Here is a 144,179-nt window from a genome sequence, read left to right on the forward strand (position 1 = left end):
AATATGGAATTTCTGAGTTCTGCCAAATTGTGGTTACCTCCTGTACTTACGTGCCAAGTTTAGTGAAGACCTGTCGACGAGAGTTTGTGTTGATAAATGTAATGTGAAAGGCGTTGAGGGAGGGGGTGGGTGGATGTTGTGCCCCCCAGGGACCTCCCTAGGGCCTGTACATGAATTTTGTTTATATCTGCAAAATTCTGGGTCATCCCCAGACCTACTCGCCAAATTTGGTGAAAATCCGTCGAGAAATGACAAACAAACAAACTATATATATATATATATATATATATATATATATATATATATATATATATATATATATATATACACACATTTTGTCAAGATGAGTCAAATCAGATTTATTTGTCTATTTGTATCTTTTAACAGCAGGCATTGTCACAAAGCAGATTTCCAGAAATACATACATTCCAGATATAAATATTAAACATATGAGTTTATAAATTTATTCTAATAAATACATCCCTAATGAGCAAGCCTGAGGCAACGGAAGCAAGAAAAAATTCCCTGAGACAACCTGAGGAAGTAGTAAGAACAAGAATAGACTTGAACGTCTCATTAAACTGGCCATTAAAATCTCAGGGAGGAGTCGGGCCAAGCTTTTGGACATTTATAACAGGCAGATTCTTAGGAGGGCTAATGGTATGTTGGATTGCCAGGAACATTCAGTACAGATGGAGTTTGAGCTATTGCTTTCAGGCTGTGGTTTCAGGGCACCTGTTGTTGATGTTGTGCCTTTATAGTCTGTCATTATGTGAACCGTTGCTGAATAACAGATTTACCCTGATGGACAATAAAGATTAACTTGAACTTTGAGACAGCAATTGAGTAATGGCCCAGTGAGTATTTCTCAAAGTCAAGGAGTTCAACCTTGATAGGACAGGTCTTTCCAAGTCGGGTCCTTCAAAGGCTAAGCAGGTGTGTAACTGAAAAAGTCCCACCTTGTACGTGTGCATAGGAATGTGGATGGGAATGTGGGTGTTTTAAAAACGCAGAGGATACACACATTCCTCCTTGAAAATTCTCTGAACAATGGACTCAGTCCACAGCAAAATCCCCAGTGTTGAATTAACACCCAGAGTGTTGATTTAACACCCTACTGTGTTTATATAGGTCCAATTGGACACAAATTAACTCTAAAAGTGTTAATTCAACACTGAGGAATTTGCTGTGTCTTTGGTAAAAGTCAAAGGATCTTAGACATCATAACAATCCTTTAGTACGATTCAATGATGTACCATCCTTGAAATGCAGCTGTTAAGGCTCTTTCCTTCAAAATAATTAACACCCAATGTTGTCATCTACGTACCACTTATTTTCTGTCCCAAATATCACAAGGAATGTAGGTGATAAGCTCCAAATCAGGTTGGTAAAACACCCATCCAATACCATATCGATGAGACCATGTCTCTACACTTGTGTTTGGTCATAAAAGATGTGACCAAATACGTTTAGTTGCAGAAAGGCCAATCATCAGCCAGATTCCCAATACCATAAAAGCTTTTAAATGTGGCTGCTTATACATGTGCCATAGCTGACCTGTTACACACCTAACTTCAGCTTTAGTTAGCTCAGAAATATCTGATATCTATGATGACACTCTAAAATTGTATTGCTTCACTGGTACTATATTTTGTGTGTGTGTGTGTGTGTGTGTGTGTGTGTGTGTGTGTGTGTTTGAGTGAGTGACATCAGAAAAATACAGCTAGTTAAATTAGAGATGTGCATTTATAAAAAGAGAAATATTAACCAACTGCTCAAACAGCAGTGCTCTGATGTGTCCATGGGGTGTCTTGTGCCGTCACTAATTCCAGATCCAGTATCCTTTATAAATTGAATTTATAATTTATCACAATCACAAGTGATTTTTGTGATTACAAGGAGTTGTTCATGTTGGGACATTTCAGCCATTGGTTACTTGCTTTTTATTGTAAATCTGCAGGAAACTGCTGCTTACTCAGGTCGTGATATTTCAACTAAACGCCTTATATCAAAACAATGTTTCTTCACCCCATGCTGACTTCCCAAAAATGTATCTGTGTCTGTCTTTCCCTCCCACGCTTGTTGGTGTACAGTAACTCAGGAAGACATTGCTGGATCTAACTGGCTGGGCTTTACAGTCTTTTTTGGCACTCCAGACACTCTTTGTCTAAAATATGTATGACCTCATTCTTCAGGAAGCAAAAGTGAAAAAAAAAAAAGCCTACTGAGGTAAACTGTGTATTCATACAGTAGGCCCTTAAAGACACAGAGCTTCTCTGCTTTAATTTATATCGAAATTGAGAATATTTAATTTATCATAAAATACATTTTCATATTTTTCAGATTACATTTTTCTTTCTGTGCCACTAAACATATACTTCCAAATTTCAGGTAGTTTTCAATGACCTGTACAAGTCCAAATCTGTTAATGTGCTCATCTGTTGAACATGTTAATACAGGTTCTGAGAAGTGCAGCACTTGAGATCTAAGGTGTCTGTTTTGACTCGGTCAGCAAAATGGGGGATGTCATGCTTTACATCTCACACTTTTACTGGAATGAATCAACTGAAGCTAAGTCAGCAATGACCGAAAGTGCAATGTCCACCGCCCACATTGTTCACATCACCGAAACATGACCTGTGTTCACTTGGTAGTTGAAATGCTAATCATAATGGAAAACATTGAGAATTAATTAACTGATGTTATAATGATTACCCAAACACAGTGACCTACACTGTACAAAATTTTCCTGTTTTAAAAATAACAACAACCTGGCAGCAGGGTTGCCATTACAGTATATTACTGTAACATTAACATTTTTTAATGTCACTAAGGTGTACGGTTTTGTACTGTGAATAAAAAATACAGTGTGACCTTGTGTTTTTGAGTACTTTCACGCAGTTAAATGACAAATACATTATATTGTTTATTTTTCTTTTACAGTTTCTTATAGTTGACTGATTTCTTTTAATGCACTTTTTAATTGTTGTTTTTTACAAACATTTTAATGAACCTATTTTTTTTATCTTAATTAATACTGACATAGCAGGTTAGACACATAAGAATAGTCACACTACATTATGATTAAAGGCACTTTTGTTAAGAAAAAAGGCTAGAATAGACCTTACTGGTGGTCATAATGAAAACATAAAGAAAACATAATGAAGGCTGCTGGGTTTTGGTGCAAAATGAAGAAGCGAGTGTGGCAGTCAAAGTGTCCAGAAGAACTGTGGCTGCTTCTGTAAGACGTTCAGTAAAACCTACAGCTCATTTCCTTATCAAACTGCACTCACTGTACCTGAGACTACTATTTATTTTTTAAGCAAAGGGTCATCTCACACCAAATATCGACTTTGTTTCATTTATTATGGCTTACTGCTGTTTATTTTTAATGTTGAAACATTTCATTTCATTATTTTTAAGCCATTTTTTTGGTCTACGGCATTTTATTACATGCCAAAGACTTGTGCACAGCACTGTAATTACCATCTGAGAGAAAAAAAAATCCATAGTTTCTTATCTTACTTTACTTTTTATTGTAAAATAAAGTCAGAAAGTGTATGTCAATGCAAATAAACTTGAAACATCACCGATAGACCCTGTCTGATTGATTAATAAGCAATAATCTCTGAAATTCTAGCTAACATTAGCTGCTGAATTCTTCACATATTGACCTGGACATATTCAGTAATAAAGACAAGCTAAAACATCAGTGATATAATCTGAAATGATTTATGGATTCAATAAAATTGCTAACCACCAAATCATTAGTAAGATGGCTGGGAATGGATGAAGAAAACCTCTCCAGCTTCACATGTGCAGTTCAGCTTTTCTCTTCATCTCATCTCATTATCTCTAGCCGCTTTATCCTTCTACAGGGTCGCAGGCAAGCTGGAGCCTATCCCAGCTGACTACGGGCGAAAGGCGGGGTACACCCTGGACAAGTCGCCAGGTCATCACAGGGCTGACACATAGACATAGACAACCATTCACACTCACATTCACACCTACGGTCAATTTAGAGTCACCAATTAACCTAACCTGCATGTCTTTGGACTGTGGGGGAAACCGGAGCACCCGGAGGAAACCCACGCGGACACGGGGAGAACATGCAAACTCCACACAGAAAGGCCCTTGCCGGCCCCGGGGCTCGAACCCAGGACCTTCTTGCTGTGAGGCGACAGCGCTAACCACTACACCACCGTGCCACCCTACTGTTGAAATCCTGCTGTAAATTAACTATAATCTTTTACAGTGTAAATTTTCCTGCTGATGCAATGCTTTTTATAATTTCCTGGATAGAGTAAAATATACTGTATACTAGAGATAGGAATAGATTCCGTATAGGATCGAAATTTAAATCACAAGCTTGTGAAGTATTGACGAGAAGTGTATATTAACCAGAGGAGATGAATTGAGGCATTGAAATCATCACGGCTCCCTCTCCTAGAAACCAAACCATGTCTAGGTAATAAATGTCAGGGAAACTCACCCCCTTGGTAGGACAAGAGGCATGGGAATTAAAGACAGAGAGTGAGAAAGTGAGCTTAAACATATTCCAAAACATACACGAGCTGATAAAAGCATGAGATTTGACAGAGGTAACGCCGAAGGCCGTCTATATCTTTGCCCTTAATGCGACATGTAAAAATGGACGTGTTCCTCAAATTCAAGAAGAGACCCAAGGCTTCAATGGAAAAGTAGGACCAGTAATTCTTTGAGAAGGTAAATTTAATCTCCTTCTCAAAATAAAATGTTATCAGCTGGTTTGGGTTCTTGATATCAGCTGACCTATTTAGATTAACTTGTTATTTCTAACCACAAAGTATCCCTGCTATCTCTTCTCTGTGCCTCTTCCTGAAACTATTATTCCTAAAAAGTATTGTAGTACAGGCTGTTTTATTGTCATTTTTTTTTTTTTTACATTTGTGTTCTGTTTACAAGACAGAAAGGAATGTTTTAGAAATTTTACACAAAATTGTAGCCTAGAAATAGCATATAGATTCACACCTAGGAAACTGTTGTTGAACACATTTGTAAGCTTTACCAGTCACACTGACTCTATGGGGACATGTACTGCTAGGTTGAGCTCCCTTTGAGTGATGGTTGCTCTGGCAGTGCCAGTGTGAATTGAGGTTTGAGATTATCAGTCTAAAACAGAAACGGACTACAGGCAACAACTAGCAGTACTCCGGAGAATATAATCTTTGGCTGTATAATGTTTTCAGTCAGTACCTGTCCTAATAATCTCTTAAACATATACCTGTTTTCAGTGAGCAATTATCTTCTTGATGTAGGCATATCAGGTGAAAATTCAAATTCAGTCCAAATTGCTTGAAATTGTTCTCATTGAATTCAGAATTGAATGCAGGTCAACATACTTTTTTTTTACAGAATTAAAATATGCTTATGCATTATTGAGATATTACAAATCAAAGACTGAAAAAACAGCTTTAATGTAAAAAAAAAAAAACTGCTGTAATATTCTGTATGAGGCTCACATGGTCCAAAATGGGGTTTTTTTTCAAATGTTTTTTTCTTAATAACTTTTCTAATTTTCAAGATATTTACATGGAAATTGGCAGGCAAATAGATGGTTGTATACTGAATACAAAGTTTGAAAAATTAGTAAAAACAAATTGGGCTAATTAACATTTAATTAGTATTAATTATGCTAATTAGAGGCGGCATGGTGGTGTAGTGGTTAGCACTGTTGCCTCACAGCAAGAAGGTCCTGGGTTTGAGCCCAGCGGCCAGCAAGGGCCTTTCTGTGTGGAGTTTGCATGTTCTCCCCGTGTCTGCATGGGTTTCCTCCGGGTGCTCCGGTTTCCCCCACAGTCCAAAGACATGCAGTTTAGGTTAACTGATGACTCTAAATTGACCGTAGGTATGAGTGTGAATGGTTGTCTGTGTCTATGTGTCAGCCCTGTGATGACCTGGCGACTTGTCCAGGGTGTACCCCGCCTCTCACCCATAGTCAGCTGGGATAGGCTCCAGCTTGCTTGCGATCCTGTAGAACAGGATAAAGCGGCTAGAGATAATGGATGGATGGATACGCTAATTAGGTAAAACCGTTAAATCGGTACACTCAATAAAATAATAAAAGATTATTTCTAATACCCTCTTTGTGCTCTGTAGGCCTTTGTATTTCTCAAAAGTAGGGCCTACTAGTGTTTATATGAAAGAATATAAATGATAATTTCGATTAATATTCACAGCTTTCAAGGTGAACCTCGAAAAAACTGTGTGATCCACATCCAATAAACAATTCCAGTTAACTGAATTGAAATTGACACTCGCATTTCTGACTTCCGGTTTTTTAAACTATCACTCCGACCACAAAGATCTCAATATTTGTCATCAAAACAACAACAGTTATATTCTGTTTACATTTTTTTACATGAATCAGTTTGATTTGAAAAAATAAGTAGGTAAAGCTATGAAAACCCACTTCAAAATCTCCCATGAAGCGTAACATCAAAACTTAGCTGACGGAAAATTTTGCTGAATACTTCATCAGAAACTGAGAGTGAGAGAACGTCCCTATAAAAGTTATCTGATTGATATTCACGAGTAATCCAGTCGGAAACCGATCAGAAGAGTGAGAGAGAGAGAGAGAGAGAGAGAGAGAGAGAGAGCCTGACCACTTTGTCATGACTCATAAAACACAAGCAGTTTCCCAACGTGACGCAAGCAGAGAGTGGACCAACTTCAACCTGCTGTTTCTCCCAAAGTACTGAACAGATCTTAATGAGAAATTTCTTTGGAAAGCAGGAATTATAACCTTTTTAATGATAGTATTCACGAGAGAAAATATTCAAGAGTTAAGCAATGACAGATTTGGAAACTTAGATGAGCGTCTGCATGCACAATTTTCACAGCACAGCCAGTGAGTGTCTGATATTCCTACTCAATGCACACACTACATACTAAGACACACAACATTTCTACTTCTGATTATAAAATTTTCTCACACAGTTCTCAGTTTACTTTCATTACAGACTGCATTGTCAGATATTTTCAGTAGCAAGAAATAAGAATAAGGGAAGGACAGTTTGTGGTTAGAGAATTATGAAACTCGCTGTGATTTTGTCAGATCCAGTCAGCACCAGGGCCATAGCCAGCATTTTAAAATCACCGAGGTCCGTGACGCGCAAAGCGCGTGGTGAAAATTTTTCGACATATTTAAATGAGGGGTAAATTACATGTCACACAAGAGATCTATTCCTGAAATTACTTTTAATGGTGTTTGAACTGAATATCATCATCTCATCTCATTATCTGTAGCCGCTTTATCCTGTTCTACAGGGTCGCAGGCAAGTTGGAGCCTATCCCAGCTGACTACGGGCGAAAGGCGGGGTACACCCTGGACAAGTCACCAGGTCATCACAGGGCTTGAATATCATCAGTTTTGAAAAAAAAAATCATGTACGGTATGTGGCAAGAGTAAGAATAATTGAAGCTTGTTTAATAGTTTGATCTGGCCCAAGCAATGAGGACAAAAGATACCCTAACCATGTAGCCTAAGTAACTAAGATACATTAACAATCTGGCATCCGTTACACGTACACAAAAAAAAAATTCTGGGAAAAAAATTAGTATACACCACCATGTTTGAATAAAGAGTAGGGGTAACTTTAAACTTGTTGAACAGTTTGCCTTATCAACTGTGTACGTGTGTCTCCGTCTGTAAGTGTCACCTTTATTGATTTTATTTTTTATCCTAACAGGGTCAAAGGGATGCAGAGTGCATGAATTTCCCATTTCTTCTCCCCCCGTTTCTCGGTTTTCCTCCTCCCTGCTCTCTCTGTCCCTCTGCTCTCCATCCGTCTCTGAATGACTCTCCTCTCTGTATTCCACCTCACTGTCCCTATTCTCTCTGTCACCCTCCATTCTTTCCTGCTCACTGTCTCCCTCTTTGTCCATTTCTTCACCATGGGACTGATTAGGCTTCTTTGCCAGAAATGCATCTAATGTATTTTGTTTTAATCGTTTTGACATGTTTGCCCTGCTCGCTGCAGCTTGTTTTCTGGGTAATAGGTAATATTACATTAGAATTATTATTAATGAGCTGAAATCTTGCCAAATGAACAGAGCATTAAAATGAGTATGAAGCATGTATTTTAAGTTTTTAACTCAATGCAAATAAACAAACACAAATATAACAGATATGTTTGATATAACAAGCAAAGACACTTGGCTATATCTTTATTAATAACCAATCTAAATTCTCCTTTGAAATGTTTGGACACTATTTTTAAGGACCATATAATAATCTTTAATTCAGTCAGTGCTGTCTGACGTTGTGTAGGCTAGCTTTGTAAAACACTCGTTATCCAAATCGAGGCCTATTTAAATAAAAACCTCAACCTTTACTACAAGGCCAGAGCCATGTCCAGATCATTTCTACATGTGTCACTGTCAGCCTTTTATCTTTACACCACAGCAAAATCAAGTCAGAACCCTTCTTACAAATATTGCTTTGACTTACCGAATGATTTATTAAAGTTCACAAACAAAGCTGTACTGCTTCGAAAACCTGTAAGCTAAATTTTAACAGCTTTATGGAAGTGCGCTGATGGTTACCATGCACACGCTCTAGAATGAGCGGCGTTCTTTTGGGGGTCGCACTCGCACACTCTCATAGCCTGCCCTATCTTGTTGGGTTTTTTTCTGTTCTTGTTCTCCCACGCACACAAGATACAGACGCAGAGGACCCAATCCCACCAAGATCCTCTTACCCTCTCTAATATCACAAGGCAAAGTTATCCAAGGCAAATATAAGTTGAAACTTTCCACTCTATTGCTTTGGCTTATCGAATGATTTATTTTTAAAATCACAAACAAAGTAGGCTACAACTGCGCTGCTTCGAAAATGTAAATTGAACAGCTTGATGAAAGTGCGCTGATGGTTCCCATGAAAAAAAACGTGTCTCCTGCACTGCGTTCCTCCCCCGAGTCGCGCGCTCATTCGCTTTTGTGTTCTTGGTCTCAGAGCTGCGCGCACCAAACAGACACAGAAGACAGAATCAACATTTAACATAATTAACAGTGCACTTTTTACAGAGACGTTTTAATGTTATTCTTTTTTTTTTATCCAGTTGAATATTTAGCGTACAAATGTATTTTCAGCTCTTAAAAATGACCGAGGTCCGGACCACGGGGGCCTCAGAGCTGGCTATGGCCATGGTCAGCACCAGCTATTGCCAATTCTTCTGAGGAAACTGTTTCCCATGTGCTTGTTTTGCACTATTTTATACTGGAAAGTGTAATAGTTTGAATTTAGTCCACATTAAATGACTTTCAGTAACAATGCAGATCAAGGTTAATTACAAAGACAAGATCTAATCACTTTCAAAAATTTTTGCAACTCTGATGTTTTGACACAAAAATACACAGTGTATGCCTTTTCACAGTACACTAGTAACAGTCCTCTTCTGTACAGCTCTGTCTAACAGACAGTGTTCCTTTCAGATTCCCAAATCACACTATACCGGTAGATCTCAATCTCAGAAGTCCCAGCGACAGTCTACCTCCATGTCAATGGCTCCAGTACCAGTTACAACATCAGCCAAGGAGGAAAGCTCTGTCAGTGGGGACTCTCCAGAGGTGGAATGCCCCATTTGCTACCAGGAATATGATCAAGATCGTAAGCTTCCTCGTATGCTGGAATGCCTCCATGTCTTCTGCACAGAATGTCTTCATAATATCCAGTTGTCCCTTATCCACCCACCTGATCCCAACAGCCCTCCTTCTATCTCCTGTCCCTTGTGCCGCCACTCCACCCCACTAGAAGGTGGCGATGCATACTCACTCCCATGCAACTCCCGTATCCTCGCACAGCTACCTCCTGTAACTTTTCGCCTGCCTGTGTCAGTCTCTACCCGATTAACTACTGTCACTCAGAGGGTGATCCTGTCTCTGGAGTCACGCGATGCTCGGTTTATTATTTTACCCACAGTCAGCCTACGGGTGGAGCAGATGGGTGAGGGCTCAAGCACGCCTGATTCCATAACAGGGACGGTGGAGGGGTTGAGGAGGAGAAAGAACCTGATGTGTATCCAGATGTTGGTTGTGATATTCTGGATGCTTTTTGTCCTGGCCTGTGTGATGGGACTGCTGTTCGGCCCTAATTTGTTCCACAACTGAAAGATAGAAAAAACACAGTATCAAAGAATTCATCTAACATATGTAATTTCATGTAAAATTAGCAAAATAATTCAGATAAACAGAGTATTGTGTGGGGTTTTTTTGTAATAAATTTGATATGTTTTAATTTAGCATACACTGGAATCACTAATTACTACCTTCACTTTTGTAGCATTGATTCCACTGCCAATTTCTCTAAATCCATATACTCAACAGCCACTTTATTAAGAACACCCATCCACCTGATGTTTTATGTGGTTCTCTAATCAGCCGATCCCTTGACAGCAGCACAGTGCATCAAATCATACAGATACAAATCAAGAGCTTCAGTTAATGTTCACTTCAAACATCAGAACGGGAAAAATTGTGATCTCAAAGTGTGACTTTCACTGTGGCGTGGGCGTTGGTACCAGATGGACTGGTTTGAGTATTTCAGAAACTGCTGATCTCCTGGGGTTTTCACACACAACAGTCTCTAGAGTTACACAGAATGGTGTGAAAAACAATAAACACTGAGTGAGCAACAATTCTGTGGGTGGAAACGCTTTGTTGATAAGAAAGGACAGAAGAAAATGGTCAGATTGATTCAAGCTGCCAAGAAGGATATAGTAACTCATAGCAACTTTTTACTACCGTGGTGAGCAGAAAAGCATCTCAACATGCAGCAGCAGAAGACCACATTGGGTTCCACTCCTGCCAGCCAAGAACAGGAATCTTAGAATCAAGAACAGGTTCCTGTTAAAGTGGCCGGTGAATGTAGTGTGTCAGCACCTTTCTTTACAAACTGCTGGGATTCATACATTTTTTTTTCATATATTTAAATCAATTCCAGCCTTCTTCCCATATAGAAAAAATGACTAAATTGTCATTTTAGGCATGGAACTGAAACTAATCTGTCCATATTTAATTGGGGGCAGCACGGTGGTGTAGTGGTTAGCACTGTCGCCTCACAGCAAGAAGGTCCTGGGTTCAAGCCCAGCGGCTGGCGAGGGCCTTTCTGTGTGAAGTTTGCATGTTCTCCCCGTGTCTGCGTGGGTTTCCTCCGGGTGCTCCGGTTTCCCCCACAGTCCAAAGACATGCAGGTTAGGTTAACTGGTGGCTCTAAATTGACCGTAGGTGTGAATGTGAATGGTTGTCTGTGTCTATGTGTCAGCCCTGTGATGACCTGGCGACTTGTCCAGGGTGTACCCTGCCTCTCGCCCATAGTCAGCTGGGATAGGCTCCAGCTTGCCTGCGACCCTGTAGAACAGGAGAAGCGGCTACAGATAATGGATGGATGGATGGATGGATGGATATTTAATTGGCTAGTGTAGTGAGGCACAGTACTGTACTGAGGGAGTTAAATAAGAGTTACATGGTGCCCTCTAGTGGATATTATAGAAACTGCCACTTGGCCACATTTACCCTCGCTGACTCCTCAAGGCTCTTCAAGGGTTCTTTGGATGACTAATGCTTCCTAAATGGACCAATTTAGTGAAACAGCTTGTTGTAGGATATTACTTAGAACTTTTGTCATATTTAACCCTTATTTCTGAGAGTACACTGAATGGTGCAGTGCTGCACAGCTCAAGTGTAACTGTAACATATTTATTATAGCTCAGTGTTCATGTCCTAAAACATACCAGTAGTGCATAACCTCAAAACTCAGTTTAACTTGTGAAGGCCTGGGTAATGAACCATTTTATTTCTGTGTTGTGGCCCTACTAGGACTGATTGTTTCTGATTGTTTCTAAAAGTATGCAATAGAACAAATGTAGTTATTTAATCAAAACTTTTCTTAACAAGTAATGAGGTATCTTAATTAGGCCTATAGATAGTTTAGTCTATTGTCATCAAATTATATTAAAACTGGTGGCACATGGTCCTTCACTTAAAAAAAAAATCACACACACACACACACACACAATTTGGAAATAATCATTTAAAAAAATCTGGAGCTGACAGTTCAACTGCAACTGCTATAAAATTTTATCAAAGCAAATGCAGGACTCGGTTAATCCCACTGCCGCTACCTCTGTGTCGGTCTCATGTCTAGATTTAAGACAATGAATTGCAAGAGGGGGTAAACTATCATGCTGGAATGGTACCTAAATATCTGAAAAATTGCATTTGTAGTACTGTATATCTGATTTGTTCCTTTGTGCTTAGTGACAGTACTTTGTTGGCTTTATGATCCTAATACTGAACAGCCGCAGTATATCAGTAAAGATAATTCAACTTGAGTTAAATGTAATGTGTTAAACTGACATGTATTGTGCAGGAAGAACACATCTCTCAGTGATGAGCTGGGGTGAGATGGAGCGGCAATTGGGGTGGCAAGGTGACTGCTGCCACTGTGTTTCATCTTTGTGGCCACATCTATACTCATGATACAATCATAATGAAGTGATATTATAGTACGTGAACTTTCTAGAAGATGTGCTTGAAGATATCTAGATGTGAAATCAGTTCATTTATCAATTAATTTGCCAGCCATTAGCTATTATGAGATAGTCATTCGTTAACGTACTGTTAGATATTACAAGTCATGGCAAATATTTTTGGGCAGGGTAAGGTATGAATTGAATTCCTACAGTTCCTTTTAATTCCTTTTTTTTAATGGTCAGATGAGTATATTAGCCACAATCTATAGAGGGTGTATACCCCACAAAATAAGGCTGATGTTGTGCTACAACAAGCTGATGTGCTGGCAGTCTATACCACAATTTTATTTGCAAATAAACAGAGAAGAGCTGCAAGAAAAGAAGAACTGTTTGGGAAATTTTATGAGGAAATTACTTCTAGCTTGTGGCATATGGAATCCTGGTTTTCTGTTACCTGGAACATAATAGGCTTATGGCTTGAGTTTTCATTTGCCAAAATCATTAAATAGTAAATCAATAAAAGTACCAGTCTCGGTATAAATAAGTAAGTAAGGAAGGAAGGAAGGAAGGAAGGAAGGAAGGTAGGTAGTTCTCATTACCTGAAATAACCTTTCTGTTTTGTTTTGAATGCAAACGTTTTCTTAACCTTACTTTAAAATTAAGAAATTAATACAATTAATGCAAGTTTGGTTTTACTGATGTTTGTTCATTAGCATAAGCAGCAAAAAATGGTGAAAAGTGTATGTGAAGATATGAATATTGAAACAATAAAAAATAATATATCTAAATGTTATGTAACTGTAGACTTTTATTGCATTTAACAGGTTTCCTGCTTTATTTCATTTAATTTTTTGTCCATTTTAGCAATGCTTTGTGTTTGTTTCTTAATTTCTGTATTTTTACTGGTAATAATGAACACATCTTTCCCCTCTTCAGATCAGTATTTTATGTCGAAGGTCTTATGAAAGCTGTTTTCCTAATCCAACTCCAATCTTCACCGCCTTAAGACTAAACAAAGTAAATACGTGTGCAACTTTTTAAGTAATTGAACACCTCAATAAGGCACATTTAAACAAATCAAGAGTCAACAGGAGTGCAAACATGCTAATAAAAACCAATGAGACTCTAATATAGAGGCCCTGCTGTAATTGATTGGAAAACACTATTTAATCAACATGAACCCAAGGGAGATGCAAATGTTTTTGCACCCAATTATATGTTTTTGAACAAGTTATTTTTTACTCTTAGTAGATAAAGAGATACGGTTTATTAGAGACTCCCTGTTCCCACTGGTCCAATCCCATGGACTGTACATGTTGTATTAGGTATCCTAAATTCACATGATATCACATTTATTTGCTTGAATACAACCATGCAAATTTCAGCATATAACATGGTGAAATTTGCCTTCACATTTTTTTCCCATATGTAATTACATATGAAGATACACTATTATCCAAAGGTTTGTGGAACCCTGACCAATCACACCAATATGTGCTTGTTGAACATCCTATTATAAATACAATACCATCCACAATTATTGGCACCACTTATAAAGTAAAAAGGTTAGGAAAAAATGCACCTTATGTTGAAGTATCTTCATCTCACATTGGAAAAATGAGAAAAACCCAACTTTTAATTCAAATAAATTAGAGGGCCGAGGGCTCTGGATGATCTGGAGAGATCGTGTAAAGAGGAATGGTCTCATATGCCCTGCTCTGTTTTCTCCAACTGAGAAGACTCAGTGCTGATTTACTGGCAAAGGGAGGTTGTACAAAGTATTAAATGCAGGGGTGCCAATAATAGTGGCACATGTGGGGTTTTTTTTGTTTGTTTTTTTAAATTCAATAGTTACATGTCAATCCTATGACCGAGGTGCTGACCTCTTCTGTTCCTCGGACCTGCCTCATCCATCCTGATGCCCTACGTCTGGCTGGAGTCTCATCACATCACTCCTGTGGAGGACAGCCCCATATGGACAGATAAAAGTCACACTTGGAAGACGCTATGGACTCTTACAGTAATGCTTTTATGGCTGAGGACTACAGTTGACTTGCTAACTTTAGGACTCCAGTTGTCATGAGCAGTTTTGCACTCAAGTTTCCATCAATGAAGAGTTTATAACATCAACAAAACTGACTTCATGTTAAAACTGTTAAAAATGTTATAATCACGTTATCTGTTATCACCCAAATGAGGATGGGTTCCCTTTTGAGTCTGGTTCCTCTTGAGGTTTCTTCCTCATGTCATCTGAGAGAGTTTTTCCTTGCCGCCGTCACCACAGGATAGATTAGGGATAAATTAGCTCATGTTTAAAGTCATTAAAATTCTGTAAAGCTGCTTTGTGACATATCAGGGTGGCACGGTGGTGTAGTGGTTAGCGCTGTCGCCTCACAGCAAGAAGGTCCTGGGTTCAAGCCCAGTGGCCAGTGAGGGCCTTTCTGTGTGGAGTTTGCATGTTCTCCCCGTGTCTACGTGGGTTTCCTCCGGGTGCTCCAGTTTCGCCCAAAGGCATGCAGGTTAGGTTAATTGGTGGCTCTAAATTGACCGTAGATGTGAGTGTGAATGGTTGTTTGTCTCTGTGTCAGCTCTGTGATAACCTGGTGACTTGTCCAGGATGTCTCACCCACAGATTAGATTAGATTAAACTTTATTGTCATGTCACAGGTACAAGGCAACGAAATGCAGATTGCATCTAACCAGAAATGCATAGCAGTAAACAACATAAGTGTAATATGCAAATATAAATGTAGAGGAATTACAGGGTATGGAATGGTATAATGATATGATAGATATTTACAGTCTGTACAAAAGTGCACTATGAATGAACTATAGTGCAATGGTATGATATAGATATTTGCAGTATATACAAAACACGGGATGAATAAACAGTAGTGCAAATGGTGATAGTGCAGTGAAGTCAATTCAGTTTGTTCGGGGGGTTGGTGCGTGTGTGTGCGTGTGTGTGTGGAGGGGGGGACCGTGGGGGGGCAGAGTTCAGCAGAGAGACAGCTGAAGGAAAAAAAAACTGTTCCTGAACCTGGTGGTTTTGGTCCGAAGGCTCCTGTAGCACCTTCCAGAGGGCAGGAGAGTGAACAGTTTGTGTGCTGGTTGGCAGGAGTCTTTGTTGATGTTTATGGCTCTCCTGACACATTGCTTCCCATAGATGTCCTCAACAGCAGGAAGTAAGGCTCCCACAACACGCTGGGCAATTTTCACCACCCTCTGCAGTGCCTTCTGGTCCGAGACAGAGCAATTCCCATACCAGACTGTAATACAGTTGGTTAGGATGCTCTCGATGGTACAGCGGTAGAAGTTCACCAGGATGTCTGAAGAGAGGTGGTTTTTCTTCAGAGTCCTCAAGAAAAAGAGACGCTAGTGAGCCTTCTTGACCAAGTTGGAGTAGTTGGTTGTCCAGATGAGGTCCTGCGAGATGTGGATCCCCAGGAATTTGAAGCTGGTGACACACGCCACTGCTGCACCGTTGATGTGGATGGGTGTGTGTGTGTGTCAGCATTCCTCCTGAAGTCCATGATGAGCTCCTTGGTCTTATTGGTGTTGAGCAGCAGGTTGTTCTCACTGCACCACACAGCCAGGCAGCCCACCTCCTCTCTGTAAGCTGACTCATCGTTGTCCTTGATGAGGCCTATCACTGTGGTGTCATCCACAAACTTGATGATGGTGTTAGTGTAATGTACAGGTCTGCAGTCATGAGTAAAAAGGGAGTAGAGGAACAGGCTCATCACACAGCCTTGTGGTACACCAGTGTTTAGGATGAGGGTGGAGGAGCAGTGATGGTCTAAACAAACATGTTGGGTCCTGTTGGTTAGAAAATCCAACAACCAGTTGCAGATGGGAGCACTAATGCCTAGATCTGTGAGTTTGGTGATGAGCTTAGAGGGGATGACAGTGTTAAATGCTGAACTGAAGTCTATGAACAGCATTCTGGCGTATGTGTTGCCATTGTCCAGATGTGAGAGGACAGACTGCAGTGCTATGGAGACTGCATCTTCTGTGCTCCTGTTCTTGCAGTAGGCAAATAGGTGGGGGTCCAGGGTGGGGGGAAGATAGGATTTGAGATGTGCTAGGACCAGCTGCTCTAAACACTTTGTAACGATGGGGGTGAGTGCTACTGGACGGTAGTTGTTGAGACATGCTGGAGTGTTGGTCAGTTGGGATAGGCTCCAGCTTGCCTGCGACCCTGCACAGGATAACTGGCTATAGATAATGGATGGATGCTTTGTGACAATGTCTATTGTTAAAAGCGCTATAAAAATAAACTTGACTTGCCTTGATTTAAATAATACTTTCTTGATGATGGATTTGTTTTTCTTTGAATAAGTTTAATTCAATTAAAGGTTCTCTCTTTTTTTCCAGTGTGAGCTGGGCAGCATGGTGGCGTAAGTGGTTAGCATGGTTGCCTCACAGCAAGAAGGTTCTGGGTTTGAGCCCAGTGGCCAGCGGGGGCCTTTCTGTGTGGAGTTTGCATGTTCTCCCTGTGTATGTGTGAGTTTCCTCTGGGTGCTCTGGTTTCCCCCACAATCCAAAGACATGCGGTTAGGCTAATATGGGACAGCCTTGGGCTGAGGTGCCCTTGAGCGAGGCACCTAACTCCCAACTGCTCCCCGGGTGTCGTTCGCATGGCTGCCCATGCTAACAGCGTGAAACTGTTTTTTTTTTTCTATTATAGCAACAATTTATCGCTCATTATCATAATAGAGTAGAGTGAAGTTTTTCTGGTTACTTTGTAGCACTGGGCTTGGCGAGCTTGGGTCCATCCTCTGCGCGCACACACACACACACAAAGACATACATACATACAGTGGTGCTTGAAAGTTTGTGAATCCTTTAGAATTTTCTATATTTCTGCATAAATATGACCTAAAACATCATCAGATTTTCACACAAGTCCTAAAAGTAGATAAAGAGAACCCAGTTAAACAAATGGGACAAAAATATTATACTTGGTCATTTATTTATTGAGAAAAATTATCCAATATTACATATCTGCGAGTGGGAAAAGTATGTGAACCTTTGCTTTCAGTATCTGGTGTGACCCCCTTGTGCAGCAATAACTGCAACTAAATGTTTGCGGTAACTGTTGATCAGTCCTGCACACAGGCTTGGAGGAGTTTTAGCCCATTCCTCCGTACAGAACAGCTTCAACTCTGGGATGTTGGTGGGTTTCCTCACATGAACTGCTCGCTTCAGGTCCTTCCACAACATTTCGATTGGATTAGGGTCAGGACTTTGACTTGGCCATTCCAAAACATTAACTTTATTCTTCTTTAACCATTCTTTGGTAGAACGACTTGTGTGCTTAGGGTTGTTGTCTTGCTGCATGACCCACCTTCTCTAGAGATTCAGTTCATGGACAGATGTCCTGACATTTTCCTTTAGAATTCGCTGGTATAATTCAGAATTCATTGTTCCATCAATGATGGCAAGCCGTCCTGGCCAAGATGCAGCAAAACAGGCCCAAACCATGATACTACTACCACCATGTTTCACAGATGGGATAAGGTTCTTATGCTGGAATGCAGTGTTTTCCTTTCTCCAAACATAATGCTTCTCATTTAAACCAAAAAGTTCTATTTCAGTCTTATCTGTCCACAAAACATTTTTCCAATAGCCTTCTGGCTTGTCCATATGATCTTTAGCAAACTGCAGATGAGCAGCCATGTTCTTTTTGGAGAGCAGTGGCTTTCTCCTTGCAACCCTGCTATGCACGCCATTGTTGTTCAGTGTTCTCCTGATGGTGGACTCATGAACATTAGCCAATGTGAGAGAGGCCTTCAGTTGCTTAGAAGTGACCCTGGGGTCCTTTGTGACCTCGCCGACTATTACACGCCTTGCTCTTGGAGTGATCTTTGTAACAATGGTCTTGAATTTCCTCCATTTGTACACAATCTGTCTGACTGTGGATTGGTGGAGTCCAAACTCTTTAGAGATGGTTTTGTAACCTTTTCCAGCCTGATGAGCATCAACAACGCTTTTCCTGAGGTCCTCAGAAATCTCCTTTGTTCGTGCCATGATACACTTCCACAAACATGTCGTGAAGATCAGACTTTGATAGATCCCTGTTCTTTAAATAAAACAGGGTGCCCAATCACACCTAATTGTTATCCCATTGATTGAAAACACCTGACTCTAATTTCACCTTCAAATTAACTGCTAATCCTAGAGGTTCACATACTTTTGCCACCCACAGATATATAATACTGGATCATTTTCCTTAATATATAAATGACCAAGTGTAATATTTTTTGTCTCATTTGTTTAACTGGGTTCTCTTTATCTACTTTTAGGACTTGTGTGAAAATCTGATGATGTTTTCGGTCACAAACTTTCAAGCACCATCACTGCTTGAGATGTAACAAAATTTGGACAAAAAAACCCACAGGGTTCCTAGGACTTGCAGAGTATTGCAGAAGGTTATAGTTTTAAAACCAGCTAAGAACATTTTAAGCAGTGATAAATGAAAAGGGTGATATGCTCAGGATGTGGATTCTGCCACAGTTTGAGGCTGCTGGTGTTGTCCATGACAGTATGCTGTGATGGGATATTGGGAATCAGGAGCGCTTTTTTTTTTAACAATCTTTATTAGTAAAATGGAGTATACACACAAATGAGTACAGTAAGTACATATTATAAGTGTATACAACATTAATACAGAAACATACATTCATCATAAACATAAACACGCCAGGGGTCACAGCAAAACAGAAAGGAAAAAAAGAAAAAAAAACTTATTCAATGAATATATTGTAAAGCTTACAAAGATCGTATGTTTTAACAGCTTTTTTATTTTCACAATCAGATATTGAGGAGACATATTGTTTCACATATGCAGACAGTTCCAGAAAATTTGGTTTCTTGCCTGAGAATTTAGATTTGTGTATGTAAAACTTAGTCAAAATAATAAGCAAATTAATCAGATAAAACTGTGAATTTAATTTCTTATCAAATTCAGTGTAGCCAAACAAGACATTTTTCCAGCATAAATTAAACTGAGGGTAAATACGATCACTGATGAAGCGTGTCAGTTTGCCCCAAAGTTGTCTGGTGTGTGGGCAAAGCCAAAATAAATGGACCAAGGTTTCGTTAACAGAGTCACAGTGGGTACATCAATGTCTTTCTTGAGCCTCTGTATATACTGATTAGTTGGATAAAACCTATGGAGCATCTTGAAGGATATCTCTTTGACCTTGTTAGTTAACAAAAACTTGTGAGGTAATAACCAGACTTTTTCCCAATTAATATCTCCGACAAAGGTAGACCAATAGGATATGGCAGAAGGTGTACTCACAATGTCCTGTTGAAATAGTCGACGAATAAATTTATTCCTATTTTTGTTATTACATGTGAGACAAGCTTTCCCAACGGCGGTTTCAGTTACTGTTAGTGATATGGGCAAATTGCTGTGTACAATAGGATTTTTAAAAAGTGAGATGATGCCCGAAGGCACAGCATCAAAAACAATAGAAAAATCCTTGGGAGTAACAGGAAATCCATAACGTTGCATAAATTCACCATAACTATAAAGACGCCCATGATGGTCAAACAACTGGCTCAGTAGAATAATATTGTTATAAACCACTGTTGAAAGAAAATAGATTTGTTTTTATACAACCCCGATTCCAAAAAAGTTGGGACAAAGTACAAATTGTAAATAAAAACAGAATGCAATGATGTGGAAGTTTCAAAATTCCATATTTTATTCAGAATAGAACATAGATGGCATATCAAATGTTTAAACTGAGAAAATGTATAATTTAAAGAGAAAAATTAGGTGATTTTACATTTCATGACAACAACACGTCAAAAAAGTTGGGACAAGGCTATGTTTACCACTGTGAGACATCCACTTTTCTCTTTACAACAGTCTGTAAATGTCTGGGGACTGAGGAGACAAGTTGCTCAAGTTTAGGGATAGGAATGTTAACCCATTCTTGTCTAATGTAGGATTCTAGTTGCTCAACTGTCTTAGGTCTTTTTTGTCGTATCTTCCATTTTATGATGCGCCAAATGTTTTCTATGGGTGAAAGATCTGGACTGCAGGCTGGCCAGTTCAGTACCCAGACCCTTCTTCTACGCAGCCATGATGCTGTAATTGATGCAGTATGTGGTTTGGCATTGTCATGTTGAAAAATGCAAGGTCTTCCCTGAAAGAAACGTCGTCTGGATGGAAGCATATGTTGCTCTAGAACCTGGATATACCTTTCAGCATTGATGGTGTCTTTCCAGATGTGTAAGCTGCCCATGCCACACGCACTAATGCAACTCCATACCATCAGAGATGCAGGCTTCTGAACTGAGCGCTGATAACAACTTGGGTCGTCCTTCTCCTCTTTAGTCCGAATGACACGGCGTCCCTGATTTCCATAAAGAACTTCAAATTTTGATTCGTCTGACCACAGAACAGTTTTCCACTTTGCCACAGTCCATTTTAAATGAGCCTTGTCCCAGAGAAGACGTCTGCGCTTCTGGATCATGTTTAGATACGGCTTCTTCTTTGAACTATAGAGTTTTAGCTGGCAACGGCGGATGGCACGGTGAATTGTGTTCACAGATAATGTTCTCTGGAAATATTCCTGAGCCCATTTTGTGATTTCCAATACAGAAGCATGCCTGCATGTGATGCAGTGCCGTCTAAGGGCCCGAAGATCACGGGCACCCAGTATGGTTTTCCGGCCTTGACCCTTACGCACAGAGATTCTTCCAGATTCTCTGAATCTTTTGATGATATTATGCACTGTAGATGATGATATGTTCAAACTCTTTGCAATTTTACACTGTCGAACTCCTTTCTGATATTGCTCCACTATTTGTGGGCGCAGAATTAGGGGGATTGGTGATCCTCTTCCCATCTTTACTTCTGAGAGCCGCTGCCACTCCAAGATGCTCTTTTTATACCCAGTCATGTTAATGACCTATTGCCAATTGACCTAATGAGTTGCAATTTGGTCCTCCAGCTGTTCCTTTTTTGTACCTTTAACTTTTCCAGCCTCTTATTGCCCCTGTCCCAACTTTTTTGAGATGTGTTGCTGTCATGAAATTTCAAATGAGCCAATATTTGGCATGAAATTTCAAAATGTCTCACTTTCGACATTTGATATGTTGTCTATGTTCTCCTGTGAATACAATATCAGTTTTTGAGATTTGTAAATTATTGCATTCTGTTTTTATTTACAATTTGTACTTTGTCCCAACTTTTTTGGAATCGGGGTTGTACAAGATATAGCTATTGTTCCAGATAAAGAACCTATGGGGAGTGAAGTTGTGTTTGTAAATTCGACACCATGCTAGAAGCATTTGTTTGTGGAATGAAGAAAGTTTAAGGGGAAGTTTGTGAGCATTATAAGTACATAGTAACAGAAATTGGAGCCCACCAACTGAAAAGAAGACATAATGAGGAATAAAGTTCCATATGGAGGTCGGACACTTAAGGTAACGCTTAATCCAATTTATCTTGAAGGTGTAATTTGGCGAGGTGAAGTCCAAGAGGTTAAGGCCGCTGTTCTGATAAACTGTCCTACACGTCAATGCGTCCTACAAAGCCCCACTGCGCATGCGCATGCGCAGAGCACAAAATGTCATTTCTTGGCATTTGAACAGATTTTTGTCCTACATCAGCTGTGCTATAAACGGTGCAGAATAAACGGTGCAGATTAATGGCGTGCATTCAATCTTTACTACTTAATCTAACATAATGCTGATTTCTAACCATTGCATGAGTCTTGCAATACATCTGAAATATCTCCCCTTCACGATCTTCCACCAAAGCGCTTCAACTTCTGACCTATCTGATCAAACGTAAAGTAAAGATAACTTGAAAGAGAACAAGTTATATTACTTCATTTATTTGAGGCAATGAGTTTCCACCTTTTTTTCAAGTAAGCTTAACTTATTCTTTTTTACAGTGAGTGGAGTATATTCTGGTGGGGTCATTTGAATTGTCAAAACTTCCTACATTTATATGTTAATGTAAAGGCATATTCTGATGGTCACTGAGTTGTCAGAAAGTCCTGCATTCATATATTAAAATAGAGGTCGTTTGAACTGCCAGAACGTCCTACACTCCTATTTTAATGTAGAAGCATATGCCAGAACACCCTACATTCATATATTGTAAAAACATATTCCGATGGTCATTTGAATAGTCAGAACGTCCTGCGGCGTCATTTGAATTGTAAGAACGTCCTACACTCATTTTAATAGAGCAAATGGTACTTGTGAATAGTGACAAATTAAAAAAACTATTAATTCTACATATTCTGACAGGGTCAATTGAAGAGTCAGAGCGTTCTAGATTCATATGAATGTAAAAGCATATTCTGACAGGGTCAACTGAAGAGTCAGAGCGTTCTAGATTCATATGAATGTAAAAACATATTCTGACAGGGTCAATTGAAGAGTCAGAGCGTTCTAGATTCATATGAATGTAAAAGCATATTCTGACAGGGTCAATTGAAGAGTCAGAACGTCCTAGATTCATATGAATGTAAAAGCATATTCTGACAGGGTCAACTGAAGAGTCAGAGCGTTCTAGATTCATATGAATGTAAAAGCATATTCTGACAGGGTCAACTGAAGAGTCAGAGCGTTCTAGATTCATATGAATGTAAAAGCATATTCTGACAGGGTCAATTGAAGAGTCAGAACGTCCTAGATTCATATGAATGTAAAAGCATATTCTGACAGGGTCAACTGAAGAGTCAGAGCATTCTAGATTCATATGAATGTAAAAGCATATTCTGACAGGGTCAACTGAAGAGTCAGAGCGTTCTAGATTCATATGAATGTGAAAGCATATTCTGACAGGGTCAATTGAAGAGTCAGAGCGTCCTAGATTCATATGAATGTAAAAGCATATTCTGACAGGGTCAGTTGAAGAGTCAGAGCGTCCTAGATTCATATGAATGTAAAAGCATATTCTGACAGGGTCAATTGAAGAGTCAGAGCATCCTAGATTCATATGAATGTAAAAGCATATTCTGACAGGGTCAATTGAAGAGTCAGAGCGTCCTAGATTCATATGAATGTAAAAGCATATTCTGACAGGGTCAGTTGAAGAGTCAGAGCGTCCTAGATTCATATGAATGTAAAAGCATATTCTGACAGGGTCAGTTGAAGAGTCAGAGCGTCCTAGATTCATATGAATGTAAAAGCATATTCTGACAGGGTCAATTGAAGAGTCAGAGCATCCTAGATTCATATGAATGTAAAAGCATATTCTGACAGGGTCAATTGAAGAGTCAGAGCGTCCTAGATTCATATGAATGTAAAAGCATATTCTGACAGGGTCAATTGAAGAGTCAGAGCGTCCTAGATTCATATGAATGTAAAAGCATATTCTGACAGGGTCAGTTGAAGAGCCAGAGCGTTCTAGATTCATATGAATGTAAAAGCATATTCTGACAGGGTCAATTGAAGAGTCAGAGCGTTCTAGATTCATATGAATGTAAAAGCATATTCTGACAGGGTCAGTTGAAGAGTCAGAGCGTCCTAGATTCATATGAATGTAAAAGCATATTCTGACAGGGTCAATTGAAGAGTCAGAGCATCCTAGATTCATATGAATGTAAAAGCATATTCTGACAGGGTCAATTGAAGAGTCAGAGCGTCCTAGATTCATATGAATGTAAAAGCATATTCTGACAGGGTCAATTGAAGAGTCAGAGCGTCCTAGATTCATATGAATGTAAAAGCATATTCTGACAGGGTCAGTTGAAGAGCCAGAGCGTTCTAGATTCATATGAATGTAAAAGCATATTCTGACAGGGTCAATTGAAGAGTCAGAGCGTTCTAGATTCATATGAATGTAAAAGCATATTCTGACAGGGTCAGTTGAAGAGTCAGAGCGTCCTAGATTCATATGAATGTAAAAGCATATTCTGACAGGGTCAATTGAAGAGTCAGAGCATCCTAGATTCATATGAATGTAAAAGCATATTCTGACAGGGTCAATTGAAGAGTCAGAGCGTCCTAGATTCATATGAATGTAAAAGCATATTCTGACAGGGTCAATTGAAGAGTCAGAGCGTCCTAGATTCATATGAATGTAAAAGCATATTCTGACAGGGTCAGTTGAAGAGCCAGAGCGTTCTAGATTCATATGAATGTAAAAGCATATTCTGACAGGGTCAATTGAAGAGTCAGAGCGTTCTAGATTCATATGAATGTAAAAGCATATTCTGACGGAGTCATTTGAATTGTCAGAACGTCCTACATTCATATGAATTCTGACAGGGCTGGTGGACGTTGTATCAGTGTAGAAGCATGTTCTTTGCAGAGGGAAAAACCGCGAACTATGACTAAAAGTTGAATCACACTGTAGGATTTCCTGCAATGTAGGACTGCTCGACAGACATGTCTGACATCCCCTCCTACCGTACACTCTAAAAAATAATGGGGCCAGTACCGGTTCTTCAGGGTGATGCCATAGAAGAACCTTTTTCAGGGCTTCAAAGAACCGTTCATGCAACAGTTCTTTGCAAGAACAGTTCATGCAAAGAACCATTTAAACCATTTGTTTGAGCAGTGAAGACAGATTTGTGTAAACATAGCCTATGTGCCTTGACCAGCAAATGGTAAGAGAATGCCAGGCTCTGAAGAACCATTTCCAATGTGAAGAACCTTTCGCATAATGTAATGGTTCATCACAGAGTTTTGACTCTCCATGGAACCATCCAGAGATTTGAAGAACCACTGAAGCACCTTTATTTTTTAAAGTGTAGGACAGGGGCGCATCAAGCTTTCCAAAAGTGGGGGTGTTCTGGAATGGGGAAGCCATATCATTAGAAATCGGTTTATGGCTATATACACACCCGGCGTGTACACTGTGATGTAGTGTCAATGACTGATATGGAACTTTTTCATACCCATGGTCCATGGATGCAAATGAAAGGGAGGACAGCAGAAAGCCTATAAATCCAGTTGACTCCAGCCAAGTTCTGCATTTCATGCAGAGATCTATCATGTTGGGTTTTGGTGTTGTTACTGCCAGGGCTATGTAATTATTCAGTAAGTGAAGGCAAAAAGTATTGAGTGATAATTCTAGGTAACAGGATACTGTTCTATAACAGAGATGTCAGTATTGCTGCCTACACTGGTATACACTGATATAAACAAAACCAAAAACTTCACATAGCCCAAGAAGTCATACACAGTGTATAGATCATACACCATCATGCATAACAGTTTGGACTGGGATCGCTTTGTGTGAGCAGGAGGCATGGCTGATCAGTTCATGTTGGAGAAGCGCAGCATCCTGGAAGGACCTCTTTAGTAAAGCATTCAAATAAGACGGGGCAGTTCCTGCTTTTAATGTCTTTAATTATTCAAACTTGTGTACAAAACTTGTTTGCATCATGCATTACATCAGGCTTAATGCATAAAATTTGAAAATGATGCAATAGCCTACACATACAACAAACACTTAATGGCCATAACATTACTGTACAACAATTATTGAACATTCATTCGATTTGAAATGCCTTTAAATCTCAATTGAAAAACTCTTCTAAAAAGTGATAAGCAGTTATAATGCATGAAAAGTAGACTTGGTACAAACACACACACTCGTAATAAAAAACTTGCCTCAACTGACTTTACAACTAGTAACTACTATTAACACAATCTTTTAGGGCATGGCACCCATAGACATCCTAATACATAGACGGAGCATCCAATGTAAATTCTAAAAGCGCTGACGAGACGCGGGGCCGCCATCTTGGAGTGGTGATCCGCTGCACTCAGTGTAATACTAAATACATTAGATATAAACAGCTTAACGTTTTTCTATCGGCTACAACCACCAATCTGCTGCAAATAAAATGCGGTTTTAACAATCTAAATCCATTATAATGATTCAAATGTGTGTATGTTTTCTTTAAATAGATTGTTAAGAACATATCAAAGGGGAAATTAATCTAGTCAATGAATTTATAAGAGCCTTTTACATCCTTCAACACAATGTGACCCCCTTCAGCAAAGCTGATGTATTCAGGTTGAGTGGGGCACTTTGTTTGGTATGTAGGACAATGTGTGATGACCATATATTGACCACAAACATTTTTTTTTTTGTTTTAAAGCATATCAAAACATTTATTTATAACAAATTAATGTCAAACATAAAAAATATAACAATGTAGTAAATAAATAAACTAGTAAATAAATAAAAAAGGTAGTATATGAATAAACATTTAATAACAATATATATAATATTATCATACAACATTAAAACATCACTCGTGAAACCACTACCTGATGACGATTTAAGTCTCTTAGCTCCTTCTCAGCTCTGGTAATATACTATTTTAAAAAAACAACAAATAGTAAGGTAATGTTAAATCTTACTTGTGAAAAGTAATCCCCCTGCTTCTGTTTGAAACGGTTTGCTCGTTTGAGCAGGAGTACGCTGAGCACCAGCCTGGCAGCTTGTCTCTTGTCTTCTTCTTCAGTTGTGCAGTAATAGATGGTACTTTTTTTTTATTATTTCCCAAAACATTCAAAATACAAACAAATAGAGCACCATATATATACAGATCCAAAAACATCAAAATAGTAAAACACACACATAGCAATAAAGTAAAAAATATGAACAAGAAAGGGGTTACTTAACTATCTTTACATATGTTAATCGAGTAAATCAAAGTCATCCAAAAAAGATATAAAATAACCAACATCCTTATTTTCAACTAACTTTAGAGATTTGGCAAAAAGCTTGAGGTCATTCTTCCAGTGTGTAACATAAGGTTTAGTTTTATAAAAAACGACATTTGTGAATAAAGTGTTTACCTAAAAGTAGTAAATTATTAATACCATATTCAATTTTGTTATTATTTAAAAACACTCCAAATTTAATTTCTTTAATGGATAAAGGGGCAAACTGAATCCCCCTAGAGACTAACGCTACGTTCACACTGCAAGGCTTAATGCTCAATTCCGATTTTTTTGTGAAATCCGATTTTTTTGTGAGGTCGTTCACATTAACAAATATATGCGACTTGTATGTGATCCTCAGTATGAACGAAAAGCGACCTAAAAGTGTTCCGCATGCGCATTGCAGGATACGACGACGTCACACGCAGTGAGCATGGCCAGTGTTTACGGAAGTAAAACCGCCCGGTTGCGGTATGACCCATCCAATCTAGCTTGAATAGCTGTATCCCCCCAAATGGAAATCAGCTCCCTAACCTCTGCGTCCTTCCATTGAGAAGATTCAGAACCTTCACAGCCCGAAGCGTCCCTCGCATTGATGTCATGCGCAGGGGCGCAGATACGTTTTTTGAACTGGGGGGGACAAAAAACTGGGGGGGACAAAGCTGCCAGCAAACCAACCCCAACCCCGATATGCCTGTCAAACTTGTTGTGGGTTACCATAGCAACCAAGCTCGAGCTCGCAACCTGTGCAGTCTGCGCAGCTCAACCAACCGAATATCAGTCTTTGTTTTGTTTTATGTGAGTTGTTGCAACTATGTATACACTGCTGTGCACCTCAATAAACCGAACGGTAATTAGTCTTTTGATTTTTCCGTGAGGTTTGCCTTATGCAAAGAAAGACAGCATAGACGTTTTTTCCTCCCTATAAGTGGGGGGGACCGAACGAGGTGAATTTAAATCTGGGTGGGATGAGTCTCCCCCTCTATCTGCGCCCGTGATTATGCGCCATGTTGTTGTAACTTTTTTTGAGAGACCCGCCGCCTACTTCAGCGCAGAATAGTGACATTTGTGGCTTGTTGATGACGTGTAAGTCGGATGAATGCGACCTGGCGGTTCAGACTGAAGTCGCATATGAAAAGAGAGGATAGGAATCGGAATTAGGACCACATATCCAAACGGCCTGGGTCGGATTTGAAAAAATCGGATCTGTGTCGTTCATATTGTCAATAAAAGATCGGATACAGGTCACATATGGGCGAAAAGATCGGATTTCAGTCACTTCAGCCTGCAGTGTGAACGTAGCCTAATAGACGGTACCTTGATATCTCGCGCTTTCTCACCACTCCAAGATGGCGACCGTATTTCTCGCGTCAGAACAGCCAACTCTCCGTCTATGTATTAGGATGTCTATGATGGCACCTGGCAGGGGCGCCGCTAGGGGGGGAAAGTTAGGACGATTCTAAGGGCCTAGCACTGACAGGGAGGCCTGTGAGGGATATTAATATTATTTTAATAGTATTGCCTTGTGTAAGTTTTTGAAATAAAATATTTCATTTCATCTGTTATAATATGCAAATTATACATGGTTATGATTTGCTATAACATTTTTCTTGAATTATTTATGATATTGTCATTTCACCCCTCCACCCTTTTTACTAATGGTACAGTCTGATTCTGGGAGCGGGACGCGTGAAATGTGTAGCTCCGTGTGTGCGCAGCGTCGCTATTAGCGCAGCTTAGATCAGCTGGCAGTTTTTCTATGTGCGCAACAGAGGTGAACATTCTAGAAGTTGCTAAGCAGGAGCAGGTGTGATAAATTATGAAGTCCGGATATCACACTGTGTGTGAAAAAAAAATCACCTTTTTTCATAGGTATCTTTATTGTATAATTAAGTCGAGATGTTTTGCCATTGTTCATGTGTGGATTTGTTGTTAAGTATTTAACTTTAATATTTTGCACATTAGCTGTGGTCAGAGATATCATTGCTATTGTTCATGTGTGGATTTATTGATACTGTTGCTAAGTATTTAACTTGAATATTTGAACATTTGCTGTGTTTTCTAATAAATGTGTGACGCCTTAAAGAAACCAAAAACACTTAGTGGATTTCTTGCAGTGCACTATGTAATTGTATCAAAAAACTAGTGTAGTTATTCATCAAGGCATACATTTGATCACATACAATAAGTCAATAAATGGAGGAAACAAAGGAATACATTTTGTAATCCTGATTATTGATGATGTTTGCTGGAGGGCTCTGGAGTATCCATAATGTGCATACAGAATGTTATAAATCCATACTGATACAGTGATGCATGCAATTTCTCTCAACACAAACATTTGGATTGAATGAACTCCATAGGCTACTGAGTGGCCTAATAATAGTTGCTCATAAAAGAAAAAAATAAATAAATAAATAAATATATATATATATATATATATATATATATATATATATATATATATATATATATATATACTAGTGCATCTCAAAAAATTAGAATACCATGAAAAAGTTCCCTTTTTTTCCATAATTTAATTCAAAAAGGTAAACTTTCATATATTCTATATTCATTACATGTAAAGTGAAATATTTAAAGCCTTTTTTGTTTTAATTTTGATGATTATGGCTTATAGCTCATGAAAATCAGAAATCCAGTATCTCAAATTATTAGAATATTCCCTAAGATCAATCAAAAAAAGGATTTACAATACAGAAATGTCCAACTTCTGAAAAGTATATTCATTTATACACTCAGTACTTGGTTGGGGCTCCTTTACCATGAATTACTGTATCAATGCGGTGTGGCATGGAGGTGATCAGTCTGTGGCACTGCTGAGGTGTTATTGAAGCCCAGGTTGTGGCCTTCAGCGTATCTGTATTTTTGGGTTGGGTGTTTCTCATCTTCCTCTTGACAATAACCCATAGATTCTCGATGGGGTTCAGGTCAGGCAAGTTGGCTGGCCAATCAAACACAGTAATATCATGGTCAGCAAACCATTTGGTAGTAGTTTTGGCACTGTGGGTAGGTGCCAAGTCCTGCTGGAAAAGGAAATCGGCACCTCCAAAAAGCTCGTCAGTAGATGGAAGCATGAAGTGCTCTAAAATCTCCTGGTAGATGGCTGCGTTGACTTTGGACTTGATAAAATACAGTGGACCAACACCAGCAGATGACACGGCACCCCAAATCATCACAGACTGTGGAAACTTCACACTGGGCTTCAAACACCTTGGATTCTGTGCCTCTCCACTCTTCCTCCAGACTCTAGAACCGTGATTTCCAAATTAAATGCAAATTGTACTTTCATCTGAAAAGAGGACTTTGGACCACTGAGCAACAGTCCATTTCTTTCTCTCCTTAGCCCAGATAAGACACTTCTGACATTGTCTCTGGCTCAGGAGGAGCTTGATATTAGGAATGCGAAAGTTGTATCCCCTTTCTTGAAGACGTCTGTTCATGATGGGTCTTGATACACTGACACCAGCCTCAGTCCACTCCTTGTGAAGCTCTCCCAAGTTCTTGAATCAACTTTTCTTGACAATCCTCTCAAGACTGCGGCCATCCCTGTTGCTTGTGCACCTTTTCCAGCCACCCTTTTCAGCAATGACCTTTTGTGGCTTACCCTCCTTGTGGAGGGCATCAGTGATCATCTTCTGGACAACAGTCAAGTCAGCAGTCTTCCCCATGATTGTGGCTGTGTGTACTGAACTAGACCGAGAGATACACTGTGTTCATACCGTTTTACTCAAACTCGAAATGAAATATTCTAATATGGTTTTTTTATGTATTTGTACTGTATGCCATACTGATAAAAATTAAAATAGAAAAATGCTTGAAACATTTTAGTTTATGTGTAATGAGTCTATAACATATTTTCACTTTCTTAAATAACTGATGGAAAATATTGAACTTTTTCACAATATTCTAATTTTTTGAGATGCACTAGTATATATATATATATATATATATATATATGGGGCGGCACGGTGGTGTAGTGGTTAGCGCTGTCGCCTCACAGCAAGAAGGTCCTGGGTTCGAGCCCCGTGGCCGGCGAGGGCCTTTCTGTGCGGAGTTTGCATGTTCTCCCCGTGTCCGCGTGGGTTTCCTCCGGGTGCTCCGGTTTCCCCCACAGTCCAAAGACATTTAGGTTAGGTTAACTGGTGACTCTAAATTGACCGTAGGTGTGAATGGTTGTCTGTGTCTATGTGTCAGCCCTGTGATGACCTGGCGACTTGTCCAGGGTGTACCCCGCCTTTCGTCCATAGTCAGCTGGGATAGGCTCCAGCTTGCCTGCGACCCTGTAGAAGGATAAAGCGGCTAGAGATAATGTGATGTGTGTGTGTGTGATGTGATATATATATATATATATATTCCATATATATAATGTTTAAGGCAACAGTCTATTCAGTCTAATTCTGACAGTTCAACATTTAAAATGTTCATATACCAAATAATTGTATCACCTAAACTTGCTACGTAGCTGATCACATGCATAGGAAAGTAGAAGTGCCAGCCAAAAACAGACTTCAAATTCAGTTGCTTGAGCTTGAAAATTTTACCGGGGGGCCCTAAATTGTAATCTTTCATAGGGCCCAAGATTTCTAGCGGCGCCCCTGCCGTTGCGTGGCTGTTTTTTTGTCTAACGTTATGGCAATAGTTTACTTCCTTGTTACACATTTTATAGTAGCTGTATAATTTTCATAATGATGTCATTTTAATCTGACAAAAGTGCGGGGGATGAAATTGTGTTTCAACAAAAGTGCGGGGGATGAAATTGTGTTTCAAGAAAAGTGCGGGGGATGAAACTGTGTTTCAACAAAAGTGGGGGGGATGAAATTGTGTTTCAACAAAAGTGCGGGGGATGAAATTGTGTTTCAACAAAAGTGCGGGGGATGAAACTGTGTTTCAACAAAAGTGCGGGGGATGAAACTGTGTTTCAACAAAAGTGCGGGGGATGAAACTGTGTTTCAACAAAAGTGCGGGGGATGAAACTGTGTTTCAACAAAAGTGCGGGGGATGAAACTGTGTTTCAACAAAAGTGCGGGGGATGAAACTGTGTTTCAACAAAAGTGCGGGGGATGAAACTGTGTTTCAACAAAAGTGCGGGGGATGAAACTGTGTTTCAACAAAAGTGCGGGGGATGAAACTGTGTTTCAACAAAAGTGCGGGGGATGAAACTGTGTTTCAACAAAAGTGCGGGGGATGAAACTGTGTTTCAACAAAAGTGCGGGGGATGAAATTGTGTTTCAACAAAAGTGCGGGGGATGAAACTGTGTTTCAACAAAAGTGCGGGGGATGAAATTGTGTTTCAACAAAAGTGCGGGGGATGAAATTGTGTTTCAACAAAAATGCGGGGGATGAAATTGTGTTTCAACAAAAGTGCGGGGGATGAAACTGTGTTTCAACAAAAGTGCGGGGGATGAAACTGTGTTTCAACAAAAGTGCGGGGGATGAAATTGTGTTTCAACAAAAGTGCGGGGGATGAAACTGTGTTTCAACAAAAGTGCGGGGGATGAAACTGTGTTTCAACAAAAGTGCGGGGGATGAAACTGTGTTTCAACAAAAGTGCGGGGGATGAAACTGTGTTTCAACAAAAGTGCGGGGGATGAAATTGTGTTTCAACAAAAGTGCGGGGGATGAAACTGTGTTTCAACAAAAGTGCGGGGGATGAAATTGTGTTTCAACAAAAGTGCGGGGGATGAAATTGTGTTTCAACAAAAGTGCGGGGGATGAAACTGTGTTTCAACAAAAGTGCGGGGGATGAAACTGTGTTTCAACAAAAGTGCGGGGGATGAAATTGTGTTTCAACAAAAGTGCGGGGGATGAAATTGTGTTTCAACAAAAGTGCGGGAGATGAAACTGTGTTTCGACAAAAGTGCGGGGGATGAAACTGTGTTTCGACAAAAGTGCGGGGGATGAAATTGTGTTTCAACAAAAGTGCGGGGGATGAAACTGTGTTTCAACAAAAGTGCGGGGGATGAAACTGTTTCGACAAAAGTGCGGGGGATGAAATTGTGTTTCGACAAAAGTGCGGGGGATGAAACTGTGTTTCAACAAAAGTGCGGGGGATGAAACTGTGTTTCAACAAAAGTGCGGGGGATGAAACTGTGTTTCAACAAAAGTGCGGGGGATGAAACTGTGTTTCAACAAAAGTGCGGGGGATGAAATTGTGTTTCAACAAAAGTGCGGGGGATGAAACTGTGTTTCAACAAAAGTGCGGGGGATGAAACTGTTTCGACAAAAGTGCGGGGGATGAAACTGTGTTTCAACAAAAGTGCGGGGGATGAAACTGTGTTTCAACAAAAGTGCGGGGGATGAAACTGTGTTTCAACAAAAGTGCGGGGGATGAAACTGTGTTTCAACAAAAGTGCGGGGGATGAAACTGTGTTTCAACAAAAGTGCGGGGGATGAAATTGTGTTTCAACAAAAGTGCGGGGGATGAAACTGTGTTTCAACAAAAGTGCGGGGGATGAAACTGTGTTTCAACAAAAGTGCGGGGGATGAAATTGTGTTTCAACAAAAGTGCGGGGGATGAAATTGTGTTTCAACAAAAGTGCGGGGGATGAAATTGTGTTTCAACAAAAGTGCGGGGGATGAAACTGTGTTTCGACAAAAGTGCGGGGGATGAAATTGTGTTTCGACAAAAGTGCGGGGGATGAAACTGTGTTTCGACAAAAGTGCGGGGGATGAAACTGTGTTTCGACAAAAGTGCGGGGGATGAAACTGTATTTCAACAAAAGTGCGGGGGATGAAACTGTGTTTCGACAAAAGTGCGGGGGATGAAACTGTGTTTCGACAAAAGTGCGGGGGATGAAATTGTGTTTCGACAAAAGTGCGGGGGATGAAACTGTGTTTCAACAAAAGTGCGGGGGATGAAACTGTGTTTCGACAAAAGTGCGGGGGATGAAACTGTGTTTCGACAAAAGTGCGGGGGATGAAACTGTGTTTCGACAAAAGTGCGGGGGATGAAACTGTTTCGACAAAAGTGCGGGGGATGAAACTGTGTTTCGACAAAAGTGCGGGGGATGAAACTGTGTTTCGACAAAAGTGCGGGGGATGAAACTGTGTTTCAACAAAAGTGCGGGGGATGAAACTGTGTTTCGACAAAAGTGCGGGGGATGAAACTGTGTTTCGACAAAAGTGCGGGGGATGAAACTGTGTTTCGACAAAAGTGCGGGGGATGAAACTGTTTCGACAAAAGTGCGGGGGATGAAACTGTGTTTCGACAAAAGTGCGGGGGATGAAACTGTGTTTCGACAAAAGTGCGGGGGATGAAACTGTGTTTCGACAAAAGTGCGGGGGATGAAACTGTGTTTCGACAAAAGTGCGGGGGATGAAACTGTGTTTCGACAAAAGTGCGGGGGATGAAACTGTGTTTCGACAAAAGTGCGGGGGATGAAACTGTGTTTCGACAAAAGTGCGGGGGATGAAACTGTGTTTCGACAAAAGTGCGGGGGATGAAACTGTGTTTCGACAAAAGTGCGGGGGATGAAACTGTGTTTCGACAAAAGTGCGGGGGATGAAACTGTGTTTCGACAAAAGTGCGGGGGATGAAACTGTGTTTCGACAAAAGTGCGGGGGATGAAACTGTGTTTCGACAAAAGTGCGGGGGATGAAACTGTGTTTCGACAAAAGTGCGGGGGATGAAACTGTGTTTCGACAAAAGTGCGGGGGATGAAACTGTGTTTCCACAAAAGTGGGGGGGATGAAATTGTGTTTCGACAAAAGTGCGGGGGATGAAACTGTGTTTCAACAAAAGTGCGGGGGATGAAACTGTGTTTCGACAAAAGTGCGGGGGATGAAACTGTTTCGACAAAAGTGCGGGGGATGAAACTGTGTTTCGACAAAAGTGCGGGGGATGAAACTGTGTTTCAACAAAAGTGCGGGGGATGAAACTGTGTTTCGACAAAAGTGCGGGGGATGAAACTGTGTTTCGACAAAAGTGCGGGGGATGAAACTGTGTTTCGACAAAAGTGCGGGGGATGAAACTGTTTCGACAAAAGTGCGGGGGATGAAACTGTGTTTCGACAAAAGTGCGGGGGATGAAACTGTGTTTCGACAAAAGTGCGGGGGATGAAACTGTGTTTCGACAAAAGTGCGGGGGATGAAACTGTGTTTCGACAAAAGTGCGGGGGATGAAACTGTGTTTCGACAAAAGTGCGGGGGATGAAACTGTGTTTCGACAAAAGTGCGGGGGATGAAACTGTGTTTCGACAAAAGTGCGGGGGATGAAACTGTGTTTCGACAAAAGTGCGGGGGATGAAACTGTGTTTCGACAAAAGTGCGGGGGATGAAACTGTGTTTCGACAAAAGTGCGGGGGATGAAACTGTGTTTCGACAAAAGTGCGGGGGATGAAACTGTGTTTCGACAAAAGTGCGGGGGATGAAACTGTGTTTCGACAAAAGTGCGGGGGATGAAACTGTGTTTCGACAAAAGTGCGGGGGATGAAACTGTGTTTCAACAAAAGTGCGGGGGATGAAACTGTGTTTCGACAAAAGTGCGGGGGATGAAACTGTGTTTCGACAAAAGTGCGGGGGATGAAACTGTGTTTCGACAAAAGTGCGGGGGATGAAACTGTGTTTCAACAAAAGTGGGGGTGGGGGATGAAACGTCCGCATGCCCCGCGGGTGATCCGCCCCTGGTGTAGGACGCTTCGCGGATGGAGGACCGATGATCAGAACACCGCCTTTACTGTATTCATTCATTAACAGGGACTCAGGAGCGCGCGTGCATGTGTTTGAAGGTGCGTTACGTCACGCGCCGCGTTGGCCTGGGCTGGAGATGAGAAGCGCTGAAGAACCAGTTCAGTTCAGTTCAGTTCAGTTCAGTTCCCCTCCACTGGGGCTGTTGTTGGAGAAAAGTTGTGGCGGTGGGTGGCTGGCCTGGGCTGCCCGAGTAAAAGTAGGCGTCTCTTGTTATTCTGTTTTTCTCCAGACATCCAGAGTTGACCAGGAGGATGTGTGTTCGAGTCTAAAGAAAGGACTGTGGTAGGGATTTGGGATTTAAACTGACTTTTTTTTCTTCTTCTTCTTCTTTTGTTAAAGCTTTGGCCGAAGAAGTGTTGCTCGGTAGACTGCACTCGGGTCGCCCCTTCCTCCTCCTTCTCCACCTCCACCACCTCCTCCTCCTCCTCTTGTTAGCTAGCTGGTTAGCCGGTTAGCTCCTTCTGCCATACTTCTGAGGAACAAGAGGGGGGAAAAAGTGGCTGGAGAAATGGCAGAAACCAAAATAATTTATCACATCGACGAAGAAGAGACGCCGTATTTGGTGAAGATTCCCATAGCGGCGGAAAAAATCACTTTGTTGGATTTCAAACAAGTGTTGAACAAACCAAACTACAAATTCTTCTTCAAGTCTATGGACCAGGACTTTGGGTGAGTGAGTGAGTGAGTGGGCTCTCTCTCTCTCTCTGTGTGTGTGTGTGTGTGTGTGTGCAGAGGATGGACCCGAGCTCGCCAAGCCCAGTGCTACAAAGTAACCAGAAAAACTTCTCTACTTTCTTTTATTATGATAGATAATAAGAGATACATTGTTGCTATAACAGGAAAGAAGGAAAAAAACCCAGTTTCAGGCTTTGTTTTCCAGGAAACACTGACAGTTTAACAGGGCATCGAGCTTTTATAGTGCATTGTTTCAAGGTAGCAAAGGATCAGGACAGAAAACTTCTCCACCTCCACTTTCAGGACAAATATGTGAATCTGAGCTGTGGGTCTGATCCAAACTCATTCCACGGTCTGATTAGCTAGATGTAGGTTATTTGTTTGGTTTAAATAGCACACCATAGTAACCAGTAAAGGACAAGCAGGATGCAGGCTGGAGAAAGAAAACACTGAATACTGACTCATTAAGTTTGTCGACTACATCTGTAAGAGGGGCGAGAAACTTTTGGGCAAGTCTCGCTCCTGATTTCAATTCCGCTCATGTGTGTCATTACGAATCCTCCTTTCCTTTTGAGAATGAATGCCAGAAGTCTGGGCTTTTTTAATGTATTTTTTTATTCATTCCTATCTCTATGGCTTCATGCAGTAGAGTAGACCTGTCAGAAATATCTATCACAAGCTCCAGAAGTAAATACGTCTCGAATTTAGTAGACTATCTGTGTTAACTAACGAGAGAGAACTTTCCGGAGTGAAGAAAAGTAGCCTGTTGTCCAAGAGTCACGCCTTGGGAAGATTTAATCCATTTATAAGTAAGGTTAGCAAGTATGGTTATTTATCAAGGACCATGTACAAAAAAACAAAATGAGAAAAGGTCCAGGGCGGCACGGTGGTGTAGTGCTTAGCGCTGGCGCCTCACAGCAAGAAGGTCCGGGTTCGAGCCCCGTGGCCGGCGAGGGCCTTCCTGTGCGGAGTTTGCATGTTCTCCCCGTGTCCACGTGGGTTTCCTCCGGGTGCTCCGGTTTCCCCCAAAGACATGCAGGTTAGGTTAACTGGTGGCTCTAAATTGAGCGTGAGTGTGAATGGTTGTCTGTGTCTACGTGTCAGCCCTGTGATGACCTGGCGACTTGTCCAGGGTGTACCCCGCCTTTCGCCCGTAGTCAGCTGGGATAGGCTCCAGCTTGCCTGCGACCCTGTAGAACAGGATAAAGCGGCTAGAGATAATGAGATGAGATGAATGAGAAAAGGTCCTTTGCAGTAGAAACTTATTTTCATTGCAGTTCCTGAGCAGGTAAACAGAGATAAATAATACATAAAAAGTACATTAAACTTACATATTAGTTAAGCAGAATAGTCTCCATTGTAGTAACAGTATCGGAGATTACATACCCTTACACCATGGCACGGTGGTGTAAGTGGTTAGCACGGTCGCCTCACAGCAAGAAGGTTCTGGGTTCAAGCCCAGTGGCCGGCGAGGGCCTTTCTGTGTGGAGTTTGCATGTTGTCTGCGTGGGTTTCCTCCGGGTGCTCCGGTTTCCCCCACAGTCCAAAGACATGCCCCAGGTTAATATGGGATGGCCTTGGGCTGAGGTGCCCTTGAGCGAGGCACCTAACTCCCAACTGCTCCCCGGGTGCTGTTAGCATGGCTGCCCACTGCTCTGGGTATGTGTGTGTGCGCTCATTGTGCATACGTTCACTGCTTCAGATGGGTTAAATGCAGAGAGGAAATTTCACAAGTGTGTGATGAATAAAGTTGTGCTTTCTTTCTTTTCTTTGTTAACATCCAGAAAGCACAAACCTATGATGCATATGAAGTCCACAACCCTGAAAAATACATTTAGGGATTTGATGTCACTATTCACTCAGCGTTTGTGGCAGCACATTGCGATGACCAGTTTAACTTATTTTTTTCTGTCCATCCAGAGATGATTGAAATTCAGGGTCGTTTTCATCTGTACATTAACAGACAGTAAGGAAGATCATCAACAATATATGTCCTGTGGCAAAGCTACTTTGAGACTACTTTAGACTACGCAGCTCCGTATCAGACGATGTAGGCTGTAAATATGAAAACTTTGCTCCATATAAGATAAAACTTGAATGCTGTTTAATGATATTAACGACACTTTTAAATATTTTTTCTGTATAGTCACTTTGTAGCCTACACCATGTCGCTCTTCAATTTCTACACCACCGTCTGGTATGATTGGCGAAGACCGATGTTGCCAATGGTTTTCAGTAAGGGGTTTTCACGTCTGTGTCTGCACTAGTAAGGACCTTTCCGTTAGGTACATAAAGAGTACCTGTGAGCATCCTTTGAACCCCAGGATGAAAATCGGGACACCCTGCAACCTTCATGGTAGACCGGAAGTGTACTGTTTGGGACGTGGATTAGTAGTGTATGGATAATAAGCCTTTAGTAAACATAGTTAGTTATTTCCTTTTAGTTGCCGACTGGTTGTTCTGTGGTGTCAAGTAGTGTGGGTCTTGTGTAAAACGTGTGTTATTGTTGAAGTGCAGAAATGCATAGATGGGCTGTAAGGTGATATGGCGGTGGTGGAGGGGAACGTAGAGAAGTAGGTTCTCTCTGATGCTGCTGTTTTGATTTGCTGTGCGTAGAGCCAGCTGTCAGCCTGCCTGTGTGTGGTAAAGAAGGGTTGGAGTGGGGTATGTGTGGTGTCGGGGGTGTAGTGGAGTTGGAGAGGGGCCATTTGCTGGGTGTCTGGGCAGAATCAACATGAAGAGTGAGACAGAGAAGGGCAGACAGAGAGAGAGAGAGAGAGTGTGAGAGAGAGAGTGCTGAAAGAATGGGGGATGGTTGCCGATGGTTGCCACTTTCATCTTGTCTCATTCTTAATGTATTTTCCGCAGCAATGTAGCCTTGGATTTGAGCAGGATCATTCTTCTCCTTCTCTCTTCGATGCATATCTCTGTTCCCACATTCTCTTGTGCTTCAGTCTATTTTTGCATCGCCGTATCTCGTAACCTAGAGTTACACAGTATACTGGAGTGCACTGAGCTCTGTGAGTATGAGTGATCAGAACTTTTTGTGACTAAGGGTGTATTCAGACCAGGATAGTTCGATAGTTCACTTGCTTTGGTCCGCACCAATTTTTTTTTTATTTTTTCATTTTGGTGCGGTTCGCTTTCACACTGTACATTTTAGTAAGCGGACCAAAATCTGTCAACAAAGCCACGCGCCCTGAGGTCGTTCAGCTATTGGTCAGAGACGACACGCGCACAAAGCGTTAAGTTCAAAAGTAGTCATGGAGGCTTTCCGTGCTGTTATTCTTTCTAATGTCATCAAAGCTATATGTTTTTTCCAGTTTTTACTGTTTTCACAATTGTGCGATTATTATGCTGTTGTACAAGTAATTTATCAACGACGACGACAAAGGGCAAGGCGGCTACGGAGGATAGCGCTGATGAGCGCACATCATGTTGTGACAGTTCTGGCTCTTCACGCAAGACGGAGGAGGTATGTGTCGGGATATTCGCCTTATCCATCGTAATAGATGAATTTCTTTTTTGCGTCGCTAGTACCGCCACTTTTTGAAAGAATGTCCCTGATTTTAATGTAGGTCTGACGGAGTTTCTTCACTTTTAGCCGACATTGTTCTGGGGAGCGCGTGAACCCCTTCTCCTTCATTTTCTCACTGAATACAGCAAACACGTCGGCATTTTTGTGTGTTCTCTCCAAAAGCTCAGATATGTGGACATCTGCCCATATATCCACAAGGGTACGCGTTTCTTCCTCGGCCCACGTTTGCCCCCTACTCATTTTTTGTACTCTGTAGTCTAGCCTACCACTGGTCTGAATGACTGAACGACTGTTGTAAGGTTCCCTTGACAACCGAAACAGTGTTTGCGCTTTGCGGTGGAGTGTCAAGACTCTGTTTCCCATAATGCTCGACAAACGACGGAAACTCCCGAGGTACAAAAAAGCAAAACTGTCGGATTAGGTCCGGTCTGCTTTCACACCTCCAAAAGATCCGCACCAGGGTTCCTTTGGTCCGGACCGAGTCCGACCTTGCAGCTCGGTCTCGGTCCGCTTGTTTGGTCCGGACCAGAGTTCGGTGGTTTGTATTCAGACCGACCCAAAAGGTCCGGACCAAGGGAAATTTGGTTCGTTTGGTCCGGACCAAACAACGTAGGTGTGAATACGCCATAAGATCAGGGGATATATTGAATGTCATTTTGTACAAAGGGTTCTTTCCTTTGTTGAGGAAATACTCTGTTTGTTTTTTTTGTAATGTTTGTTTCCCCCGTCCGAGAGTAACAATGTCTGAATGATATATTAAGAGAGTTTTTTTTTTTCTCAAGTGTTTCAGTATCTCATCTCATGTCATTATCTCTAGCCGCTTTATCCTTCTACAGGGTTGCAGGCAAGCTGGAGCCTATCCCAGCTGACTACGGGCGAAAGGCGGGGTACACCCTGGACAAGTCGCCAGGTCATCACAGGGCTGACACATATGCCGCTTTTCCACTACAAACGCAGCTGAGTTGGGCTGAGCCGTGCCGTGCTGAGTCGGGCTGAGTGGGGCTGTTGGAGTTGCATTTCGACTACAACCGCGCTGAACCGTGCTGGCTGGAAGTGGGTGGACACATTGGGTGGAGTTAGCGAAAGTGGGTGGACGTCACGTGATGTCGTTAAGCGGCGCAAACAGTGACATCAGTGATCTTTTAAGCGGTAGTCTCACGACCCGAATAGTAAACAATAAACATGTAGGACATGGAGTCGTTAGTGTTGCTGGTCTTGGTGCTGTGGCTTATTGTCACCGACAACGCGGACAGATACTGGCAAGAGCGTATAGATGAGGCGAGGCGCATAAGGCTTCAGAAATTCTCGTAATTCGTAATTCTTCTTCTTCCGGGTTTGCGGTGTTTACAGATCCCAGCGTGCTCGCGGGGCGTGTGTGGGCATGTGAGGACACTCCTCCTCACCAATCAGTGCACAGGCGAGTGTCTGGTCACGCCCCCAGCCTCACTCGGCACGGTTTGGCTCGCTTCAGCCCCACTCCAAAACGGTGCGAGTTTTAGGGGCTAAGCAGGGCTGAAACGAGCCGAGTCGTGCTGGTTTTTGGTAGTCGAAACGCGAGCCGTGTCGGGCTGAAGTGAGCTGAAGCGAGCTGAAGTGAGCTGAAAAAGGGCCAATAGACACAGACAACCATTCACACTCACATTCACACCTACGGTCAATTTAGAGTCACCAGTTAACCTAACCTGCATGTCTTTGGACTGTGGGGGAAACCGGAGCACCCGGAGGAAACCCACGCAGACACGGGGAGAACATGCAAACTCCACACAGAAAGGCCCTCGCCGGCCCCGGGGCTCGAACCCAGGACCTTCTTGCTGTGAGGCGACAGCGCTAACCACTACACCACCGTGCCGCCCGTGTTTCAGTATGTCCAAAGTTTTAAGACATGTCCCACAGTACCAGATAAGGCTCATTAGCAGGTTTTTTTTTTAAATAAAAAAAATAACCGATCACATCATTGTTGGTTTGAAGAATTCTATCATGCTATGTGAAACAGACTGTTGCAGATCCTGTTAGGCTGCAGCGCACGGGGAGGAATGTGGCATCAGCCTCGGTCTACAGCCTTATCTTCCTTTCAGACTAAACAGGATCATTTTTAAGTTGTTATAACACTTCAGATTTTAAAGCCATTAAACAATAACATCCTTAACGCTGCAATCATGCATTTGTTAATCAGCCCTCATGTGTCCATGATGAAAACAGTCTTGTTTGTGTGTGGGTGTGATTTTATTAGCACCAGGCTGAACACGATGTCACTGCGGTAATGTCTGGTTTCAATGTACATGCTTTCACACACTGATGCTCCTACTGAATAAAAGCCCACAGTGTGGTTTTATTCTTTATCACCGACATGCTCCATAACTCAAATATTAGTGATTGAAAAACTGGATGTCTTTAATGTAGCCAGACTAAAATAAACAGTGGCACAATGCCTCGACTCCTTCAAGTTATAGAAATCAACAATTCTCTTCTTGACAGCAAAAATAAATTTTTTTTAAATTCTAAATATGAACACAGTGCACATGCATGCATATATGTAATGGTGGGTACATTAATTTTGTGTACACTACCGTTCAAAAGTTTGGGGTCACTTTGAAATGTCCTTATTTTTGAAAGAAAAGCACTGTTCTTTTCAGTGAAGCTCACTTTAAACTAATCAGAAATGCACTCTATACATTGCTAATGTGGTAAATGACTATTCTAGCTGCAGATGTCTGGTTTTTGGTGCAATATCTCCATAGGTGTATAGAGGCCCATTTCCAGCAACTCTCACTCCAGTGTTCTAATGGTACAATGTGTTTGCTCATTGCCTCAGAAGGCTAATGGATGATTAGAAAACCCTTGTACAATCATGTTAGCACAGCTGAAAACAGTTGAGCTCTTTAGAGAAGCTATAAAACTGACCTTCCTTTGAGCAGATTGAGTTTCTGGAGCATCACATTTGTGGGGTCGATTAAATGCTCAAAATGGCCAGAAAAATGTCTCGACTATATCTACTATTCATTTTACAACTTATGGTGGGAAATAAAAGAGTGACTTTTCATGGAAAACACAAAATTGTGTGGTGCCTCTTTTCCACCAAATCAGTTCCAGGGCTGGTTCAGGGCCAGTGCTGGTGCTGGTTCACAACTCGTTCAACTTGCGAGCCAGCTGAGAACCAGTTTGCTTTTCTATCGCTCGCGGTGCTAAGGGAAGCCACGTCATTACGTCGCTGTATACATCAGTTACGTCGTTGTATACGTCATTACGTCGCTGTATACGTCAGTTACGTCGCTACGTTTGCATAAACCTTGGCGCGAATATCGAAGCAAAAACAACACGGAAGAAGCAACAGCAACAACAATAATAATAATGGCTGACTTCGCGTTTGTACAGCTGCTGCCTCTCGTCGCTTAAAAATGGCGATCTTTCGCGGTCTTGTTATTGTTGTTGGCCCAGCAGAGAGTTGGTGCTAGCCTGGAACCGGTTTTTCTGGCCCCAGAGCCAGTTCTTTGTCAGTGGAAACAGAAAACCCGGTTCCAAACTAAGCACTGGCCCCGAACCAGCCCTGGAACTGCTTTGGTGGAAAAGGGGCATGGGTGACCCCAAACTTTTGAATGGTAGTGTACATTGGTTTAGATAGATCTTTGTGTCCTAAAATAAAATCTTGTCCTATCAGCACAGAGTCGATGTACACGTCAATAATCCGATCATTATCTTATTTGAAAAGTTACCAGATTTTATATACATATATACACGGTTGTGGTCAGAAGTTTACATACATGAATGTTATCTTGGATATGAATGTCATGGCAGTATTTGGGCTTTCAGTAATTTCTTTGAACTGTTCTTTTTCTGGGGCAGAATGATTGTACAGCATACATCTTTAATTAAAAAAAGCACACTAGAATTTGGTGCACAAGTTTTTCTTTGGGTTTTCTAAAATCAACACAGGGTCAAAATTATACATACAGGGTCAAAAATTTACATAGGCACACTTAGATTATTAATTCAGAGGTGCTGAAACTTCCAAAATGTTTCTTATCTTGCCAAGGCCGAGGTCTCTTAACTTCCTGTTAGTGATCATGATTGGAGCAGCTGGTAGCTTCTCTGTGCCTTCATATAAAGGGTTTGTTTACAGCACTCATTGGATTGACCAACACAGTAAAATGGGAAAGTCCAAGGAGCTCAGTGCAGAGCTGAGAAAGGGGATCGTAGATATACACAACTCTGGAATGTCTCTTGGAGCCATTTCTAAACAACTGCAAATTCCAAGATCAGTTCAAACAATTGTATCCAAGTTACTGGGAGGTGTAGTCAGTTTGCCAAGCCACTTTGCTTCAAGAAAACCCAAACTGTCACCCTCAGCTGAAAGGACATTGGTTTGGATGGTCAGGAACAACCTGGGAACCACCATGGCACAGCCCTGCCACGAACTGGAAGCTGATGGATCACTGTCTACAGTTCAGATCACCATGGACTAAGAAGCTGCTATCCAAGAAATAACCCCCTGCTCCAAAATTGACACCTTCAAGCTTAACTAAAGGTTGAAGCTGACCACGTGGACAAAGAAAAAGCCTTCTGGAGGAAAGCTGCATGGTCAGATGATACAAAGATTGAGTTGTTTGGCCACAATGAGCACCATGTACAGAGGAACACTGTACCAGCTGGTGGTGGTGGTAGGATCATCATGCTCTGGGGCTGTTTTACTGCCAGTGGAACTGGTTCATTGCACAAAGTGGATGGAAAACCTCAGAATTCTTCAGCATAAACCATCAGAAACTTGAACTCGACTTGGGACGTACAACAGGACAATGAACCCAAACACGCATCAGAGCTGGTTGTGGAGGATAAAGCAGGCTAACATTTAAGCTTAAAACAAATCCTGACTTCAACCCTACTGAAAATATATGGACTGTGCTTATAAGTCGAGTCCATGGCAAGAAAAAAACAAATTGAATTGAACTCTACCAATTCTACCATGAAGAGTCGTGAAATATCCAACCAGAATTCTGCCAGAAGCTTGTTCATGGTAAACAAAAATGTTTGGTCAAGGGGAATCTTGTGAAGAGACATTTTACCCAAATATTAGGTGTGCTGTATGTATATTTTTGACCCTGTGTTGATTTTAGAAAACCCAAAGAAAATTAAAACTTGTGCACTAAATTCTTTTGTTTTTTTTAATTAAAGATGTATGCTGTTCATTCTGCCACAGAAAAAGAACAGTTCAAAGAAATTACTGAAAGTCCAAATATTGCCATGACATTCATGTCACTGTATGTAAACTTCTGACCACGTGTGTGTATGTGTTCATGTAGATAACAGGAATAGGTTTAAAGCTGTTATCAGTCCATTTATTGGGTGTCTGTCAGGTTTTATATCTAAATTGTTATGCTTTTATTTTCTACATTTGCATGTCAGCATTCATTCATATATTTATCTTCAGTAATCGCTTCATCCTGGTCAGGGCTGCAGAGAAGTCAATCTGAGGACCACAGGAACATGCCCTGGCTGGGATGTGGGGAAAACGCGCACATATTGCATGTGTTATAGGATTCTTATGCAGGTTTGGAAAAGTAGTAACATTTCAGAGATACGTTTTGAATAAGCATGGATAGTGGTTGCCTTATTGCTGGGAGAAGTGCGAATCCTGACCATGCCACAGCCCTTCATGGCTGGGAGTGTAGAGAAAGAAATTAGCCATGCTGTCTGGGTGTTGTGGTATGGCTTTACTTTCTCACCCTGTCAATCATAGTGACGCCAACCTAGGGCTGCAAGTACCAATTATTTTGCTACTTGATTAATCAATTAGTTGTATTTTTAAAAATACATTAAATACAAAAGATTTATTTAAAATTTTAATCAGCACTACTACAAAACTTTTTCCTAAGCAGGCTTAATTAAATAACAGTTGATTAATGACAATAAAACATTAGCTGATAGATGTCACTAATCTGTCACAGAATGAGAATATTCTCATGTATTCATGTCAACCAAACGAGACACTCCGATTAACGTAAGGCGACAGAATTATATTCATCGTTTACTGCTTATAACTTTTTTTTAATCGCCACACTTTCTGCAAATGTGTGTCTGTATTTCAAACTGTGATTTGTTGGAATTTCAAAAAGAAAAAATTCAAAGTACATACAAAACAAATGCCAGTTGCCTGTTTCGCTCACCAGAACTCTCTGTTGCTAAATTTATGGAATCAATTTTGTGCCAAAATGTTCATACAATACTTTTGAAATATCAAACAAAAACGACAAATCAAAATACAAAAAAAGAAAAGTCAATTTTTTTAGACTGTCAAACAAATTATTCATGTAATCGTGCAAAATATCAGTCTATTACTCTTCAGAAACCTTTTATTTTTGTTCCGCGTCTTTCTCAGTTTTGTTTGACGTAATTTATTTTGGTTGCGATTCCAGCTTTCTCGTTTGCGCTCCCTGACTTTTTGCTTGCAGTTTTGGCACAAACTTCACGTGTGGGTGGGCTGTCCAGGAACGCATTCCCATTGGCTAACTTGTGTTTGACTGACAACTACGCTCAGCCATTCCCTACTCAGATTTTGGCGGACTGTTTGACGAGTGACCGATCCATTGACGGTAAACAAGGATCGAGTGGACTTCAGTGGCGACTATGATATTGAATTAATTCAACAAAGTGTAAATTAAATATCATAGTCGCCACTGAAGTCCACTCGATCCTTGTTTACCATCAATGGATCGGTCACTCGTCAAACAGTCCGCCAGAATCCGAGTAGGGAATGGCTGCAACAGCCTCCGGGGAATCGCTGAGCGTAGCTGTCAGTCAAACACAAGTTAGCCAATGGGAATGCATTCCTGGACAGCCCACCCACACGGGAAGTTTGTGCCAAAACTGCAAGCAAAAAGTCAGGGAGCGCAAACGAGAAAGCTGGAATCACAACCAAAATAAATTACGTCAAACAAAACTGAGAAAGACGCGGAACAAAAATAAAAGGTTTCTGAAGAGTAATAGACTGATATTTTGCATGATTACACGAATAATTTGTTTGCCAGTCTAAAAAAATTGACTTTTTTTCTTTTTTTGTATTTTGATTTGTCATTTTTGTTTGATGTTTCAAAAGTATTGTATGAACATTCATCTCATCTCATTATCTCTAGCCGCTTTATCCTTCTACAGGGTCGCAGGCAAGCTGGAGCCTATCCCAGCTGACTACGGGCGAAAGGCGGGGTACACCCTGGACAAGTCGCCAGGTCATCACAGGGCTGACACACAGACACAGACAACCATTCACACCTACGGTCAATTTAGAGTCACCAGTTAACCTAACCTGCATGTCTTTGGACTGTGGGGGAAACCGGAGCACCCACGCGGACACGGGGAGAACATGCAAACTCCACACAGAAAGGCCCTCGCCGGCCCCGGGGCTCGAACCCAGGACCTTCTTGCTGTGAGGCGACAGCGCTAACCACTACACCACCGTGCCGCCCTGTATGAACATTTTGGCACAAAATTGATTCCATATAAATTCACTTTGCTTGCTGTGTGTGTGTGTGCGCGCGCGCGCGTGCGCTCGAGCAAATCATTTTCAGTATGTGGAATCAAATCTGGGTGGCACAGTGGTGTAGTGGTTAGCACTGTTGCCTCACAGCAAGAAGGTTCTGAGTTTGAGCCCAGTGGCCCATGGGGGCCTTTCTGTGTGGCGTTTGCATGTTCTCCCTGTGTCTGTGTGGGTTTCCTCCAGATGCTCTGGTTTCCCCCACAGTCCAAAGGCATGCGGTTAGGCTAATAGCCCTAACCCATAACTACGTCATTGCTTGTTTACCACAATGCATTGTGGGCGATAGCCGGGGTCAGCTCCGCTATATTGTTTACTTTTGCCTTTGTTAAACACTGCATTGTTCTGTCTAACTGGTTTTACCCATCCCTAAAGTGAATTGCTGTGTGCCTTACTGTGTCTCCACAACAAAGAGAACACCTCTTTGGAGCTTTTATCAGCTGTCAGTCAAGGAGAAGAGAAGAAAGAAATGGATGTTTTAATCCGCAACAAAAACCTTCGTACTGAATTGAAATGTGCAAGAGTTTGTAGCTTACATTTCTCTGGTAGGAAAAAGACATACTTAAAGTGCTGATGACACGTTTTTGACATCTTTGGCGATGTTTTATAACATAAAAAGTAATTCCCGATGATCCATATATTAATTCACGAAGGTGCCTATTTTACAAGTTATGATAAAAAACGCGGCTATTTGGGCAAATTTGACGGGGCTGCAGCACCCAGGAGACGAAAGAGGAGGAGGAGCTATATGACGTCAGCGAAAGAACCTTCCTCCTAACTTACCAGTTTGTTGTTGATGCGGCAGGTGTTCAGTTTGTCATTATTAGTATTATTACAGGGGCGCAGATACGTTTTTTGAACTGGGGGGGGACAAAAAACTGGGGGGGGACAAAGCTGCCAGCAAACCAACCCCAACCCCGATATGCCTGTCAAACTTGTTGTGGGTAACCACAGCAACCAAACTCGAGCTCGCAACCTGTGCAGTCTGCGCAGCTCAACCAACCAAATATCAGTCTTTGTTTTGTTTTATGTGAGTTGTTGCAACTATGTCTGTACTGCTGTGCACCTCAATAAACCGAATGGTAATTAGTCTTTTGATTTTTCTGTGAGGTTTGCCTTATGCAAAGAAAGACAGCATAGACGTTTTTTCCTCCCTATAAGTGGGGGGGACCGAACGAGGTGAATTTAAATCTGGGTGGGACGAATCCCACCCGTCCCACCCTCTATCTGCGCCCGTGTATTTTATATATATATATATATATATATATATATATATATATATATATATATATATATGTTATTATGCCTTCGCGTTGTGTTGCCGGCTTTTGCTCCAAAACCCACAAGGATGGGGTAAGTTTGTAAAGAGACCCAATTTATACCAGTGGCTATAAATGCCACCACAGGTTCTATGGGCAACTAGTGATACGGAAATCAGGGAAACAAACCAGGAGAATAAAAGTTAAGAAAATATTTTATTTTTACAAAGTCATCAATAAAAACATAATTAGAGCCAGATAAAAAAAAATACATAAACAGGCAAACCAGACAGCAGATGCAAAGTGCTACGTGCTTAATTAAATAAATCAGTCTGTGAGCAGAAGGTAATCGGATGAGTATACAAGTACTCAGCAAAATACTACGACCACACAAAAACACTGCAATTTATGGACTGAGACACCCTCATCCGCCAATTCATATGAAACGGCTTCAGGTGCACCTGTGACACCCAGCGCGGCTGAACCCTGCCCCCAGCGCTCCGCGCACCAGCCTACAAGTTTATTCAAGTTTCCCAGAGATCCCGAGGTGCATGCGAAGTGGGTGAAGCAAGTCAGGCGCACTCACCAACATCCGTCCTGTGCTCTGAACACTTCGATTTGGATTGTTTTGGCACCTTCCCAGCTTAAAAGAATCTCTTGGGTGTTCAGTTCAGCACAAACGTGTGTTACTACCATCAGCAGTGCTTACAGTGTTGCCAGATTGGGAGGTTTCCTGCCCAGTTGAGTGGTTTCAAGTGCATTTTGGTGGGTTTTGAACAGTATCTGGCAACACTGCCTACAGTATTCCGGCGACTCCTCCAAAGACAGTCCTCCTGTCAGAACATGTGTTGTGAAACGACATAAGATAAAGGTACGTAGAGCTATAGATTCTACATGATAATCATAAATGTAATCATAAAGTCGGCGTGATATCAGTCATGTATTTGCTTGTGAAAGCTTGCGGCTTTCATGTAACTGCCGCCTAGCAACGAGAGGCAAAGGGTAAAGAGGGTAGGCTATCATATGGCCCTTTTCCACTACCCTTTTTCAGCTCACTTCAGCTCGCTTCAGCTCACTTCAGCCCGACACGGCTCGCGTTTCGACTACCAAAAACCAGCACGACTTGGCTCGCTTCAGCCCTGCTTAGCCCCTAAAACTCGCACCGTTTTGGAGTGGGGCTGAAGCGAGCCAAGCCGTGCCGAGTGAGGTTGGGGGCGTGAGCAGACACTCCCCTGTGCACTGATTGGTGAGGAGGCGTGTCCTCACATGCCCACACACGCCCCGCGAGCGCGCTGGGATCTGTAAACACCGCAAACCCGGAAGGAGAATAATTATGAATTACGAGAATTTCTGAAGCCTTATGCGCCTCGCCTCATCTATACGCTCTTGCCAGTATCTGTTGGCGTTGTCGGTGACAACAAGCCACAGCACCAAGACCAGCAACACTAACGACACCATGTCCTCCATGTTTATTGTTTACTATTCGGGTCGTGAGACTACCGCTTAAAAGATCACTGAATCAGTGACATACAGAGCATCGTGGACGAGTTCGCGGAGCGCAAGGCTCGTCGTATGCCCTTCAAATAATGCGCGCAGTAGGCTATTGATGTTTTATTATGAGCCATGTACAGTATGTCGCCTAATGTTTTTTTGTTTCTGAGTTACATGTTCGTTTGAAGGACTTAATGTACAAAATAACATAGTTGCACCCCGTAGTGTTGAAATTGGTAAACACAGTGCATTCAGTGAGGTTTGCACCGCCCTCCTTTTATTTCTGACTCTTCCTGTCACCGTTGCGACCTCTGAGCGCTCATTCGTATGCCCTTCAAATAATGTGCGCAGTATAGGCTATTGATGTTTTATTATGAGCCATGTACAGTATCCTAATGTTTTTTGTTTCTGAGTTACATGTTCGTTTGAAGGACTTGATGTACTAAATAACATAGTTGCACCCGGTAGTGTTGAAATTGGTAAACACCGCAGTTGCGGACATTTTGTAGCCTAAAATGATGTTATGATAAGCTTTGATAAAGGGCCCGGTCATTTGCCCCGCCCCCGGCCCGGCTCTGACTTGTTCCGCCACTGTCACTGATGTCACTGTTTGCGCTGCTTAACGACATCACGTGACGTCCACCCACTTTCGCTAACTCCACCCAATGTGTCCACCCACTTCCAGCCAGCACGGTTCAGCGCGGTTGTAGTCGAAATGCAACTCCAACAGCCCCGCTCAGCCCGACTCAGCTCGACTCAGCACGGCACGGCTCAGCCGCGTTTGTAGTGGAAAAGCAGCATTAGATTCTATTCGGAAGAGATCAACACAATTCTAGACTCCCAGAAGAGGAAGAGCTAGCACTAGAGAGTTCACCGGCGTTTTCATGCGCCATTTCCATTGAGTAGAACCAGAGTAGAACAGCCAGTGAACCGCAGCGTGTTCTTCCGCTGACGTCACAACATGGCCGCGAGCCACGGACCCAGTTTTCTTGCGCTGTGCAATTAAAAGTTGGATATTTGCGTAACAACAGCTTCTTTTCACGTAATTATAACATAAATCTAACATGTTTGCCATGTTGTATAGTTTATTTAAGAAATTGCATAGAGTCATGTTCGTGTCATCAGCACTTTAAACTGTGACCCAGCAATATTTCCATGGTCTGCGGAATGGCCTTCGGTTATAGAAGATTATAACAATCGATGCTGTTCATCATCTGAAACTAGTGATATTTCAAAGCCTGTAAAACAAAGAAGCATTCTTCGGCCTTTGCCTCTCAACGTGCCGAAGCACTCGGCAGCCGAACGAGCCTGTCAGACCGATAAAACTCCCAAACCACCAAGGGTTCTCTTTCGGGTATGTATAATGTTCAGTGTACCTCACTAGCAGCATTTATTGAAGAAACTCCATTTATACTGAACATGACATGGGAGATCAGCGGGTTTCCAAAGATTTTTTTTGTAATGTTTCCTGATATCAAGTTTTATTTGATTAATCACTCATTTATAAATGTTTTGATGCTGTTCATCTGGACCCGGGATCACGAAGCAATCTTAGACTCAAGTCAATAGTTGATTTTTCATAATAGTTTCCCTTACTGCATCTGTAACTTTCATTGTGCTGGATCAAGATTAAGTACAAGGCTAAGATTTCATTAGAACAAAGCTTCTTAGGAAAATGGTAAGGAATAACTGAAGATTAAAAGAAACAAATTTCGACTTAAGTCTAAGGTTGTCTCGTGGTCCGGGGGGTGTTTAAAAAAAAAAAAAAACCTTCTTACCTTCTCACCAAGCTTAATTTGGATTCTGATTTTCCTGCTGTAAACCCTCGACATGTTATCCACCTCTTTAAATCACCAATTTCATTGTCTTCCACAACAGAGCACGTCAAAATTGCTCCTCTCACATAAAATTAATCTGACATCCACTATATCACTCAAGTGCTGACCCCAGCGAGCCTCCATAATGTATTGCGGTAAACAAGTGTTGAGGTAGGGCGGCACGGTGGTGTAGTGGTTAGCGCTGTCGTCTCACAGCAAGAAGGTCCGGGTTCGAGCCCCGTGGCCGGTGAGGGCCTTTCTGTGCAGAGTTTGCATGTTGTCCGCGTGGGTTTCCCCTACAGTCCAAAGACATGCAGTTTAGGCTAATTGGTGACTCTATAGGGGTGTTCACACGGCACATATTTGCATCGATGCTGCACCGGTGTATTTTGTTGCGATATATCTTACACCGGTGTAAATTTTGTGGAGCGTTCACACGTCACAACCCTGCTTACTAGAGAGAAGCGTGTTCGCACCGGTGCAGCCCCACTTGCGTTCACATGGCAGTTTTTGCGACCGTGCTATACGATAGTAATAATGCGGAAATGAAATATGCGCATGCGTGAAAATGTACTTCCTTTTCCCGGTTGTCATGGCATCACCAAGCGCTGGGAAAACAACGTGGATGAAGACACCAGTGTTGCCAGATACTGCTGACGTTTTCCAGCCCAAAATATGTTCAAATCCGCCAAAATGCACTTAAAACCGCCCAATCTGGCAACACTGGAAGACACGCAGTTCTGTTGTTGTTGACATTCGCCATTTTGGAAGCGCAAAATACCAGGATGCAAATTATGTAATGCCCGTATGTAATCAACTCTCCTCACGCATAGCGAGTCTACCCCTGTAGCGTTCAGACGTCCCATTTTATATCGGTGCTGCTCCGCAAACTAGCATTTACTCCGGAGTAAATTTCTTAAACCACCTCCTGAGCAGGGTTAGATTTGCACCGGTTTAAGCAGCTTTCAGGGGCTACACCGGTATAACTTTGTACCGTGTGAATGCTCTACCGGGGCAGCCCCGGTGCTACACCGGAGTAAAAGTTGCTGTGTGAACACCCCTTAAATTGACCGTAGGTGTGAATGTGAGTGTGAATGGTTGTCTGTGTCTATGTGTCAGCCCTGTGATGACCTGGCGACTTGTCCAGGGTGTACCGCGCCTTTCGCCCGTAGTCAGCTGGGATAGGCTCCAGCTTGCCTGCGACCCTGTAGGACAGGATAAAGCAGCTAGAGATAATGAGATGAGATGAGATGAGAAGTGTTGAGGTAGTTATGCTTGGGGGCTATTGGCTCCTCTAAATTGTCCATAGGTGTGAATGTGCGTGTGAATGGTTGAGAGGAGAAAACCTCTATAATAATTCAGTAGAAGGCATCGGGAAACCACTACTATGCCCATGTTTACATTAGACCGTATCAGCGGATCATCAGATTAACGTTTTTAAAACGATTAGCGTGCACACAGCAACACCAATACACGATTTGCGTGCACACAGCAATACCAATACACGGATACGCTCGGCTCCACAGGCATCCTGCGCTCCAAATCACACTGCCCTGAACAGCAAGTGCCCTCTGGAGGGTGCGCACTCTGGCCTTGCGCAGCTCACAGAGCACGCGAGTGAAGTGAACAAGCTGTGATTCGGGACTGAGCCGCTGTGTGTGTGATCCCAGCGCATATCACTTACCACTTGCAAGTGGAAGGATGGCAAGCCTAAAGACAATCATAACTACACAATGGGCAGTATTTGCATCAGTATTTGCAGTATTTTCATACTTTTATACTCTTTAATGAAAGGTGATACAAGGCGGAAGTCCGCGCCATTTTTCAGCAGTCGCGTCACATGACCAACGCCAGCGAATCAGGAAGGTGGATGTCACAGTGACGTTGTCCAATGACGACGCCAGCTAGAGCTCAGCACAGCGTATCCGCGTATTCTGAATGTTTACACAGCACTGGACCAGACACGATCTGGATTGAATACGTGGACGCTGGCAGATTCCCGCTTCCCGGCGTTTCCAGGCGGTTTAATGTAAACGGACAGTGCATCCGCGAAGAAAACGAGACAGATACGGTCTAATGTAAACGTAGCCTATAATTCTTCCCTAGAAACTTTGATGGCTGAAGCCGTCAGAGTGGACCAGCCATCAGGCAGAACACTGAAGAAGAAGAAGAATCTTAAAACTGGACTCTTTTTGAGATCAAGACTTGATGATAGTATATTGTGTATGCTATTGCTAAGAATAGTTTATCATTGCTACTGGTTTGGAAAAATAGGCTAGTTTAACTTCTTACCATCTAATTGATTCAAATAGTTGTGCTACTTCCTGCCCAACACTGGATTGTGTTTTGAAATCAGGAAACATTCATTTTGTAAACTAATTATTCTGTTGACACCATATTCATTTTCAACCGATCGAGTTGTCTGAGAAACTTTTCAGGAATTGATCAAAGTAGCATCAGATAATAGTTTCTGATAGACAAGGAAAGCTAGAAATACGATTATAAACGTATGATACGGCCAGAAAACCAACAAAGGTTGGAAAACTCAATGCAAAGCTGTTCGTATGGACGGTTCAAGAAGGGATCTCATGCTTCTACTGTTCCTCACATTCCTACAAATGAAGGATAATATCGTTTTCATTAAAACACGAGTTGTGTCATGAGGCCAGTAGGGTTGTGGAGAAAGTCATACTGTAGAGAAAGTCATTACTGTTTTTTTTCCCCCCCGATCTGCCATTTCACCACGTGTTTTGATGAAGTGATGTAGTGTACAGTGTGCTTCATAATACAGTTCAACAAATTGACAATTCATTGCCAACTATTTTTATTATGAGTTTTGGTGATTATTTGTTGCAGCCCTACACAAACCAATCACCCGTATAGCTCATGCATGCTGAAGAGGGCAGATGGCGCTTTCCTTGAAGAATGATGCATTACCCTGTGATGTTGCATGAGTCGCAGTTTGCATGATGCAGTGGCTGGATTCAAGTGTGTCTGAGGAAGCACGTGCTGGCGCATATCCTCCCCAGTTGGTAGCTGTTGTGGGATGGGGAGAGCTAGCTGGTGGGTGGGAATTGGCAAAATGACCAAATTGGTAAGGAAATAAGGAATAAAGCATGGAAGATCAGTTGTCAAAATAAAACTAATGTTTTAAATCTATCAATTTTAGACATTTATTTTCTGCATGAATGATGGCTCCCCAATGCACATTGTATTTCATGTTCTCCCTTTTCGTTATGCTACTGCTTAACATCGAGCATGCATATAGAGCTTGACATTTTTCCACATGTAAACACAGGCACAGTAAATTTCTGATGGTTCTCTGTGGTCAGGGTCATTTTCCAGACCCTCAAGGATTTCGCGATGTTGCGATTTGCAACTTCAACGCAAATTCAACCAATCCCCGCGAATTCAGGGCGGCGTTGCAATTATATCCAATCACTGCAACTTTCCCGCAAATTTGACCAATCGTTGGTGTCGTCTTGTAGCCTGGCAAGCCAGACTAAAGACCAATTTATGCTGACAACCCAGTCTTCGCAGACGGCGTCGCAGACAGCATCTGCGTAGCCCCCCCACCTTCGCAGACGCTCTGTGCGCACCTCCCAAAATTTGTGACCACCACAGACAGCCTCGCAGACAGCGTCGCAGACAAGAGGGCTCTGATTGGTCCACTCTACATCCGCTGTACACGCACTTCCACTTCCCTACTTCCCCAGTTTGGTTTGTTTTCACGACCGCCATTTTTAAAAACACGAGCGAAGATGGAGCAGCACGAAGAGCGGTTGATCGAGGAAGTGAGGAAGTACGTACATCTATACGACTTCAGTTCTAGTCATTATAAGGACAGCGCATTATAAGGACAGCGGTGTTGAAGGACCTGTTGCTCAGTAACCGGAAGATAAACACTCCACTAACCACTCCTAGCGATTTTGCGACTTCGCGCCCCCTTGCGTTGTGGCGGTGAATAACATTGCGCACGCCTATACACGCCTATACTCCCCGCTCAACGATAAATTACAACTGTCTGCGAAAAGCTATCTGCGAAAGCCTTGTCGCAAGAACATGCAGAGGCCTTAAATGTGAATATTTATGCCGCTTTTCCACTACAAACGCGGCTGAGCCGTGCCGTGCTGAGTTGGGCTGAGTCGAGCTGAGCGGGGCTATTGAAGTTGCATTTCGACTACAATCGCGCTGAACCGTGCTGGCTGGAAGTGGGTGGACACATTGGGTGGAGTTAGCAAAAGTGGGTGGACGTCACGTGATGTCGTTAAGCAGCGCAAACAGTGACATCAGTGAGCTTTTAAGCGGTAGTCTCACGACCTGAATAGTAAACAATAAACATGGAGGACATGGAGTCGTTAGTGTTGCTGGTCTTGGTGCTGTGGCTTGTTGTCACTGACAACGCGAACAGATACTGGCAAGAGCGTATAGATGAGGCGAGGCGCATAAGGCTTCAGAAATTCTCGTAATTCGTAATTCTTCTCCTTCCGGGTTTGCGGTGTTTACAGATCCCAGCGTGCTCGCGGGGCGTGTGTGGGCATGTGAGGACACTCCTCCTCACCAATCAGTGCACAGGGGAGTGTCTGCTCACGCCCCCAGCCTCACTCGGCTCGCTTTGGCTCGCTTCAACCCCACTCCAAAACCGTGCGAGTTTTAGGGGCTAAGCAGGGCTGAAGCGAGCTGAGTCGTGCTGTTTTTTGGTAGTCGAAACGTGAGCCGTGTCGGGCTGAAGTGAGCTGAAGCGAGCTGAAGTGAGCTGAAAAAGGGTAGTGGAAAAGGGCCATTAGTCTGGTCTCGGTCGTAGACATTTCCGAAGGGTGTGCGTAGGAACAACCCGTTGTCTTTCAAACTGTCTCTGTGCGTATAGGCCAACGCTCTGACCAATCAGCGCAACAGTGACTGTGACGTAATCAGAGTGACAGAAAGCAGTGGGGGAGGGTAAACAAACAGCATGTGGAGAGGGACACCATTGGAGCGTCGAGTGTTTTGGTGAAGATTCAGCGATCATGGAGTTTGACTGTTTTTGTCGTTTGTGCCAAAAAGACATGAGAGGAGCTCTTCCTGCTCATGTTTCAACGAAAACTCCAAGTCTAATTCTTCTAAAACTGATTCCAAAGCGGAGTCAAACGAGCGCTGTTCAATATCCGTAGCCATCTTTCCTGTTGTGCTTTCTCCAGCGTCGCGCAGCTTTGTCGTCACTCCTGCAAAAGCCTGCCCAAAGAATCCAAACAAAAACCTTGCGTTGTGATTGGCGGGCACGATTTGATGCCCGGGGTGTGTTGTTGATATAGTCTGAGGCTAGACCCACTCGTAGGCAAAAATATTTTTGGCCGCTAGGCGGGTGGGTCTAGTTTACTAGGCTAGTCGTCTTGAGGTGACGTCGACAAACTACCTTCCACCTTACTTCCAGTGTTGCCAGATTGGGTGGTTTCAAGTGCATTTTGGCGGGTTTTGAACATATTTTGGGCTGGAAAACGTCAGCAGTATCTGGCAACACTGCTTACTTCCGTGTATATGTTCAAGAGAAGCAGCATGTGTGAGTCAGTGTTTATATAGGCTTAAATTCTGTTACTGAAAGTGTGTTATGTTTACAGTGAAGGACTGTGTGCACTTTATATTATTTTTTTACTTAATACAAGAAATTAATGGATGCCAACATTTTTGCCAAAATGGTATTTTATTTTCCATTGTTTAGGCAGCTTCAGCATCATACTGTGAGATTCTGTTCAAATTGTTGTTTTTTTCTTCTGTGAAGCCTGAGCCATTTATTTTATTAGTTTATAATTATTGTTTAATTTAGTCTTCAGGAGAGACTGCCTGCACACAGTACTAGTATTAATAGTGTTTTTTTCTTACATGAAAGCTGAGGCATTTATATTATATTTGAAGGTAACTTCATGTTGTGCTGTGAGGTTCTCTGCACTTTAACTTTTGAACCAACAGGTGCATTTGGATAAGTAAAGCCTATTTTTCTGCATTTTTGTAGTCCTGGTAATCTTTTATATTGGTAAAGTTGTTTATAGGACCATTTCTCAGTGTCTGTTTTTTTTAAATCAATAGTTTTTCAGTAATAACTTAATATTTAACATATCATTCAATTTTAATCACAAAAAGAGAAAATCGCAACAATTCCTCGCAACTTTCACTTCCTCCCACAATGTAATCGCAACAAAAACCTAAAAAACACCGCAACTTTCATCGCAATTTTTTGGAAAAACCCCCGCAACATCAGACATTTTAGCCCGCAACAATCACAAAAAAGGCCCGCGGAATCCTGGGGGGACTGATTTTCAGGAAAGGTTGATGAGATGTTCTACAGACAGATGACAAATTAGAGGTAAAAACATTAACTCTGTTATACTATGCAGGGGCATTGTACCGACATGATTTGGATCCAGCTTTCCCCTTAGATCCAGGGTTCTCGGTGTTCCCATTTTAAAACCCCTAAATTCTTGCAGCTGTGGTTGAGAACCGATGCCTTAGTGGGAAGAGAAAGCTCCTCTGACTAATCGCCTTTATCCTATGATGATGGCATTTCTGTCTTGATGGAAGCGTTCTCTTCCAGAATTACTGTGCATGTTGAAACAACAAAGAAATATAGTGTATGCAGAATAGAAGAATAAGCCTTTATTTGTCACACGTACACTCAAGCACAGCGAAATTCCTCCTCTGCATTTAACCCATCTGCAGCAGTGAACGCACATGAGTGAGCAATGAGCACACACACATACCCAGAGCAGTAGGCAGCTATGCTACAGCACCCGGGGAGAAATTGAGGGTTAGGTGCCTCGCTCAAGAGTCCAAGGCTGCTTCTGTAACCTTCAAGCCACGGCTGCTCCCAATAAAGAGCTAAAACCTGAGAAGAAACTTTCTTACCTTGGTATAAAGAGTGTTTGCTAGAAATATATTATGAATTATTTATGACTTTACCAAAGTTATTGCCAAAATGGCAAAAAAAAAAAATGTCTGTTGCTGAAGATATTTTTTGAATCTCCCTTATCTCCTCCAATTCCTACCCATTAGCCTGATCTCACCCTTCATACTACAGCTACCATCAAGGAAGGGTGAAGGCTAAAGGCCAATTTAAGCTGACAACCCAGTCCTCACAGATGGCATCGCAGATGGCGTCTGCGAAGCCCCCTCCCCTTCGCAGACGCTCTGCGCGCACCTCCCAAAAATTGTGACCACCGCAGACAGCGTCGCAGACAAGAGGGCTCTGATTGGTCCACTCTACATCCACTGTACACGCACTTCCGCTTCCCTACTTTCCCGGTTTGTTTTGTTTTCACGACCGCCATTTTTAAAAAAACATGAGTAGGGTTGGGCGGTATCCAAATTTTGATACCTTTAAACTGTCTCTGTGTTTTCCTGGGGTATACGGTATTACCGAGAAAAAAATAATATTTTGTTTCGGCCTACTGTGTAACGTGCGCCTATGCCTCAAATGTACTATTTAAAAGCAGCATAGCGAATTGTGTGCATTGTGGTATGGATTAAGCAGCAAAGCGAATTTTGTGCATTGATGAATGGATTAAGAGATATTTCAAAGCATCACGCAACTCTTCCTTCATCTTGAAAATAGCATTCAGCTGTCGTTTACACAGGTCTGCGTTGAAACGCCATTTGCAGCACTATTTCACCTACTCCATCAAAAAAAGTACACGATGAGCAGGATCATACCCTTTCAAGCATGGGAAATAAAAAAAAGAAAAAGAATCAACCAACACCCAAGTCCGTTTAGACTGCGCGATAAACCATATTCTTCAGCGCAAATGAGGCGAACCTAATTCAAATGCGCGGTAGCTGCACAAGGCAAAATCATATGGGCCCACGTCATGCCATGGCGGGGAAATTAATAATCAAATGGCCTTACCTTGCTTAAAACGTTGTCTTGATCACATAACTCCTTACAATTATTCCACTTAAATCCATACGGTTTAACACACCCAACAAAGATAGCAAGCGCATTGCTAATTCCCACCAGAAACCTAACAGTTTACGCTACGATGTTTTCTTCCGTTTCTTCAGTAGATGACATTTCAAACGTTTATTACCCACATCCCAAATGTCATACGTTATATTATTTTACCTTGTTGTTACTCATGTAACCTACTCAAAACACAACTCATTGGAGAGATCTCGTGGAAGTGGAGTACCCCAGGCTATGGTGTGCCTTAGGGGACATATTAGATTTTTCGTTTGGTTTGAAACCAAAATACTGCCACACTGCCGATGTTGTTTTTTTTTTGCCACTAACTCGTTATCTTGACTTGCCATCTTTCAACCGCGGTCTCAGTCTCTTTTTTTTTTTAGATAGGACAGTATAGAGAGACAGGAAATGAGCGGGGGAGAGAGAGACGGGATCGGGAAATAACCTCGGGTCGGAATTGAACCCGGGTCCCCGGATTTATGGTACAGTGCCTTGGCCATCTGAGCCATGACACCCCCGCTCTCAGTCTCTTGCGAAGCTTTCTGTCAGACTCCAAATGTCACGCAGGGTTGCCATGGTAACGACATAAACAACCCTGCACGCGATGAGAACTTCTTTAGGAAATTGATAGAATTAGTGAAAATACGATCACACAGTTATTCGGGATGATCTTCAATTTATTATTTTATATTATGACCTCATGTACTCCATATTTATTTAGATATTATATATTTTTTTAAAATGACGGTAATGAGACCGATACCGTTGGTACTTTTGGATACCTCGGGATACCTTCTTACCGTAATACCGCCCAACCCTAAACATGAGCGAAGATGGAGCAGCATGAAGAGCGGTTGCTCGAGGAAGTGAGGAAGTACGTACATCTATACGACTCCAGTTCTAGTCATTATAAGTAACCGGAGGATAAACACTCCACTAACCACACCCACCAACTACTCCTAGCGACTTCGCGCCCCCTTGCGTTGTGGCGGTGAATAACATCGCGCACGCCTATTACTCCCCGCTCAACAATAAATTACAACTGTCTGCGAAAAGCTGTCTGCGAAAGCCTTGTCGCAAGAGCATGCAGAGGCCTTAACATGCTAACAACTGAGACACGTAATGCCTGCCAGCTGCATCTTCTTGAAATACTGCTCATGCTGGGTGTCACAGAGCAGCGGAACACACTTGGAAGAGTGTGCTGTTTGCCCTCTTCTGCATAGACAAGCTCATAGGTGTTCACAATGGCTAGCATCACTGTGATTAGCAGGAAATTTGCTTAAAAAAAAGACGTGGGTTCACCAGTCTGATACAGTATCAAGGCTGTTGCTGGCCTGAAACAGTGGCTCAGTTTGATTTGTTTTATTAAAGTGCATATCCTGGACCAATTTCGGTTTTTTTTTTTATATGAAAGTATGTCCCTTTACACACTCATCCAGAAGGGTAATTTTGCACAAGGCCATCTGTCTACAGCAGAAAAAAATAAAATACCAAAACGCGTCTGGAAAAATCCCAAGGGAGTCTGGAGCCAGATTTGTGACGTCACCTGCGGAAGCGCCAGCAGGCTGCGAGAGCTTTGCACGGTTTCAGTGCACAGCCTGTGTAGACCAAGCGCTCCCATTTCTCTCTCATTGTCCGGTCTTTTGGAAAGCGATGAGTACTAATCCCATCAAGATTGGTGTTGCTACACCCTCTTACGATACATCTGTTAACCATTTTAATAATTACGTGATAACGTTGGAGAAATTTCCAGAAAACCACCAGGTCGTTTTCTCATAAACAAACCAGCGCTGACGTAGGATTCAGAAGGAGGCGTCCCGCATGTGACGTCACGAAAATCAGTGTTTGCCAGGAAATCCAAATGCCAAGTTTTTTCAGAGGCGGACCAATTCGCCTCAAATGGCTTGATTTCAACGGAATTTTTCCGGTATTGTGCAAGGTAAAAAAATTGCAGAGAATGCAGAATGTGACAGATATTTGACCAAAGTTTAGTATAAAATAGGAGAATTACACTGATCTTGCTCCTGAATTTACCTGTGATATGCCCTTTAAGGGGCGGCACGGTGGTGTAGTGGTTAGCGCTGTCGCCTCACAGCAAGAAGGTCCGGGTTCGAGCCCCGTGGCCGACGAGGGCCTTTCTGTGTGGAGTTTGCATGTTCTCCCCGTGTCCGCGTGGGTTTCCTCCGGGTGCTCCGGTTTCCCCCACAGTCCAAAGACATGCAGGTTAGGTTAACTGGTGACTCTAAATTGAGCGTAGGTGTGAATGTGAGTGTGAATGGTTGTTTGTGTCTATGTGTCAGCCCTGTGATGACCTGGCGACTTGTCCAGGGTGTACCCCGCCTTTCGCCCGTAGTCAGCTGGGATAGGCTCCAGCTTGCCTGCGACCCTGTAGAACAGGATAAAGCGGCTAGAGATAATGACATGAGATGGAGCAGCAGAAGACTGCAGAATCTGTTTCTAGTTGCTGCTATGAGGATGAGAGTAACGGATCAGCACTGGGTATTGGCCAGTATGCTGAACTTTCCTAAAGTTATTGCACTGAAAATAGAAAAATGGGATTAGTGATCCTTATTAAGGAGTAATCCACCTGACTCGCTCATAATCCATAAGATTCATTCTCATCAATCCTTTACTGATTAGTCACTGTACTTCTCGTTCCAGAGTGGTCAAGGAGGAGATTTCTGATGACAACGCTAAACTGCCCTGCTTTAATGGCCGAGTGGTTTCCTGGGTACGTACCTGACTCTGCTGTATCGTCTTGCTTGCATTTCTTTGCTATTCTTGTTTCTAGTGCATTTGGGCTTTTTCATTAAACACTTACTACATTCGCTGTTAATATAGAGTTTACTATATTGATGTGCATCATATGCTCCAAAGCAGATAAGACAAAATAAGACACCAGCTGCAAAGTGTCCTTATGTAGCGCAACCAGTTTTTCCTGAGCATTTCATAGTAAAGGAGTTGTGTTTGAAGGCTTTACCTGAAATTCACTGTAAATTTGAATCGGCGAAGAGAAACACTGCAGCATTCTGCTAGATGCACCGTTTGACCCACATTCGTTTAGTGTCTTAGTCGAACCTTAAAGAGCTCTAAGTGTCTGTCTCAGCCTTTCACACGGAGACTGAAACCCAGCCTGCACTCGAAGCTTCCAGTGAAAAGCGTGTTCTCAAATCAAAAGGCTCAGATGAAACTAAACCCAGTGAGACAGAAACGCTATACCAGCATCAGGATATTTCATGTTCATTGGAGAGAATGTGCACAATAGCACAGAGTCCATTAACCGTATTAAAAGAGTTGCTGAGTGCATGTTGACGTCCCCCCCCCTTCTTTAAAGGTCCTCATCCTCTCACCAACTCTTTAAACTGATTTATGCTTTTGATCCACATCATTTGAAAAGAGAAGGGGGGTTGATTGACCTTGTTATTTACCTACGTTTCCATCATTTAAATAGCAAGTGTAGCTAGTAAAGCTAAGAAGTTTTAAATAGAGCTAACAGCCTCAGGCAAAACTAAGTCATTTCTTGTATGCTGACAGCCATTGAAAGGCTGATTTATTTGCTCTTTTGGAAATTCAGAGACACTGGATATTTGGATACCTGCAGTCTGGTCTGTTTCTCATATTTCAATAAGCATGTACACTTATGCTTGGGTTAAGGCCAATTTATGCTGACAACCCAGTCCTCGCAGATAGCGTCGCAGACAGTGTCTGCGTAGCCCCCCCACCTTCGTAGACGCTCTGCACGCACCTCCCAAAAATTGTGACCACCGCAGAAGCCTCGCAGACAGCCTCGCAGACAAGAGGGCTCTGATTGGTCCACTCTACATCCGCTGTACACGCACTTCCGCTTCCCTACTTTCCCGGTTTGGTTTGTTTTCACGACCGCCATTTTTAAAAACACGAGCGAAGATGGAGCAGCACGAAGAGCGGTTGATTGAGGAAGTACGTACATCTATACGACTCCAGTTCTAGTCATTATAAAAAAAAAGTTCTAGTCATTATAAGTAACCAGAGGATAAACACTCCACTAACCACACCCACCAACTACTCCTAGCGACTTCGCGCCCCCTTGCGTTGTGGCGGTGAATAACATCGCGCACGCCTAAACTCCCCGCTCAACGATAAATTACAACTGTCTGTGAAAAGCTATCTGCGAAAGCCTTGTCGCAAGAGCATGCAGAGGCCTTTAGGGTGACCAGGTTTCCTGAGTCTGAAACCGGGACACTTTTGCGCGCGACCATGCTCGTGCACGCACACCTTTTTTTAACGTAAACGTGACACTCAGAGAGGTGCTCTTATCATTTTGTTGAAGCTCACATTTATCAACATCTCACATGAAATAAAACAAACAGGCATTTTGTTATCTAGTAGCATAGTGGTATACAGATCAGTTAAATTATGGTCAGACAGCAGATTTTGTAATGGCTGAGAATAGGCCAGGCTATGTCCATAGGCCAAATTTAAACTGATTTATTTCACCTGTTTGTGAGAACACCAAGAAGAATGCATATGCACATGTAGGCTATATCTCTAAAATTGTATGCACTATCTCTCTCTGTGGGTGCCATATGGCCCTTTTCCACTACCCTTTTTCAGCTCACTTCAGCTCGCTTCAGCTCACTTCAGCCCGACACGGCTCGCGTTTCGACTACCAAAAACCAGCACGACTCAGCTCGTTTCAGCCCTGCTTAGCCCCTAAAACTCGCACCGTTTTGGAGTGGGGCTGAAGCAAGCCAAGCCGTGCCGAGTGAGGTTGGGGGCGTGAGCAGACACTCCCCTGTGCACTGATTGGTGAGGAGGAGTGTCCTCACATGCCCACACACGCCCCGCGAGAGCGCTGGGATCTGTAAACACCGCAAACCCGGAAGGAGAATAATTATGAATTACGAGAATTTCTGAAGCCTTATGCGCCGCCTCGCCTCATCTATACGCTCTTGCCAGTATCTGTTGGCGTTGTCGGTGACAACAAGCCACAGCACCAAGACCAGCAACACTAACGACTCCATGTCCTCCATGTTTATTGTTTACTATTCGGGTCGTGAGACTACCACTGAAAAGACCACTAGGATACTGTACATGGCTCTTCCTGTCACCGTTGCAACCTCTGAGCGCTCATTCGTATGCCCTTCAAATAATGTGCGCAGTATAGGCTATTGATGTTTTATTATGAGCCATGTACAGTATCCTAATGTTTTTTGTTTCTGAGTTACATGTTCGTTTGAAGGACTTCGTTTTTGTAGCCTAGTACAGTGACATACAGAGCATCGTGGACGAGTTCGCGGAGCGCAAGGCTCGTCGTATGCCCTTCAAATAATGCGCGCAGTAGGCTATTGATGTTTTATTATGAGCCATGTACAGTATGTCGCCTAATGTTTTTTTGTTTCTGAGTTACATGTTCGTTTGAAGGACTTAATGTACAAAATAACATAGTTGCACCCCGTAGTGTTGAAATTGGTAAACACAGTGCATTCAGTGAGGTTTGCACCGCCCTCCTTTTATTTCTGACTCTTCCTGTCACCGTTGCAACCTCTGAGCGCTCATTCGTATGCCCTTCAAATAATGTGCGCAGTATAGGCTATTGATGTTTTATTATGAGCCATGTACAGTATCCTAATGTTTTTTGTTTCTGAGTTACATGTTCGTTTGAAGGACTTCGTTTTTGTAGCCTAAAATGATGTTATGATAAGCTTTAATAAAGGGCCCGGTCATTTGCCCCGCCCCCGGCCCGGCTCTGACTTGTTCCGCCACTGTCACTAATGTCACTGTTTGCGCTGCTTAACGACATCACGTGACGTCCACCCACTTTCGCTAACTCCACCCAATGTGTCCACCCACTTCCAGCCAGCACGGTTCAGCGCGGTTGTAGTCGAAATGCAACTCCAACAGCCCCGCTCAGCTCGATTCAGCTCGACTCGGCACGGCACGGCTCAGCCGCGTTTGTAGTGGAAAAGTGGCATTAGTCAGTCCGACCCTTGGCGACTCATGACGACTTGAAACGAAGCACTCGATTTCTAGCAGCGTCCCAGATGGCTCGCGTTGTCTTTAATCCGGTGTATTCCTTGAGTTTATTGAGGAACAGGAGCCTCTGTCTACCGCGCGCCTTCTTTCCATTGATCCGGCCAGCGAGACACAGTTCCTCCAGTTCGCCTTTCCTGATGACATGGCCTATGAATTTTGTTTGTCGCTCTTTGATGGTGTTGAGTAGATGTCTCCGTTGACCCACTCGCTGAAGCACCGAGATGTTGGTTTCGTGTGCAGTGTACGAGACGCGGAGCATGCGACGATAGACGATAGTATGCACTATAGCATGAACTTAAAAAGTAGATATGTGACCTCAACATAGCCTAGGTCAGAATCAACCTTACTAACCATTCCCCACAACTGAATGAATAAAGCAAGAAGATGTGTACAAAAGTGAACACTTTAATGGAAGGTGCAACAAGCTGTTCAACACAGCAATAAACTGTCAGAATGGTATGTTAAACAGAAACAAAAAAGAGACAAGTGATTTGAGAATATATACTACGGAAGCCGAGAGAGGCCCTTCATATAATCCTTTTTTTAATTCACCTTGTTATCCCGAGATAACGACATAATTAATTCAGGATCTCGAGAAAACAACACAACTAATTCGAGATCTCGAGAAAACAAGACAATTATTTCATGATCTCGAGTAAACAGCTGAGAAATGGTTCATTCAGGTGCGCCAAGAGACTTGTGATATGCTGACTTTGGGGCTGTTTCTCATTCTGTATGGACGCAACTTTGGTCATTAGAATGTCTGGAATAATCGATCACCTAATAAGGCAATATTTTGATCAGGGGTTGACACAGGGAGAGATTGCATTAAGTCTTTTAATAAGGGATAATTTCAAAATTAGTCCGCGGCACCTCCGCAGAAGACTGGCCCGGCTTCGTCTCTACCGACGGAGATACAGTGATCCAGCTGAGATCATGAAATAATTGTTTTGTTATCTCGAGATCTCGGAATAACCGTTTTGTTTTCTCGAGATCTTGAATTAGTTGTGTTGTTTTCTCGAGATCCTGAATTAATTATGTCGTTATCTCGGGATAACAAGGTGAATAAAAAAAGATTATATGAAGGGCCTCTCGCGGCTTCCGTAAATATACACTCAAACAAAACAGCAGTAAAGGAGGAGAGGGGCGACAGCCCGAGGAAAGCCCCCACAGGAGCGCACAGCATTTGCAACATACGGTAGGCTACCCAACTCAGTACAAGAACAAAGCACTTACAGTGTGTGCAGTAGACTTCGTGCGCATTGTTCTGCACCTCTCGGAGGAAGGGGTAGGTGCCCTGTAAATCTTTGGAAAAGGTACATTTTCTTTTCGGCATAATTGCTGCGGCATTACTGCTGCTAGCTGCTAAACAAAGAACATTCGCGCCAGTTAATGTTTATTTTATTGTTGCATGGCAACACGTTCTGTTGTCTGGAATAATGTGGCTAAATAAACACCCATGCCACAGGGCCAGGGGGCAGTAACCAGGAAAGTTTGCGATTCCTGTCAATTCATCAAAATAGTAAATGCAGACATTTCTCCACTAATGATTCCCACGCTGCTCAGTCGCAAACGTCGCGAGTGGCGAAAACCGGGACATATCCGTGTCCCGACAGACTTTTCTCGGGACACACAACCCCAAATCGGGACTGTCCCGGTAAAACCGGGACGTCTGGTCACCCTAGCTTGGGTTAAAGACTCAAATCAAATATCTTTCCATGTACCCAGTGTACCACACACTGTGTCTGAACTCATGATCAAAAGAAAATCTTTTCCTTTCATTCATTCCATACAGTTCATATGCCTCAGGCCAAGAGTACGCAAATCTATGCGACCAAGTGAAAGAAAATTTATTATACAGCGTCTGATTTTTTTTTTTAATTTTCTTATACGGATTACTATAGTTTATTGGTTTATTGGTTCTCGTTTGATGTTTGAATTCTGTACAAGGTTGACCCAGGGTAGCACGGAAGCAAAACACTTGTGCACATTTAACAGTTTAAGCAGCTTCAACCATTAGATATCATTCTTGTCAGGTACGCGAGGGAGGCGGATGTAAGTGCAGAAGTAAATCAGTTTAATAACAGGGAATATATATTTGCACATACACAAACAAGCATGTAAAGTGCACACACAGGCAAACAGTCCAAATCAGCAGGCAAAATCCAAAGACGAGAAACAGGCAAAGGGTCGGGCAAAGCGCAAACAGGATATCAGAGACAAAGAGAGAACGGTAGCGAGAAAACAGGCCCAGGAATCAAGAAACCAGGAAATCAAGAACACGGGTATAAAGGTATTGTAATACTTTGCGATGATTGTGCATCAGCACAGCCCTTAAAAAGGTACACACGGGGACGTCGTGGCTCAGGTGGATAAGGCGCCATACCATAAATCCGGGGACCCGGGTTCGATTCCGGCCTGAGGTCATTTCCCGATCCCTCCCCGTCTCTCTCTCCCACTCATTTCCTGTCTCTACACTGTCCTATCCAATAAGGCCAAATAAAAAAAATAGTGTGTTTCCGGTAACCCGACCGATCGAGAATTTCCGCGTCGAAATTGCCGACCGTAAAGCTTTTATTACAAATTTCCCTCGATCTTTTAGTGTAAGCAGCATTAGTTTGTCATAATTTTTTGTTTCAACGCATTCAAGTTGTGAAAGAAATGATAAAAAGTAAAATGTTTCGCCACTTCTATCCGCCCTCCTGCATAAACATGGAAGCGCACTTGTATACTGAAGGAGGAAGGGAAAACTGAGCCGAGGCGCCATTTTGAATCCTCATTCACGGCTGTAATGCAAATTGCTTCCTGTTCAGTATATAAGTGCACTTCCATGGCAGGGAAAAACACTACGTTTTGCCGCCTATGTAGTCCCCTATTTATACAAATAGGAGTCATTCAGGATTCAGCCATGTTTGTGCTCGGTGTTTTTGCTCGACCCAAGTTCTACAGTAGGCTAGGCTAGGCCGTCTGCTTTTAACGGAAGTAGCCTAGCCTAGGACGTTATTTTCACGTTATTTCTTGATAAGGTGTTTTCACGTTATTACATGAAAATATCATGAAATATCACTTCCGTAGATCATAACTCGAACTCTCGCGATATTTTTTTTTTATTCGTTTAAAGATTTAAAACACTTTTATTTTATTATGATGTGTGGTATAAAGGATTCTGTGCCAAAATAGTATTTTGTAAGATGTTTACTTGTGTTAATATTTTCGAACAAAATAAAAAAAAAATTAAGAAAAAAAAACCTTTTTCCTACTTACCGACCTTATTTTAGTATTTCATGTTACCAGAAACACACTATTTTTTTTTTGGCCTAATAAAGGTGAAAAAAGCCCCCAAAAAAATCTTTAAAACAAAAGGTACACACATAGTTACTTATTTGCGTTCAGGTGTGTATTGTTCCCGGTCAGTGTTGCCAGATTGGGCGGTTTTTGAATTCTACTTTGCAGGCAAAAAATGGCTTGGGCTGGTTGACAAAAATTGGGTGGGTTTGACGTTAGTTCGGCGGGTTTTTATCAGATGTTTATAAACATTTCGCACCAACGTTCTGTGTGAGAATGCAGCCAGAGACACTTATATAGCCTTAGAAGGACTTTGATGCAGCACATTCTATGTACTATCTACGTCCACTCGTCTACATCCAATCCAATCCATATTAAACACTTCTGTGACCCAATCAGAGATCGCGGGCATCACACGACACAGAGTGCAGTTAGTGAACGACGGCTAGTCAAGATGCCAAAGTGGGCAAAATACAAAAAAAGTACAGTATCAGGATAACAGATGAAGAAAATACATGGATGTAGACAAAAATAAATTAAGCAGAATAACTAGGCCTATAAATTTAATAAAACAAACAGGATAAATAAAAAGATAAATAAATAAAAAAATAAATAAAAGACAAATTAAAAATAAATAACCTCAGCAATGCAGATGTTAAATATGCATCGTAGCCTAACATAGCCTACATAATATTATGCGTGTGCGTCATTCAGAACACAGCAGATGATTGCAAAGTTATAATCTGATTCAACCATACAGAGCCGAGTACCAGACACTCGAGCACTGACGGTCTCATGTTGCCATTTAGAAGTTGTTTGCATTGTTGTTCGATTTACAAATAGTATACTGGTCTTTAGCTGCATATTTTTACTTTACAAGATAGGCATCAAGTACATTTTACATTTTGGGTGGTTTTAAGTGCATTTTGGTGGGTTTTGAACATATTTTGGGCTGGAAAACGTCAGCAGTATCTGGCAACACTGTTTCCGGTGCGTGTGCTGGACTCCACTTGGTGCGCACGCAGCCCGAGGTGCGCCTTCAGGTGCACGCGCTACAGCACGCAGGACTGACAATTCTACTGCAGCATTTTCAGCCTAATATCTATCCATCTGTTGCTTATATGTCCATCCATTCATCCATCCATTATCTGTAACCGCATATCCAAGCTGGAGCCTATCCCAGCTGACTACGGGCGAAAGGCGGGGTACACCCTGGACAAGTCGCCAGGTCATCACAGGGCTGACACATAGACACAGACAACCATTCACACTCACATTCACACCTACGGTCAATTTAGAGTCACCAGTTAACCTAACCTGCATGTCTTTGGACTGTGGGGGAAACCGGAGCACCCAGAGGAAACCCACGCAGACATGGGGAGAACATGCAAACTCCACACGTACCCCTTTTCCACCAAATCAGTTCCAGGGCTGGTTCGGGGCCGGTGCTGGTTCACAGCTCGTTCAACTTGCGAGCCAGCTGAGAACCAGTTTGCTTTTCCATAGCTTGTGGTGCTAAGGGGAGTCACGTCATTACGTCGCTGTATACATCAGTTACGTCGCTGTGTTTGTATAAACCTTGGCGCGAACATCGAAGCAACAACAACACGGAGAAGAAGAAGCAGCAACAACAACAATAATGGATGACTTCGCGTTTGTACAGCTGCTGCTTCTTGTCGCTTAAAAATGACGACCTTTCGCGGTCTTGCAATTGTTGTTGGTCTTAACAACTCTGCTTACGTAAGCGCTTCTTTCCTCTGGCCCAGCAGAGAGTTGGTGCTAGCCTGGAACCATTTTTTCTGGCCCCAGAGCCAGTTCTTTGTCAGTGGAAACGGAAAACCCGGTTCCAAACTAAGCACTGGCCCCGAACCAGCCCTGGAACTGCTTTGGTGGAAAAGGGGCAACAAAAAGGCCCTCGCTGGCCGCGAACCCAGAACCTTTTTGCTGTGAGGCGACAGCGCTAACCACTGTGCCGCCCTTGCTATGTGATTACTACAAATAGTAATGACTGTACTTGAGGGAAGAAAAACCAAACAGAAATCTAATTCCTCGAAACAGCTAACATTGAAAGTCTAAGGGTAGTTGTTGAATCTGTCAGTACATTTTTAAAAGCACATGACTGTGATTTCAAAACTACACCCACTCCACTATAAAGGTCATGTGGCTAGAAGAACAGTGTTCACAAACTGAAATTAAATAAATGTAAAATACGTTTCCTGTTTGCCATTTTTTCCTGTCACCCCCCCGTACTCAAATACCACTGGCTGCTGGCTGACCTGAACTAATCACTGGTGAGAGAAAGTCACACACAGAGAAGCATGCTTACTTTATTTATTTCCATTAAAAACTATTTACAGGCGTGTGACGTTTTGGTCACCGCTCAAATACTCAACCGAGCGAGCATTCATTCACAGGAGCTGATCGTAGCTTTAAAAAGCCTGTTGTGTTTGTGCCTTCAACAAGACTTAACGTCAGAGAATCTTTAGCTATTCTGTAACACAGGCTGTGTTGTTTCTCTCACGTCTTTGTTTTCACCCCGCATGGGTTTAAATGTAAGATGACGGCACGCTGTACCTGAGGAATCAAAGCTCTCCGAAGCATTATAACTGGCTCCGCTTTAATAAATGCTCATTTGAAACCTGATGTGTGGAAAGTAGCTTTGCACACATTAACCTTATTTCACAGGGTTAAGAAATGTTATTTGATTGTATGCAGTACAATTCTTCCGATATATTTAGAGTAAGAAAGCACTTCCACTTTGCCTCAGACTCTAATGCATGAGTGATGTCCCAGCCAGAATGCACCGGAAAGCTTGACCTGCTCAATAATTACACATTACATCTTGATTCCTTTCTTCATTTTACTTGTTAATTACTGAACTTTGGTTAATATTAAATATATTTGAAGGAGTCTGCTTGGCACTCAGGGCTGAAGTGTACTGCTTTCTGGTTTCTAAGTTGCACGTTTATGAAAAAAAAGCAACAACTATGGACCCTTTTCACTCACGTGACCTTCGTAAGCGCGACTGCCATTTTGGACATGAAGAAATAACGGTTTATGGCACAGACCCTTTCGGTTCTCGCTCATCTAGCTGCTACAATGACTGCTTAGACTGCAACAATAATACCTAACACACATTTAAGTATCCGTCGTAAAGACGTGAAACTCGTCGAGTGACGAGTGTGTTCATTGATAAGCTAACACAATCTAAAAGTAGACATACCATCACACTGCCCTGGCGCTGTGTACAGTTTACCTTCTATGGTTTGTGCACTCACTATTTGCCATTACTTTCTCCAACCCAGTGTTCGAACTATGCCAATATTTTCGGGGGGTCCCTTTTTTTCCCTTGGGGGGGTGCTTGCGCTTGTCTCAGAGCGCGGATCTCCAAACACATGAGAAGCCTATCTTACGCACATATCACGCGGACTCCACACACGCATCGCGTCTGAAGTCATAACTCATCAGGGGAAATCGTGTCCGCATTGGCATGTTCAAAGAACAACCTCGCGTCAACAATGATACCACACGCAAGAAAAAAAACAGTCAGGCTACTCAACACATCTGATCCACAGCAGCACCAAAGCATCACTGGAAATCATGTCAACAACCAATCTTCCATTTCAACACGCGTCAACAAACAAATGGCACCACAAACATGAACGAATCGGTCAGGCTACCGATTCCAAACCCACAGCAGACGAATAATTAAATGCATCTTACCTTAAAGCAGAATTGATCACAAAGGAAGTGTGTTGGCACTGTTGGCACACTTCCTTTCTACTAGTTTGTGTCCCCAACCTGGCAGCAGCAGTCGTTGTCATATCGGTTTATTTTATCTTTGATGTAAACACAACACTTCGGATATGCAAATGCTTCCCGTTACACACGATTGCTATGTCAATAAACATCATTTTGCCAATATTTTAGAGACCATCCATCTTCTCCGTCGGTCAGCATCTGTCGGGATCCGATAAAATGATAAATCTTGCCTTGTGTGTTGATGGTTACTACTGTACATCCAGGTGCACAACAATATAATGGCATGATGGAAGTCTTGCTGAAAGTAAAAACTTTCTTTGATGGCTATATTCCTTTCGATGCTTCGCCGTCGTTCCTCGTTGTCGGCTGTGGTAGACTACTGGTAGTTCATGTCCAAAATGGCAGCCGCGTTTGTCGTGACGTCACGTGAAAAGGGTCCATAGAAAGCCATGATACAAAAAATATAAAGGCTCCACATGCAACAGCTATATATATGTTGTGTATTAAGACACCTCAGTTTCCTTGGATATTATCACTCTTGTGGTATGATCTAAAATCTCTCTTCTAGCCTACCAGCCAACCTTCCATGTCTTCCTGGACTTTAAAATGATACATTTATCATTGATCTCCTCAGTGTAAAGAAGATTATCGTGTTTCTATCTAATACATCAGCACAAATGTGTTTTGACAGTGCGAATGAAATAAGCTGCCATGCTTCCTGGATGACCTGATATTACAATCTCTGATGCTACAGTGATATCAGAGATTGTAATATCGGGTAATATTACAATGATATTACCTGATATTACAACCCCAATTCCAAAAAAGTTGGGACAAAGTACAAATTGTAAATAAAAACGGAATGCAATGATGTGGAAGTTTCAAAATTCCATATTTTATTCAGAATAGAACATAGATGACATATCAAATGTTTAAACTGAGAAAATGTATCATTTAAAGAGAAAAATTAGGTGATTTTAAATTTCATGACAACACCACATCTCAAAAAAGTTGGGACAAGGCCATGTTTCCCACTGTGAGACATCCCCTTTTCTCTTTACAACAGTCTGTAAACGTCTGGGGACTGAGGAGACAAGTTGCTCAAGTTTAGGGATAGGAATGTTGACCCATTCTTGTCTAATGTAGGATTCTAGTTGCTCAACTGTCTTAGGTCTTTTTTGTCGTATCTTCCGTTTTATGATGCGCCAAATGTTTTCTATGGGTGAAAGATCTGGACTGCAGGCTGGCCAGTTCAGTACCCGGACCCTTCTTCTACGCAGCCATGATGCTGTAATTGATGCAGTATGTGGTTTGGCATTGCCATGTTGGAAAATGCAAGGTCTTCCCTGAAAGAGACGTCGTCTGGATGGGAGCATATGTTGCTCTAGAACCTGGATATACCTTTCAGCATTGATGGTGTCTTTCCAGATGTGTAAGCTGCCCATGCCACACGCACTAATGCAACCCCATACCATCAGAGATGCAGGCTTCTGAACTGAGCGCTGATAACAACTTGGGTCGTCCTTCTCCTCTTTAGTCCGAATGACACGGCGTCCCTGATTTCCATAAAGAACTTCAAATTTTGATTCGTCTGACCACAGAACAGTTTTCCACTTTGCCACAGTCCATTTTAAATGAGCCTTGGCCCAGAGAAGACGTCTGCACTTCTGGATCATGTTTAGATACGGCTTCTTCTTTGAACTATAGAGTTTTAGCTGGCAACGGCGGATGGCACGGTGAATTGTGTTCACAGATAATGTTCTCTGGAAATATTCCTGAGCCCATTTTGTGATTTCCAATACAGAAGCATGCCTGTATGTGATGCAGTGCCGTCTAAGGGCCCGAAGATCACGGGCACCCAGTATGGTTTTCCGGCTTTGACCCTTACGCACAGAGATTCTTCCAGATTCTCTGAATCTTTTGATGATATTATGCACTGTAGATGATGATATGTTCAAACTCTTTGCAATTTTACACTGTCGAACTCCTTTCTGATATTGCTCCACTATTTGTCGGCGCAGAATTAGGGGGATTGTTGATCCTCTTCCCATCTTTACTTCTGAGAGCCGCTGCCACTCCAAGATGCTCTTTTTATACCCAGTCATGTTAATGACCTATTGCCAATTGACCTAATGAGTTGCAGTTTGGTCCTCCAGCTGTTCCTTTTTTGTACCTTGAACTTTTCCAGCCTCTTATTGCCCCTGTCCCAACTTTTTTGAGATGTGTTGCTGTCATGAAATTTCAAATGAGCCAATATTTGGCATGACATTTCAAAATGTCTCACTTTTGACATTTGATATGTTGTCTATGTTCTATTGTGAATACAATATCAGTTTTTGAGATTTGCAAATTATTGTATTCCGTTTTTATTTACAATTTGTACTTTGTCCCAACTTTTTTGGAATCGGGGTTGTACAATCTCTGATATTTCAGTGATATTTAACAGTTATTTCACGAAATCGAGTCATATATGAGCTGATTGCATGTAGCGCCGAGTTGGCTGTAAGCTAAGGTGACCAGATTTCTGAGAAGAAAACCCAGTCCTCGAAAAAATCTCCCAGCCTTACTTGCCCAAAAACAATTCCACTTGCCCAGAGCTTTTATTTTATTTTGGAGAGGACAGAATGCAGTTATATATATATATATAGGTGAAGCAGCATAATTATCATAAATCCACAAAACCATCACACCAATAGGGAGGGAAAGTGAAACACAGCGATCCTAGTGGTAGCGTTCCTAAGCCGAGAGCCATGCTACTGAAAATCCCATAGACCCGATTTAAAAAAAAAAATCCCACGAAGTTATGACGTGGAACTTGTACACCCCCAAAAAATATGTTGTATATGTTGGGATTATCTACTAACTGTGAAAGTATCAGGTGAAATTTCGCCGTCTTTTAAAAGATCGAAATTGCGCCTAACCTGTCAGAAACAGACTACAACCAAACTGTCTAGTCAGAGTCGCTCATATTACATCAGCAGTAGGCTTAGCTATCTGATCTGTAATGGTTATCCCCACAAGGGATGCATTTATTATTGGTACAGAAATACTCCGCCAACCACTCTATACAAATCGGCATGTTGATGTAGGCTACTCGCCGGCCGCTACCTGCTACAGATTTGGAAAGGCGCTAGACTTGCGGTGACGTAACATACGCGACGTCGGGTCCATGTAGTCTTTGATCAGCTTATTAAAAAACATTCAAAACAATTCAAATCGGTGGAAAAAATAAAGTATGATCACCAGGATCGATAGAGCTGCCCGACATGCACAACGTATGGAAGCCATTGTCTTAACTTTGAAGTGTAACCCGAAATGTAATTTTTTGAAAAGATATTCCCATTCATTTTGCCATAGAGGTTGGAACGCATCCAGTAGGGGGCGATGAGATTACTTTCCCTCCCTATATATGTAGACACATTCAGAAAGAAAAGTTCTAATAGCAGAGGAATGAATAATTCATGGTATATTAAGCTGTAGAGTTTTTAATTAGTATAATAATAATAATGCTGGAGCTTTGTTTCTGTTATCAGAGGAACACAGTCCTGTGCAAAATGGCACCGTGGAACCAGAGTGTAGTAATGAACCTACAGTTCAAGAGAGTTCTACACACACACACACACACACACACTGAACTTTACAACAGCTGCACACTTGTGAAATGGAAATAAATCGACTCAGGCAGGAAAAACTATTTTGGATAAAATTGTTATTGTCCGTTACCAGTGATGGGAATAACGGCGTTAGAAATAAACGGCGTTACTAACGGCGTTACTTTTTTTAGTGACGAGTAATCTAACTAATTACTTTTTACATCGTTATAACGCCATTCCCGTTACTTACAATAAAATACTATGCGCTACTTTATTAAAGCTGTTCTCATCTGGCACGCTGCTCGTTCAGCCTTTCTTTACTCTGCTTTCGTGTGGGGCGGGGAGACACGAGACAACGGCACAGTAAGCCAATCAGAGTAGATTTGGACAACATACGTAGGTAGGCCACGCCTACTGCACGACTGCGCGCTCTTTCAATCAGAAGACCCAGCGATGGCGAGCGGTCAGCCCAGCACTGCGCTTTCACATTGGAAATACAGCCATTACTTTTCATTACTTGAAATAAAAGGCAAGTGTGTTTACGTGCAATGCACATTATGTCGAGGAACAAAGCGTTTGTCCTCGTCAGTGGCCAGTAATTAGTAACAATTTTAATAACTACAAAAATATATTAAACTTGATAGATGTCTTATCTCACATTGTCCCACAAAAAATATTAATATAGTGTAGATAACGTTACTAATTGGTTCTGTTAAGTGTCCATTTCAGTCATTAAACACATTTAACATTCACTTTTATTATGATTACACTAATTGAATTTGATTTTTTTTTGAGGGGGAACAAAATGTAACGGAATAATTACTTTCCCTGGTAATTAGTTACTTTTATGACAAAGTAACTCCGTTACTAACTCAGTTACTTTTTGGGAAAAGTAACTAGTAACTATAACTAATTACTTTTTGAAAGTAACGTGCCCAACACTGTCCGTTACACACTGATCAACCTGTGTGACTCAGCTGTGCCTTTGAATCGAGAATTAATGAAAAGGGAACTGAACATCTCATCTCATTATCTCTAGCCGCTTTATCCTGTTCTACAGGGTCGCGGGCAAGCTGGAGCCTATCCCAGCTGACTACGGGCGAAAGGCGGGGTACACCCTGGACAAGTCGCCAGGTCATCACAGGGCTGACACATAGACACAGACAACCATTCACACTCACATTCACACCTACGGTCAATTTAGAGTCACCAGTTAACCTAACCTGCATGTCTTTGGACTGTGGGGGAAACCGGAGCACCCGGAGGAAACCCACGCGGACACGGGGAGAACATGCAAACTCCGCACAGAAAGGCCCTCGCCGGCCACGGGGCTCGAACCCGGACCTTCTTGCTGTGAGGCGACAGCGCTAACCACTACACCACCGTGCCACCAGAACTGAACATTAACCGTTTATTGAAATTATTATTACAAGAATGATTATAGTTACTATATAACTACAGCTACAACTGGAATGTGCTGATTCTGTTCATGTTCGTAATTATTGTGCCATCTGCTATTAAATAAAATCTTACAATATTGTTTGAAAGTACAGAGCAAGATATTTTATTTTACAAATAACACTTCAGATATTGTTTTAACAATAATAAGCATCACTGTCCTTGGAGTGAGACATGGACGAGTGCGAATAAGATCTAGCCCACAGTTCAAGTCAAAGCCCTTTGAGAGTAAATGCTTTGGCTTTTCCAACATTCTGTTCCCAAAAGCTGATGTCGGGGAAAAGTCTTTACACAAAGAAGGTTTTCTTGTTTCTGTAGTTTTTTTTTTTTTAAACTGTTCTTCTGTGTCTGGACTTTTTGGGAAAAAGAATGTATATTCCAACATGTAGCTAACGCTAGGCCACAAATCTGCACCGTCACTCCAGTCGTTTCGAGGAATTTTGTACGGATCATAACTGCTAATAAACTCTCATTTCTGTGTATATCTATCCTTCGCTCCTTTCTGACTAAGGTTGTCCAAGTAATCCGGTAGTAGAGCTTTTTTAGCTGTAATTTTCTTCGGACAACAGCAACAGACGCCAGACATCTCCGCTTGGCTTCAGTATGTGAACAGCCAATCAGCGGGTCCCGTATGTGTTTACGATATTTATGTCACGATTTACAACCAATGGGAGACACCCTTTGTCGGCTGTCCACCAATCACAGGCTCCTGTACCACAATGGCAGTATGTTGATAAATATTTAGAAAATAAAAATTATATCATTACGAAATATATGAACCCATCATATAATGGGCACTGTAGGCCAATTCTGCAACTGCTTTAGGTTCCACGTCATTACATGGACCCCTTTGAGCCGAGCTTTTCCAGTACACTCGAACACGCATACTTCGACGAATTATAACCAAAAACAAGGAAATTTGAATGAGTCCCTCAAAATATTTTTTGTACTTTTATATACTGTCATGTTGATGAATAAAACTTTTTAACGCATTTCCTGTGAAACGAGACGAGCTACTTTAGACTGGTTCCCTGCTCTCTTAGCGCCTGTGTGCCTGTGTTGCGTAGGTTGCCAGCACGAACTTTTGTCATCCAATCAGACGATTACCATTAAAGTTTTACTCGTCTTTGCACAGACTTTAGTCGTCTTGGACGATCGGACATGAGGTTTTTCGAGCATTGAAACCGGGGGCATTTTCGGTTCAGCAGTGAAAATATCATTAAAATATCTAATGTATAGATCTTGTAATAAAAAGGGGGGACATTTCTGTTTTTCATGAATTCTGATCATGTAATGCATAAAAAGTGGGGTTTTCCTCACTGAGTGCACTGTCGGCCAATTCTGCAACTGCTTCAGGTTCACATTAATTAAAGAATGTGAAAATCTCTGGTATGGGTTCATAGTTGGGCGGCACGGTGGTGTAGTGGTTAGCGCTGTCGCCTCACAGCAAGAAGGTCCGGGTTCGAGCCCCGGGGCCGGCGAGGGCCTTTCTGTGCGGAGTTTGCATGTTCTCCCCGTGTCCGCGTGGGTTTCCTCCGGGTGCTCCGGTTTCCCCCACAGTCCAAAGACATGCAGGTTAGGTTAACTGGTGACTCTAAATTGACCGTAGGTGTGAATGTGAGTGTGAATGGTTGTCTGTGTCTATGTGTCAGCCCTGTGATGACCTGGCGACTTGTCCAGGGTGTACCCCGCCTTTCGCCCGTAGTCAGCTGGGATAGGCTCCAGCTTGCCTGCGACCCTGTAGAACAGGATAAAGTGGCTAGAGATAATGAGATGGGTTCATAGTTTAGACTTATAGACTCTTGAATTGTAGGTGAACTAAAATAATGTTTTAGACCCATGAAAGTAAATCTATTAAATTAATTACCGTATATGCCACTAGTAATGGACAATGTATTTAAAAATATACAAAACACACAGAACAATTTAAACAAACAGTTTACTTCAATCCAAGTAATTTCAAGGTATGGTAACATTATTATTATTATTATTATTATTATTGAGGATACAAATGATTCCTGATCTCCCATAGCCTAAATTGTAGCCATAGCTGAATTGATGACCGAGCCTAAATTAATAGCCTTAATCAAAATGTGTAGTCCGCTACACATCACTACAAATTACTGACACTTTGGTAACTTTACCATAAGCCCTGCAGCTTTACATAGCCAGCTAGTCTGTGGGATAACATGCCAACGTGTGTGTAAGTTAGCTTATGTCGTTGAACTGTTACAATTTTACCTCAACTAGATTTCTGTTACAGCAACGCTACAGCCAGCAACAACTTCAGCTGACTGACTGGCGCTGCACTGAGCTGAGCTTTCTCCTGCTAGCACTGGTCGCAGTCAGATACAGTGTGTTAGGTCAACCGCTACATCCCAATACAGTGTGACGAGCAATGTTATGTCATATACAACATCGCAAAATGGAGCTTACACATTTAAAGGCTAAATAACATGGATAACAAACAATCAGTGCGTTTACATGCACATAGAGAGAATCGAATTTCTGCCGTTGCTCAACTGAAATCGAAGTTCAAAATGCCATGTATACACCTTAATTCGGCTGAAATTGAACCGAACTTGATTTCTCGGAATCGAGCTACACGACCTAGATTATGCGATTTCCGCCGAGCTACTTAGTGCATGTAAACCCTATCGAGCTACGTATTCAAGCTACTTACTTCAGCACTGCCCCTTCCGGAAGTGACGAGTGACGAGACCACAAGCGGGAAACACAACAGCCTCGGTCGGCATGACAACGAATCATGACAACGGCATGAATCTTTTCTTTTTGTGGCATTGTTTGCACTGTTAAAATGTAGCTCACTTACTGTATCACCAAATACATCTGTACAGCTGTTGCATAGCTGTGAATTGTGTACATAAACAAGTCATTGTATTTGTGTGTGTGTGTGTGTGTGTGTGTATATATATATATATATATATATATATATATATATATATATATATAATGTATGTATGTCCAACATCTGAAGAATGTCAATAAAAACAAAACAATTGAACTTTTTGTGTGTTTATTAAGACATAAGTTAAATTGTAAGCAAAAAAAAAAATTTTTTTTGTAAGCAAAAAATGGACTTTAGAAAACTATTATTGTGCAAAATAAGTTGTCTTACAAAACAGTGGTCTGCGCCGGACAGTTTGTAGCCATACAGTCTGTTAGAGCAAGCCTAACAGCTTGAACACGGAACTGCCAGTGTTGCCAGATTGGGGGTTTTAAGTGCATTTTAGCGGATTTGAACATGTTTTGGGCTGGAATACGTCAGCAGTATCTGGCAACACTATAGCTCTTCTTCATGACGACAACCGGAAGTGTACCAACACGATGGGGCGTGTAGCGCCACGTGTGGCTCGGGTGCACAATGCACCTTGCACAATAGCCCGATTTCACTTGTGCATGTAGGATTGGATTTCTCTGGCACCCCTGCTGGGACCCTTTGCTCGATTACCGACAGCAGCTCGATTTGGACGTGCATGTAAACGTACTGAATGTCACTTAAGCCTCCAAGAAAAGACTATGGTTCACCTGTCCAGAGTGGATGAAGCGATCTGTCAAAGCTGAATGAATGAATGACGTTAGTTTAGGCAAAGATTCTAGCACTCTGCTAAAAAGTTGTTCCTCAGCTCCACCAATCAAAATACTGGAAAGGCGATCACCAGAGGTGTTCCAGGGCGGATCCAGGAAAATGGGAAGGGGGGGTGTCAACCCAGTAAGGCTGTAGAAGTAAGGCCCCCAGAAGCTCTGCAGTTTTTAAATGCCCAGAGATGCATTTTGAGCTGTCAGAGCATGATGTAAATGAAATCTCTTTTGAAAGAAAATGACCATATCAAAAATATGTTTTAAAAGTAGGAACTTTCCAAACCATTTTATTAGTCACTGGAAATGACATTGTCAGAGTTGCCGGTATGTGTGTTGAACATAATTACAACTGATATGGGCCATTTTCAAAAAATTGTACCAATTATGGTAAAGAAATGAAAAAAAAAATTGTCACTCTTTCTATAAATGTACAAAAGGATTGCCTATTGATTAAAATCAACTCCTACTAATCAGCAAAGCTAGATTCCTATTATTTTTTATAAAAAAATTTATTTTTCTGAAATTGTGGCTTTCTTTACCGTTACCATACCAAAAAAGCTTTTATTATATTTCATCTGGTACACAATGACTTAAAATATCTCATCTCATCTCATTATCTCTAGCCGCTTTATCCTTCTACAGGGTCGCAGGCAAGCTGGAGCCTATCCCAGCTGACTACGGGTGAAAGGCGGGGTACACCCTGGACAAGTCGCCAGGTCATCACAGGGCTGACACATAGACACAGACAACCATTCACACTCACACCTACGGTCAATTTAGAGTCACCAGTTAACCTAACCTGCATGTCTTTGGACTGTGGGGGAAACCGGAGCACCCGGAGGAAACCCACGCGGACACGGGGAGAACATGCAAACTCCGCACAGAAAGGCCCTCGCCGGCCACGGGGCTCGAACCCAGGACCTTCTTGCTGTGAGGCGACAGTGCTAACCACTACGCCACCGTGCCGCCATTGACTTAAAATATTTTAAATTCAATTCTATTTGCCTATTTGGCCCGGAAATCTAGAGAAAAACAGACATTTATGCATGATTTTCTCTTTACCGTTACCAAAGTTTCTTTACCGTTATTAGGAATGGTAACGGTAAAGAAAGTATATGGTAACGGTAAAGAGGTGTCTCATTCTCTTACAACACAGCATGACTGTTATGCTTTCAAATAATTGCTCATATTTCATCACTCAAACTTAATCAACAACTACAAATAGTTTCTATTTGATCACTGATATCTATAAGATGATATGTGCATCACGGTAAAGAAAGTATATTTGTGTGACATGAGTAATTAATGAAATGTTTTGCTCACCTTTCAGCCTCCACTGCCTCAAAAAAATTCAAAATGGAGTCCCAACATCCTGGCACTTCAGGATATCGAACAGCTCCCTCTTTAACAAGCACTAGGAACTAATTATTTTCAAAAATGTTTTTGGGTAACGGTAAAGAAACTAAAGTAACACAACAATATTTTTTGAATTTATAAAAAAAAGCAAATCAGATAATGTACTCAATACTTTTGTTTAAACACCTAATTAGTTATTTTTGTGAAAAATAAAATTTACTCCTGAGTAAGTTCAAGAATGTAAGATATATTTATGAATAATTAGTTTTTGCATTGGTAACGGTAAAGAAAAATTCTAACATAAATCACTCTTATTTTTCTTATTAAATAAGATAAAAACTTCAGTATGAAAATTTAGAGAGGTTTTTATTGTCTATGCAGTTATGTGAATCATTTTTCAATTAAACCCCTCTGTTCTGATGAGAAACTGAAAAATAAGTGAAGACTTCTTCTTTACCGTAATAGGTACATTTTTTTGAAAATGGCACATATATAGTAATATTTCTGAAAGTTGCGTTGTCAGGCCATTATTAAAAAATGTTCTGTTTCCGGTCCACCGGCCGGGTGAGTGCCGTTTGTGCAGTTGAATTTTTTTTTTAACGCCGGGTTTTCGACATTTTTTTCGGGTTTGTAAATCTAAAATCAAACTTGACATTTCTGCATTCCCAGGGCTTTCCACTAAGGCTCATACTAGCCAGCCATGACAAATAAGTAGCCGGGGGGAGTAAACACAAAATAAACTCCTGTGCACGCAGTTCCCAGGATTAAATGTATTTTCCACAGACCATTTATTTATTCACTTTACTCAAATACAAAGTAAAATGGCAGTAAATCTTCTTTCTTTTCTTGCGTATTGCATCATGAGGCGTTCCTGGCTTGTAAATCTCTTATTTTTGGTGCATGACACATTCACGCAGCTGAGCATGCTATGAATTAACAACGACAACGGTCTGCAGTGGTGGCTACACAATTAAACACTCAGCGAACATTTCTCCATTTGTGTATGAAAATACACTCCAGTGACTCAGTTTGGTTTCATTTACAACCAACGGTGTCTTTTGATGCCAGCACGTAATTGAACGAGAGAAGACTGGTTTACCGGAGACAAAATAAGCGTCATCTCTGCTTCTGTTCCCTCCGATGTCAACTCCGACACACTACTGCCTCCGCCGAGTGCGCACGCACACACCGCATGTCGGGGCCGCGGATGAGTTACTCTCCCTTGATCAACGAAGTCGGCGGGGAATTTGTGGTTATTATCGGTACAAACAGCGCGAATCACAACTTAAATGAGTGCGGTTCAGTTTGACATTATTATCAGTCCGTTAGATAAACATTTAATTTTATTAAAATCGAAAATTAATATTTAGAGCCTGTGGGCTACAAAAATAATAGTCATTAAAGTAGCCGGCTGGACTTAATTGTGTAGTCGGCTGTATGGCCGGCAGCCGGCGCTTGTGGAAAGCCCTGCATTCCGCGCAGAATATAGAACTGAATCAGGTCTGCGCATGCGCCGTGCGGCACAAAAAAACGGCAGCCACCATGAAGGAAGGAGATCCGGAGTTTTCAAACATTTGCTTAAGTGTGAAATCGCAAAACGGTATTCTAGCGAACAACAAAATAGTAAAGATTCAGAAAAACAAATCATTCAGTGATCATTTTAATAGTGTAATTTCATCCGAACTAGGCCTAACGCTCGATTTAGAACTACAAAAAGTCCGTGTGTCGGACATTTTAAGTACCTTTGTAAAAGTTTTGCAAATGTTGCAGTCAGCATTTAAAATGCTAACTTAAAGTTTTTGTACAAGTTTCAGTTGATTAAACTGTCATATTTTATTAAATGTGTCTGCTTTTGTAATAAAAAAAGTACTGAAAGAAAAAGCAAACACAGCATTGCGATTTCTTATCCATCCATTAAAAAAAAAATCCCTCCCTCCCGACTGAAAATTTTTTTGCTCACCCGGTGGACAGGAAACGGATTTTTTTTAAGGATGGCCTCATATAATGCATTACCACATGACACACTACAGTGTAGTACACTGACCACAAAACACCTTATATCAGTAGATTATTACTATTTTAGCAACTGCAGTCGGAGCTCGTGCTCAGGATAAGAGAGTGAATATACCCTGGTACACTGAGGGGATATAAGTGGCCACTTAAGACAGAGCTTAATGCCGAGATAACTATAAACAAAGACTGCAAGAGTTGCTTGTCTATAATACAGAGTCAGTAACTGCAGTCTGAGCTCCTGAGTCTAATAGACTGAGATAAGTATACAGTGATTGTGTGAGTTGTTTCTTATAATAAAAGTCTTAGTTCCCAAGACTCGGGATTTCAAGCAGATTTTCTTCGGAGCCACTGCAAAAATCAACGTCTGTCACAGGCCTATCCAGCCGCTGTTTGAAAACTCAAAGTGAGGCTCACTCCCAAATGGCACGTATCCCATGTACATACACAGGGTATAGTGAGTAAAGGGATACCCTATTAATGAGTACGAGCAGTAGCTGAACAGTTGACGTGTGTGTGTGTGTGTGTGTGTGTGTGTGTGCGCAGTAAGCCTGCTGCAGCATCTCATCATTTTGGCTTGTGAACATGCATGTTAACAATACCATAAAGATAAAAGAATGGTGCACATCCTTTACATGTAGTCTACAGTGCAGCTCGGAAATACAGTCTGTTATTATGTCGATGCACAAAGTTTCCGCGCCCTCTTAAAATCCAACAGGATTCACTGAGCTTGCTTTTCACTGCATTCGTGTCACAAGTTATTTTGTTTATTTTTTAGACCTTTTTAATTAAATAAAAAACGGCGGGCATATCTCGGTATCTGCAACGCTAAAACTTTTTTTTTTTGACGGCATGTGGCCCCGCTTAAATCCGCACCAGTGTTCTAGATTCTAGAACATCTCTGCTATCAGCCTGAACCTGTCTTAAAGTGCATATCACGGGTAAATTCAGGAGCAAGATCAGTGTAATTCTCATATTTTATATTAAACTTTGGTCAAATATCTGTCACAGTTTGCATTTTCTGCAATTTTTTGTACCTTGCGCAATACCAGAAAAATTCAGTTGAAATCAAGCCATTTGAGGCGAATTGGTCCGCCGCTGAAAAAACTTGGCATTTGGATTTCCCGGCAAACATTGATTTTCGTGGCGTCGCGTGTGGGACGCCTCCTTCTGAATCCTACGTCAGCGCTGGTTTGTTTATGAGGAAACGACCTGGTGGTTTTCTGCAAATTTCTTCAACGTTATCACGTAATTATTAAAATGGTTAACAGATGTATCGTAGGAGGGTGTAACAACACCAATCTTGATGGGATTGGTACTCGTCGTTTCCCAAAAGACCGGACAATGAGAGAGAAATGGGAGCGCTTGGTCTACACAGGCTGTGCACTGAAACCGTGCAAAGCTCGCGCAGCCTGCTGGCGCTTCCGCAGGTGACGTCACGAATCTGGCTCCAGACTCCCTTGGGATTTTTCCAGACGCGTTTTGTTATTTTATTTTTTTCTGCTGTAGACAGATGGCCTTGTGCAAAATTACCCTTCTGGATGAGTGTGTAAAGGGACATACTTTCATATAAAAAACAAAACAAAACAGAAATTGGTCCAGAATATGCACTTTAAAGTGATCTACAAAACGATACGCGAGGCGTCTGCTGAAACCTGGTAGACATTTCGGTTGGGGTTTTTTTTTCAGTCTTTTTTTTCTTTTCGGGTCTGTTGGTCATGGTTACAAACGGGGACATTTCTGGGGACAGCTCCAGCCAGAAAACGGGGAAAACATCTGGTCACCCTACTATAAGCCATGTACGATGAGATTGAGTGGAATAACTGTTTTATTCTATCCACATTCACTGGATTTTGAGAAACAGAGCATCTTTATTTTTTTTTGCAAATTCAATAAATAAAAACTTTTATACAAAACGTCCGACAAAATCATTTCTGCTTAGAATGTAAACAAACCGGCGAAATGACAGGAGCAGTTTGTGAAAAATGCAATGATCATTTTTGAAAAATAACAAAAGATTCGTTCTTGCCATCAAATGCTTTTATACTCCATATTTTGTTGCTTTGGGCGGCACGGTGGTGTAGTGGTTAGCGCTGTCGCCTCACAGCAAGAAGGTCCTGGGTTCGAGCCCCGGGGCCGGCGAGGGCCTTTCTGTGTGGAGTTTGCATGTTCTCCCCGTGTCCGCGTGGGTTTCCTCCGGGTGCTCCGGTTTCCCCCACAGTCCAAAGACATGCAGGTTAGGTTAACTGGTGACTCTAAATTGACCGTAGGTGTGAATGTGAGTGTGAATGGTTGTCTGTGTCTATGTGTCAGCCCTGTGATGACCTGGCGACTTGTCCAGGGTGTACCCCGCCTTTCGCCCGTAGTCAGTTGGGATAGGCTCCAGCTTGCCTGCGACCCTGTAGAAGGATAAAGCGGCTAGAGATAATGAGATGAGATGAGATTTTGTTGCTTTTTTTTGTATTTTTTTAGGCATTTTGTTTTTGAAGTGTGTTTTTATTTTGTCCTCGGTTGGTTCAGCAACACCACTGCCATTTAGTTTTTCTCTACTCACGGTCTATGAGCGGATACCCTAGTAGTACAGTAGCCAATCAGTGTGCGAATGCTCATATCCAGTGAATGTGGATAGAATAATACCTGATATAACAATGTCTAAGGCCAACCCCCAGTATTTTTGAAAATGTGCTAGTATTTGCACATTAATTTAGCGTAAGTTCAGAAATAATAAAAATATGATTGCAAGATACGTTGGAGTTGCTTGTGTATATTTAGTTTGTCTTAATTATCTTTTTACTTTTAGCTTGTGTCCTCAGATGTTCCTGCAGCAGAACCTGCACCGCCTCCGGTGGAGGTCCGAGCTCAACCTTCACCTCCTCCTCCCCCTCTTCCCCCTCCTCCAGCTGAGAGGACTGGGGGCATTGGAGACTCAAGACCCCCCTCATTCCAGTAGGCATCATCTCAACCTCTTTTAGACCCTTTTACTTTAATAGTGTTGACCCAGGGATTTGTACCTGGCACAGCATCATGATCTCAGTCAACAGTGATGTTTAATGTTGGTGCAATGAAGGTACAATATTTACATGTATTTATTCCAACTGTACACCACTGTATGGGACTTGGCCCACACAACGTGCTGGCACAGTTTGCTTCTTTGTCAAAGTTGGAGCAAATATCTATAAATACTTAATATGTAAGTATAAATGTGTGGCGGTTTGAATTACAACCCCGATTCCAAAAAAGTTGGGACAAAGTACAAATTGTAAATAAAAATGGAATGCAATGATGTGGAAGTTTCAAAATTCCATATTTTATTCAGAATAGAACATAGATGACATATCAAATGTTTAAACTGAGAAAATGTATCATTTAAAGAGAAAAATTAGGTGATTTTAAATTTCATGACAACATCACATCTCAAAAAAGTTGGGACAAGGCCATGTTTCCCACTGTGAGACATCCTCTTTTCTCTTTACAACAGTCTGTAAACGTCTGGGGACTGAGGAGACAAGTTGCTCAAGTTTAGGGATAGGAATGTTAACCCATTCTTGCCTAATGGAGGATTCTAGTTGCTCAACTGTCTCAGGTCTTTTTTGTTGTATCTTCCGTTTTATGATGCGCCAAATGTTTTCTATGGGTGAAAGATCTGGACTGCAGGCTGGCCAGTTCAGTACCCGGACCCTTCTTCTACGCAGCCATGATGCTGTAATTGATGCAGTATGTGGTTTGGCATTGTCATGTTGGAAAATGCAAGGTCTTCCCTGAAAGAGACGTCGTCTGGATGGGAGCATATGTTGCTCTAGAACCTGGATATACCTTTCAGCATTGATGGTGTCTTTCCAGATGTGTAAGCTGCCCATGCCACATGCACTAATGCAACCCCATACCATCAGAGATGCAGGCTTCTGAACTGAGCGCTGATAACGTGTCGTCCTTCTCCTCTTTAGTCCGAATGACACGGCGTCCCTGATTTCCATAAAGAACTTCACATTTTGATTCGTCTGACCACAGAACAGTTTTCCACTTTGCCACAGTCCATTTTAAATGAGCCTTGGCCCAGAGAAGACGTCTGCGCTTCTGGATCATGTTTAGATACGGCTTCTTCTTTGAACTATAGAGTTTTAGCTGGCAACGACGGCTGGCACAGTGAATTGTGTTCACAGATAATGTTCTCTGGAAATATTCCTGAGCCCATTTTGTGATTTCCAATACAGAAGCATGCCTGTATGTGATGCAGTGCCGTCTAAGGGCCCGAAGATCACGGGCACCCAGTATGGTTTTCCGGCCTTGACCCTTACGCACAGAGATTCTTCCAGATTCTCTGAATCTTTTGATGATATGATGCACTGTAGATGATGATATGTTCAAACTCTTTGCAATTTTACACTGTCGAACTCCTTTCTGATATTGCTCCACTATTTGTCGGCGCAGAATTAGGGGGATTGGTGATCCTCTTCCCATCTTTACTTCTGAGAGCCGCTGCCACTCCAAGATGCTCTTTTTATACCCAGTCATGTTAATGACCTATTGCCAGTTGACCTAATGAGTTGCAATTTGGTCCTCCAGCTGTTCCTTTTTTGTACCTTTAACTTTTCCAGCCTCTTATTGCCCCTGTCCCAACTTTTTTGAGATGTGTTGCTGGCATGAAATTTCAAATGAGCCAATATTTGGCATGACATTTCAAAATGTCTCACTTTCGACATTTGATATGTTGTCTATGTTCTATTGTGAATACAATATCAGTTTTTGAGATTTGTAAATTATTGTATTCCGTTTTTATTTACAATTTGTACTTTGTCCCAACTTTTTTGGAATCGGGGTTGTACATATGCATCTCTGATTTCATAGTGAACTTCACAGTGAACATACTAACTACTAATAGGAAGAAAATACCCAAATAATAGATCTGTGAGTATCTGCACATACTCACTTATGGGAATAAGACTGGCTTAGGCTGTTTCTTGCTCAAGGATACAACAGCAGCAGCAGATTAGCCAAATCATGAGCTATGTAATCATGCCAATTGGTATAACGAAATCTGAAAGTTCATATAAAGGTCAGCGAAAATATAATTAGTGTCTGCTGTTTTCTTCTTTAGTTTTGACTAGAGCTATGATGTTACTAACAGATCATATGTCTCTCATTTACTTTAAAATATACTGTGAAGCTATGCACATGTATTTTAAAATTTGATTTCATAACAGTTTCATACAGATTTACTCTATCTGTATTTACCGTTTTGAAATGTAAAACACTTTTTTATCATCAAAGATGGTAACACATTACAGCATTCAGTGACAAGGTGAAGGTTTCAGTATTTTTCTACTGAATGCTTGATACCGTAACTGGAGGCATGCAGTTTTGGAAAAGGTTTTGGGTGAGTCAGACATTTGTTACGCTGGCCTCAGAAAACTAAAGAAGCAAATATCAAACACGAAACATGATCTTGGCTGGTTGTGTAAATTTGGGGTCAATAAAAATATGGAAAATTATGCGGGGTGGTTTTTTTTTTTTTTAAACACAGACTGTTCCTTTTAATCAGCAGGTTTTTTCTGCTGATTCCATGATCTTTAGCTACTTGGATCTGCACATCAAACACTTCACAAACTAACAACAGTGTTGCCATGTTTTGCTAATAATTTGCAGCCTTCGGACCATCTTTGATCAGTGTACAGTTTACACGTGGTATTTAAATTTGCAAACTCCATGGCAGGAAATGAATGCGTGTGTGTGTGTTTACTTGGTGTTGCAGTCCGAACGCTGCAGGCAGTGTGGAGACGCTGGATGAACAGACAGAGACCGAGTCTGTCGTCTCTTTCAGGAGAGAGAGGCCTCGCCACAGAGAGAGCATGGAGCACGGTGAGATGTCCTCTTGACTTGTTGACTTTAGTCTTGTCAGAGATAAACTGTTGATAAGTAAGAAATATTCCTCTATCTACTTCAGGGTCACGTATGAATGGTCAGTCGCGTCTGGAGAGGCACTTGGCAGGCTATGAAAGTGCCACCACAGTGATGAGCAGTGAACTGGAAACCACCAGCTTCTGTGATTCAGATGATGATGATACTATGAGCAGGTTAGTGGCAGAGGGGAAAAAAGAAAGTAACTGATGTTATTATTCTTAAAGTGAATGTAATGCCTCATTGTAATGTTTTAAAATTAATATATATCATGCGTAACAACGGGGCGGCACGGTGGTGTAGTGGTTAGCGCTGTCGCCTCACAGCAAGAAGGTCCTGGGTTCGAGCCCCGGGGCCGGCGAGGGCCTTTCTGTGCGGAGTTTGCATGTTCTCCCCGTGTCCGCGTGGGTTTCCTCCGGGTGCTCCGGTTTCCCCCACAGTCCAAAGACATGCAGGTTAGGTTAACTGGTGACTCTAAATTGACCGTAGGTGTGAATGTGAGTGTGAATGGTTGTCTGTGTCTATGTGTCAGCCCTGTGATGACCTGGCGACTTGTCCAGGGTGTACCCCGCCTTTCGCCCGTAGTCAGCTGGGATAGGCTCCAGCTTGCCTGCGACCCTGTAGAAGGATAAAGCGGCTAGAGATAATGAGATGAGATGAGATGCGTAACAACCCAAATGAATTAATAAAGCAGGGGGAAAAATAATATTAATTATTTGTTATTTTATGATCAAGCACAAAACTATCAATAAATCGTGGCTTCCCGATCCCGTAAAAAGGCAGCCTTGCCTCAGGGCTAATCTCGCATGATGTCATCCGTGGAACCCCGGTTATTTGGGTCATTTCGGTTCACCTGACTCTGTGCTTGTTTACTCGCTGAAATTGGATATTGTTGTTGGAATCTTACAAAAATAACGATGGGAAAGCGCTGCGTTGTGTTTGGATGTTCAAATTTATATACAACAAGACATTCAGTTCACAAATTTCCGAGAAATGGCACTAATGGCGGCACGGTGGTGTAGTCATTAGCGCTGTCGCCTCACAGCAAGAAAGTTCTGGGTTCAAGCCCAGTGGCTGGTGGGGGCCTTTCTGTGTGGAGTTTGCATGTTCTCCCCGTGTCTGCGTGGGTTTCCTCCGGGTGCTCCGGGTTCCTCCACAGTCCAAAGACATGTAGGTTACAGTGGTGCTTAAAAGTTTGTGAACCCTTTAGAATTTTCTATATTTCTTCATAAATATGACCTAAAACATCATCAGATTTTCACACAAGTCTTAAAAGTCGATAAAAAGAACCCAGTTAAACAAATGAGACAAAAATATTATACTTGCTCATTTATTTATTTATTGAGGAAAATGATCCAATATTACATATCTGTGAGTGGCAAAAGTACGTGAACCTTTGCTTTCAGTATCTGGTGTGACCCCCTTGTGCAGCAATAACTGCAACTAAACGTTTGCGGTAACTGTTGATCAGTCCTGCACACCGGCTTGGAGGAATTTTAGCCCATTCCTCCGTACAGAACAGCTTCAGCTCTGGGATGTTGGTGAGTTTCCTCACATGAACTGCTTGCTTCAGGTCCTTCCACAACATTTTGATTGGATTAAGGCAGGGGTTCTCAACCTTTTGCAACCTGGGCCCCACCAAAGCTGGTTCATTGCAGTTGGGGGCCCCTCTTCTCGCCCCGCCCCCCAAACACACTCACCCGCAGTGACGCCACCCGACCTACAGCACCTTATATCGACCGATAGATAGATAGATAGATAGATAGATAGATAGATAGATAGATAGATAGATAGATAGATAGATAGATAGATAGCCCTGGGCTAGATTATTATTATTATTATCATTATTATTATTATTATTATTAGTAGTAGTAGTAGTAGTAGTAGTAGTAGTAGTAGCAGCAGTAGTAGCATTATCCATAGTAGACTAGCAGTAAGAAAACAACAAAAACAACAAATTATTTGGGTAGAGCTGAAATGGGGAAAGCAAAAATACAGTGTGGGGTAGTAGTCTTTAAAAAGACTGTTTGGGTTTTGCGCTGTATCGATGGATTGATGATAGTAGACTAGCGAGAGTCGGCACGAGTTAACTCGGCAAGAAACCAGACTAGTGTGTGTGTGTGGCAAGCACTCACACGGTGGCCACGGTATGCAGACTCACTCACGTGACGTTGCGTCATGTTCGCGTCACGGGCTTAAAATAACCTACACACAAGATTTTATGATAGATTGATGATAGATTTTATAATAGTATTGATTTGTATGTAATAGTCCAATGTCCTGCATTTTGACATGGGTAAATGTGTTGGATCTGCTTAGCTACTATAGCCTGTTAGCCCCAGATTTTTTTTTTCCTCCATACATGAAGCCTACTCGCGACCCCCCTGGAGTACCTCCGCGCCCCACCAGGGGGGCGCGCCCCCCCGGTTGAGAACCACTGGATTAAGGTCAGGACTTTGACTTGGCCATTCCAAAACATTAACTTTTATTCTTCTTTAACCATTCTTTGGTAGAACAACTTGTGTGCTTAGGGTCGTTGTCTTGCTGCATGACCCACCTTCTCTTGAGATTCAGCTCATGGACAGATGTCCTGACATTTTCCTTTAGAATTTGCTGGTATAATTCAGAATTCATTGTTCCATCAATGATGGCAAGCCGTCCTGGCCAAGATGCAGCAAAACAGGCCCAAACCATGATACTACCACCACCATGTTTCACAGATGGGATAAGGTTCTTATGCTGGAATGCAGTGTTTTCCTTTCTCCAAACACAACGCTTCTCATTTAAACCAAAAAGTTCTATTTTGGTCTCATCCGTCCACAAAACATTTTTCCAATAGCCTTCTGGCTTGTCCATGTGATCTTTAGCAAACTGCAGACGAGCAGCAATGTTCTTTTTGGAGAGCAGTGGCTTTCTCCTTGCAACCCTGCCATGCACACCATTGCTGTTCAGTGTTTTCCTGATGGTGGACTCATGAACATTAGCCAATGTGAGAGAGGCCTTCAGTTGCTTAGAAGTTACCCTGGGGTCCTTTGTGATCTCGCTGACTATTACACACCTTGCTCTTGGAGTGATCTTTGTTGGTCGACCACTCCTGGGGAGGGTAACAATGGTCTTGAATTTCCTCCATTTGTACACAATCTGTCTGACTGTGGATTGGTGGAGTCCAAACTCTTTAGAGATGGTTTTGTAACCTTTTCCAGCCTGATGAGCATCAACAATGCTTTTTCTGAGGTCCTCAGAAATCTCCTTTGTTCGTGCCATGATACACTTCCACAAACATGTGATGTGAAGATCAGACTTTGATAGATCCCTGTTCTTTAAATAAAACAGGGTGCCCACTCACACCTGATCGTCATCCCATTGATTGAAAACACCTGACTCTAATTTCACCTTCAAATTAACTGCTAATCCTAGAGCTTCACATACTTTTGCCACTCACAGATATGTAATATTGGATCATTTTCCTCAATAAATAAATGACCAAGTATAATATTTTTGTCTCATTTGCTTAACTGGGTTCTCTTTATCTACTTTTAGGACTTATGTGAAAATCTGATGATGTTTTAGGTCATATTTATGCAGAAATATAGAAAATTCTAAAGGGTTCACAAACTTTCAAGCACCACTGTAGGGTGGGACGGCCTTGAACGAGGTACGTAACTCCCAACTGCTCCCCGGGTGCTGTTAGTATGGCTGCCCACTGCTCTGGGTATGTGTGTGCTCATTGCTCACATGTGTGTGTTCACTGCTTCAGATGGGTTAAATGCAGAGAGGAATTTCACAAGCATGTGATAAATAAAGTTCTTCTTAATCTAAAGCGACAGTGGGTGAGGTTTGTGCAAACGAAGTGGGCAGATTTCGTGTTGCCTACTAATAATAAATCTGATTCATCAAGTGTTCACCACCACCAGAACGACCACACTGGGAATTATTGGAGCAAAAAAAAACCCATTTATTTAATAAATGACATTTGATCTGACATTTGGACAATTCGTCGATTCCCCTATTATCTCCCTCACACACATGCATGCACGCACACACGCATGCACATACAGACAGTGCACAAGACGCCGGATCATGAGCAACATTTACATGCTTGCGACATCTGATCTTATCATATCTGATGCAATTTAACAGGAAGAAAAATGCACGCATGCAATCATTATTATTAATTATCCCCTGCCCAAATGAAGTTTGGTGGGGGATTTAGAAACGGGTTCTGTCCGGCCGGTCACATTTTCGTTTCTGGGCCATATCTTCATGAAACTTTGTATACATATCAAGCAACATGTGAACTGGTGCCTTTTGCTCTTTTGGATTTTTTGGGGAAAAAAAAAGTATTTTTCAAATTTTTACTTAAAAAATAGATTTTGACTTAGTTTCTAAGAGCAATGTTCGTTTCCGGAGCATATATCCAAAACTATTCATGATACGGGTTTGAAACTTGGTACACATGTTAACAAGGTGACGCAGATGTGCCTTTTCATACTAAGAAATTTGAGAAATTTTAATTTTTCATGTTTCCATGGAAACAATTTCAGACTTAGTCTCTCAGGTTAGTCTTGGGGGTAGGTTTTGTTCCTGGAGCAGAACTTGAAAACTATGAGTGGTATGGGCTTGAAAGTTGGTATATGTGTCAATTAAGTAATGTATATGTGCCTTCTGATACTAAGAAATGTGAGAAATTGTAATTTTTAGCTCACCTGGACCAAAGGTCTGGTGGGTTTATGCCATGGGCTGCTGAGGTCAGTGTAAAGAGGTAGGGTTGGTTGGTTTCCTGCAGCACAACTTGAAAAATGTGACAAATAATATCTTGAAACTTGGTATATAGTTGGTATACAGGGCAGGGGATATAGATGACTGTCTTCTTGTTATTAACTGAAACGTGTTAAATGCTCTCAGATTGTAATATTGTAAGACTCAATTTGTTTTTAGTTTTGTTCAGGAAAACATGATGAAAGGTAACCACCGCGTTCTGCACCTCTCTCTCTCTCTCCATCGCTCCATCTTGCACGCTACAGAGGAAGACTGTCGTGAACTAGCAGTTTCTCATCTTGGGGGCTGGAAAATATAACCCTTTATTTCGGAATATCTTTGACAATTATCTGCCCCTTCATCCGACATACAGTGGGGCAAAAAAGTATTTAGTTAGCCACCAATTGTGCAAGTTCTCCCACTTAAAAAGATGAGCGAGGCCTGTAATTTTCATCATAGGTACACTTCAACTATGAGAGACAGAATGAGAAAAAAAAATCCAGAAAATCACATTGTCTGATTTTTAAAGAATTGATTTGCAAATTATGGTGGAAAATAAGTATTTGGTCAATAACAAAAGTTCATCTCAGTACTTTGTTATATACCCTTTGTTGGCAGTGACAGAGGTCAAACGTTTTCTATAAGTCTTCACAAGGTTTTCACACACTGTTGCTGGTATTTTGGCCCATTCCTCCATGCAGATCTCCTCTAGAGCAGTGATGTTTTGGGGCTGTCGCTGGGCAACATGGACTTTCAACTCCCTCCAAAGATTTTCTATGGGGTTGAGATCTGGAGACTGGCTAGGCCACTCCAGGACCTTGAAATGCTTCTTACGAAGCCACTCCTTCGTTGCCCGGGCGGTGTGTTTGGGATCATTGTCATGCTGAAAGACCCAGCCACGTTTCATCTTCAATGCCCTTGCTGATGGAAGGAGGTTTTCACTCAAAATCTCACGATACATGGCCCCATTCATTCTTTCCTTTACACAGATCAGTCGTCCTGGTCCCTTTGCAGAAAAACAGCCCCAAAGCATGATGTTTCCACCCCCATGCTTCACAGTAGGTATGGTGTTCTTTGGATGCAACTCAGCATTCTTTCTCCTCCAAACACGACAAGTTGAGTTTTTACCAAAAGTTCTATTTTGGTTTCATCTGACCATATGACATTCTCCCAATCCTCTTCTGGATCATCCAAATGCTCTCTAGCAAACTTCAGACGGGCCTGGACATGTACTGGCTTAAGCAGGGGGACACGTCTGGCACTGCAGGATTTGAGTCCCTGGCGGCGTAGTGTGTTACTGATGGTAGCCTTTGTTACTTTGGTCCCAGCTCTCTGCAGGTCATTCACTAGGTCCCCCCGTGTGGTTCTGGGATTTTTGCTCACCGTTCTTGTGATCATTTTGATCCCACGGGGTGAGATCTTGCGTGGAGCCCCAGATCGAGGGAGATTATCAGTGGTCTTGTATGTCTTCCATTTTCTAATAATTGCTCCCACAGTTGATTTCTTCACACCAAGCTGCTTACCTATTGCAGATTCAGTCTTCCCAGCCTGGTACAGGTCTACAATTTTGTTTCTGGTGTCCTTTGACAGCTCTTTGGTCTTGGCCATAGTGGAGTTTGGAGTGTGACTGTTTGAGGTTGTGGGCAGGTGTCTTTTATACTGATAACGAGTTCAAACAGGTGCCATTAATACAGGTAACGAGTGGAGGATAGAGGAGCCTCTTAAAGAAGAAGTTACAGGTCTGTGAGAGCCAGAAATCTTGCTTGTTTGTAGGTGACCAAATACTTATTTTACCGAGGACTTTACCAATTAATTCATTAAAAATCCTACAATGTGATTTCCTGGATTCTTTCCCCCCATTCTGTCTCTCATAGTTGAGGTATACCTATGATGAAAATTACAGGCCTCTCTCATCTTTTTAAGTGGGAGAACTTGCACAATTGGTGGCTGACTAAATACTTTTTTGCCCCACTGTATAAGAATCCCAATCACTATCAGAATTCTCTCCAAAACGTGATTCCATATTGAGACTGGTGAAGAACACTGCGCATGGGAACGAAATTGATTCCTGAATTGTTACACATGTGACGTCACGCACCCCTTCGGGATCTTCCAGATGAGTCTCAGCAGATTCCATGAAAATCGGCTGATCTTATTGATTTTCCATTCATTTATGGCCTTTTGGATCAGCTATGGTTCGAAAACACATGGTCAATCAACATAATGATTGTTACTTTGTACAAGGAGAAAAAGTGGGGTTTAGAGGCATTACATACACTTTAAAAAGTGATGCTAATTAATCAGGGAACTGTACAAATATATTAAATCCTGTGGTGTTTCTGATTTCTGTTTTCTATGTGCCTGATGCTGAAGTTAATGTTGTGTGCAGGTTTAGTAGTTCGACAGAACAGAGCACTGCCTCTAGACTGCTAAAGCGCCACCGCAGACGCAGGAAACAGCGTCCCCCAAGGCTGGAGAGGGTAATGCACGCTTTTATAATCAAACACATGGAGCTGAGTTTGTTGAGAGTTTGTTTGAAAGAACTAGTCCTTCTGTACAAAACTTGGTCATTTGTATTGTCACATTTTTGCTAACGAACTGGTCACCTTATTGAGTTTTCGGACTTTTCACTAGAATTGTATCTCTTCTCTCATTTCTTATCCAATTCCAGTTCTGATTGATGTTTTGAGTAAATCTTCCCATGAGGAACTAAACTTGGTTGTTTGTTTGTTGATTTTTCCTGTTGTTTCAGTTAAATTGTATTTCCTCCCTCAATTCTCAATAGATTTTGGTTCGGATTGTTTTGTATGAAAGAATGAGTCATTCTGCTCAAAATTCGGTCATTTGATACCCCTTTTCCACCAGATCAGTTCCAGGGCTGGTTCAGGGCCAGTGTTGGTGCTGGTTCACAACTCGTTCAACTTGTGAGCTAGCTGAGAACCAGTTTGCTTTTCCATCGCTCGCGGTGCTAAGCGGAGCCACGTCATTACGTCGCTGTAAACGTCAGTTACATCGCTGTATACGGAAGTTACGGCGCTACATTTACATAAACCTTGGTGCAAATATCAAAGCAAAAACAACACGGAAGAAGCAGCAGCGGCAACAACAACAATAATAATGGATGACTTGGTGTTTGTACAGTTGCTGCTTCTCGCCGCTTAAAAATGGCGATCTTTCGCGGTCTTGTTATTGTTGTTGGTCTTAACAACTCCGCCCCCCCCGCTGACATAAGCGGTTCTTTTCTCTGGCCCAGCAGAGAGTTGGTGCTAGCCTGGAACCGTTTTTTCTGGCCCCAGAGCCAGTTCTTTGTCAGTGGAAACAGAAAACCCGGTTCCAAACTAAGCACTGGCCCCGAACCAGCCCTGGAACTGCTTTGGTGGAAAAGGGGCAGTATTGTCATTTTTGCTAATGAGCTGCTAATTAGGTCAGCTTCATGAATTTTGGGACTTCTCATTAGAATTGTAGCTCCTCTCTCAGTTCTCACCCGATTTCAGTTCTGATCTTCCCTCGGGGAACAAAATTTGGTCGTTTGTTTGTTGATTTTCCTGTTGTAAACAATTTTTCAGTTAAATCGTATCTCCTCCCTCAGTTCGTAATGGATTTCGGTTCTGATCGTTTTATTTCAAAGAACTCGACCTTCTGCACAAAACTTGGTCATTGTATTTAAAATTTTTTTTGTGAACAAATTAGTAATTAGGTCGACTTAACACATTTTCTGCTGACTAGAATTGTACCTCCTCTCTCGTATCATGTGAATTCAGTTCTGATCAATGTTTTGGGTAGATCTTCCCTCGGGAAACAAAATTTAGTCCTTTGTTGATTTTCCTGTTTGTAAACAATTTATCGTGGAGGTTGGTTCTCTCTCACATTGTCATATTTCATTTCTGTTTGATATTTTGGTCATCATGGTTGTTTTGATGGCAGGCCAGATGAGCTGCTATGTCCTTGATGTTCTGGTTGTTTTTCTCTTTGCTTATTATTTTTATTACTTTCTTGCAGGCATCATCTTTCAGTAGTGTGACCGACTCAACTATGTCTTTGAATATCATCACAGTCACACTCAACATGGGTTAGTATGTTTCAGTGCATTCAGATTTATAGGATTTCCTCTTAGCGCAAATGCGTGTTTTATCACCTTATGATTTTAGGTTGACTTGTACCACAGCACTGTTTAATTCTAGAATCTGATTGGTCAGAAAGTGTTGATTACATTTCTATACAGTTAGGTCCTAAATATTTGGACAGAGACAACATTTTTCTAATTTTGGTTCTGTACATTACCACAATGAATTTTGAACAAAACAATTCAGATGCAGTTGAAGTTCAGACTTTCAGCTTTAATTCAGTGGGTTGAACAAAATGATTGCATAAAAATGTGAGGAACTAAAGCATTTTTTAAACACAATCCCTTCATTTCAGGGGCTCAAAAGTAATTGGACAAATGAAATAATTGTAAATAAAATGTTCATTTCTAATACTTGGTTGAAAACCCTTTGTTGGCAATGACTGCCTGAAGTCTTGAACTCATGGACATCACCAGACGCTGTGTTTCCTCCTTTTTAATGCTCTGCCAGGCCTTTACTGCAGCGGTTTTCAGTTGTTGTTTGTTTGTGGGCCTTTCTGTCTGAAGTTTAGTCTTTAACAAGTCAAATGCATGCTCAATTGGGTTGAGATCAGGTGACTGACTTGGCCATTCAAGAATATTCCACTTCTTTGCTTTAATAAACTCCTGGGTTGCTTTGACTTTATGTTTTGGGTCATTACCCATCTGTATTATGAAACGCCGACCAATCAGTTTGGCTGCATTTGAGCACACAGTATATCTCTGAATACCTCAGAATTCATCCGGCTGCTTCTGTCCTGTGTCACATCATCAATAAACACTAGTGACCCAGTGCCACTGGCAGCCATGCATGCCCAAGCCATCACACTGCCTCTGCCGTGTTTTACAGATGATGTGGTATGCTTTGGATCATGAGCTGTACCACGCCTTCGCCATACTTTTTTCTTTCCATCATTCTGGTAGAGGTTGATCTTGGTTTCATCTGTCCAAAGAATGTTCTTCCAGAACTGTGCTGGCTTTTTTAGATGTTTTTTAGCAAAGTTCAATCTAGCCTTTTTATTCTTGAGGCTTATGAGTGGCTCGCACCGTGCAGTGAACCCTCTGCATTTACTTTCATGCAGTCTTCTCTTTATGGTAGATTTGGATATTGATACGCCTACCTCCTGGAGTGTGTTGTTCACTTGGTTGGCTATTGTGAAGGGGTTTCTCTTCACCATGGAAATTATTCTGCGATCATCCACTACTGTTGTCTTCTGTGGGCGTCCAGATCTTTTTGCATTGATGAGTTCACCAGTGCTTTCTTTCTTTCTCAGGATGTACCAAACTGTAGATTTTGCCACTCCTAATATTGTAGCAATTTCTCGGATGGGTTTTTTCTGTTTTTGCAGCTTAAGGATGGCTTGTTTCACCTGGATGGAGAGCTCCTTTGACCGCATGTTTTCTTCACAGCAAAATCTTCCAAATGCAAGCACCACACCTCAAATCAACTCCAGGCCTTTTATCTGCTTAATTGAGAATGACATAACGAAGGAATTTCCCGCACCTGCCCATGAAATAGCCTTTGAGTCAATTGTCCAATTACTTTTGGTCCCTTTAAAAACTGGGTGGCACATGTTAAGGAGCTGAAACTCCTAAACCCTTTATCCAATTTTAATGTGGATACCCTCAAATGAAAGCTGAAAGTCTGGACTTTATGTCCATTTCCATTATATAACTATAACTTGAATATGTTTCAGTAAACAGGTAAAAAAACAAAATTTGTGTCGGTGTCCAAATATATATGGACCTAACTGTATCTGCAGCTTTGGCTGTAGTTAAACGCACAGGGTTATAGAATTCACAGACGTATTTATATAATGTGCTTTGCCTCACACTGCATCACAGCACTCTGCCTATGACAGCACATCATGTTGCATTTTATTTCTTACTTGTTTGTCGTCCTTGTGCTTATTAAAGATCTGAATGATGATTTTCCTTAAATGTGTTGACTGTTGACCCAACTGCTGTGTGTTTTTATTTGCATGTCTGTGTATGTGTTTAACAGAGAAGTATAATTTCCTGGGCATCAGTATTGTGGGACAGAGCAATGAGCGAGGCGATGGAGGCATCTATATTGGCTCCATAATGAAGGGAGGAGCAGTGGCTGCTGATGGGCGAATTGAGCCTGGGGACATGCTGCTTCAGGTGAGTGAGAAAGTGTGTGGGTGTGCGTGGGCAAGAAGGGGAAAGAGGGTGAAGGAATATTGGAAAATGTGACTAAAAGTGTGAATTACCCACTATTATAATCCCTCATCAGTTCATTGTTTTAAAATATTTTGGGATTGTGTGACAATGTGTGGTTTGAATTTCAATTATACACACAAAGAAAAGAAAAGAAAAGTTAGGTCGATGAGATGTCAAAATACGGCCCTTTCATACACTCATTGAGCACTTTATTAGGAACACATACACACCTGCTCATTCATCTAACTGATTAATTAGCCATTTGTGCGGCAGCAATGCGTAAAAGGGATGTGGAGACTTACGGAGGCGGTGTACTTGTGTGGGGAACGTTTTCTTGGCACACTTTGGACCAGGGCTTAATTTGAGCCGGAACATGACGGAACAAGATCCGGAACCTCCGTCGTCGGATCCGGCAGCTGTTTTCATTTCATTCGGTGTTCCGGCAGCTATTTAAATGGATCAGATCACCTCCGTGACCATCACAAAGGGGAAAAAAAATCAAGCAATAAATTAAATAAATAAGTAAATAAAAATTTGGTTAGTGTTCGGTTTTGATTTTGATATCTGTTGTTGATTTCTCTCCTATGACATCCACAAAATCTATGCGAAAGGGGAAGGGGGGGGGACATGGGGTGTATACTTCCGCTCAATAGAACACCGGGTTTTTTGTAGCCGTTAGCTTGCGCTGTGAAAAAAATGGCAAAAAAACAAGAAAGCTTACTAAAATGTTTAAAATGAATTCTCCAACTTGTTTTGTAAACCCTTTATTTCTTAACTATTACTTGAATTGATTGCACTTATGTTTGCTGGCACTGCTTTTAAATTATTCTCTTTTTTGGGCTTTTTCCACCTTTATTGGATAGGACAGTGTAGAGACAGGAAATGAGCAGGAGAAAAACAGGGAGGGCTCGGAAAATGACCGCAGGTTGGAATCGAACCCGGGTCCCCGGATTTATGGTATGGCGCCTTACCCACCTGAGCCACGAAGTCCTGCTGGCACTGCTTTTAAATCCCCTACTTAAATCCTTAAAATGAGTCATTTAACTCATGTCTTGTGTGATCTGATCTCCAATGGTGAAATAAACCGGTTGTGATATGAGTACAGTCTGTTATTTTAGAAGATAAATTTAATATATAGCCTAATAAAAAATAAGATTTTATAACATAATATCACGACATATTACTGTCTGTAACTGTTCGTCACTAAAGCGTTTTCTAAGATCATAATGTCTGATATTATTATTATTTTTTTTTACACACACAATAGGTGTGTGTGCGTAAAGTTATAGTAAACCACCCCCCGCCTTTTTTTTTTTGAGTCGCCGGACCCACCCACCTCCTGCGTTCCGGGACCTCCCACTTCACAAATTAAGCACTGCTTTGGACCAATCCACCATCACTTGAATGCCACAGACTATTTGAGTATTGTTGCTGACCATGTGCATCTGTTCATGGCCACAGTTTACTATTTTAAGCAAAAGTCATGTCAAACCGGTTTCTTGAACATGACAACAAGTTCAGTGTTCTTCAGTGGCCTTCCCATACCCCTTTTCCACTCAGGAAGCTTGAGGGCCGGTTCAGACCTGGTGCCAAATCTCGAACCAGTTCTTCATGTCTTGACAGCCAAATAAATCTGGATCAGGAAATCTGGTTCAAAAGCAGCAATAAACACTTTGCTGGCCTAGAACCAAGAACCGCTTATGTCAGGGGCTGCGGGTGGGATTATCGTGACCAAAAAGACCAACTAAAACTTTGAGACGACCATTTAAAAAAAAAAAGAGAGAGAGCTAGTACCTAATCTGCCCCAGGTCTTAAATATATTTATAGTGGTAGCTGGTGGGAAGGGCCGGCATGACCTACCAACCGGTCTGCTACATGTGATTGTGGATCGCATCCGAATCTGCTTCACTCACACTACTCAGCGAATCATGTGTGATATCCATCAGCGACAACCACAGGTTTCAGGGAAAAAAACAACCCTGTTTTCTGACCTACAAAGAAAGAAAAGAAACACAATTTGCTTTTAAATGCTGTTTCTGAAATTCTGATAATAAAAACAAAAATGGCCTATTAATTTCTGGTACTGATAGAGAAATAGAATGATCAAACGTACACGTACTGTTAATGCGCTTTTAATAATAAGTAGGCTAGAAAAACACTATTACAAAGGGGAATGCGCTGATACGACTCAAGCCCTATATGCTGTCATGGTAACACTGACAATAGCACAAAGTGCATAATGTTGAAGATTGTCTCCAACATGAAAGTTCATGTGGTCGGCTATTTGGCCAATCATTCCAGCGCAACACAGTTCCTTTTAGTGATCTATCGCTAACAGAACATTCTCATTATTCATACTTTTCGCGTTGGTGGAAATGGGATACCAGTCACCAGATCTGAATCCACTAGAGCAACCTTTAAAGCCGAAGACGGCCTTTCGATTTCATAAAATTGGTGAAATTTAGTTCCCTCTGAAATTCGGTCATTGTGATATATGTTTATTTCTGTAATATCTCAAAAGAACAGTCCATTCTGTTGCTGGGAAGTTATTTAATTTGAGGGGATTCCCGAGCAAATAATGCGCATGAAATCGCTCGCTTCGCGCAGTCAAGCAGACAGAGGAAGTCCATGTGCAAATGCGCAGGTTTACCTTCTTCTCCTTCTTTTGGGTTTTACAGCAGCTGGCATCCACAGTGTTGCATTACTGCCATCTACAGGTTTACCTTGACCGTGCACTGACAGTTCCATCATCTCATCTCATCTCCTGTAGCCGCTTTATCCTGTTCTACAGGGTCGCAGGCAAGCTGGAGCCTATCCCAGCTGACTACGGGCGAAAGGCGGGGTACACCCTGGACAAGTCGCCAGGTCATCACAGGGCCGACACATACAGTAGACACAGACAACCATTCACACTCACATTCACACCTACGGTCAATTTAGAGTCACCAGTTAACCTAACCTGCATGTCTTTGGACTGTGGGGGAAACCGGAGCACCCGGAGGAAACCCACGCAGACACGGGGAGAACATGCAAACTCCACACAGAAAGGCCCTCGCCGGCCCCCGGGCTTAAACCCAGGAACTTCTTGCTGTGAGGCGACAGCGCTAACCACTACACCACCGTGCCGCCCCAGTTCCATCATTCTGTCACCTAAACGAATAGCTGATCACACTGAGGTGCTCACTGACCGCCAATATTTATTAGTTTGGTCCTGCGTTTCCTTTCCTTCTCAACATAACATCTTTTCTTCTCACTTTCCGTTACTGTAGTCGGTCTTTCACATGTCATTCGCGTCCTCCATTTTCCTCTCCTGTTTCAAATTTGTATCCCACAATGCCTTGCGTGAACGGGGAAAGCCCACCACGTGATGCATGACGTAGAATCTTGAATTGCGTCATAGTGAAGCAGGAAAAAATAGCGGAGAATTTTGGGCCACATGGCCCTAAATTTATTAATTGTTCTATTTTAAAAAAAATAAAATTGGAAGTCTGTGATTCGAATTTGGTAGCTTTCGGTCCACTAAATAAAAATAATTGGGTGTCGGGGAAAATTCTTTTTATGACCTACACTTAATCTGAAAGGCAGTCTGCCTTTAAGACATGGGTAGAGCAGGAGATGCGCAGCCTGAAAATGCACCTGAAAAATCTGCAGGAACTGCGTGATGCAGTCATGTCAACATGGACCAGAATCTCAAAGGAATGTTTCCAACATCTTGTGGAATCCATGCCATGAAGAATTGAGGCTGTTTTGAGCACAAAGGGAGGCTCTAGCCCAGACCTGGGCATTTTACGGCCCGCGGGCCGCATCTGGCCCTTTGGTTCATTCTGACCGGCCCGCGTAAGGTTAATTAGAAATTACAAAATAAACGTATTTTCTAATTTTACCTCATGAATGGACTGAATGTGCATTGCTTTTATTTTGAAGTTGTGTTCAACAAAAACGCAATGCGCGCGACATGAAATTCCATGAAACCTAATCCCGCGATAACTACTTCCGTAATTTGTCCAGACCAACCACAAACTTGTACATCATCCTTCAAACGGTCCAGCCAATCACATCGTGTGACATCACCAGCAGGAGCCCAAACCGATCTGTAGATCTGATACCTACACTGAATCGACGTTTTCAGTGATGAAGTTTAACAAATCCAGGTATAGATCCTCTCACCGATGATCATCTGTCAGCTGTGCTTCGCATCTCCACCTCAGACATTCAACCTGACTCTGATGCACTCGTTAAAGACCAACAGAGACTAGATTTCTCTCACTGAACAAATAAAAAACTGAAAAACACCAAATGAGGTGATTAGACTACAAATGTGGGCATCATTATTATAATATGATGTATCTTGCTTGATATTTGGAATAGAAAGACAATATTGTGACGTCTTTATTGTGTTTTGGGGTGAATGTGACTGAAAAAACATGGTACAAACGTTCACATTTTGTTAACCATTGTTTTGGGAAATTTGATTGAATAAATGAAATTTTTTGTAAGGCAACCTAGTTTTTTCCATACTCTTAGCAGCTTGTAAAAACAATGTTATTTACTGCTTTATATAAAGAAATACAATTAATATTATGCAGAATTTAGTTCAGCCTTTTGGTCCGGCCCTCCACAAAATTTTCTGTTTCTCATGTGGCCCCATGGAAAAAATAATTGCCCACCCCTGCTCTAGCCAGTATTACTATAGTGTTCCTAATAAAGTCCTCTATGAGCGTACAATAGAAACAGGATTTACAACCCTGTAAAACAGGGTTATAGATAAACAGGGGAGCTTACATGCTTATATTTACTGTAATTGGGTATCTAATTGAGTTTAGTAAATGTATTATAGTTGGTCAGCTTTGCATCAAACGTGGAATAATGTGATGATGTTATAGTGTAAAATTTACTCTTTCTCCACAGGTGAATGATATTAATTTTGAGAACATGAGCAATGATGATGCAGTCAGGGTACTACGGGAGATTGTGCACAAACCAGGGTGAGGCATCTACTTTTTGTGACTGTGTGAAGATGAATAAATATGTGTAGTGTTCCATGGCTCATGTGTTCCTAAATGTATTTCAGACCTATCACTCTGACAGTGGCTAAATGCTGGGACCCCTCACCTCAGGGCTACTTTACACTTCCCCGTAGTGAGTCACTACAAATTGAATTTAAACTGCCATTGTATTATATTAAGTGATATTTTATGAGGGTCAGGTTACCTTGTATTGCATGTTGATTGCGTTTGTTACTTAGCACATCAGCTTGACAGGAAGTACTTAAAGGAGATATGCAGAGGCTTTATTTTTAAATAAATTTCTGAGTGGATAGTATTTCCATCCTTGACTCTTGTATGCTGCATAAATGGGAATTAAAATATATATATTTTTGACCTCAAAGTTGGCATTCGAGCTGCCTCGCTGAGCCAGCCAGCCCTGAGTGCGTGACGTCACAGCGGGAACCGGTTTTAAGGCCGAGGCCTTTGACAGCTATAGACCAAAGTCATATAAATAAAAATTTATGGTGAAAGTAAGAAATCCCGTTACCGACTTGCTCAACTAAGACTGATTTGACTTCACTGATTGTGGGTTGACTCTCATTAAAACAGGATGGGTGTTATAACTTATGCAACATACATGTACATGCATGCATTTTCACTGATCAAACGTAAAAGGCTAATTAAATAATCAGATGAACTGAGACAATCACATTCTGAAGCAAATGAAATAATCTCATACCGGTAACTTAAACACGCAATACAAGTTACATGGATTAATCTAAATGCAGGTAAATGAGTGTTGTTGTTGTTACTTTGTATCCAAATGAGAGTCGGAGCTTACCCGTCTGCGTTCTCGCTTCTTGAAGGCCGATCTTGTGGCCGATTGTTTTGAAACAATCTGACTTTCAGTTCTTCATTCAGTTCTTCGTTCATTCGCTTCTTCCACGTAAGGGCGAGATGGCAGCAATATCCAGCGCAGAAATCAGACGGCTGCTCCACTCATTCTCCATTTTCTCCATACTGAGTACTCCACCATTACTGCTCGGCTCAGGCAATTACTAAAACCCGGGATGGAACGGGACGTCACCGGTTTTAGCAACAACTGTGGGGAGGTCACTGCCCGAGCGATATGTCCCATCCCGTTCCATCCCGGGTTTTACCAACAACCCTCAGCTCACACTCCAGAAGGACTGGTGCAACTGAACTCACTTTCCTTTTTTATAAATAAATAAATACTTTTCTTGTAGTTTTATTTAATTGTCGGGACTGCACCCTCTTTCAATACGGGCTAATAGCCAACGCTCCTCAACAGATCAGAGGTCTCGTACGAGTCCTCAGTAAAATATGCAGAGCAGAGGAGAGACCACTTTTGGCCCTTTTCCACTACCCTTTTTCAGCTCACTTCAGCTCGCTTCAGCTCACTTCAGCCCGACACGGCTCGCGTTTCGACTACCAAAAACCAGCACGACTCAGCTCGCTTCAGCCCCGCTTAGCCCCTAAAACTCGCACCGTTTTGGAGTGGGGCTGAAGCGAGCCAAAGCGAGCCGAGTGAGGCTGGGGGCGTGAGCAGACACTCCCCTGTGCACTGATTGGTGAGGAGGAGTGTCCTCACATGCCCACACACGCCCCGCGAGCGCGCTGGGATCTGTAAACACCGCAAACCCGGAAGGAGAATAATTACGAATTACGAGAATTTCTGAAGCCTTATGCGCCTCGCCTCATCTATACGCTCTTGCCAGTATCTGTCCGCGTTGTCGGTGACAACAAGCCACAGCACCAAGACCAGCAACACTAATGACTCCATGTCCTCCATGTTTATTGTTTACTATTCGGGTCGTGAGACTACCGCTTAAAAGCTCACTGATGTCACTGTTTGTGCTGCTTAACGACATCACCTGACGTCCACCCACTTTCGCTAACTCCACCCAATGCGTCCACCCACTTCCAGCCAGCACGGTTCAGCGCGGTTGTAGTCGAAATGCAACTCCAACAGCCCCACTCAGCCCGACTCAGCACGGCACGGCTCAGACCGACTCAGCCGCGTTTGTAGTGGAAAAGCGGCATTTGTAGGCGCCCAATGTGCCCGTCAACTTCTCACAAAACGTGTCCAAATCTTTGCAGTTTGAACATTCTTGGGCCATGAATGCAACATAAATCCACCTTCTATCGTGTTGCTGCACCGGCCAGCAACACATCTACGTTGCATGGCGATAAATTAGCTCAAAATGGAGGATCGGAGTTGCAGTCAGCTCTGTGTTTTAGTATAGCGGAAATGGCGATGAGACCGATAGACTTCCTGCTGTGACGTTACGGGCATCAAGGTCATTCACTCAGACCGCTACCTATATGAATCACTTTAATCGTAAAAATGACTGTATTAGATTTATTGTTAACGCTTAAAACTATTCCTGTGCCATTCTTGAGGTCTCAAGGCATTTATAAACGAAAGTGAGGCCATGGTTCTGCGTATATGCTTTAAAGAAAGCAGACATAATACATGAAGTGAGAGGTTTCTTGTTTCCTTCTTTTTGTCAGATGAGCCTATCCGACCTATAGACCCTGCAGCCTGGGTCAGTCATTCAGTAGCCATGACAGGAGCGTACCCACCTTACCCAGGCAGTACAATCACATCCAGCTCATCTGTCACGGAGACTGAACGTATGTGTATGCTCTATCTAAACTCTTTTTTCCTCTTGGTCATTATCTTGTCAAAGTTTGTTGGATCCTTCTCATTCTCTGATGTCATAAACTTTTTAATTCAAAGTTATTCTATGTACAGTATGTCCGATCCCCCACTTTTTTTTTTTTAAAGGGAATGGCTTTCACATGTCTGTGTCTCATGTTGTAATTTATCTACAGGTTTTGATGAGTTTAACCTGTCTCTTCACTCTGACATGGCATCTGTGGCAAAGGCTATGGCCTCTCCTGAGTCAGGTCTAGAAGTGAGAGATAGAATGTGGCTAAAGATCACTATCCCTAATGCCTTCCTGGGTAAGGAATAGGTTTTGAATGAGACCTTTTTTTTTTTTAATAATTCGCTACGAATTTCTAGCTAATTCCTATGAATTAATGTTTTTATGTATTAGAAAACAAATACAACCCTGATTCCAAAAAAAGTTGGGACAAAGTACAAATTGTAAATAAAAACGGAATGCAATGATGTGGAAGTTTCAAAATTCCATATTTTATTCAGAATAGAACATAGATGACATATCAAATGTTTAAACTGAGAAAATGTATCATTTAAAGAGAAAAATTAGGTGATTTTAAATTTCATGACAACATCACATCTCAAAAAAGTTGGGACAAGGCCATGTTTCCCACTGTGAGACATCCCCTTTTCTCTTTACAACAGTCTGTAAACGTCTGGGGACTGAGGAGACAAGTTGCTCAAGTTTAGGGATAGGAATGTTAACCCATTCTTGTCTAATGTAGGATTCTAGTTGCTCAACTGTCTTAGGTCTTTTTTGTCGTATCTTCCGTTTTATGACGCGCCAAATGTTTTCTATGGGTGAAAGATCTGGACTGCAGGCTGGCCAGTTCAGTACCCGGACCCTTCTTCTACGCAGCCATGATGCTGTAATTGATGCAGTATGTGGTTTGGCATTGTTATGTTGGAAAATGCAAGGTCTTCCCTGAAAGAGACGTCGTCTGGATGGGAGCATATGTTGCTCTAGAACCTGGATATACCTTTCAGCATTGATGGTGTCTTTCCAGATGTGTAAGCTGCCCATGCCACATGCACTAATGCAACCCCATACCATCAGAGATGCAGGCTTCTGAACTGAGCGCTGATAACAACTTGGGTCGTCCTTCTCCTCTTTAGTCCGAATGACACGGCGTCCCTGATTTCCATAAAGAACTTCACATTTTGATTCGTCTGACCACAGAACAGTTTTCCACTTTGCCACAGTCCATTTTAAATGAGCCTTGGCCCAGAGAAGACGTCTGCGCTTCTGGATCATGTTTAGATACGGCTTCTTCTTTGAACTATAGAGTTTTAGCTGGCAACGGCGGATGGCACAGTGAATTGTGTTCACAGATAATGTTCTCTGGAAATATTCCTGAGCCCATTTTGTGATTTCCAATACAGAAGCATGCCTGTATGTGATGCAGTGCTGTCTAAGGGTCCGAAGATCACGGGCACCCAGTATGGTTTTCTGGCCTTGACCCTTACGCACAGAGATTCTTCCAGATTCTCTGAATCTTTTGATGATATGCACTGTAGATGATGATATGTTCAAACTCTTTGCAATTTTACACTGTCGAACTCCTTTCTGATATTGCTCCACTATTTGTCGGAGCAGAATTAGGGGGATTGGTGATCCTCTTCCCATCTTTACTTCTGAGAGTCGCTGCCACTCCAAGATGCTCTTTTTATACCCAGTCATGTTAATGACCTATTGCCAATTGACCTAATGAGTTGCAATTTGGTCCTCCAGCTGTTCCTTTTTTGTACCTTTAACTTTTCCAGCCTCTTATTGCCCCTGTCCCAACTTTTTTGAGATGTGTTGCTGTCATGAAATTTCAAATGAGCCAATATTTGGCATGAAATTTCAAAATGTCTCACTTTTGACATCTGATCTGTTGTCTATGTTCTATTGTGAATACTCCGTTTTTATTTACAATTTGTACTTTGTCCCAACTTTTTTGGAATCGGGGTTGTACATTATTAGTTTACATTTGGAAAAAATAGATTACGTGGATAAGCAGGATTAGTCTTAACAGGTTCAATAGACAATAATGATGTGGTATGTGCAGGCTCGGATGTGGTTGAGTGGCTCTACCATCACATAGAGGGCTTTCAAGACCGCAGAGAGGCTCGTAAATATGCCAGTAACCTCTTGAAGGCTGGTTTCATTCGACATACTGTCAATAAGATCACTTTCTCAGAGCAATGCTACTACATCTTTGGAGACTTCAGCGACTGTGAGAACTGTGAGTGCTACAATTTGCTTTCCTAAACTGTTTATTGTGAAATACGACACTGTTACATTAAATCTGTAATCACAGTCGTAGTATGTTTGATTAGAAAAATCAATTAGGGAGAGAAATGCAATTAACAGTGTACATATACATCAGTGGTATGCTTACAGATTATCGTTTCTCTTTCTCACTCCTGTTCTCTTCTTAAATCTCAGACATGGCCAACCTGTCCCTCAATGATAACGATGGTTCCAGTGGAGCTTCAGACCAAGACACACTGGCCCCTCTCCCATTACCAGGGGCGACACCATGGCCCCTGCTCCACTCTTTCCCATACCAGTACCCACACCCATATTCGAGCCAGCCACCTCCGTACCACGAGCTCTCCAGCTACAGTTATGCCCCTGGCAGCACAGGAAGCCAGCACAGTGAGGGTGAGAACCCAATTCTTCCCTGAATCTGTATTTTCTATTCTAATCCGTTACTGTGTATATGAAAGGACGTTGTAACAGGGATTCAAAAGTAAAGCCAAAATGTCTTCGAGGCCCTCTCGTGGCTGGCTGCAGTACAGTTGTTAACCCCACCCGTTCCCAAGTTAGGGAATGAGAAAGCACCTGAGTTTACATTCACGTCTCCACACATTATTTTGTGAAAGTGTTCTATCATTTTTACAAGTTCAGTTGACCCTCAGTATTACTCCTTACAGGAGTTATTTGATGATAAAAGCGTGTGGTTGATGAGATGTTTGACAGTTGAGCCTCATGAATGAGCACACACTTTCCAACGTGCACCTAAAGCTCATGACAGGTCTGTAGCAAAGCCATGTTTTGGTCTGATGTAAAATGTTGTAGCAGCTGCTCAGCAGGGAGTTCACTGCAGTTTTTCATGGTATGTTGCTCATTTTTTATGTCTAAGCTGGATCGTTCTACTGTTTTCATAACTAGCAAACCAACATGAGTGAAAGAATTGGTAGCATAAACAAAGTTGGCTAACACTAGCTACATTTCATAATAATTTATTGCTTGTATGACCCAAGCTAACACTTGAAGTAGTTGGTTAATGTTTGCCAGTCATTTATTTTTAAATAGGCTCCACTGGCAGAATGAGTTGCACATAACTTACTGCAGGAGTTGTACTTGAACATCATGCAGAGCATTGAATCCCCCCAATAGGTTGTATGAAGTGTAAATGCAGGGGCAGTCTTAACATAGAGGCATAGGTAGGCGGCTGCTTGGGGCCCCCCACCAGCGGTCATAGTAGGGGGGCCCCCAACCAACCTCAAGAAAAAGAAAAAGCCCCTTATCATGATTCATGAATACTTCAAAAGTATGGTACATTTTACTAATATTCCTAAGAAATATGTTGAAGTAGTAGTTAAAATGTCCAGTTCATGGTTATCTGTCCCTACACATACTTTCACAATGAAATGGACTAGTCCATAACGCTGCGCAGCGCGAACGGTAAACACAGTGACAGGAGTCTGAACAACGCGAAAATGAAAAGGAGTTACCCAAGCGGATCAAAAAAAAAAAAAGCGAAAAGACGCTGACACACACAAACACTAACTCACTCACACACACAAACGCTCACTCACTCACACACACAGAGAAACACTCACACACACACACACACACACACACAATCATGTACATAGTTTTATTTATAGAATGTTTGAAATGTTCTGATCTTTAAAAAAAAAAAAAACAGTGCTGGTTTTCCTGGCATTTTGGCAAAGACAGATGTTATCTGAAATCTTATTCTCTGTTGGGTTCCATCATGACTATTAGTTTGTGTAGTGCTACACTTTGTGTGTTCTCTGCTTTCCATCTTCATTTTGGAGTAAAGAAGTGTATGCAGGGTTTAAAGGGGAATGTTTTTTTTCTCCTCTCCAACCTTTACTTCCCTATAGATTAGCTTTACCTGCCTATCCACCATTCAGTTGGTACATTTTTTTTTTTTTCGGATCGGATGAGGGGGGCCCCATACATACCTTCGCCTGGGGCCCCCAATTTGCTAAATCCGCCACTGTGTAAATGTTAACTGCTGTTTACCGGTTTCAGTTAGTACCTTATATTAGCTAATTATATTTTCATTAGGCGGCACGGCGGTGTAGTGGTTAGCGCTGTCGCCTCACAGCAAGAAGGTCCTGGGTTCGAGCCCCATGGCCAGCAAGGGCCTTTCTGTGCGGAGTTTGCATGTTCTCCCCGTGTCCACGTGGGTTTCCTCCGGGTGCTCCGGTTTCCCCCACAGTCCAAAGACATGCAGGTTAGGTTAACTGGTGACTCTAAATTGACCGTAGGTGTGAATGTGAGTGTGAATGGTTGTCTGTGTCTATGTGTCAGCCCTGTGATGACCTGGCGACTTGTCCAGGGTGTACCCCGCCTTTCACCCGTAGTCAGCTGGGATAGGCTCCAGCTTGCCTGCGACCCTGTAGAAGGATAAAGCGGCTAGAGATAATGAGATGAGATTTTCATTAGGCGGCACGGTGGTGTAGTGGTTAGCGCTGTCGCCTCACAGCAAGAAGGTCCTGGGTTCGAGCCCCGTGGCCAGCAAGGGCCTTTCTGTGTGGAGTTTGCATGTTCTCCCCGTGTCCGCGTGGGTTTCCTCCGGGTGCTCCGGTTTCCCCCACAGTCCAAAGACATGCAGGTTAGGTTAACTGGTGACTCTAAATTGACCGTAGGTGTGAATGTGAGTGTGAATGGTTGTCTGTGTCTATGTGTCAGCCCTGTGATGACCTGGCGACTTGTCCAGGGTGTACCCCGACTTTCGCCCGTAGTCAGCTGGGATAGGCTCCAGCTTGCCTGCGACCCTGTAGAACAGGATAAAGCGGCTACAGATAATGAGATGAGAGATGAGATATTTTCTTTACTTTCACATGATCAAACTTATGGGTATATTCAACTATCTAGCAAATGGTAGCTCATTCAGTCACTCGAAGCTCTTTTTTCTGACATCAGTAAAATCAATATCTTGGTGACAATAATTAACAATGCTGTAATTGCCACTTTGAGTTAGTCAGCGTTCCAGGGCGGCACGGTAGTGCAGTGGTTAGCACTGTTGCCTCACAGGAAGGGGATTCTGGGTTCGAGCCTCATGGCCAACTGGAGCCTTTCTGTGTGGAGTTTGCATGTTCTCCCCTTGTCTGCGAGGGTTTCCTCCAGGTGCTCCAGTTTCCTCCCACAAAGACATACAGATTAGGTAAAAATGCCCAGCCACTGGGGTTGCTTACTTAGTGCCGGTCCCAAGGGTTGAGGAGGGTTGCGTCAGGAAGGGCATCCGGTGTAAAATCCTATGCCAAATCAAATATGCGGATCATGATGATCCAGGGAGCAGCCGAATGAAGAAGTAGTAGTTAGTTAGTTAGTGTTCCATCATAAGTATGTCACAGCATGTACGTTCCTGACACAAATAAATACTGTGTCCATCACCAGTATGGGGGTGGTGTGGGGCGAGAGGCGGATATCCACTGCAGAGACTCTGGTTCCGGTTTTTGCGAGATGGCGATTCCCATTTCAACCAATTGAGTGAAACTTTGCATGCCTCGGATTCCAATCAGATTTTGACTGACGATCTGAACATAGCCTTCGAAGAGGGAAAATGAGATAAATAGCGCTTTGACCCTTTTTGAATTAGAGTCATAGAAAAGTATTCATCACTTGACGGATGTTTCAGTATATTGCAGCATTTTGATATATGGCGTACGTAAAGGAACAGTTTGTACGTTTTGAGACCTGCTGCTGCCTGACTGACACATTTGTTCGTGTGCATTTTAATGACTTTTTGTTTCTTCTTCCTCCACGTCTACAGGGAGCAGGAGCAGTGGCTCCACTCGGAGTGAGGGTGAGAGGAGGAGGGGTAGTAAGAGTGGCAGCACCGTGGCTGGCAGCACACGTGACGACAAATCTCCCAACGGGGGTGGAGCTGACTCGCGCTCAGGCAGCGGCAGCGAATCTGAATACTCAGTGCGTAGTAGCCTAAGGAGGGACCATGGCTCAGCCACACCAAGTGAGCACAGTCATGCGAGTCAGCGCTCACATCACCGGGCACCGCCCCCTCACCTCGCTCCATACCCACCTGGCATTCCCATTCCATACAACCCCATGATGGTAATGATGGTACCACAGCACCCACATCCACACCCAGCACTGGGAGCTCCTCATCCGCAGACAGCTGGCACGCCACTACACCCAGGTCTGCCTCCACCCAGTAATCCTGGAGGACCTCCTGGAGCTCCACCCACACGTGACCTGGCCTCCGTTCCACCTGAGCTCACAGCCTCCAGGCAGTCTTTCCACCTGGCCATGGGAAACCCCAGCGAGTTCTTTGTGGATGTCATGTAGGGGAAGTCAACCCAGGATAAGTGTGTCTGTGTGTGGGATGGATGAGTGAACCAGTGAGTGAGTGAGTGAGTGAGTAAATGAATGAAACCTCTATGTGACTTATTCATATAATAACTGTGAGCCTCATTCAGTAAGCGACTGAGAGTAACACTTGGTATTGCTGCAGGATAGTGCTTTATAGTTGGCATCTATCCTTGCCAGCAGGAACAGGGTTTCTGTATAAAGCTGGATGTCTTGCACAACTCAGATTTAGCACATCAAGTAATTTTTAAAGCGAGTTCAGTCTCATCAACAGAATTCAACAGGGTCAGACTTCCCTAAATGTGCCCTTTTTTTTTTTTTTTTAAACATCTCCAAACATTTCCTGACACTTTTTTTTTCCCTGTAAATATTTATCAAATTGTGCAGGGAGCACTATACTCTGATTAACATAGGAAAATCTCTAAGGCCTCTTTATATCCTATGAAAATATTTGCCTTGGCAAAAGTCATCCTGCCCAAATGCTAGTTCTTTTGATCTCTAAATGCATGTTTGGGTTTCTGCATAACCTACCTGCAGAAGTGTGTGTTTGTTTGTTTAAAGAATGCAAATTAAGAAAATCACGTTTTCTGTTAGACACTCTTTTCACAGAATAACCAAGTCAACAAGCAGACAGTTTCACGAGTATTTTTTCTTTTTACAGGAAAAAAAAAAATCTATAAAGGATTCTGGATGTTTTTGACAAGGCAGCTATGAAGTGGTATTAGTAAGTTGTATTTTCTCAAATCCTTACAACCATGAGCTTCCACAACTGAAATGTTTAAGCATAAGGGGAAGCTGTCTAACGTTATGGCAACTAGTACTGAAGGTCTGTTCTTTACAGTACACCTTTGCAGTAAATGACATTAATAAATGACAAACTAATGTGAAAAAGGGTTTGACTGATTAGGATTATAAACAGTTTCTTTTGATGGCCATTTTCTCTGGTACTGTGGACTAAAGTTGACTGAAGAGTAATCATGGTCATAAACGTTTACCGTCAAACACAGCTGCATATGTTGGCAGACTAGAGTTGTGGTACAGACAGTGGTACTCGGAGAGGGAGAGTTAATGCCAAAAATGGTACTTACGCTGGGTAGAACAGGCAGTTTTTGTAATCCACATATTTCACATTTCTTCTCTTTTTTTTTTTTTTGTTTGTAGACTGACGAGCATAATCATTTTTGTATGAATGAATATATGGATATAATCGAAGCATACAGGTGCTAAATGAAGATTGAACAGAACAGTGCCACTTTTGGTGCCATGTTGTTTGTTGTCACTTTTGTGTTTCTTACTCAAAATAAATTTGTAATAGAAGAGAACATTTCTGGACTGACGCTCTTTTTTTTTTTTTTTTTCCCCAAATGTACAGGTTGTTTCATAGTTTTTAAGAACTAGCCACTGTCTCACTTGCTCAATCAATCAATCAATAATCTCATCTCATCTCATTATCTCTAGCCGCTTTATCCTTCTACAGGGTCGCAGGCAAGCTGGAGCCTATCCCAGCTGACTACGGGCGAGAGGCGGGGTACACCCTGGACAAGTCGCCAGGTCATCACAGGGCTGACACATAGACACAGACAACCATTCACACTCACATTCACACCTACGGTCAATTTAGAGTCACCAGTTAACCTAACCTGCATGTCTTTGGACTGTGGGGGAAACCGGAGCACCCGGAGGAAACCCACGCGGACACGGGGAGAACATGCAAACTCCGCACAGAAAGGCCCTCGCCGGCCACGGGGCTCGAACCCAGACCTTCTTGTTGTGAGGCGACAGCGCTAACCACTACACCACCGTGCTGCCCTTCATAACATGTTATAAAGCTAATTTGAGTGGTGACAAAAGATGCAAGAAGAAAATACAGTCAGTTCTTGGTCACTTTATTAGGCATTACATGACTTCATGAAAACCCAATAATTAAATCAATCGTACTGTAAAATTCAGCAGCAATAGTGTCCTTTTTTTTTTAATATAATAGCTTTATTTGCTTCTTGTGTTGCGTTTTTGTATTGTTTATTAATCAGGAATTAATGTTTATTATTTTTTATAACAGTTTTATTTTATTTGGCCATTATTCTGATAGCTGGTAAGGGTCTATCCTGACCGACTGTGCTCATGTGGGTTTCTTCAGGATTCTCTAGTTTTGTCCCCAAAAATACAATATGCCTGTACATGATTGGCTGCTCTTAGACATGACTGGGTGTGTGAATGTGTTTGTCCGTGGTGCCCTGGGATAGACTGGCATCCCATCCAGGGTCCACTATTCCCAGGATAAGCTCTGGATCTACCGCCAATCTGATCAGGAAAAACTATTTACTTTGGATAAATCCGTCAGTAAGAGGAAATCTGCTTTATATCACCAAAGTCCTTATGCTGCAATTGGTCACCCGTGATGTAGCTGATAACCTCACACTTCAGAATTGTGGGATGAAGTCAACACAAGTTGAGCTGGCTGTATAAACCCTTATTATTCATGAAGAAAAAAGGGATCTCTTCATGTGTGTTGTGAATTATGTGAGCAATTAATCCTGTTAAGACATGACTGTGAGAATGAAGTGAAAATTGCAGATAACATGAGAAAATAATCCTGTTTCAGCAACCGTCCTAAATGGAAAGGAAGAAGAAATATACGAAAGAAAAAGATACTCTGTATCAGAGAAAAACTGAAATAATCTCCATAAAAATAATTATAGTAGTAAAAGAGCCCATCAAAAAAATTATCAGAGACTGGACTGGAAAAGAAAAACAAGAACAGTGAAGGGGAGTGCTATAAAGATATGTAAGGAATGAGGGTAAAGGTGAGAAAAATAAGAGGAGGTAATGAAAGGAAAAAAAGTCAGGAAATACTTTTCTTGGAGTAAATTTGATCGGATACGATGGTTTAATGTGTAAGCCAAGTACAGACGACAGGTGTGGTAAAATGGTGGCTTGGACGCTTCACTCGTCTGTACCAGCGCTTGTTGGCCAATGAGTTATCCGCTGTGGTGTGTGGTCACCACAGCGGATAATGTCCCTCCATCTCCTCCTGTCCTCCAACATTAACAAAATAAACTTTTAAAAAAAACATAGAGAGACAAACAGATGATACAAATGTACATTAGAGAAAGAGAAAAGTAGAGACACACAAACAAAACAAAAAAAAATAGGCATCTCTCAAGCAAAGTGCATACAGTGGGGCAAAAAAGTATTTAGTCAGTCACCAATTGTGCAAGTTCTCCCACTTAAAAAGATGAGAGAGGCCTGTAATTTTCATCATAGGTATACCTCAACTATGAGAGACAAAATGAGAAAAAAAAATCCAGAAAATCACATTGTCTGATTTTTAAAGAATTTATTTGCAAATTATGGTGGAAAATAAGTATTTGGTCAATAACAAAAGTTCATCTCAGTACTTTGTTATATACCCTTTGTTGGCAATGACAGAGGTCAAACATTTTCTGTAAGTCTTCACAAGGTTTTCACACACTGTTGCTGGTATTTTGGCCCATTCCTCCATGCAGATCTCCTCTAGAGCAGTGATGTTTTGGGGCTGTCGCTGGGCAACACGGACTTTCAACTCCCTCCAAAGATTTTCTATGGGGTTGAGATCTGGAGACTGGCTAGGCCACTCCAGGACCTTGAAATGCTTCTTACGAAGCCACTCCTTCGTTGCCCGGGCGATGTGTTTGGGATCATTGTCATGCTGAAAGACCCAGCCACGTTTCATCTTCAATGCCCTTGCTGATGGAAGGAGGTTTTCACTCAAAATCTCACGATACATGGCCCCATTCATTCTTTCCTTTACACGGATCAGTCGTCCTGGTCCCTTTGCAGAAAAACAGCCCCAAAGCATGATGTTTCCACCCCCATGCTTCACAGTAGGTACAGTGGTGCCTGAAAGTTTGTGAACCCTTTAGAATTTTCTATATTTCTGCATAAATATGACCTAAAACATCATCAGATTTTCACACAAGTCCTAAAAGTAGATAAAGAGAACCCAGTTAAACAAATGAGACAAAAAAATTATACTTGGTCATTTATTTATTGAGGAACATGATCCAATATTACATATGTCAGTGGCAAAAGTATGTGAACCTCTAGGATCAGCAGTTAATTCACCACTGGATACAAGGGCCTTTCTGTTTCTTCACGTGCAGCAGTAAAAGACCTCGGGGTGATTATTGACCCCAGTCTTTCATTTGAAACTCATATTGATAACATCACCCGGATAGCTTTCTTTCATCTCAGAAATATTGCTAAGATAAGAAATATAATGTCACTACATGATGCAGAAAAACTACTTCATGCTTTTGTTACATCCAGGTTGGATTATTGTAATGCCTGACTGTCTGGATGTTCCAATAAGTGCATAAATAAGCTCCAGTTAGTTCAAAATGCAGCAGCAAGAGTCCTTACTAGAACTAGAAAATATGACCACATCACCCCTGTCTTATCCACACTGCATTGGCTCCCAATCAAATTTTGCACTGATTATAAAATACTACTATTGACCTTTAAAGCACTGAATGGTCTTGCACCACAGTACCTGAGTGAACTTCTGGTCCTCTATGACCCGCCACGTCTACTTAGATCAAAAGGTGCAGGCTATCTGCTGGTACGTCGTATAGTGAAGGCTACATCAGGGGGTGGAGCCTATTTTTACAAAGCCCCACAGTTATGGAACAGCCTTCCAAGTAATGTTCGGGAATCAGACACAGTCTCAGCATTTAAGTCTAGGCTGAAAACATATCTGTTTAGTCAAGTGTTTTGTTAATAGTTTTTTATTAGGTAAAGGAGTAGATCTGCAGGGTCCTCAGGCACAGAGTGTTTTGGTAAACTGGGATGTATGGATGCTGCACACACACCCTCCCACTCGTTCACGCGGGTTTGTTGACGGTGTAGTGGCTGCTGTTTTATGTCCCGGGGCTCCCTCATGCCTGTGTTACCTTCTGGCTCTCCCCTTTTAGTTATGCTGTCATAGTTAGTTTTGCCGGAGTCCCTGCTTGCACTCAACTCAAAATTCTTACCCATTAGGTGACACTGGGCATACCTAACCCCCTGTGGTCCCCTCCATGTCTTTTCCCTCTGTCTGTCTCTCTCTGTCGAGTTACATGTAGATCCTGAGACACCAGTAACATTGACCTCTTCTGCTCTGTCTGATCCGTCCTGATGCCCTACGTCTGGCTGGAGTCTCATCACATTGCCCCTGTGGAGGACGGCCCCATATGGACAGTCGAAAGTCACATTTGGAAGATGGCTCTGGACACTTACAGTTTTGCTATGACGGCTGAGGACTACAGTTGCCATGATAACTTTAGAACTTTCGTTGTCATAAACAGTTTTGCACTCAAGTTTCCATCAATGAACAGTTGACAACTTCAACATAATAGACTTCATGCTAAAACTATGATGAATTTCCTGGTTACACAGTTATAGAAGCAAGTTATTATTAATCACGCTATCTGTTATCAACCAGATGAAGATGGGTTCCCTTTTGAGTCTGGTTCCTCTTCAGGTTTCTTCCTCGTCTCATCTGAGGGAGTTTTTCCTTGCCACTGTTGCTACAGGCTTGCTTATCAGGGATTAATTAGGGATAAAATTAGTTCATGTTTAATGTCTTTAATTTTCTGTAAAGCTGCTTTGCAACAATGTCTGTTGTTAAAAGCACAATACAAATAAACTTGACTTGATTAACATAGCAACTGAGTGTTCATAATAGCTTCTGCTTAGGAGGTCCTGTTTTTAATATCGCCATAGTTTTTAGAGTTGCATTTAATTATTTCAGTGAAACAAAAACAGCCAACAGTATAATACAGCTAGATATTTACTAATAGACATTTCATATTCATGTTTATAAATACCTATAGCTCAAATTATGCTGTTTATTTTACTGCATAGTTGTTGTGGTTAGTAAAATACTTCTTAATTTGGTGATAGAAATATATGTTTGCCGTGCTTGAACTGATACAGGCTGGTCTGATTGCCACTTGTTCTTGAAACTGGTCTTGATTGCTACTTGTTTTGTTTAGTTAAATCCTTGAGATTTACCTTCGCTCGCACATTCTGCTCTCTGTTTAATGAAGGTTATGTTGACCAGTCATGTCTTTCTTCTTCTCATAAGACTATGATCCTGATGTGTGATGTAATGGTACATAATATCCCTCTTCTTTCATACAGTAGTGTCGTCTAAACCAGTGATGTAATGTTTCATCACCCATTTACATCATACATAGATAACTTAGCTTCGTCAGTCACATCATCATCCAAGCACATAGCTACAACACACTTTTGAATGTGAATATATACTCATGTTTGTCCTACAATAAACTGAGAAACATCTCTGAACAGCTGTGTCTGTGTCAATGACTGTTTGCTCTCAGATCGATCTGTGAGGCAGAATCTCTTAGACGGCAGAGTACTACATTCCTAGATCATACTTTGTCAATTCAACCTCCTTCGCTACAGACGGATCAAAACCTAACAGTTTTCTGGGGGCTCATGTCCGGGATCTCCAGTTTCAAGTTTCAAAGTGTTTATTGTCATATGCACAGTAAGGAACACGTCCTCTTGCACAATGAAGTTCTTAGTTTGCCGTCCACCATGAATGCCAATTATAACAGTTAACATGTGGAAGAAATAATACAAAATAAAGGCAATATAGTGCAAAATAAAGCAAAAAAAAAAGTGCAAAATAAAGGTAATGTAGTGCAAAATAGGCAGTATAATACAAAAATAAGGCAATGATTGAACGTAGCAGCAAAAAGGGCAATAATGTGCAAACAAATGTAAACAGTCAAGGACAGTTTACAGGGAGGTAGTCCATGGTTATAGACTCCTGTCAGCTGTTCAGGAGTCTGATGGTGGTGGGAAAAAAAAGAGTTCTTTAGTCTGACAGTCCTCCATTTCACACTTCTGTACCTCTGACCTGAGGGTAGAAGTGTGAACAGTCCATGCTGGGGGTGAGTGGGGTCTTTGAGGATGGAGGCAGCTCTCCTGTGGACTCTGCGATGGTAGATGCTCTGCAGAGAGGGAAGAAATTCTCTTACCTTCTACATGGAAGGTGGAAGGTAAGAGAATTTTTTTTCATTAAATACAGTGGGTTCTCTTCTTCCATCTGGAGATCTGAAATTTGGTTATCCCAATCACATACATACATTAATTGTATAAATAGTACTGTGGTGTTTCCTAGGACCGATTGGATGGTAATTTTTTGGTTATCCCAATCGCACACATAAACCCCGATTCCAAAAAAGTTGGGACAAAGTACAAATTGTAAATAAAAACGGAATGCAATGATGTGGAAGTTTCAAAATTCCATATTTTATTCAGAATAGAACATAGATGACATATCAAATGTTTAAACTGAGAAAATGTATCATTTAAAGAGAAAAATTAGGTGATTTTAAATTTCATGACAACAACACATCTCAAAAAAGTTGGGACAAGGCCATGTTTACCACTGTGAGACATCCCCTTTTCTCTTTACAACAGTCTGTAAACGTCTGGGGACTGAGGAGACAAGTTGCTCAAGTTTAGGGATAGGAATGTTAACCCATTCTTGTCTAATGTAGGATTCTAGTTGCTCAACTGTCTTAGGTCTTTTTTGTCGTATCTTCCATTTTATGATGCGCCAAATGTTTTCTATGGGTGAAAGATCTGGACTGCAGGCTGGCCAGTTCAGTACCCAGACCCTTCTTCTACGCAGCCATGATGCTGTAATTGATGCAGTATGTGGTTTGGCATTGTCATGTTGGAAAATGCAAGGTCTTCCCTGAAAGAGATGTCATCTGGATGGGAGCATATGTTGCTCTAGAACCTGGATATACCTTTCAGCATTGATGGTGTCTTTCCAGATGTGTAAGCTGCCCATGCCACACGCACTAATGCAACCCCATACCATCAGAGATGCAGGCTTCTGAACTGAGCGCTGATAACAACTTGGGTCGTCCTTCTCCTCTTTAGTCCGAATGACACGGCGTCCCTGATTTCCATAAAGAACTTAAAATTTTGATTCATCTGACCACAGAACAGTTTTCCACTTTGCCACAGTCCATTTTAAATGAGCCTTGGCCCAGAGAAGACGTCTGCGCTTCTGGATCATGTTTAGATACGGCTTCTTCTTTGAACTATAGAGTTTTAGCTGGCAACAGCAGATGGTACGGTGAATTGTGTTCACAGATAATGTTCTCTGGAAATATTCCTGAGCCCATTTTGTGATTTCCAATACAGAAGCATGCCTGTATGTGATGCAGTGCCATCTAAGGGCCCGAAGATCACAGGCACCCAGTATGGTTTTCCGGCCTTGACCCTTGCGCACAGAGATTCTTCCAGATTCTCTGAATCTTTTGATGATATTATGCACTGTAGATGATATGTTCAAACTCTTTGCAATTTTACACTGTTGAACTCCTTTCTGATATTGCTCCACTATTTGTCGGTGCAGAATTAGGGGGATTGGTGATCCTCTTCCCATCTTTACTTCTGAGAGCCGCTGCCACTCCAAGATGCTCTTTTTATACCCAGTCATGTTAATGACCTATTGCCAATTGACCTAATGAGTTGCAATTTGGTCCTCCAGCTGTTCCTTTTTTGTACCTTTAACTTTTCCAGCCTCTTATTGCCCCTGTCCCGACTTTTTTGAGATGTGTTGCTGTCATGAAATTTCAAATGAGCCAATATTTGGCATGAAATTTCAAAATGTCTCACTTTCGACATTTGATATGTTGTCTATGTTCTATTGTGAATACAATATCAGTTTTTGAGATTTGTAAATTATTGCATTCTGTTTTTATTTACAATTTGTACTTTGTCCCAACTTTTTAGGAATCAGGGTTGGACATTGATTGTATAAATAGTCCAATGGTGTTTCCTACGGCTGATTGAAGTGCAAAATACTCCTATTTAATTAGCTGAACAAATGCATTTTAAAAAATGTTTTATTTTGATGGGATTCCAATCCAAGATACACATCTGTACACAATCATTAGGGGCGGCACGGTGGTGTAGTGGTTAACACTCGTCTCACAGCAAGAAAGTCCTGGGTTTGAGCCCAGTGGCTGATGGGGGCCTTTCTGTGTGGAGTTTGCATGTTCTCCCTGTGTCTGCGTGGGTTTCCTCCGGGTGCTCCGGTTTCCCCCACAGTGCAAAGACATGCAGGTTAGGCTAATTGGTGATTTTAAATTGACCGTAGGTGTGAATGGTTGTTTGTCTCTATGTGCCAGCCCTGTGATGATCTGGCGACTGCACAGGAAAAGCGATTATGGATAATGGATGGAGGTGGAGAGGGTTTCCAGTTTTAAGTTCCTGGGTACCCACATCAGTGAGGACCTCAAGTGTATGGTTAACTCCAGTGCTCTGGTCAAAAAGGCTCAACAAAGACTATACTTCCTAAGGACTCTGAGGAAGACCAACCTCTCTGCAAAGCTGCTGGAGTCATTCTACCACTGCTCGCTCAAGAGCATATTGACATATTGCATAACGGCCTGGTATGGAAATTGTTCAGCAGCAGACAGTACCTCTGCAGAGGGTTATTAATACAGCACAAAAAAAATAATCAGACTCCCCCCCCCCAGAGGACATCTACAGATCTTGCTGCCTCAGGAGAGCCTGCAACATCATTAAGGACAATACACATCCCTTTCATCACCTGTTGTCACTACTGCCATCTGGAAGACGCTACAGAGCCTTAAAGGCCCACACTTCCAGACTCAGGAACAGTTTCTACCCAACAGCTATCAGTGAACTGAACTCGCACCCCTCCACTGCCACCACAACAATTTTACTTCAGTTGCAATCATAATACACTAATGTGCAATAACTGCATGTCATTTTAAGTTGTTTTATATACTTTAAGTTATTTTTATATTTAAATGATATTTTTTGTTATTACTTAGTTAATTGATAGCTTCTTTTAATGTGTGAGAGTGAATGGGGTACAGTTGTAATGCGGCTGTGACAAACCAGACGCTCGCGGATTAAGAATAAACTCAAGATTTTAATAGACACAGTGAGAGAAGACAATGTACAATCACCAGGCCAGGTCAATACCGGGAAATCCAACAATGTAATTTCCACTGATATGGATGCAATAAACTTGACTTTGAACAAAGTAATGAGGGCTAGACAAATCGTGGTCATGAAACGGGCAATAGTCCAAGAACCGGGAATCAGGAAAACACAGGCAGAATAAACACAAGGGCTAGGCAAAATGGGAAGAAACCGGAAGGCAAAAAAGGGTCATACACAGAAACACAATCAGAAATATAAACGCTCAGTAGGCTCATGGAAATGTGGAGGCAATACTGTGCAATGAACAAAACAAACAGAGGAGTATAAATATAGACATAAACAAAAAGGTACAGGTGATGACAATTAGAACTCCGGGGAGCCACTCCGAGGAAGTGGCTCAGGTTGGCTGATGGAGTGCACGTGGTAGTGTCAGGTGTGTGAATGGGATTGTGGGAAGTGGAGTCCAGAGTGTTAGGTGAGCCCGGGAGCATGTACCCCCCCAACAGTACCCCCCCACCCCAAGGAGGACGAAGGCGACCACGACGACAACCACCACCGGGAACACTCCTGAGCGAGCCATCAGAACTGCCATGGTGCTGGACAGAGGGTCGTTGCCACAGACGACCTCTGGGACCACTGCTGCGCAGACTGCCAGGAGGGCTGGACCCATGGCACCTGGGATGGCCCCTAGGCCAAGGCGGAGGCTTCTCTGGATGACACTGATGGAACTCCTCCACCAACCCTGGATCCAGGCTATCTCATGCAGGAACCCAGCAATGCTCCTCGGGCCCATAGCCCTCCCAGTCCATAAGGTACTGCAGAGTCCCTCCTCTCCTTCTGGAGTCCAGCAACAGGTGGACAGCATACACTGGGGTACCTTCTACATCCACCGGAGGTGGGGGTGTGACATCAGGTGTGGCCTCGTCCAATGGATCTGGGACAACAGGTTTCAAGAGAGACGAATGAAAAGAGTTAGAAACATAGTAATGCACAGGCAGATCCAATTTGTATGTAACTTCATTGATTCGCTGGAGAATTTTGAACGGTCCTATGTATTTGGGTAATAACTTTCTACCTCCCTCAAGAAACCTGAAGTCCCAGGTCGACAGCCACACTTGGTCCCCAGGGAGGTAGGTAGGGGTGTCCCCTCTATGGCGATCCGCCATCCTCTTGTGTCGGCGGAGGGCGTTCTCGATCCGCTGATGGGTCTGCTCCCAGACCTGCTTGCTCCGTTGCATCCAACCGTCCACGGCCAGGTTGTCAGAGGGTGTGGCCGACCATGGCATTAAGGGGGGTTGGTAACCCTGCATGCATTGAAAGGGTGTGAGGCCTGTAGCAGAGCTGATTAATGAGTTTTGGGCTATTTCAGCCCAGGGCAAATAGTCCGACCAATCGGCTGGCTTTTCATGACAGTATAGTCTCAAACTTTCCCAGTTCCTGGTTAACCCTCTCACATTGACCATTAGACTGGAGGTGGTAACCGGAAGTGAGGCTGACGTTAATCCCCAGTCTCTCAAAGAAAGCAGACCAGACACGTGAGGTGAATTGAAGCCCTCGATCAGACAAGATATCTTCTGGGATACCAAATAGATGAAACACATGATTAAAAAGGGTTTCAGCTGTCTGAAAGGCAGTGGGTAGGCTAATGAAGGGAACAAATCTAACTCCACGTGAGAACCTATCTACAATGGTCAGAATGACCGTGTAATTCTGTGAGGGGGGCAGGTCAGTGACAAAGTCTACCGCTACATGCGACCATGGACGAGAAGGGACAGGCAAGGACATGAGTTTACCAACAGGGAGGGTTTGGGGTGTTTTACATTTAGAACAGGTGGCGCACGAGGAGACAAACCTATGGATATCGGATAACATATTCTCCCACCAATATCTGCCAGATAACTGGTGCATACGTGTCTCACCAGGATGGCCAGACAACAGAGAGGAATGGGCCCAGGTAATTAACTTATCCCTACATTGAGTGGGTACATATTTACTTCCTACGGGACAGGACTCCAGGACAGGAGTGACAGATAGTTCTCGGTTGATCTCTTCATCTATTTCCCATCTAATGGGGGTGACTAAAACAGATGGGGGTAGTACATTGACTGCCTCCGAGGAGGCTTCGGGACTGGGATATATGCGAGACAGAGCGTCTGCTTTAGTATTATGGGAACTGGGGCGATAAGAGATGGAAAAATTGAACCGGGAAAAGAAGAGGGACCATTGGGCCTGATGAGGGTTAAGCCGTTTAGTTGACTGTAAATATTCTAGGTTTTTATGATCTGTTAACACGAGAAAGGGATGCGTAGCTCCCTCTAGCCAATGGCACCACTCTTCAAAAGCTAATTTCATAGCCAGCAACTCTCTATCCCCAACACTGTAATTACATTCGACAGGGGTCAGTTTCTGGGAGTAGAAGGCGATGGGATGTAGTTTACAGGGGTCACCTATGCGCTGGGACAGCACCGCCCCAGTGCCTACCTCAGAGGCATCCACCTCCACCACGAAAGGCTGACTGGGAGCAGGATACTTCAGGATGGGGGCAGAGGTGAAGGCTACCTTGAGGGCTTCAAATGCCTCCTGCGCCCAGGGGTTCCACAAGAGCCTCTTGGTCTTTCCCTTCAATAAAGTGGTAAGGGGAGCTGCGAGACTACTGAAGTTACGAATGAACCGACGGTAGAAGTTAGCAAACCCAAGAAATCGTTGGAGCTCTTTTATGGACGTAGGGACGGGTCAAGTTGTTACAGCTCTCACTTTCTCATCGTCCATAATGACGCCTTCTGGACTGATGACATAACCTAAAGAGGTAGAAGGGAGATGAAACTCACTCAAACAACTGATTCTCAAGCAGACGCATGAGGACGGAACGGACATGACGAATATCGGTTTCAAGGTTTGGGGAGTAGATCAAAATATCATCAATGTATGTAATGACATTTGCCAAGCATGTCCCAGAGTACGTCATTAACGAAAGCCTGAAATACAGACAGGGCATTGTGCAACCCAAAGGACATTACCAAATACTCGTAGTGCCCCCTAGTGGTGAGAAATGCTGTTTTCCATTTGTCACCCTCCTTTATATGGACTAGGTTGTGAGCGCTTCTTAAGTCAAGTTTTGTAAAGATATGTGCTCCACGAAGTTGTTCTAGTGCTACGGGAACTAAGGGCAACGGGTAGGAATACAGTTTTGTGACTTGGTTTAACCCACGATAGTCAGTGCAGGGCCTAAGTCCCCCGTCTTTCTTGTTGACAAAAAAGAATCCTGCAGCGGCGGGGGAAGTAGAAGGACAGATGAAACCCTGTTGTAAGGCCTCCTGAATATATCCTCCATAGCTCTCTCCTCTGCCTGAGTAAGTGGGTAAACCCTAGATTTAGGTGGGACCGCACCATCTAGTAACTCAATTGAACAGTCATATTATCTATGAGGGGGGGAAGTTTGGTAGCATTTTTTTTACTAAACACTTCTAGCAAATCACTGTATTCGGGGGCACGGAAACTATGACATTGCCATTGGGGCTTTCTATATTGGTAGACGACACCAGAGCTGTGCGAAGCGTGAGACAATGATCATAACAGTAACTGGACCACAAGAGTATTTCCTTGTCAGACCAAGATATGACAGGGTTATGTTTTTTGAGCCAAGACAAACCTAAAATAATTGCATACTCAAGCGTTTAGTACGAAAAAATGAATCTTTTCAGAATGCAAAGCACTGACAGTCATATTAATGGGTTTCGTGACCCGGCTAACAAGTCCCTCTCCAACTGGATCCCCATTGACAGCCGTCAGTATCAGTGGTGACTCCAGTGGCTCCACGGGAATCTGGAGTTGCTCCACCAGCTCGGTGTGGATAAAATCCCCCTCAGCTCCGGAGTCAATGAGTGCTGAAAACACAGACAGACGGGGGGCAGTTACCTGTCACAGGCAGGAGGAAGGACTTGGAGACCAACCCCTTAGTGGGTGCATTCACCACATTCATGCGCTTTCTTGGGGTCGGTGCCAAAGTGCTGCATCGGCAGATTTGACAGTCACATAGGAGGTGACCCGCAGCTCTGCAATAAAGACATAGTTCTTCGTGGAGACGTTGTTGCCTCTCCTCTGCAGACAAACAGAAGGAGTCACACTACATGGGCTCGGAAGTTTCTGACTCCTTAGAAGTCTGGGTCAATGGTGGACATGGGCGACGAGGAGCCAGTGCAGCAGCTGGAGCCATAGGGGATCTACGCAGACCTCTCCCATGCTTCAGCTGGTCCAGGCGAATGGCAAGGGAAATCAGCCTCTCTAAGGAAAGACCGTCGTCCTTACATGCCATCTCTGCTAGTATGTCAGGGTTCAAACTGTTGTGAAATGTTACCAGTAATGCTGGCTCATTCCAACCACTCCCAGCCGCAAGAGTGCAAAATTCCAAGGCATAGTCCGACACTGAGCAATTACCCTGACGTAAATGGGTGAGTAATTCCCCTTGAGAGTGACCCTCATTAGCATGATTGAAAACAGCTTTGAATTCTTTAATGAAATTGTCATAAGTATTGAACTGGACAATGGGCCAAACTGCGGTAGCCCAATCTAAGGCCCTGCCCATAAGGCGAGAAATCACAAAAGAAATGTGAGCCTTATCTGAGCTCTGGGGGGAAATTCAAAAAAAAAATATAGAACATCGCAACAAAAAACCCTTACACTGATTAGGTGAGCCATCAAATTTATCTGGCTTGCTGACAACAAATGAATAGGTACCTGCCGTGGGGGGAGCAGCCTGGTTAGTGACCCTAAGCGCGCTTGGGAGGCTGAGTCGTTGGAGTTGGGTTGTGATTTCTTTCATGCTTTCGGCGATCTGTACTCACTGTTTTTGCTGCTCACCCTATTGCTGAGTAAGATTCTGGATGGACTGGGTCACGGAGTCGTAACGCTGGTGATGTTATCCAAGCATCTGTCCTTGACTGATGAGCGCCACCTGTAGCTCCATGTAATCCGCCTTCTGCATGTCAGCACAGTATTCTGTAATGCGGCTGTGACAAATCAGACGCTCACAGATTAAGAATAAACTCAAGGTTTTAATAGACACAGTGAGAGAAAACAATGTACAACAACCAGGCCAGGTCAATACTGGGAAATCCAACAAAGTAATGAGGGTTAGACAAATTGTGGTCATGAAACGGGCAATAGTCCAAGAACCGGGAATCAGGAAAACACAGGCAGAATAAACACAAGGGCTAGGCAAATTAGGGTTGAGAAACAGGCGAAGATCGAGAAACCGGGAAGCGAGAGAAACGAGCAGATAAACACAAGGGCTAGGCAAAACGGGAAGAAACCGGGAGGCAAAAAGGGTCATACATGGAACCACAATCAGAAATATAAAAGCTCAGTAGGCTCACAGAAATGTGGAGGCAATACTGTGCAATGAACAAAACAAACAGAGGGGTATAAATACAGACATAAACAAAAAGGTACAGGTGATGACAATTAGAACTCAGGGGAGCCACTCCTAAGAAGTGGCTCTGGGTTGGATGATGGAGTGCATGTGGTAGTGTCAGGTGTGTGAATGGGATTATGGGAAGTGGAGTCCAGAGTGTTAGGTGAGCCTGGGAGCGTGACAGCAGACACCAAATTTCATTGTATGTTAATATGCAATGACAATAAAGGCCATTCTGATTCTGTGTTAAACTGTTGTATCCGATCAAACTTGCCCCTTAGCCAAACCACTACACCACCATGCCAATAATAATAATAATAATAATAATAATCTGTGGTGGCACGATGGTGTAATGGTTAGCACTGTCGCCTCACAGCAAGAAGGTTCTGGGTTTGAGCCCAGCGGCCGGCGAGGGCCTTTCTGTGTGGAGTTTGCATGTTCTCCCCGTGTCTGCGTGGGTTTCCTCTGGTTTCCCCCACAGTCCAAAGACATACAGGTTAGGCTAATTGGTGGTTCTAAATTGACCGTAGGTGTGAATGTGAGTGTGAATGGTTGTTTGTCTCTGTGTCAAGGCCAATTTACGCTGACAACCCAGTCCTTGCAGATAGCGTCGCAGACAGTGTCTGCGTAGCCCCCCCACCTTCGCAGACGCTCTGCGCGCACCTCCCAAAAATTGTGACCACCGCAGACAGCGTCGCAGACAAGAGGGCTCCGATTGGTCCACTCTACATCCGCTGTACATGCACTTCTGCTTCCCTACTTTCCCAGTTTGGTTTGTTTTCACGACCGGCATTTTTAAAAACACGAGCGAAGATGGAGCAGCATGAAGAGCGGTTGATTGAGAAAGTGAGGAAGTACGTACATCTATACGACTCCAGTTCTAGTCATTATAAAAAAAAAAAAAGTTCTAGTCATTATAAAGGCCTCTGCATGCTCTTGCGACAAGGCTTTCGGAGATAGCTTTTCGCAGACAGTTGTAATTTATCGTTGAGCGGGGAGTAATAGGCGTGCGCAATGTTATTCACCGGCACAACGCAAGGGGGCGCGAAGTCGCTAGGAGTAGTTGGTGGGTGTGGTTAGTGGAGTGTTTATCCTCCGGTTACTTATAATGACTAGAACTTTTTTTTTTATAATGACTAGAACTGGAGTCGTATAGATGTACGTACTTCCTCAATCAACCGCTCTTCATGCTGCTCCATCTTCGCTCGTGTTTTTAAAAATGCCGGTCGTGAAAACAAACCAAACCGGGAAAGTAGGGAAGCGGAAGTGCGTGTACAGCGGATGTAGAGTGGACCAATCAGAGCCCTCTTGTCTGCGAGGCTTCTGCGGTGGTCACAATTTTTGGGAGGTGCGCGCAGAGCGTCTGCGAAGGTGGGGGGGCTACGCAGACACTGTCTGCGACGCTATCTGCGAGGACTGGGTTGTCAGCATAAATTGGCCTTAAGTAACCGGAGGATAAACACTCCACTAACCACACCCACCAACTACTCCTAGCGACTTCGCGCCCCCTTGCGTTGTGCCGGTGAATAACATCGCGCACGCCTATTACTCCCCACTCAACGATAAATTACAACTGTCTGAGAAAAGCTATCTGCGAAAGCCTTGTCGCAAGAGCATGCAGAGGCCTTCAGCCCTACAATGACCTGGTGACTTGTCCAGGGTGTACCGCGCCTCTCGCCTGTAGTCAGCTGGGATAGGCTCCACCACCGTGCCGCCCACGATTTTAGTACTCTAAAACCGTGGGCGTTGTTCATGTTTACGCATACCAAAATGATCCTTCGCTAACTGCCTTCATTACTATGAATTACCTCAATGCATGGACTTGCTTTGTCAATAAGTGACGTTAAATCAAGCTTAACTCACTGTGTGACTCCTCCGAAGCTTCGTTCAACAATAAAAGCAGTGATCTTATCTTTCACCTCTCCAGTTTTCTCATCCTTCACTGGAGTCTTAGCGAACACAGTAAAGATCTCAGCCAGGCCTCCATTACTGTGGCAGGACAGAGAGAAAGATAACTTAGGGCAAACAAAACTTCATACACATAAAATGCAATATCTGTCAATAGAGACATTTTTGAATAGTTACAGATGGATGATGCAATTTTCTTTTCAGATTAGGTCTGGGTAAAATGTTAACTAAAACATATGTCTATAATAAATATGAAAAGCAGAGCTGCCCTCTGGTGGTGGAGTTTCTGAACTCGTGTCAGTGTGTGTGGTCTCTGAGACACCTGCATGCACACGTCCGCTCACCTGATCCAAATTTTGCTTCCATTAAGGGTGAAGTACTTGCCACAAGGTGAGGGCACAGCAACAGACCTGATTGAGGCAGCATCCGAACCACTAGATGGCTCAGTCAGACAGAATGCTGCGACCGTTTCACCTGCATTAAAAAAAAAAAAAAAAACAGGATTATCACACAGTAAAATATTAGTAAGCATAGGAAAACTGGAATAATAAACAAGTCACTGGATCAGAGTGGACACCAAATCATACCACTGCATACCAGGAACACCCCACAAGATGTGCCATTTTGGCCCTTGTCCAAGTCGCTCAGATCCTTACGCTTATCCATTTTGCCTGCTTCCAACAAATCAATTTCAAGAACTGACTGCTCTCCTCCTGCCTCATATATCCCACCCCTAAACAGGTGCTATTGTTATGAGACATTCAGTATTATTCTATCCACATTCACTAGATATGAGCAATCTCACACTCTGATTGGCTACTCTACTACCAGCTCATATACAGTGAGTAGAGAAAAACAAAATGGCGGCGTGTTGCTGAACCAACTGAGGATGAAATAAAAACTGTACTCGAAAACAACCCCCCCCCCAAAAAAGCAAAATATGGAATAAAAGTATTTGATGGTAAGAACACATCTTTTTATTTTTTAAGAATTATTATAATAGCATTTTTCACAAATTGCTCCCGTCATTTCACTGGTTTGTTTACATTCTACGCGGAAATTCTCTCGTCGGACGTTACGTATAAAGTTTTTATTGATCAAATTTGCAAAAAATAAAAATGCCCTGTTTCTCAAAATCCAGTGACTGTGGATAGAATAAAACAGATATTCCACTCAATCTCGTCATACATGGCTTATAGCCAACTCGGTGCTACGCTCCTCGTCAGCTATCAGCTCATATACGACTCGATTTCGTGGAATAACTTCATTATTCACTTCACCTGTCAGAGGTTTTAATGTTATGGTTGATCGGTGTACAGCATACATGATATAACAAACATAGGACAAAAAATAGAAAAATGTACTGGATGTAAAACACTTAAATATTAGTACAAAAATGAACAAACAAATATGGAGTCATATGATCAATATTAAAAAATATAAGAATTTGATCCAACAGTCTAATCCAATCAATTTATCTGTATCAAAGCAGTTATGACAGATGCCAATTAGCTCCATCTCCTGGAAATGAAAAAGTGTAAAGGTCTTGATTTCAGCCTAATGGAAAATGCCTGCATAGACTACATGAGATTTATCCATATAGCAATATATATTTGCAGGCTGCATTCTTGCGAATCAAAGCCACTGGTTTAAGTTCTATACTACATACTGCTAATTTACTGAATGCATTCTACATTTTAAAGGATATTTCTGAGGAAGGTAAAAATAAATACAACCCAGATTCCAAAAAAGTTGGGACAAAGTACAAATTGTAAATAAAAACGGAATGCAATAATTTGCAAAATCTCAAAAAATGATATTGTATTTACAATAGAACATAGACAACATATCAAATGTCGAAAGTGAGACATTTTGAAATTTCATGCTAAATATTGGCTCATTTGAAATTTCATGACAGCAACACATCTCAAAAAAGTTGGGACAGGGGCAATAAGAGGCTGGAAAAGTTAAAGGTACAAAAAAGGAACAGCTGGAGGACCAAATTGCAACTCATTAGGTCAATTGGCAATAGGTCATTAACATGACTGGGTATAAAAAGAGCATCTTGGAGTGGCAGCGGCTCTCAGAAGTAAAGATGGGAAGAGGATCACCAATCCCCCTAATTCTGCGCCGACAAATAGTGGAGCAATATCAGAAAGGAGTTCGACAGTGTAAAATTGCAAAGAGTTTGAACATATCATCATCTACAGTGCATAATATCATCAAAAGATTCAGAGAATCTGGAAGAATCTCTGTGCGTAAGGGTCAAGGCCGGAAAACCATACTGGGTGGCTGTGATCTTCGGGCCCTTAGACGGCACTGCATCACATACAGGCATGCTTCTGCATTGGAAATCACAAAATGGGCTCAGGAATATTTCCAGAGAACATTATCTGTGAACACAATTCACCGTGCCATCCGCCGTTGCCAGCTAAAACTCTATAGTTCAAAGAAGAAGCCATATCTAAACATGATCCTGAAGCGCAGACGTCTTCTCTGGGCCAAGGCTCATTTAAAATGGACTGTGGCAAAGTGGAAAACTGTTCTGTGGTCAGATGAATCAAAATTTGAAGTTCTTTATGGAAATCAGGGACGCCGTGTCATTCGGACTAAAGAGGAGAAGGACGACCCAAGTTGTTATCAGCGCTCAGTTCAGAAGCCTGCATCTCTGATGGTATGGGGTTGCATTAGTGCATGTGGCATGGGCAGCTTACACATCTGGAAAGACACCATCAATGCTGAAAGGTATATCCAGGTTCTAGAGCAACATATGCTCCCATCCAGACGACGTCTCTTTCAGGGAAGACCTTGCATTTTCCAACATGACAATGCCAAACCACATACTGCATCAATTACAGCATCATGGCTGCGTAGAAGAAGGGTCCGGGTACTGAACTGGCCAGCCTGCACTCCAGATCTTTCACCCATAGAAAACAGTTGGTGCATCATAAAACGGAAGATACGACACAAAAGACCTAAGACAGTTGAACAACTGGAATCCTCCATTAGACAAGAATGGGTTAACATTCCTATCCCTAAACTTGAGCAACTTGTCTCCTCAGTCCCCAGACATTTACAGACTGTTGTAAAGAGAAAAGGGGATGTCTCACAGTGGTAAACATGGCCTTGTCCCAACTTTTTTGAGATGTGATGTTGTCATGAAATTTAAAATCACCTAATTTTTCTCTTTAAATGATACATGTTCTCAGTTTAGACATTTGATATGTCATCTATGTTCTATTCTGAATAAAATATGGAATTTTGAAACTTCCACATCATTGCATTCTATTTTTATTTACAATTTGTACTTTGTCCCAACTTTTTTGGAATCGGGTTGTAAATAAAATCAAACTATTGTGTGTTGCTCCCAATAGCCTCACGACTTTACAGGGCATCACTCTACAAACACGCAATAGATTTCTCTCGGTTTATATAATAAATATAAATGGATGGATTGGGGGAAGCCATGGCCTAACGGTTAAAGAAGCAGCTTTGGGACCAAATGGTCACTAGTTCGATTCCCTGGACCAGCAGGAATTGTTGAGACGCCCTTGAGCAAGGCACTTAAACCCCCAACACCAAGAAGGTCCGGGTTTGAGCCCCGTGGCTGGCGAGGGCCTTTCTGTGCGGAGTTTGCATGTTCTCCCCGTGTCCACGTGGGTTTCCTCCGGGTGCTCCGGTTTCCCCCACAGTCCAAAGGCATGCAGGTTAGGTTAACTGGTGACTCTAAATTGAAACGCCCTTGAGCAAGGCACTTAAACCCCCAACACCAAGAAGGTCCGGGTTTGAGCCCCGTGGCTGGCGAGGGCCTTTCTGTGCGGAGTTTGCATGTTCTCCCCGTGTCCGCGTGGGTTTCCTCCGGGTGCTCCGGTTTCCCCCACAGTCAAAGGCATGCAGGTTAGGCTAACTGGTGACTCTAAATTGACCGTGAATGTGAATGGTTGTCTGTGGATGGATAATAATCTGCAGTAACCTTCCTGGATGTGTCCATGATGATAAAATGTATTGGATACTGCACATTGTGATTAAAACACAAAAACCAACCATACACATGTGTGTATAAATGACATGTCCAGTTTTGTGTAGCTCTCAGTAGAGATATGACCGTACCCCTCCTATGTGCGTGGTAATATGGCGGCCATCCTCTAGGTCAGTGGCGTCACGTTCAGGCCCCGCCCACTGATATAAATATGTTGATTTTGAAGGACAGGAGAATAGATTTATAGTCTATTAATTCAACAAACCTTCGGCTCTTTCAAGGACTCCGAAAAGCCGACAGGATAAATTCTGAACGCTGTCTCTCAAGCCTGTTTCCTTCACTGTAGTTTTTAAATTAAATACCTGCAGCCTCAGACTCAATTTTGCTCCCAAGACGGTAAATAAACTAATGAGCTCCTGTGTTACTTTCCAGGCTAACTCGCTCAGGCTAATCATGCTGGGACGTAAGGTCACTCATAATGCGGCTCTGTGTAATGCTGTGCTTCGCCTCCCACAGTTCATATCAGGGTGAGTCAAATATTAATAGCAATTATACTATTAAAAGTAAATGTGCTCATTAAAGAAAAAAAACAAATTCAATATTAGCTTGGTTTTAGCTAGCTAGCATGTCTCGCCATTATCTTTAAGGCTGACGTTGACCGTGACTTGGGCTCACTAGGCTTAAAAATACTAAGCAGAAGTTTTCAGACTGCACTTAAGCATTTATGACAATGTGATGCTGGAGACATTTAAACAATCCGGACACTTTGTTTTTTTAGAGCACAACACCAAGCAGGAACTGTTATAGCTGTGCAGAGTCTGCGTCGTTATGCGAGCCAAAGTGCCCAGGTAAGATCAGTTATTTATTTATCTATTAGTGATATTTTACGACTTTATACATGTCGTAATTTATAAATAATATGGGAACAGGAAGACGTTTTTGTATTTATGATGTGCCCTGGCTGTGTTTTTGTCCTATAAACGCCACCTGGTGTATTGGAGAATCTGGGCTAAAGTTCACCTTCCGTTTCCATGGCTACAGGCAGTATAGCGCTCAGCGACTTACACTACATTCACACTGCAGGCTGAAGCAGGCCCGGCGCCAGGAACAGTTTCCTAAGGGGGCAATTAGAAATCGCAAGGGGGCAAATATTTTTCATATAGTGTGTAGTAGTGATGGCGGTCTGACAACGTGTTTCAAACAATTAACTGCGCCAACCACAAAACCACGGCCCCGAAGGTTGCTTTAGTCCGGGAAAATTATGTGGCATATTGCCAGGGCATTTGCGCTTTATCAACCCCCGTGCCCACCTGTTAACCCTCCCCTCCAATTTTCTCACGGACACGCGGTACAACCGGAAAGATGCCAAACATAGAACAACACACACAAACCTACAGGCAAGTCCTTTACATTTAAAATGCATACAAATAGCTCCGCGGCATGAAAACAAAACGTCAATGCAAGTCTAATGGCCCTTTTCCACTACCCTTTTTCAGCTCGCTTCAGCCCGACACGGCTCGCGTTTCGACTACCAAAAACCAGCACGACTCAGCTCGTTTCAGCCCTGCTTAGCCCCTAAAACTCGCACCGTTTTGGAGTGGGGCTGAAGCGAGCCAAACCGTGCCGACTGAGGCTGGGGGCGTGAGCAGACACTCCCCTGTGCACTGATTGGTGAGGAGGCGTGTCCTCACATGCCCACACACGCCCCGCGAGCGCGCTGGGATCTGTAAACACCGCAAACCCGGAAGAAGAATAATTATGAATTACGAGAATTTCTGAAGCCTTATGCGCCTCGCCTCATCTATACGCTCTTGCCAGTATCTGTCCGCGTTGTCGGTGACAACAAGCCACAGCACCGAGACCAGCAACACTAACGACTCCATGTCCTCCATGTTTATTGTTTACTATTCGGGTCGTGAGACTACCGCTTAAAAGATCACTGAATCAGTGACATACAGAGCATCGTGGACGAGTTCGCGGAGCGCAAGGCTCGTCGTATGCCCTTCAAATAATGCGCGCAGTAGGCTATTGATGTTTTATTATGAGCCATGTACAGTATGTCGCCTAATGTTTTTTTTTGTTTCTGAGTTACATGTTCGTTTGAAGGACTTAATGTACAAAATAACATAGTTGCACCCCGTAGTGTTGAAATTGGTAAACACAGTGCATTCAGTGAGGTTTGCACCGCCCTCCTTTTATTTCTGACTCTTCCTGTCACCGTTGCAACCTCTGAGCGCTCATTCGTTTGCCCTTCAAATAATGTGCGCAGTATAGGCTATTGATGTTTTATTATGAGCCATGTACAGTATCCTAATGTTTTTTGTTTCTGAGTTACATGTTCGTTTGAAGGACTTGATGTACTAAATAACATAGTTGCACCCGGTAGTGTTGAAATTGGTAAACACCGCAGTTGCGGACATTTTGCAGCCTAAAATGATGTTATGATAAGCTTTAATAAAGGGCCCGGTCATTTGCCCCGCCCCCGGCCCGGCTCTGACTTGTTCCGCCACTGTCACTGATGTCACTGTTTGCGCTGCTTAACGGCATCACATGACGTCCACCCACTTTCGCTAACTCCACCCAATGTGTCCACCCACTTCCAGCCAGCACGGTTCAGCGCGGTTGTAGTCGAAATGCAACTCCAACAGCCCCGCTCAGCTCGACTCAGCTCGACTCGGCACGGCACGGCTCAGCCGCGTTTGTAGTGGAAAAGCGGCATAAGGTACTTGGCTCGGCGGCCAAAATCATAATTTAAAAAAATCAACAGACCCCGCGGCTGCACCAGTAATAGGCTTCCTGACTGGCACCGAGTCAACGCTAACCACTTAATCCGCGATCCCAGTTTAGGCGTGTAGGGGACTAAACACTCTGAAGTGATGAATTTTCACCCCCGCTGCATGGGGGGTGACGTCAAGGACACACATTCTTACGCTGTTTGCGCACAAAGCGGACCATATATGAACACATACACCGACATAAACGGAGATAAACTTCGCCTACAAAGAAAGAAAATGGATTCACAATATTGTGATTGAATTGGTTTAATTCGGTGGGGGAAAGACTACTCCCGTTAACTGACTGCATATTACAGGATATTGCAGAGACAGTGCACTTGTAAGTGTAGACTACATGTAAACCCCCCGCCCGCACGACCCCTCCCCTTGTCCTTATCACAGGTCTGTGTGTGCGCGGCTGTGTCAGCATTTCACACATACACCCACAATAACAATTAAGAAAACAATTAAGTTATGAGTCTCCGTTGAGGGGGCGGGGCTGTAGCCACGAGGGGGCGACGCCCCCTTTCGCCCCCCCACGGCGCCGGGCCTGGGCTGAAGTGACTCAAATCCGATTTTTTCACCCATATGTGACCTGTATCCGATCTTTTATTGACAATATGAACGACACAGATCCGATTTTTTTAAAATCCGACCCAGGCCATTTGGATATGTGGTCCTAATTCCGATTCTTATCCGCTCTTTTCATATGCGACTTAAGTCTGAACCACCAGGTCGCATTCATCCGACTTACACGTCATCAACAAGCCACAAACGTCACTATTCTGCACTGAAGTAGGCGCCGGGTCTCTCAGAAAAAGTTACAACAACATGGCTTTGATGTTCCTTTGAACGGAGGTTGCAGTCACTACCCCGCAGAACGCCTGAGCCAAAACCCTTGCCCTCTTCCTTCTCAACCTCCTCCTTAACATCAGGCTATTGTGCATGTTCTGGCTCCGTCGCAACAACAACTGCATCATCGCCAGGTACTCCATGCTGGCTACTGTCTTACACAGGAAACTTTAGGTTACTTCCGTAAACACTGGCCATGCTCACTGCGTGTGACGTCGTCGTATCCTGCAATGCGCATGCGGAACACTTTTAGGTTGCTTTTCGTTCATACTGAGGATCACATACAAGTCGCATATATTTGTTAATGTGAATGACCTCACAAAAAAAAAATAGGAATTGAGCATTAAGCCTTGCAGTGTGAACGTAGTGTTAAAGTGCATATCACGGGTAAATTCAGGAGCAAGATCAATTCAATTCTCCTATTTTATATTAGACCCATCTCATTCTCATCTCATTATCTCTAGCCGCTTTATCCTGTTCTGCAGGGTCGCAGGCAAGCTGGAGCCTATCCCAGCTGACTACGGGCGAAAGGCGGGGTACACCCTGGACAAGTCACCAGGTCATCACAGGGCTGACACATAGACACAGACAACCATTCACACTCACATTCACACCTACGGTCAATTTAGAGTCACCAGTTAACCTAACCTGCATGTCTTTGGACTGTGGGGGAAACCGGAGTACCCGGAGGAAACCCACGCAGACACGGGGAGAACATGCAAACTCTGCACAGAATTATTACATGGCAGTGCACCACTTTAAAAGCGCCCGTGGAGAACACTGCAAAGAGAAGATATAGATGTGTGGTTTTGACCCATATTATTTAAAAAAGTCAGCTTTTTCTGAGAATAAGACGCTTCTGTCGACCATCGAGTACCCAGATATCACATTCTATCTGGTTTGGCTGCCGAAGAATCAAGTCTGACCTTGGGCGAAACAGCCCATTTTCTGAGTGGGTGCCCAGTCTGGATTGTTTCTATCATTATAATTTTGCTGGCGCTCCTAGAAGCGAAATGGTAATACACGGGTTAAAATTATAACAACGACCGAGTGAACTATGACGAGAGAACGCTCATTTTATAGCAAAATTCTAGCAATGCAAAATAAAATTCTTCCATGAGATTATCGAGAGAGCTTTTGAATCTCACCTGAGTGAAAATGATTGATTAGGGAGACTTAAATTGAAAAGATTACTGTCAATGTGCGATGCTGTGTTTTAGTTGTTTTTATATTTTGGTTACCCCAAAGGCGCAAAGCATTATGGGTAATGTGAAAGTAGTCAGTGTGGTGGACTCAAAGTACCCCACAATGCATTGTGAAAAGTAGTGTACAACCGATGGCCACTAACCAAGCAATATATACATCATGCATTGCGGTTATGCTGAAAGAAAAAAAAATTTTGGGGGTGAATGGACAGAGGAAGAAACGCATTATAAACAGGCATTCAAGTACAATTAAAAATAGAAAATAAGCTAAATTAGAATAAGACAGATGAAATACAAGAATAAAAGTTCCAGTGCAGCGCAAGGAATTAATCAAAAGCCTCAAATTTGATTTAATGAGTGATTTTGGACATAGCTATTATCTCCTAGTGAGTAGGAGAGAAGCAAACAAACAGAGTAGGGGAAAGGGCTTGGTGACCTTGCCAATGCTCTCTGGTTCACTGGGGAGCCCATGAATGTCACATTGTCTGCAGGACTTGTGTATTTTTAGACCATGCCTGGTGTGTGGAGATTTGTAAACCTGCATGCCTTTGCCTATAAGAAAGTCTAACTAAAATGTATCATTGGAGATGGAATCTCGGAGTAAGAAGAAGAAGCCTTTATTTTTGTCACATGTACACTCAAGCACAATGAAATTCCTCATCTGCATTTAACCCGTCTGAAGCAGTGAGCATGCACACGCATACCCAGAGCGGTGGGCAGCTATGCTACAGTACCTGGGGAACAGTTGGGGTTAGATGTCTTGCTCAAGGGCACTTCAGCTGTAATACAGAGGGAGTGGAAAATGCTGTTCATTCACTCAACTGCCCTTGCATTTTTCCTGCTGGTCCCGGGAATTGAATCGGCGACCCTTTGGGCCGTAGAGCATTTATTGATAAGTGAGGGGTCTGAATAGCAGGTACTTAGGCCAAAAAAAAAAAAAGTGTTTCCAGTTACGTAGATTTCAAAACTAGGGTCGGTAGGCAGGCATTTTTTTTTTTTTGAATTTTTATTTCAAGATGGCTGCCATAACCTATATTTAGACAGGAATAATTTCACAAAATATAATGAATTTCTTTGCAGGTCACCTGAGTTACCACCTTCTGATGAATCTGATGCAGCATGAGACACCTTTTAACATGAATTTTTCTGTAAATATAACAGCTCAATACACCATGAGAGAGAGAGAGCAGCCCCGCCCCTCTCTGCTCCCTGAGTGGAGCTCGTCGCCTTGGTAACGGTGCAGGGAAAAGACACAATATAACAAGCAAAGAGCGCTTTTTCTCAGAGTTCCCTCTCCTCGAACAGCGCTGATTTACACAGAAACGGAAGGAGCTATTCACAAAATTCTTTCACATTGAGTGCTACAAGGCTCCCATGAACACATTAATGTAATTTTTATTTATTTTTTGTCCCTAGTGTAAAAAAATGTGGACACTAGAGCGAGTTAAAAACAAGTGACTTTTCTGATTTTGCAGTAAAAGCGCTGCCACGTTTATAATGTGAGTCTATGGGAGAGCGCGGCTGTCCTCTCCTTACTTTCAGGCTTCTCATTCAAAAACTGTAAATCCTATCGCTCAGGGAGACACTTGTCTTGATTCATACAATGTGTGACTACAACTTTTGAGAAAGTTGTGTGTGTAGA

At 42.4% G+C, this 144,179-nt stretch overlaps 3 protein-coding genes across 3 annotated transcripts in view; all 3 read left to right on the forward strand.

Moving 5' to 3' along the window:
- The first annotated feature begins 9,543 nt into the window (after positions 1-9,543).
- Positions 9,544-10,149, forward strand: si:ch73-335l21.2 (RING finger domain-containing protein). The gene has a single exon (XM_060919560.1). It carries the CDS (start codon positions 9,544-9,546, stop codon positions 10,147-10,149), a length of 606 nt encoding a protein of 201 aa, XP_060775543.1.
- A 25,781-nt stretch (positions 10,150-35,930) lies between these two features.
- Positions 35,931-117,740, forward strand: dvl2 (dishevelled segment polarity protein 2). The gene is made up of 16 exons (XM_060920967.1): positions 35,931-36,084; positions 36,228-36,557; positions 62,782-62,851; positions 88,003-88,148; positions 90,952-91,058; positions 91,144-91,273; positions 98,245-98,335; positions 99,855-99,924; positions 101,963-102,102; positions 107,050-107,126; positions 107,213-107,280; positions 109,665-109,787; positions 109,989-110,120; positions 111,891-112,067; positions 112,271-112,489; positions 115,863-117,740. The coding sequence occupies exons 2-16, from the start codon at positions 36,397-36,399 to the stop codon at positions 116,393-116,395; spliced, it is 2,244 nt and encodes a 747-aa protein (XP_060776950.1). The 5' UTR covers positions 35,931-36,084; positions 36,228-36,396; the 3' UTR covers positions 116,396-117,740.
- Positions 117,741-137,919: 20,179 nt separating this feature from the next.
- The window catches only part of acadvl (acyl-CoA dehydrogenase very long chain), a 73,220-nt gene continuing 66,960 nt past the window's right edge, over positions 137,920-144,179 (forward strand). Inside the window, exons 1-2 of the mRNA XM_060921091.1 lie at positions 137,920-138,233; positions 138,485-138,554. Coding sequence (XP_060777074.1) covers positions 138,115-138,233; positions 138,485-138,554 — 189 coding nt within the window. The 5' untranslated portion in view covers positions 137,920-138,114. The remainder of the gene's footprint in view (positions 138,234-138,484; positions 138,555-144,179) is intronic.

The sequence above is a fragment of the Neoarius graeffei genome, chromosome 1 (assembly GCF_027579695.1).
Source record: "Neoarius graeffei isolate fNeoGra1 chromosome 1, fNeoGra1.pri, whole genome shotgun sequence".
Lineage (NCBI taxonomy): Eukaryota > Metazoa > Chordata > Actinopteri > Siluriformes > Ariidae > Neoarius > Neoarius graeffei.

Coding starts and splice junctions, on each gene's coding strand:
- si:ch73-335l21.2 (XM_060919560.1), top strand. CDS start 9,544: ATGGCTCCAGTACCAGTTACAACATCAGCCAAGGAGGAAAGCTCTGTC.
- dvl2 (XM_060920967.1), top strand. CDS start 36,397: ATGGCAGAAACCAAAATAATTTATCACATCGACGAAGAAGAGACGCCG. Junction 99,925..101,962: donor CACAGTCACACTCAACATGG/GTTAGTATGTTT, acceptor TGTGTTTAACAG/AGAAGTATAATTTCCTGGGC. Junction 112,068..112,270: donor CTTCAGCGACTGTGAGAACT/GTGAGTGCTACA, acceptor CTTAAATCTCAG/ACATGGCCAACCTGTCCCTC.